General features: G+C 45.1%; 1 protein-coding gene across 1 annotated transcript; it reads right to left on the bottom strand.

Annotated features, from left to right (window-relative positions):
• Window positions 1-1,085: 1,085 nt before the first annotated feature.
• On the bottom strand, window positions 1,086-120,651 carry LOC137437247 (uncharacterized). Its single transcript, XM_068131611.2, has 14 exons — window positions 120,122-120,651; window positions 102,568-102,625; window positions 99,777-99,862; window positions 93,839-93,992; window positions 70,512-70,601; window positions 67,335-67,397; window positions 66,916-67,058; window positions 59,078-59,152; window positions 56,245-56,347; window positions 26,686-26,814; window positions 26,433-26,505; window positions 23,672-24,675; window positions 4,533-5,521; window positions 1,086-1,659 (listed from the first exon to the last, which is right to left on the bottom strand). Exons 1-14 carry the CDS (start codon window positions 120,367-120,369, stop codon window positions 1,560-1,562), a joined length of 3,315 nt encoding a protein of 1,104 aa, XP_067987712.2. The 5' UTR covers window positions 120,370-120,651; the 3' UTR covers window positions 1,086-1,559.
• Window positions 120,652-122,397: the final 1,746 nt, after the last annotated feature.

Below are 122,397 nucleotides of genomic sequence, written 5' to 3' on the forward strand. Positions count from 1 at the left end.
TGGTCATTACTGCTGCAGAAGAACCATAACAGCCATCATATGGTGCAGTGCAGGAAGTAAACGGTGTTCTCACTGCCAGCGATTCAACCTGAACTATTACAAGTTGGGAACATGTGTAATGCCTCTCTAGTTTCAACTCACGAAGGTCGCCCCACAGATGCATCGACTTCTACTTCTTCCTTTACAAAAAGACGTGTAAACCCATATGTTTGAGAATTAGGAGAGACATTGTCGTCCTTTAACAGTTCACAAATTATTTTGACATTGTCGCTGAGATGTGCTGCTTTGTCATCATCACAATGCAAATTGTATATGTCAACTGAGCTTTGCACACAACGTAAATCTCCACTGCTCATTATTAACCATTTTGAAACATTACCAATCTCACAAGGGTCCCTAAACATATTACATATGAAAAATAGAGGACTTTTGCACAACTACTCCTTCTATCCTACTTTCCATACATTCCCCTTCCACCTCATTTTCTTTCTTTTTCTTTCTCTCTCCATGTTTTTCACAATTTATTTTCCTATTCAGAACTCTCTTCCACAATCCTTCATTATAACCATTCAAGATAAACTGACCTCCTCCTCCCACCCCATAAAATAACATTTCTTAATGGGGTCAAAGTATCAGGTATGTTTAAAAAAAGTTAAATAAACGAGATACATTAGTCTAAACATGCCAATGTTTTTACTTTAAGTATACAAAGTAAATATAATTAGCTGTAAAAAAAATCTTAATAATTATACATACACATATTGAAAAGAATAAAACATTGGCATGTTTTGGACTATTTTGAGTATCTCGCCAGGAGAACCTCCATACACCACCTTGAGACCATGGTGCCTAAAACGGGATTATTTTTCATTCCTGAAGCCTCTAACACATGTTGGTGACATTTAATTGTCCTGGCACATTATTGCCACGTCAAATGGTCAGAGGAAAAGATAAAGAAGAAGGTGAAAAAAAAATGAGCTCGTTTGTGTATGAATGGCCTGAATGATGTTCATCGATTAATGGAAATGATCAAAGAAGTGTATTCCTTACTTTTCCACAGGTGAACACATCAAATGGAATTGAAATTTAAAGGGAATGGATTATATTCAGGGTAAAGCTCTAGGAATTATTCACAACAATATTTCAAGAAAAGGTATCCACGAAAAAAGGTGGCTGGGGGGATGAAGGAGCAATCAAAGTTTGAGTTGCATGGTAAGAAAACAGGAGAGGACAGAAATATAAATGCATTATATCAAATAAGGTCAAAGATTTTTTTTAAAACAGCGCGAGACTTTGGGAAAGTTTTTCCATAAGACTTGGAGAAAAGAGTAAAACATTCTTAAATATTATAGACTAGTACCCACAAGACTATACATGAAGAGGTATTGTAAGAGAAAACCCGATACAGTATCATTGGATACTGAACACAAGAGGATGTGGAAATAAATAAAGGAAATAATGAGAATGGTGCGATAAAGGTTTCGTGGCTGCTTGGCAAGGGAGCAATTCAGTAGAAGCTACGTTTGTGCATCCTGAATCATTTCGCCCTTTTTCTCTATTCATTCAAGGAAGAAGCTGGCAAAGGACTTTTTGAAGCTGCGCAGAGCCTCACCACCCGTAGGGTTTTCAGGAACTGGTGGTGTGTTAATGGTGCTGCTTCTGTTGGGAAGGAATGAAAGCAAGACACAAGCATCGATTTTTCTTTACATTCAAACATATTTCTTTAAATTGCCAAAGAACACAATGCAGGGCTGATAATTTACTGATATGAACAAATCATTGTTAGTACATTAAAAAATATAATACAAAAAAAAGAAGTGAGACAAAGCAGAGGATAATTCCCTATGACCTCTTGGGGAAAGCAAAATGACTGACGAAAATATGCCAAACAATGATAATAATCAGTCGCAGAACATGACTAAAGAGACACAGACCACTCATAGGCTGAGGCCGAAATCTGTGCGGCCACACCGAGCAGCCACAATGTTTGGAGAAGGTGCAGTCGTTATCCTTTTCAGCAGTGAGGAAGGGGATCCCTGCCTCATGATAGGACAGAACTTTACACCAACGCCTGTTCTACAACCAACAACTACTTGGTTCCAGATGAATTGGAGAATATTAAATGAACAGAGCTGGAGCTTAGAGGGGAAGGAAATCATCCTCCAGTGCAAAGCGTACTCTACACATGAAGCATGGGGGACTAACGGTAAAGGAGAAAGATTCACGAACCAGTTGAAATAAACAAAGCTGGCAGCCAAAGGAAGTTTCACAGTTTTGGTTCATGAATAATGATCCTTTACCGAAAAAGGAGATGGAGATTTTGAGTTCTGGGAGAACTTCCTCCCACCTTCTAAAAAACCCCGCAAATGGATAACCTCCCACCTTTTATATACCAATGAGCGAAAATTGGTGGGGTATTTGTTGGAGTCCCTGATCTATGTATTAACTGGATGGTTGACTCGATGTTGATTGGCTATCATCTGAAACTGCTGGATGTTTACCAGCACGGCAGCAGCCATGTCACGTCTCCTAATATGGCAGTTAATGAGTGAATGAATGGTGCCTGCTTCATTGAGAGTAGCTCGTGTTAATGAAGAAATCTATCTCCATAAAAATGCCATCACTTGTTACATATAGTTAGACTAAATGTGACCAGTTGAAAGCACGAGACATGCCACTACAATAAGTGAATGCATTAAAAAAAAATTTGTCACCAGGATGACCAATGTTGGAGCAGAACTACATTTAATCAGCGAGTTTAAATTTCAAAGATTGGTGTTGGTGTAATGGTTAAGGTGGCTGGGTGAAGGTCTTGGCATCCTGAGCTCAAGCTCCTGTTGTGCCATTATGACAACACTAGGTAAGTTGACTCAGCCTGTCATCCTTCTGAGGTCGGTAAAATGAGTACCTCACAGGGATGAATGAGCCATTCCAGTATATTGCGTCAGAGTGGCGACCCTTCCCGATTGTGCCTCCATTGGGAATGGATCCAAAGATAGATTGTGCTAAGAATAGTATGGACTGTGTGCTCGAGTAGGGTAGGATTACTCCTGTCATAGGAATCTGGCAGCGGTAAGTCATATGTAAAATTCGCACAATAATAGTGATTGAGTGCAGTGATCGTAAACAGTAGAGTGGAATAGGGTAAGGTTGTATCATGTAAAACCTCCTGTATAGGCAAGGCGAGATGGATGATTTAGGCACCTGAAAACCGATTAAATGGGAAGTAACATGGACTGCTTGGCCAGAAGACAGTGGGCCACAGCGGAATAGTGAGCTATAGAGCCATGGTTGAGGGTGGAACACTTAATCGAGGGGCTGCCTTGCAAATCGTGCTGGCCCAGAAGTTTGTGCAGCTAGGCCAATTGCGGGACCAGCTGCGTGCTGGAAAGGCTTTCCTAAGGATGATAAAACTATAGTTGACCAGTTATGTGCCTGACACTTAGAATTGCCCAAGGATGATAAAACTACAGATGATAAAACAAACTACAGTTGGAAGCTGTTCAGGGCTGAGAGACAATCTTCAAAAGAGCCTGAGGAAGAAAACTTCACAGCTTGATCCACGAATAGTGGTCACTTGTCAAAGAGCCAGAATGGGTCCCATGGGCAATACTAGGTGTCGGGCCCCCTTCATCCAGGCCCCCTTAAAAACTTCCCCTTTTAAAAATAGTAACATCCTCTCTCCTAAAATAAACCACTGTGGGAACAATTTACATAATGATAATTGCAGTAATGACGTAAATGAACACAGGAGTGTTAGCCAATCCCATCCAGATAAAATGGGTTAAGAAATGAATCCATGCAAGTACAATCCAGAGGTTTCCATATTTTCGTCATCAGAAACACATGACATGTTTAAGGTAAATTGAGGTGTTCTTCACTTATTCGTATATGTGGATTCGTTTCTCAACCCATTTCATCCGGATGAGATTTGGCCAACACTCTTGTATTCATTTACCTCATTACCGCAATTATCATTATGTAAATTGTTCCCACAGTAGTTTATTGTATGTGGGAGGATGTTAATGGCAATGGCATGCCAGGGAATCTCCCCGAGTGCTTTGGAGGGAGACAAAAAATAAAGTTGCACCCAGTGTTTCATCGTCACAATCAATGAAACAAACAAATTGAAGGAATAATTACGGGGCCCTATTAGGTCAGGGCCCGGGGTGCTTACTGCCACCTCCCTCACCCCTTTCAGCTCCCCTGATCCTGCCCACACACAAACAGACCGAGGTGGAAACAACCACCATCTACCTTCAGTGGTGAAGTAATAAGGTTAATAAAGATCTTAGAGCGTAATCTACCCACAATAACAACAAGCACTTCCACTTGAAGATAGCATCGGTATTCTCATATGTCAATGCAAGGTCATTCTCCACTTTTGTATAATAAGAAAATCTATCTCATTGAAAAGTGAAAAATACTTTATGACTTGAATGAACATTGAAAATTCATCAAAAATATGTTTACAACGATTCGGTGAAGCCAACATGGTGTCCCATGTGCTTTTCTTAGAAAGTGTTCCGCACCTTCCAGTCATGTGACGACTTGCATTGTCTGTGTTGACAGATGAAGAATGAACAACTTCTCGTTTGGTGCAATTCTTCAGCTGTTCCTGTGGCTCAGACTCTATCTGGCTTCGGAGATTCTCATCCAATATACTCTCTTCGCCCATTTGCTGAACTGCTCTGCTTTGCTGCCCAATGACTTCCTGCTCAACTGAATCTTGAAACACTTTCTCTAAAGGCTGTTCAATCTGCTCCAGTTGCATTTGTCCTGGACTAGCCGGCCCAGCAGCTGGTAAACGTTGCTGATCTGGCAGGTGCCGAGGAGATGGCCTTGGTTCTGCTGTCTGTCTCTGCCCTTGTGGAAATCCCTGGAACGCTGATGTACTTCCCATGGGCAATTTGTTAGGCTCTACCATCTTGCCCAATGTAGCGCTTTGGAAATCTTTCATTTGTCCTGAAGGCACAACTTGGGGTTCTGAAATTTGCCTCTGTGGCATCATTTGGGGCTCTTGCGTGTGATCTTGTGGGACGTCTTGTTGGGCAGACATCTGTCTCGGTGGCAAATGACGTGGGGCAGCTCTTGGTTTTTCTGGTGGCATGTGACTTGAGGGTACTTTGTGTTTGTCTGGTTGCTGCTCTGAAGGCGATGTCTGTTGTACTGAAGTCTGTCTTGGAGGTGGTTTTCTTGGTGGAAGCTTGGTTGGTTCCGAGGGTAGCCGAGCAAGCCGTTGTGATTTTGGCTGGATTGGAGGCCTGCCTCCTGGGCTTCCTGGTCCTCCACTCCCTCCAGGAGCTTTTTGTCCAGATAAGTCAGGCTTGGGCAGCAATGGAGGTTTCTGTCCTGCCCGTTGTGGTTCCTGACATTCCTGACCTACCAGCAATTTATCTGAAGGTTTCTTGACTGTGCTGTCCACTATACCCTGTCCATCACCAGCAGGCCTTGTGCCAAAAGAATGGCCAGCTTGATTGCTTGCATTTTTGGAAGATGAGAAGTCATCAGTTCTGTTTCCCTGTGTTGGTATAAGGGGTAGACAGTTAATACAGCTCAGATGTAATCAATCCCTGCAGTGCTGAATTAACAGAGGGACAATAACCGAGATAAAGACAAATAACACATAATTTATAATGCATATTATATTATCAAAGGTTTACGAATGAGAGATTAGCTAAAGCTAGAATTAATATCCTTGGACACTTGAAAGAACATTAACCAAACAGCATCTTCAAAACTATACCAATTATCCAGGAGGTAAGGCCTGAGCAGTTGCTACATTTGGTGGTGCGTTGTTTTATGAGTATATTGGCTTAACGGTTAAGGTGGCTGGCTTAAGATCTTAGGGTCTTGAGTTTGAGCCCCTGTCATGCCGTTAAAATAAAACATGACTCAGCCTGTCATCCTTTTGAGGTTGGCAAAATGAGTACCAGCATACTGGGGGTAATAAGCATTCCAGTATCCTGTGTTGGAGTGGCTACCCGTCCAGGATTGTACTCCCTAGCCCATGAAACCGCCTCGGCAGCTCCTATGTGCCTCACGACGTGAAAGGAATTGTTTATTGTTGGTTATTTTATACATTGGTTTGCATTTGATTGATTTTTAAATTGCTCATCACTGATGTTCATCATTTTGATTTTATTCATGTGATGCAGGCTGACAGCACAGCTCAAATGTAATGTATTCACCTTCGACTTTTCTAGGACGGATTCAAATCATGGCCTGGCTGTTACTGCACAGGTGTCTGTTACACTGTCTCCCACATTCTTACTCAGGATAGGAAGCAAATCCCCACTGGTATTTCAACAAATTCACTTCAACCAAGCCATGAATCACTGCATCGAGACTGTGTGTATGAGAACACCGACATGATATTCCAGAATCACATCCACACCAAGGCGGATATCGATGTGTCGCAGTCTCCACAACCCGGTGCCTTAATTTAGTTTCACGTCGGGTCCTCGTGGAATTGTTGTTTCTGCATTATCCGTCCTTCCTTCCTTCATGGTTTCTCAGCATCTTCTTGCCATCTTTTATTTGCTGCTCAGCCCTCTCTCTTGAATACTCATCATAACCAAACTTTGGAGGAAGTCCTAAAACGTTCTGGTAATGTCAAAATGATAACTTTTTAAGTGGCTACGTAATTACATTGAGGTTTCAAGAGTTCAGGTTATGTACTCGTATTTTGATGAGTCTTAGATTCCAGATGTTACTATGAATGAACAAAGACACCTGCCCATTTAAACACGCATCCTTTCTTTGTGCCACAATTTGTTTATATATGCTGGAGTGAGGCTCATGGAAGAGCAAGGTCAAACTGACAGTGAGACAACCATCAAGGGAATGAACAAACAGGAAAAGAGGACAGGGAGGAGAAGGAGAAACACTGAAACTAGCAAGTAAGATTATTGGGTTACGGAAACTTAATGGGGTAATAAAAATCATGATTCAGAATTGGGGATTACAAGAGATGGTGGTGCACCGCTTGCTTGAAGTCCTGGCGGGAAGAGTAAGATCTAGAGATCTAGAGATGAGAAACAGCATCTAGAGATGGCTCAATAGATGGGAGAAGTTGGGAATATAAGAGTTGAGGTGCGCAGTCAGCCTGTATTTTGGAACTTTAATCAGGAGGGGTTACTGGAAGAACGACTGCATCATGGAGTTGCTGGGGAGGATCAGAGAACAGAGAGCAATGCAATGTTTGTGAATAGATGGTGGAAAACAGAGACCACCGAGCTGCCTACGATGCAACAGTAATAGACCCTGTGCTTCGGCCTCATCATGGGAGATTCCAATCATTTTGAGAGCATCAGCTTCCACAGAATCTAGGAGAGACAGATGTGATACTGGGCCACTTGCCCAGCTCAGAGCAGTATTTCATTGAGCTGCTGACAAAGGCCTTCTAAACTGTAAGTAGCTCTGATTCTTCCAAGGAAAGAGTTGGATCGATGAAGGATGCCCAGTCTATGGCTGCCTTTTTGGAGGCTATCTCTGCTACACATGTGGTCAGATCAGGAAAGGTCATGACTGATCAGAAGGCCTACTAGTTCAAGAGACAACCTCTTCCAGTGGATCACCAATTATATAGATAGCTGGTTCTTTTAACGATCATTCTGGAGCGATAAGAAGAGAAGGTAGTGAATCGTCTGGAGTGATATTTACGCTGTAGTACATACATTATGCATGTACTCACATCGTCATACGTAGTTACTCACCTCTTCCTAGATAAAAGGGAGTTGATGCTGTGGAAGTGTAAAATTTATGAAGCAAGTAATTTCTATGAGCCACAACCTGCTCTCCTCATGGGCAAGTGTTTTTGTGGTTTCCATGCAGAAGTTGGGATTTCCTTCAGTATGCGAGTCATCTCCGACACTGACCAAATTTGTTTGCTCGAGAAAAGTAAAATCTTAGTAGAGGCAATGGTAGACCACATATTGTCATGGTAAAATCATTTTATGACTGAGGGTAATATGATTACAGATAGGGTGTTTTTTTGAAATATAGTGTTGGATCGGGTCTTCCCAAAATGATAAATAAAATGAAATGTTTTATTAAGTTATATAAAGCAAATTGAAGAAAAGATATTGTTTTCTTGGTAAATAAATAATACACTGGTTCCACCATGTCTGACCAGCTGCCTGAAGTAATTAGCATCCACTGAATTGCTTTACAAATCCCATTGTGTTTGGAAAAACTAGTGAATAATCGACTCAGTACGAAGTCTAAGCTAACATTTTATTGATAAGTGAATGCAAAATACTTGGTAATTATTTTGCAGTTGGACAATGGGAGTGGACGAGTCACTCTGCGCTGGCCGATGGAGGATGAGCGCAGCGCACCCTTTTTTCTACTTCCACTTGTAGCTAATTTCATAGATAGTTTTATGGAATTGTCAACGTTCTCAGTAAATCTTTCAAAAGAACGATAATAATTAAACACTGAATCAAATAAAACTTATAGCTTATTAGTGTTTGATAAAGGTTAGTCTAAAAGTGTAAAATCCTATAAAAATCCATGTACATTCAGTCTGGTAGGCTAGCTCTCTCTGGCTCTCTGATCCAATATCTTCTCAGTAAAAATCTTTTGTAAGGGATTACAGCATGTAGGTTTTGTAAGATTACAGCATATAGGTTTTGTGACATTACAATATATAGGTTCATACCTCATATATATGATTTTGACTTATGAGGGAAAAGATGAGTTTGCAGGTTGACAAAGGATGTGGTTGTCATAGCTACTGAGTGACCTTTTGATTAAATAATGACTTTCTTATTGCATGCCTGTTTTTATTGATTTCTGAATATTAAACCATAAAGTTAAGAAAAAAAAAACGTTATGTAAATGTCCCTGCAATGGCGTTATAAAGCGTTGCTGCAAAGTTATAATAACGTTAACGCAACGTTATGATTGATTGAACCTTGACGCCGAAAAGTCTCGAAGAACACATCTTTCTCATGAAAGAATTTGAAAATGCAGACCTGCTCTCAGCGGGGAGTACTCCCATCTCAATATTTCACTCGACAAATCACATTGTATCCCTCGATCCTTACTCCCTCCCACCCACACTTGACCTAACCAATCCTACTGCTCTCCTCCCCTCTCTTCGCTCCTCCCCCTCCACTTGCTCCTCTCACTTCAACTTGTACAAAAGTCAGGACTGACGTCAAAATATTAGGATTATCACTGGATTTACAGTCACGTGAAAAAGTAAGTACACCCCATGTAAAGTTTTGACTTTTTCAACATATTTCAACATACAGCTATTTGATCTTCATTTCAACAATATTGATAGATAAAGGTGATATAATATAACAAATATCATGAAACATTTACATTTTGTAGTCCATTGGATAATTTAAATAAACATAAATGCAAATTTCTCATGTGGAAAAAGTAAGTACACCTTTGGCTCTAATAGGTGGTATTGCCCCCTTTGGCAGAAACAACCTCAAGTAGGCGTTTCTTATAACTGTCTACCAGTCTCTGACATTAACTGGGAGAAATTTTTGCCCACTCCTCCATGCAGAATTCTTTCAGCTGTGCGATGTTTGAGGGGTTTCTTGCATGCACAGCTCGTTTCAAATCCCCCGACAACATTTCGATGGGATTTAGATCCAGGCTTTGACTTGGCCATTCCAGAACCCTCCATTTTTTCTTTTCAGCCATTCCTTGGTGGATTTACTGGTATGTTTAGGGTCATTGTCATGTTGCAAGGTCCACCTTCGGTTGAGCTTCAACTTTCCGACAGATGGCCAAACATTATCAAGCACCCTCTGGTACAATGAAGAATTCATCGTGGATTCTATGATGGTGAGCTGCCCAGGCCCTGATGCAGCAAAGCTGCCCCAAACCATAATATTTCCACCACCATGCTTTACAGTTGGTATCAGGTTCTTGTGGTCAAATGCTGTCTTTGGTTTTCGCCAAACATGTCTTCTGGTACTGTGGCCAAATAGCTCTACCTTTGACTCATCTGTCCAGAGCACATTGTTCCAGAAGTGCTGGTCTTTGCCTACGTGTTCATTGGCAAACTTTAGTCTTGCCCTGATGTTCTTTCTGGACAGCAAAGGTTTCCTCCTGGCACACCTCCCATATAGATCAAATTTGTGCAGCCTCTTTCTAATGGTAGACTCGTGCACTTTGACATCAACAGGGGCAAGAGCTACCTGTAGGTCCCGTGATGACATTCTGGGGTTCTTAGAGACTTCTTTGAGCATCTTGCGGTCTGCTCTCAGGCTGAACTTGCTGGGGCGGGCCTGGCCTGAACAAGTTGGCAGTTGTTTGGAATCTTCTCCACTTGCAGATGATCTTCCGGACAGTCGAATGATTGATTTCAAATTGTTTGGAGAACTTTTTAAATCCCTTCCCAGACTCGTAGGCATCGATAACCTTCTTTCTGAAGGCCTCAGAGAGCTCTTTTGGTCTAGGCATGGTGACGCCACACACTTCAACAACAAAGAGCAAACCAAACTAAATGTCTGAGGTTTGAAGACAGCTTCCTCCAAGATCCTCTCTAACGATGTTCTAATCATTTACACCTGAGCTGGTGCACCTGATTCTAATTTTAGGTATTTGAAGTAGTGATTAATGTCGGGGTGTACTTACTTTTTCCACATGCGAAATTTGCATTTATGTTTATTTAAATTATACAATGGACGACAAAATGTAAATGTTTCATAATATTTGTTATATTGTATCACCTTTATCTATCAATATTGTTGAAATGAAGATCAAATAGCTGTATGTTGAAATATGTTGAAAAAGTCAAAACTTTACATGGGGTGTACTTACTTTTTCACGTGACTGTATAAGATGTTGGTTTGTTGTACTTTAGGATTTTCACTCGGTTTGTAATGCTGTAAATGTACTTAGGATGTTTTACTTGGCTGGTCGATTCTGTATGTTTACACTGTATGTTGACTGTATACTGTGCATGCTACTGTATCCTTATGATGTTTCCTTTGATGTACATCTCTACTGTACCAGGATTTCACTTGGGACCTTCTGTGAATCTTGCAATGTAATTTGTGAATTGTAATATGCTCTTCTATGGTTTGATAAAGGTTATTGTTTCTTGCTGTGTATTTCCTTGTCGACAGAAATGTTGTCCTCCTCGGGGATTAAAATTTGTGATTCTTCTTCTGACAAAGTTATGGACATTGAATTTCTTGATTCATCTATTACATACTACTATCTAAAATATATCCCTATCAAAGCACTCCACTTGCAGCAAAGAAGCACACTCGGCTATACATATACATATATATATATATATATATATAATTATATATATATATATATATATATATATATATATATACATATATATACATATACATATACATATATATATTGTTATAGATCGCGGTTAGGATGTTATAGACCGAGCGGTGGTTTAAAAGCGGTTTTCGCTCTTTCACGAGCCTCGATATTGTATACAAAAAAAAAAAAAAAAAAAAAAAAAAAAAAAAACCGCGACCTAACAAAACTCACCCGATTCCACCCGAACGTTGGTTGTATCGCACCCTAGCTGCTCAATGAGGGAAAAGACAAAAGCGACGCAATGCAAGAGGAAAACGGAGACAAAAAAAAAGGTTTGAAATACTACTACATTTATTCCTACTATTTACACACAAGCAAAAAGACAGATGTCACGTTTATTTACAAGCACAAGACGCAGGTGACACAGTGCAAATTTAGCTTACCTACAGACTTAACTTATATCCCAGGACAGAACAAACAGAACGCTGACTCACGCGGGGAATGCCAGGGATGGCAGAAGGTGGATGGCTGGAGGGAGAGGAAAGGTCCAAGGGGGGTCCCGCAGCACAACCGGCGCGTTCAGCAGCCGCCGTTCCGTTTCGGCCCTGCTCCGAACCGCCGTTCAGGCCCCCTTTGGCGGTTGGGTGGCGCTGCTGCGGCTGCCTGCACTTGCCTTGCCAGGCCTTGTCTCACTCGTCACCACCGACTCCTCACCACCGCAACCAACTGACCACCGACTCCTTTCTCTGGCAACCGACTGTCACCAACTCCTTGCAACCAACTCCTCCTCTCTTTCTCTCAACCGACCCAGACCAACCCAGAGTGCATCTCTCTTTCTTCTTCTCTTTTCTCTCTTTCTCTTCTCTTTGTCCACTTCCGGTTGCGCCCTTTTATAGCGCCCCCAGCGATCACGCCCCCCGGCGCTTTGGACAGGCCCATCGGGGGTGCTCACCTCGGCCCTGGTTGGTCGCGCGACCCTCGGGCTCCGCCCTGGATGACGACGGGCGGCGCGCCCCTCCTCCCCTCTGACAAGGTGCGACACGCCTTTCTTCTCCGACCCGAGCCTCGTGGTCAATGGTGGTTATTGGAGGGGAGGTAATATGGGCAATCGAGGCTCGCCAATGACGAGAGGGGGATGTAATATGAGGTCATTGGAGGTTTTGGAGGGGATGGAAAGGGAGATTTTTGGGGATGGGAAGGAAAGGGGGTCTATTCTCTTTCACTGGTGCAATGGAGTACTTTTAATTAATGGGAGACACAGCCTTATCCTAAAACACAGAATAAGAGATAACTACCAAAAGAAAAGATATATCGTGTCCTGCATGTATGTTTTTTATGGACTAACTACGGGAACGCCCTTTGACCTTTATACAACCACAACGGAGGGAGGAGGGGTGATCTTTTACAACAACCTTTTACAACAACCTTTTACCACAACCTTTTACAACAACGTTTTACAACAACGTTTTACCACAACAATAAAATAAAAAAACATTCTCATATCCACAACACTGCACCCTCCTCCCCTTAGGCACGTCCCGGGCCTATTACTTTTACCTTAGTGTGGCATGTAGGTGTAGTTCCCTCTACTTTTAACCTGACCCTGAGTGCGACAGTTTTAAAACATAAATAAATGTGTCCCGCTGCTCCATTGCACCCTGCCTAACAGACTTACGCCCACAGTTAACCGAATTGCGGAATGGTCTTCAAACTATACACTGACGGTGGGGAGCATTATTTACACTGACGCTAATTTTATTTACAAAACTAACCCAGGACCTGTAATTGTTCTTTCTGGGGGGAGGACAGTCTGCTCTGCATCAATGCACCATTAAAGCACCCAAAAACGCACCAATACACACCCAAGCACCAATCGGTGCAGTCCCCATTGTTCAATGAATAAAATAAAACCAACAAACCCAACCCTGCAGGTGTCTCTTGCTCTTCGGCTCCCTCTGCTGGTTATCATTATTTCTTCCAGTTGTTGTCATTTTCATTTGCTTTGCTTACTGGCGGCCTATTTGCAATAAAGCTTGCCCAAACGTGTCCATTTTATTTATCTTTATTTATGGCCCACAGGGCCGACTACGTGTGGTTCACCTGTGGGGCATCGGTGCCCTGTGGCCAAGGTCCGCCAGCAAGATTTCGGGCCCTCATGGCCGGTTCCAGCAGAGGGGCCTTGCCCCAACCCATGGGGTCCATAAGTGGTGCTCGGCCACTGACATGTGGTCCATAATGTGGTGCATCGATGCAGACAGCTGGTTCTGACACCACTCAAGGGTACACATCAAAAAGGCAATGCAAGGCGAAATGCGTACGGAGGGCGAAGTGAGAAAGCTCGTCCCTACCGTACGTCACCCCCCTGTTACCTAGCCCACCCTTGCCCTTACCCCATATGTACAAAACCTACACATTACCAATTCGTCACTACTGTCACGTCTTCCCCATATTTCCCCTATATCAAATTCGTCACCACAATCCCTCTACTTCAAAAATTTGCCATCATTAATTCATCATCAATCCTCATAAGGAGGCAGAGATGGAACATCAAAGCACAATGTCACACCCACGTCATGATGCGTCTCACATTCCAAACATTTGCACAATAAAAAATAATAAAACATGGCATGGTGTGGAGTTACCTGTCACCTCCGGTGAGTGGGTGCAGATGGTGCGAGGAGATCCTTCATCCTAACTATCCTCTAAATGACTTTAACACACTTTACACTACCCGGGGTCTTTCTCCGGCCAAACCATTGGCCCTCTTACACTATGGGTTCTAAAAACCAATTCCCATTGGCCAAACTGTGGTGCTTTTCAATTTGGGGTCTCACTCCCCCGATTCATCTCCCGGTGCCCTCGCACAATTTCTGGGCCGCGACGTGTAGCTCTCCCAACAGGTCTACCCACCTGCACACCTCCACCACTGTAGTTGCCACCCGAGCTTACCTAGCTCCTCACCCTAACCTATCTAACTGGGGGCAGCCCCTCTCCTGGCTCTGTCACCCCATGGTGCCCTCTGGCACTGGGCTACCCGGGTCCGTCCTCCGGATCCTCGGGCCCCATCCACAACAACTACTACCGGGTCCCAGAGCCCACCTGCGGCCTCACCTGGCCGACATCCTTACAGTGGTGGAGTGCCCAAACCAACTACACACACTAACAGGCTACACGCCCAGCCATTTCCACAACACTAATGCACCCATCCAAACATCATTCTTCCAACCGCACCACAGATGCCAATATCCAACCACAATTTACCTGTACCCTCTACCTAACTCTTACACTACCCGCCCCGGGTATCCGTGATGGGGGGTCCACTCTTCCCCCATTCACACCTTCGCACCATCCACTCCACTCCACAATTTCCACCATACCCACTCCACGACCATCCATTGGCCAATACTCCATATCATTTATTCCATACACCTGTCTTTCATTCACCTGTCGTTGCACACCTGTGCAATCCTACCTGGTGCCACCTGCACCCTCCTCCTCTTCCTGGACCATTTGGTCAACACAACACGCAATCACCACTACTCACTCATACACTGCTCCATCCACCTGTTCAGTTGCACACCTGTGCAATCACACCTGTTCAATCCTCACACACACGGCATCATCTCAGCTAACTACTCCCCTCTGAAACTTGCGCTTCCCAGTCGTCCCTTTAAACTATTGCGCTCCCACGTCATTATAATCCACACTAATCTACCTGCGTCCCCACTACAGGTATCAGTCACTAACTAAACTTAACGTCACCTAATGTCATCTTCTAGGGCCCTATCAATATAACCTAACCCACCCGGGCTAGTTTTCACTGCCATACACCCCATAAGCTATTGCTCCTTTGCCCCACTATAATGTGAGGGATGATGGATTTGCCATCCCACCACATTGGGGGTCTCTCACTATAAATTTTGTTCGTCCAAATCCAGCAAATCAAAAGCTTTCCATTTACGGCCAATTCTACCCACTTTTATAAATTTCGTACCAAATCACTACTATCATCATCACAGTCCGTCTACTTATTAGGTCCTCTCGGTGCGCCAATTCACATCTACAGCTCGGCTTCGTAAAGCCAAGCCATGAATGCGGGTTGTTTGGTGCCAGCGGCTGGATACGTCCCGCATTCGGGGCAGGGACGGGGGGCTTACCCGGGCCGAGATCCCACGCACCACCTCGGCGTGGAGCCATCCAATGTCCCGATCTCGACCTGCCGGCACGTCTCAATAGAAAGTGGTCGCCATGACGACCCTTCCTATCGAGCTGCCCGCTCCGCCTAGTGGAGCCCGGACGCGGCCGTTCCACGCGAGGCCCAGCGTGGATCGCGCACGGCGGTTCTTTCGAAACCGCCGTGGTTCGGATCCCCGCTGGTTCTCGCGGCACGCGAAGCCCGGCACGCACCGAGGGCCCGAGTCGGCTATAAGTCGTTCTAACCTTTAACCCGGTTATCGTCGACGCCTCACCTGGATGCCTACAAGCAGACGCTACCCCTTTCGTGCTCATACATGCAGCCGTTTCCATGCTCTTGGTCGTACCTTCTCTAACACACCTCGGTACACTCATTCCGCTCACCGACTTGGTCACACACCTGACCACCGAACACTTTGGCACACATTCGTCGCTCGCACACCTCACTAACACACCTCTTCGCGCCCCCTCCTCGGTCACTTCCTCTGTGACAATCACAGGTGTGCTCTCATTCGCACACCCATCCACGTGCCTCACTACCAACTCAAATGTGCCTTCCCACACACGCTCTACCATCCCAGGTGTGCTTCCTTCCATTCCAGGTGTACATCCTCGCTCACCTGTCACAACCAACCCACGCTCCGTTTCACTCTCACTACTCTCACCTCCACTCTCGGTCGCGCACTCACCCTTACTCTCGACAGCACACTCTTTCCTCATGCACCCGTCCGTTACACACCTTTCTCGCGCATCCTCCCGCGCACACTTTTTCGTTACCTCCTCCGTAACACTCACCACACCGCGCTTCCCTGTGCTCCCTCGCACACGCGCTACGACCGACTCACTCCTGACGGCACACTCACTCCTCGGCGTGCACTTTTTCCTCACACACCCCATGGTCGGACATTCTCGCACACCTCTTTTTTCGCACACCAGACCTGTCGCACACTTCACCAACGGCCTCTCACGAACACCCGGATCCAATCCAATCCCCAAGCCGACTGAAGCTTTCCTCACATCATATACATTGCCACTCACCTTGGCACCTCGTCCCCGCACCTCCTTTGCCACCTGCAAACTCTTTATTTGGTTACTGAGCATCACATCATGAGTTGAGCACCGACCTTGCACATATTCCATGACTTCCTCCTTTATCTCCCTCTTAGTTTCCCTCCGTCTCTTCTTAATTTCACTCACCCCCTCTTCCACCTCCTCTAATTTTTCCTTTACCTCCTTCAGCTCCCGGTGCGCCCCCTCTATTTCTTCCTCCATCGCTACTTTAACCGTTTCTATGTGCGTCCTTACCTCCCGGTCCTTCGTCTCCATTACTTCTGTCACCTCTTCCAACCTCTTCGTCAATCCCTCATGTACCATTTGACATTCCTTTTGTGTCGCTATTAATTCATTTTTTATGTCCTTTTGTGTTGCTTTTAAACCCCCGATGATTGCTGTGTTCTTTTCCACTTGGTCCGCTGGTTCCTTTTGTCCCACTGTCAGCTGTTCTACTCCTTTCGTCAGATCTTCTATTCCCCCCTGTAACTTTGCCGTATTATTTCTCACCTCTTTCTCTATACGCTTTTCGCCTCGCTTTACCTCCTCGCGTAGCCCCGAGACCTCCTCACTCACCCCTCGTCGTATTTCCTCCATCTGGTTCCCCATCTGTTCGATTTCCCGGGCGGATTGTTCCCCTATTTCCCGCAATTTGTCCTCCATCCTATTTTCTAACCCCATTAACCCATTTCTCACCTCTTTTATCCCGTTGTCTAACCCCTCAAAATTATTGTCTAACCTCCCAAATTTCTTGTCTAACTCCTCAAAATTATTGTCTAACTTCCCAAATTTCTTGTCTAATCCCTTAAAATTATTGTCTAACCCCTCACTGGTACCCCTCGCTTCGTCCCTCATTACCCCCATTTCGTTTCCCATTACCCCCATTTGGTTCCCCATTACCCCCAATTGCTCACTCTGAGCATCCATCCGGTTCCCCATTACCCCCATTTGGCCCTCCAATCGCTCACTATTCTGGGCCATAAGGGCCTTCATTTGTATAAAAAAAAGGTTCAAATCCATTGGCATCTCCGGTTCGACTACCGCGACCATGGGCGTGGCTAAATGTGGCGCCGCTGTAATCACGTGCGCTAGAGCGCCATTTTGTGCACCTGAAATTCCCGCAACCACATTGCCATTTTCCTCCTCCTTTTCTTCCCCGAAGTCCTGGGTTACTTCTAACCCCTCTATCTCTCCCACCGGCATCCCGTCGCCTTGGACAGCCATGGCGCGATTTCAAAATTCGGGCTTTTCCTTTAAAACAAAACAAATTTCGGTATTTTATAATTTTGAGCGCGTGAAGCGCGCTCCGGGTCGATCTCACTCCCCGACACCAATTGTTATAGTACTAACACAATTGGTGTCCAAAATTTGGGCTAAATAAATTTAGTCCCAGGTTCGAATCCCACCTCCTGACTACCAATTGTTATAGATCGCGGTTAGGATGTTATAGACCGAGCGGTGGTTTAAAACCGCGACCTAACAAAACTCACCCGATTCCACCCGAACGTTGGTTGTATCGCACCCTAGCTGCTCAATGAGGGAAAAGACAAAAGCGACGCAATGCAAGAGGAAAACGGAGACAAAAAAAAAGGTTTGAAATACTACTACATTTATTCCTACTATTTACACACAAGCAAAAAGACAGATGTCACGTTTATTTACAAGCACAAGACGCAGGTGACACAGTGCAAATTTAGCTTACCTACAGACTTAACTTATATCCCAGGACAGAACAAACAGAACGCTGACTCACGCGGGGAATGCCAGGGATGGCAGAAGGTGGATGGCTGGAGGGAGAGGAAAGGTCCAAGGGGGGTCCCGCAGCACAACCGGCGCGTTCAGCAGCCGCCGTTCCGTTTCGGCCCTGCTCCGAACCGCCGTTCAGGCCCCCTTTGGCGGTTGGGTGGCGCTGCTGCGGCTGCCTGCACTTGCCTTGCCAGGCCTTGTCTCACTCGTCACCACCGACTCCTCACCACCGCAACCAACTGACCACCGACTCCTTTCTCTGGCAACCGACTGTCACCAACTCCTTGCAACCAACTCCTCCTCTCTTTCTCTCAACCGACCCAGACCAACCCAGAGTGCATCTCTCTTTCTTCTTCTCTTTTCTCTCTTTCTCTTCTCTTTGTCCACTTCCGGTTGCGCCCTTTTATAGCGCCCCCAGCGATCACGCCCCCCGGCGCTTTGGACACGCCCATCGGGGGTGCTCACCTCGGCCCTGGTTGGTCGCGCGACCCTCGGGCTCCGCCCTGGATGACGACGGGCGGCGCGCCCCTCCTCCCCTCTGACGAGGTGCGACACGCCTTTCTTCTCCGACCCGAGCCTCGTGGTCAATGGTGGTTATTGGAGGGGAGGTAATATGGGCAATCGAGGCTCGCCAATGACGAGAGGGGGATGTAATATGAGGTCATTGGAGGTTTTGGAGGGGATGGAAAGGGAGATTTTTGGGGATGGGAAGGAAAGGGGGTCTACTCTCTTTCACTGGTGCAATGGAGTACTTTTAATTAATGGGAGACACAGCCTTATCCTAAAACACAGAATAAGAGATAACTACCAAAAGAAAAGATATATCGTGTCCTGCATGTATGTTTTTTATGGACTAACTACGGGAACGCCCTTTGACCTTTATACAACCACAACGGAGGGAGGAGGGGTGATCTTTTACAACAACCTTTTACAACAACCTTTTACCACAACCTTTTACAACAACGTTTTACAACAACGTTTTACCACAACAATAAAATAAAAAAACATTCTCATATCCACAACAATATATATATATATATATATATATATATATATATATATATATATATATATATTGTTACGGACACGGCTAGGATGTTGTTTGCCGAGCGGATGGCCGCCGCGCCCGAACAGTTACCCCGACTAACCCGATTCCTGAACGTTGGCCAAAATCACGCCACAGATATTCAATAGGGAAAAGACAAAGGCGACACGGATGTGAAGAAGAAGAAGAAGAAGACAAAAAGGGTTTGCAATACGAATATAATTTATTTGCTATTTACAGGACCAAATAAACCAAGGAAGAAGGAAGGATAATAAAATAATTTACAGAAGAACTCAGAGACACAGTGAAATTTGCTAGCTTATCTAACAGGCTTAACTTATTCCCTGGACAGAACAAACAAAGACGGACTCACACGGGGAATTGCAGAGTGGATTGGCTGGAAGGAGGTGGGTGGCTGGAGGGGGAGGAAGGCACGGAGCTGGCTGGAGCTTGATCCCGCACGGGACGTCGGGCTGGACCTCGACGGCCGCCGATGCCACTGATCCTGTCGTGTGCGCGGGATCACGGGTCGGAGCTGCTTGGTGGAGCCGACGCGCTGGTGGGGGGTCTGGCGTGACGGGTTCTCTCCTCTCTCTTTCTTAGTCCAACCCAGTCCAACAACTTCCTCTCTTGCTTAGTCCAACAACAACTTCCAGGCTTTTCGGTGTTCTGATCTCCTCCCTCCTCGACTCTCTCTGGGGGCCTCTGCCTCGGGTTATATAAGCCCCACCCTTGACCCTTCTGCGAACCTCCCCCAAACGTTCTCTCTCCGCCCTCTAAAGCCAACCCCTCGTTCTGGGTTGGTCGGCAAGGGCTGGTTCACTCCTCCCCTCTATGACGAGGTGGAGACATGCCCTTCTTCCCCGACCTTGCCTCGTGGCCAATGGTGGTTTTGGGGGCGAACATTTGGCAATTGCAGCAAAGTGGACGGCAGATGAAATGCAGCAAAGTGGACGGCAGATGAAATGCAGCAAAGTGGCTAAACCTGGCACTTGGAAGATGCCATGACGGAGGGATCTACTTTATTTAATGCAGTGCAATGGAGTGTCAAATTAATGGAAGACAAATCCTTAGCCTAATACACATAATAAGGAAATAACTGTCAACAAGGGGGGAAATCTATGATTGGCTAACGTGTGGTGTTTATGAACTAATTACGGGACGCACTTTGACCTTTATACATAACTGGAGTAAGGAGGGCGATATTTTTACAACTATTTACACAACAACAAAAAAAACCATTCTCATATCCACAACAATATATATATATATATATATATATATATATATATATATATATATATATATATATATATATATATAGATATATATATATATATATACCGTATATACCAGTGTATAAGACGTACTATACACGTTGGGGGTGCGTACTATACACGGGGATAGGGAAAAAAAACTCGGCTTCAAAACGAAGTCAATTTTACAATACATTTACGAAAAAAAGTATTTTACGAAAAGCGATCTCGGTTGCACGTTTTCCCCGTTGCGTCATGCACAATTGCGCCGACATGCAGGGCCACAATTGCAGCTTGTTCACCCCGGATGGCAAGTGGATTTTGTACCATTACGTGCTTTCTATGGATTTACCGCTCAAAGCAACGCCGCTTCCGGAATGTGAATAGAACGGCTTTTCCCGCTCTGAAAAGCCACATCGGTCTTTTATTTTGAAGGTCTTTTATTTTATGACTGCAATTGCGTAGCAATCCGAAATTATAAGGCAGATTACTGTAAACGTCTGCTCGGACTGAAACGTCTTCATACATTCTATCCGGTTCCAGAGAAGAGAAGATCAAGATGTCAAGGCGGTCGTACACTTCAACGTTCAAACTCTCCGTCTGTCAGTCTGCAGAAGAGTTTGGGAACCGAGAAGCTGGGAGGAAGCACGGCGTGAATGAGTCTGTCATCCGTCGCTGGCGAATAACAAAGGCTTCCATAGAGGATATGCCGAGGAAGAAGAAGGCAAACAGGGGCAAATCGGTGAAGTGGCCTCAGCTGGAGGAGCGTGTCATCGCCTGGGTTCGGGAGAAGAGGGCAGAGGGTCACGCCATCTCTACACCTGCTCTCAGGCTGAAGGCAAGGAGCTTCGCTTTGGACGGAGACATCGAAGACTTCATGGCCAGCACATCGTGGGCCTACAGATTTATGGAACGCCATAATCTGTCGGTACGACGCTGCACGCACATCGCACAGCATCTTCCTGACGATACGGCCGACAAAACGACACGCTTCCAGGCGTTCATAATCAAGCTTCGCCGGGAGCACAACTACCTGCTCAGCAGGATTGGAAACGCCAACCAGACCCCTCCAACCGAGATCAGAAACGCCGACCAGACCATTCTAACCGACCCAGACGAGGACTTGCATGCCATCTTCGAAGAGGAGAGCGACGATGAGGATTTCCTTGGCTTTAGCTGAGAAGCCCATCACACACCCAAACGGCCCTTTGCAGGGCCACAACTTCACAATAAAGTATGTTTTAATAATCTCTCTACTCTCTCCTTTCTTCTATGAAGCAAAGAAGCTCCCGCGCGATTGCATGCACATCTGGACACTGACGCGTGTGTAACAGAATACTGACTACATATAGCTAAATATTGAGTTGTTTTTTTTCCTTTCAAAATGTTCATTTTGTGCTACTTAAAGTTTGTGTACAAATGCATAGATTCACGCTACTGTAATCTGAAAATGAATGTTTTTTGTTTTTTTTGAGGGTGGAAGTTGGGGGTGCGTACTATACACGGGTGCGTATTATACACCGGTATATACGGTATATACATATATATATTAGGGTGGTCCAGCAAATTTGAGGATTGGATTTTCATTTCTCCACAAGCCTGCCCCTATTCCTATTGAAGAAAGTAGTTTGTGGTGAAAATTTGAGCTTGATTGGTTGCTTGTTGCTCAAAACGGTTGCTCAAAATGTTGACAAATTTTAATGAATAATAAGACAGAATTTTCAGCATCATCCATCAATTCATAGATAATTATCTATTTTCAATTACTCAAATTATTTATTATTGTTATTGTTTGTTTGTAAACTAATAAATAATTATGTACAATGTACCATTGTACAATGTACGTTTGTTCAATTGTTCATTGTTCATTGTTCAATGTTCATTCATAGTCAAATTAAGATTAAAAACAAAACAGTAGATTAAACATTCATGTATTAATTTGACAATAAATCATTTATCGGAAAAAATAAATAATCCATCAGAAAATATAAAATATCTATCAGAACAATTAAAACAAAGTAAACATCAGAATACACATAATTTGAATGATTTTACGTAATATTGTTTTCAGAAACTTGTGTTTCGAAACATTGCCTACTTCTTTGACAAGATGGCTTTGGTTGACATTGGAAAGTTTTCACGATGAAGTTTCACAACTCTCAACACAAATTGCTTCTGCTCTTCATTCTTGGTCAGAGTGTCATGGAAAGTTTGGATGAGAGCAACACCTCGCTCAGCACAGTCACTGATAACCTTCATGCTGCGTATGTTCTTTCCAAGCTCTTGGTATGAGTTGTCTATGTTCCAGAGGTGTGGCTCCTTTTCCAGAAAACTCAGTGATACTTCTTTGTCAGACTCTGAGATGACAACACCAAATAATTCAGGGGATCGACTTGTGATGTAGGTGTCCACTGAGTCAGAAAGCCTGAAGGCTTCAGCATCTATCCTATGAAGATTGTTTGGCTTTGGAGCCCGCTTGAAGTTCTTCACCATCTTTGCCTTTGTCTCATCATCCACCCGGCTATCAAAAAGAGCTAATGCAGCAAGGTGTTCTGACAAATACCAGAGGTGTCTAGTGAATGCTTTGACAGCAGTTTCACAGACAACCATATCTGGGTAAGAATCAAGGGTTGAAAGAAGAAGCAAATCATTGAGTCAACACACAAGGGTTGCAAAGGAAAAAAATTAACAAGTTTAAGAGATTACATTAAGTAGGTGTGGATATGGCTTTGGCATCATGGAATAAACAGCCAATCAGTTTAGGAAACTCTGTCTGTTTCCTAAAAACAGACTGCAGATTGTTTAGGAAGTTTCTCAACCATCACCCGAGTCAAATTCTCACAGGAAAATGGCTTAGCTGCATTTTTACTGATAATGAGATATTAGACCTAGAACCAGAAAGCAGTATAGTTCCATTACTACACTGTTCAACTACAAATTAGATCGATGTATGATACAATTCATATGAAGAAAATCATGAAGTATGAACCAAATCATGAAAATGACAAAAAATAAATAAACTAAATATAAACCAACAATATCAAAGTGAAAAACGAATCACTACCCCAAAAAAGAGAATGCCAAGAGCTTGAGGTAGAGACTCAAAATAACTTACCACAAACTCTATGGTGTCAATCTCTCCTGCACCTTTTTGCTGTCCTGCTGTATTTTCAGATTTCTGTCTTTTATCCCCAAGCTTTGGCTCTCCTGAGCCAATGGATTGACTGTGTGCAGCTTCCATGGTTCTTGGAGGTGGTGGCCAACGGCGAGAAGCCACGCTTTGGGGTCGAAGTGGAGGCTGTGGCGACTGATTTGATGTAGAGATCACAGCAGGAATGCCGCTTTGGGCAATTGGACGAGTGCTTGTACTGCTGAGTTCCTGAGGGATCTCTGGGTGATTCGAGCGTGGCTCTGATTTTCCACTACTAAGAGTGGACATGGAAGACACATTTTCTGGTTGTGGTCCTCCTCGACAGATTGACTGGCTTGAATTAATTCCGATAATTTCTTGTGGTTTTTGCCAATTGTCTTGTGACGATTGTTCAAAAAGTCGATTTGGATCAGTAGGGGGGCGCTGTGGGAGTTGCTGCTGCTGATGTGGCTGAGGGCGGCCCTGCATAGATGTTCTTTGGCATATTGATGACATTTCTCCAAAATTTGACTCTTGTTTTTCTGTACAACTCTTTAGTTTTTCATGCAGAACATCTTTATCACCCTTCTGTTTCAATTTCTCTTCACTCTCAACTCGTGAAGACATCTCAGCACCTGCATCTCGTGGGTCTCGCTTTGGAACCCCACTGTGCTGTTCCGCTGCTATCTGCCCTACCGTCTCAACCGCGGCTTTAACTTGTGTTACTTTACATTGAACCTGTGCTCCTGCTGGACGCCACCTTGCTGCAGCCTCTACCTCAATTGGCCGGTTTTCCAACTGTGTTTGGCTCTGGGGCCTTGATTGAGTTACAATCTCTTGTGGTTTCTTCTGCTTCTGCACAGAAGACAAGGTCTTTGGTGGTACAGGTCGCCCAGTGGGCTGCGGCTGTGAGGAAGCAACAGTTACTCCATTTTCTTGAATTCTTGCATCAATGTTTCCTGGTCTTCCTTCTCGTTGTTTTTGGGAACCTGCATGAACACATTAAGCTATTGAAACGAGGGAAAATTACACTTGGAATTGTGGATTTCATAATTAATTGCCATTGTAATAAACAGGTCATTGTTAATTCATTCATGTTTCTTCAATTAATATATGTATTTAATCATAGCTTGTATACTGTCGGACTCTGCTATTCGTGGGGGATACGTTCCTGGAAAATGCCGCGAATTGCGAAACCGTGAATGGCGGGGCATCGTTTCAATGGAAAAAGGGGAGATAGGTTCCCGAGTCACGAAATCCGTGAATAGACGAACAAGCCGTGAATGGAGAGGCAAAATCCGCGAATGGTGAGGCAAATCCCGAGAACGTCGACGATAATCTGCGAAGGTCGATGAGTCACTGAAATGGCGAGGCAAATACTGCGAATGTCAATGAAAATCCCGGAAATTGCGAGGCAAATCCCGCGAATGTCAATGAAAATCCGTGCATGCATGCCGTGCCAGTTTCAATGGGGAAAAGGGAGACAGCTAATTGCACTAATAGATACTGTGGAATGTTTTCATTCTGTACAGTAACTCACAGGGATGACGTGTTATCCAGCTGATGGAACATCATGTGAAGCTCTCGATTATAGTGCGGCTAAAATTTGCGGCGCCATGAAAACGCAAAGCACACAACAGTGAATGTAGAAGCAGGTCATGCTCGCGGCTCGTAGAATATGTTTTTTGCGTATGTCCAGCTGCTTTATGCATGGCTGGTGAAAGATGGGTTTTATAAATGTGTCAAGCTAGCGACTCGGTTAAAAAAAAAATCCTGAAAATCCGCAAATTCGCGGAACATGGCCGCGAATAGGGGGAGAAAAACGCGATTTTGCGGAACACGGCCGCGAATAGCGGAACCGCAAATAGCGGGGTCCGACTGTATTTAATCATAGCTTGGTTATCAGCAAGTAATACCAGATATCATATCGTTTAGCTCATTATCACAGCATAAGTTATGGTAGTGCTAACTTTAAAATTAACCTTTCACCTAGACTACTACCCTCATCTAACTGGATACTATCTATCAAAGCCAATACAAAATGCCAGAGCTGACTGTAGTGTGGTTGGTTGTTCCTGAGTGAAGTGTATGTAATAATAAATGGCCCTCAAATGAGTGTTGCTTTGTAATTCTGGCTGGAAGAGCATTTTTCTTTGAAATCGTAGAAAGAATATACCGATTAAAACTTATCTCAACATAAATTTTGTGCACACCGAGACAGCAGCACGAGCATTATCTATGCCTGTCTAGTAATCTGTGTGCTTCGGGTTTTGAGTTTGTAGCTGTATTTGTGAAATTAAAATTATTTTATTACCTCCATCACCAAAGGTGGATGGAGGTTACGTTTTCACCACAATTTTTGTTTGTCTATCTATCTGTTTGTGAGCAGGATATCTCAAAAAGTTATGGACAGACTCGGATAAAACTTAGTGGACAGGTCGAGTGTGTTGCAAGGAGAAATTGATTAGATTTTGGTGAAGATCAGGATCCAGATACTAGAATTCTTAAAGCGATTCTTCACAATTGAGAGATGGGGCCTAAAACAATATATAGCACAATACTGTATTTCAAATATACGTGTATGGGTTATGACAAAACTTGGTGGATGAATTGGGTAGGTGAAAAGAACAAGCCAATTAGATTTGGGTTCAAGTCCGGATGCAGATCCAGCCTATCAGTGGGATACAAAACGTAAATTGTTCAGGCTGGCAGAGGTATGTGCTCTACCGAGTGCTGTTCTAGTTACCATTGCAATCCAGGATGTATTCTAGGCAACTTTGTCCAGGTGGCTGAGGATCGCCAAGGCTTGGTGACGCCAGCTGCAAGGGGTAGGAGGAAAAGCAATGACAATTGGAGTAAATATCAGTTCAACGAAATCAAAGAGGTTCAAAGCCACCCTGAATTCAACCAGTTGTGCAACCGAGCATAAATGAGGCTTTGAGAAGAAACTGCCATCAACATGTCTTCATCCCAATTTCCAGACTGACTTCATTACAAACCTGCACTCTGGCATCTACTGCCTGTGGATTAGAAAGCACACGTTCCAAGCGTGCCAGTACAAGGTCAGCAATAAGCTGCTGCTCCTCAGTGGGGCTTTCCCCCAGTAGTGGCATGGTCGAGTCCATCACCTGCATAATCAGGTCCAGACAGAACAAAGCAGCAGATTTAAAAAGGAATTAATGATTTATCCAATTGCATATGAATAATGGAAATAATGGAAAATGATGATTGGAAAGCTCTTGATGAACGCCATCTCGGGATATGCTCCGCAGGTTGGTCAGAGCGATGAAGAGAAGGACAAGTTCTGGTGTGCTTTAGAGAAGCTGATGGAAAACGTGAAAGATGAGGAAGTTGTTGTGGTAGGCAGAGACCTAAATGGACATGTGGGAAGGAGTATGGATGGTTTTGAGGGAGTTCATGGGGGTTATGGATATGTTGTGAGAAATTGAGAAGGTGAAAGGATTTTGGAGTTTGCTGATGGAGCTGATTTGTTGATTTGTAATACTCAGTTCCAGAAAGAGGATAATAAGTTTGTTACATACACATCAGGTGGGTCGACGACAACCGTTTGACTACCTGAGGGTGCGTAGGCGAGATAGGGGGCACCTCCGGGACACAAAGGTGGTCCCGGGGGAGGAGGCTGTTTCACAGCACCACTTGGTTGTCTGCGACATAAGGGTGAAAGGTGCGAGGAGAGCTCGGCAGGTGAAGTACCAACCGAGAATGAAGTTGTGGAGGTTGAAAGAGGTGACAGTAAGGGAGGCATTAAAAGAGAGGCTGAGTAGGGTAGAGGATGATGTGGTTGAGCTTGAAAGTGGTTGGATGTCAATGAAAGATAGTCTGTTGGGAGCCGTTGGTGAGGTATGTGGATGGAGAAAAGGACCACCGAGGCACTCGGAAACATGGTGGTGGGATGATGAAGTTGGAAAGAGGATTGACGAGAAGAGGAAGAAGTTCAAGGAGTGGCAGAATGCGAAGGGTACAGGAGCAGAAAAAGCAGAGCATGAAAGTTATAAGGCAGCCAAGAAGGCTGCAAAAAAAGAGGTAGCAAAGGTGCAGGAGGCATGTAGGAAAATGTTCGGAGAACGCTTGGATTCGGAAGAGGGCCAGAGAGCGGTATTCAGGATTGCAAAGCAGATAGCGAAAGAGAGGTGTAATGTGATGGGGGTGAGTTGCTTGAAGGACGAAGTGGGACAAATTGTTGTGGACCCAGTTGGAATTAAAGGAAGATGGAAAAGATATGTGGAAATGCTGTTGAATACAGAGAATGAATGGGATGGCAACATGGAGAGTAACCCAGTTTTAGGACCAGCAGAGAAGATAACTGAGAAGGAAGTTGAGGAAGCGATAAAAGCAATGAAGAGTAGAAAAGCGGGAGGGCCGACAGGAGTTGTGGGAGATATGTTGAAGGCAGCAGGAAGTTGGGTTGTGAAGAGAATGACAGAGATCTGTAATCTGGTGGTGAAAGAAGGCCGCATTCCAGTGGATTGGGAACTGAGTACCCTCGTCCCTCTATACAAGGGGAAAGGTGACCCTCTGGAGTGTGGCTCGTACCAAACGATAAAGTTATTGGAACATGGAATGAAGGTTTTGGAAAGGGTGTTGGAGAGGAGGATAAGGAAGAAAGTGAAGATTGACGAAATGCAGTTTGGATTTATGCCAGGAAGAGGAATGACAGACGCACTTTTTATTGTGAGGCAGTTGCAGAAGTACATGGAGAAGAGGAAGAAGTAGTTTCTTGGGTTTGTTGATCTGGAGAAAGCATTCGATCGGGTTCCACGCAAAGTATTGACATGGGCTTTGAGGAAGTTAGGAGTGGAGGAATGGTTGATCAGAGTAGTGATGGCAATGTACAAAAGAGCGCGCACAACTGTAAGGACGAAGGACGGGAACAGTGGTTAGTCCTTGAGCCAGACCAAAAGTAATGCTCCGGCGGGGGGAGTAATTCTCATTATGATTTTCCATTAGACCAATGTCTCAAGTGTCAGAAAAGGTGTGATGGACATCTGAGAACGGTAGCTTAGTGCCCGGATGGACGCCATCTTTGAAACCACCCAGCTCGAAAATGCCCATTTGGTGGGGTACATTGTTGCACGTGTATCTGGACTTCTATACTAGCTATCGATGTGCGGTTGACGACTAAATATACGTCCGATGTGTACCGTCTAAATAAAAAATAATATGAAGCATTTTGTTTTAGATTAATTATTATAAAAATCAATTATCGAAAAAAAATCATATATTTTTCAATATTTTATTATTAGACTTGTACTTTTTTTAGTGAAACAACACTGGTATGATTTTCCAAATTATGCATTGTGCTACACCGTTTATCTGTCTATAAAAATAACTCAAAAACTAAAACATATCATCCACCACGAGTTTACAACAAATAAATGTAAAGAGGCATAAAATGACTTAGGCCGCCGCTGGCATTATCTATTCTGACGATAACGCAAGATAGGAATGTCGTACGGAGAGGATTTTAACACCATACGATATCTAATAAGCAGGCGGAAATTGTTACATAGGAAATCTGCACTTTGGTGGCCATCTTGGATTTCAAAATGGCCGCCAATTATATTAATTATTCATTACTAGAGTTTGGAAAGACGTATGGAGCTGATTTTAACACCATACGATGTATATTCCTAATAAGCAAGCGGAGGTATCATTGAACATGTCATGTTTTAGTCAAATAACACCGGTATGATCTTCCAAATTATACATTTTGCTAAACCGTTTATCTGTCTATAAAGATTTTCAGGCAATTTGGCCTGCATTATAATAGAGAACAACATATGCTATACAATATACAGTGCACACAAAGTTAATCATCAGAGTCGCCATCAGAGTCATTGGCATCCTGAGCCACGATAGCATCATCCTGCACCATGTTGGAGCATCCCTGCAGCTTACACACAACAGTGCACTTCAACCCATTCAGTATGCAGGAGCAATCTGACGGTCGACACGTCCTTCTGCATGTGCATGAGATGAGATTCAAGACGACATCTGGAGCTGGTAGACCCGCCATCCATCGGATTGTGAGCGAACCGCCATCATCGAGTTCCCAACCATGTCCTGCTGATGGTGTTGGGACGTCTGGTAGGTTTTCAAGGCTGCGTCGCCAGATAGCCGCCTGATAGTTGGCCCTAAGCGTATGCTGCATCAAGGAGTCTTCACAAGGTGGCAATTGTCCAGATTCGATCTGGCCCTTCTTTGCACAGAACATGTGATAACGGAGCGAATTAACACCGACGATCTTCGTGTTCTTGGCGTACAGCTGACACGTGAAGGCCTGAATGCTATTGAAGACGTCTGTTGGTCTGCCAGCAGGGTCTCTACCATATCAATATACATCATCCAGAAGCGAGCCAGGTCTCCATGTTTGGTTCGCAGAAAATGTAAGTATTTCGCGAACATGTCAAAGCTCTGTACACATGAATCATCATCGAGAGCAGCAGCGAGAGTTTCGTGGCAAACATCCTCCTTGATGCTGCGAATTTTGAGGTCAGTGCTTCGAATCTGGGGTTCCTTGTCAGGATGATTGCTTTCTATCCACACCTGGAAGCCCTTCCAAATGATGCGCATTAGTGCCTCGTACATCAACTTGTGGAGTCGCACAGCACGGTTGTATTGCTTGCCTTCCAGAACCCTGTTGATGGAACCTTCAGCGATTACTCCCGACTCAACAGCTACATCCCGAAGGCCTGCATCTCCAAACATTTTTCCAATGCTCGACATGAAGTTACAGATGGTATGGAAGTTCCCCATCATGAGCACGATTCTTCCATATCGATCGACATCTTTCCATGCTATTTCGGTCGCCTTAGCAAATAGTGCCTGGTCTAGCACCACCGGTATACGCTCAAGCTGAAGTGATGACATGATGTTCAGAGCTTCTCTGAGGATTTCTTGCACTGTTGCCATATCTGTGGCAGGCGCGTTTATAGTCGGCAGGTAGCCAACTACATCTTCCGTCACCTGAACACGATCTCTAGTCATGATGTTGAAACCAGTCCACGAACTGATTGTCTGGTCGCATGGTTCCAGCATGCGAGTCATAATCCATACGTGATTTCGGCGCTGCGCAAGGGATGTTGCACCTGCAAGAGTGTCAGAAAGATCTGCAGGCTTGATTGCAGGTGGGCCCTCTCGTTTCCCACCGCTGTATATTGGAACTAAATCGCTGGATGACGGGATAGATCGCTTCTTATCTGCTTTGGATACTGCCGATGGAGGTTGGGGCGGCAAACACGACTGCGACTTCGGTTGGACGATGATACCGTTGACGCGATGCGATGTTCCGCCACCACTCAGCGATTCCTCGAGCCTGTCGATGTTATCGAATGCTAATACAGTCGGGACCGAAGGGTGCACATGTGACGGAAGTGGTACTGTATCTTTCTCCACACTTGCTAATTTGTCTATGCATAGCGCTGTCTCGATTTCTTCGAGAACTGTGTACGAACATCCGTGCCCGAGTCGATTCAATATTCTGATGACCTCTGTATTACCGGTGAGCGTTTTCATGACCCACGGAAGTAGGACATGCTTCGATGGTCTGATGGTACCCCGGTGTACAGCATTGATGATATCTTGAGCCATCGACCATACCAGTGTGTCGGCACGCGCAGAGCTACCCCCACTCCCGCAAATCAAAGTATGCAGAAATACACGAAGAGAATCTGGTATCTTCACGTAATCTGAAGTGAGTTCTGCTGGCTGAGGCGGCCAACGTTCATTGTAATGAGCATCTTTGATCTGGTGTCGCAGTGAAGTAGCTGCACGCACAATGTTACTTTCACCGTCCGTTCGTTCAAATGCTTTCACTTCTGCTTTCAGGTTTACGCACTCTGCAGCAATCTCTCGCTTTGTCAGATTATCGGGCATCAAGTATACACGGTGTTTCACATTGAAGAAGATGAGCGATTCTCCAAACTCTCTTTGTAATGTGCGCTGCAGATTCTTCTTGATGGAGTCACGAACATCAACTGAAAATGTATCTGAAGACAGGATATCTGTTGCAACATCAACTATTGGAACAATCCTCGGGTTCAAGAACAAGTCAGTGCGAATGAAATTGAATATACATCGTATCATTTCTTTTTTCTCGATATTATCTTCAATGTCAGTTTCTACTTGAGGTTTTTGGGGCCGTGTGTAGTTTCTATAGCAGGAGAAGTGGTAGTGAGCCTCAGCTGCAACCATATCTCGTGTAGTCAATGCCAAAACTCTCTCATCATTGCGAGCTGTCGCAGCATCTCTTATTGTCTTATCTGCTCGAAGTTCAACAGCCAAGACAACTGTTTCACGGGTACGACTGCCTTTTATGAATTTTGAAGCACGCTGGCAAAAAATGCATTTATCATCGTAGACCGTTGAAGTTGATCCTGTCTCTTCCCGTGATGATCGCCGTCGCACCGCATCGCCAGTATCAACTAAAGAACTTCTAGCTGCATTGGTCAAAGTAGCTAGGTGGTTTTTGTGAGTGAAGTCTGATCTACAAGCCCTATGGTATAATATTGGAATATTAGGAAGTTCAACTGCGCCTTCTTGGACTAGCTTTAGAATTGGATAAAAGTTTCTAACTGCGGCTGCGTCACACAATGTCTTCCAAGAACTGTTGCCCGCTGCCTTGCTTAGTTCAGAGAGTGGCGACTTCTTGCTGCACAGGATGCACGTTCCGGACTCAGGTTCAATCTTCGCCCGTTTCGCCTCGACACCGGCCATCTCAGCTGAAAGAACAAAAAGACTGACATTAGATTACTCCGATATCCGAAAAGCTCGCCAGCTTACATAGACATACTCATCCAAGTCAGTGAACATGTTAGATGGCGCCACAATACAACTCTATAATAGAGTTGTATGTGGCGCCATCTAACATGTTCACTTTTAGTTCTTAAGCCACCCCCCCCCCCCCCCCCCTCAGAAATTAATCAGGTCACCGCAACAAATCTCAGACTGAGATATAGAATATAGATATAGAATAGACTGACGTCACTTTCGGCACTGGGTTCTGTGGGTTGATTTATCGGCGGGAAATTCCAACTGACATAGTTTCGGTTTGTGGAAAGTGCATGCCTTTTCATATATTTTTTGTGTACACTCGTGGTGGATGATATGTTTTAGTTTTTGAGTTATTTTTATAGACAGATAAACGGTGTAGCACAATGCATAATTTGGAAAATCATACCAGTGTTGTTTCACTAAAAAAAGTACAAGTCTAATAATAAAATATTGAAAAATATATGATTTTTTTTCGATAATTGATTTTTATAATAATTAATCTAAAACAAAATGCTTCATATTATTTTTTATTTAGACGGTACACATCGGACGTATATTTAGTCGTCAACCGCACATCGATAGCTAGTATAGAAGTCCAGATACACGTGCAACAATGTACCCCACCAAATGGGCATTTTCGAGCTGGGTGGTTTCAAAGATGGCGTCCATCCGGGCACTAAGCTACCGTTCTCAGATGTCCATCACACCTTTTCTGACACTTGAGACATTGGTCTAATGGAAAATCATAATGAGAATTACTCCCCCCCCCTCCCCCCCCCCCCCCCCCCCCCCCCCCCGGAGCATTCACTTCAAAAAATGGCCGGTTGGCTCAAGGACTAGGTGGGTTTGAGGTGAAGGTGGGAGTGCATCAGGGGTCGGTACTAAGTCCACTACTATTTGTAGGTGTGATGGAGGTGCTGGCTCAGAACGTAAAGGAGGGTTTACCATGGAAGTTGTTGTATGCAGATGATCTGGTGTTCATTGTGGAAAGTATGGATGGACTGAAGGAAAAGATGAACAAGTGGAAGGAATGTATGGAGACAAAGGTCTGAAGGTGAATATCGGAAAGACGAAGGTGATGGCAAGTGGTAAAGCATGTGGTGAGGTGGAAAGAACTGGGAAGTGGCCATGTGCTGTGTGCAGGAAGGGTGTCGGAGTGAACTCCATTCAATGTACAATGTGCGCTGAGTGGGTTCATCAAAAATGTAGTGGTCTGAGAGGGTCATTAATCAGTGCGGCAGCTACATTCAAATGTAAGGTGTGCACCGAGGGAGCTGCAGATGGAGGAAATGTTGAGTTGGATCTTGGAGACGGCATGAAGCTGGAAGGTGTGAAAACATTTTGCTACCTCGGAGACATGCTGAATGGAGAAGGTGGATCAGACTCGGCGACGGTTGCTGGAGTGAGATGTGCATGGAAGATGTTTCGGGAACTGAGTGGCGTGCTCACGAGGAGGGGAGTGTCGTTGAAGCTGAAGGGAAAGGTGTATGCTGCATGTGTGAGAAGTGTTTTGATTTATGGGAGCGAGACATGGGTAATGAACGTAGAGCAGCAACGGAGGCTGGAAAGGGTGGAAATGCGAATGGTTCGGTGGATGTGTGGAGTATCGTTGAGAGAGAGGAAGACAAATGATGAATTGCGAAAGATGATGGGAATCGAGCCTGTGATTGATGCTGTGAAGAGGAACAGGTTGAGATGGTTTGGTCATGTGTTGAGGAAGGATGAAAGTGACTGGTTGAGAAGAGTGATGGAAATGAATGTAGAAGGAAGTAGAAGACGGGGAAGACCGAGAAAGACTTGGCTAAAGATGGTGGAAGAAGAAATGCGGGCAAGGGGGTTAACAAGGAGAGATGCAGAAAATAGGGCAAAATGGAAAAGATTGTCATGGGGACCCCGATAGGCTAACCCCTGCTCTAGCAGGGAAAATGGCCTTAAAATGCATGTTGTTGTTGTTGATGTATATGAATAAGCATTTTTTTTTTAAAAAGAAAAATACCACACAAAGGGTTTCTCAATTTCTCTATTCACTCAAGGGAATTTTTGTGGAGCAATGACATTTTCCAAAGAGCATTTTAGTTAACATCCTAGGTTCCCCTGAGAGCATCAAGAATAGATCACAATGTGTGCCCTGGCATCATATGTAAACCAGAGCAAGCAGATTTTTAAAATTTATTTGATGTACCGTACTCTTTACAGAGCATTGGTGCTGAATCAGTTTCTTGGCAAGGGTTGTTCCAGGTAGTTTGCCATTTCCTTTCCAGAATACCACATCCAAAATGGCATCAATGCAACGGTTTTGCCCTAAGGGAGTAGATCCACTCTCGTCTGAGAAACTCCTCAGGATAAGCATGGAGTGAGAGGTGACTTGGCACATGTGTGAAATGCAAGTGTGGGAAATTACAATTACTATTTAATTTGTGTGCCAAGATTTTGCCATGCTTATTTTTCACAAAAATAATTGATGACACTAGACTCGTATTTGTGTCCCAAACTACCATGGCAAATCGTTGACAAATAATGTTTTTCTTGGAACGGGGAGGGAGGCACGATAAAACAATTGCTAAGAATGGAAAAAGACCCGGCAGGCCATGCTTATACTAGACCAAAACGGCTTCGCCTACTTAACATAAACCTTATGGAGAGGTAAAAGACAAAAAGATGTCATAACCCACACAGGCTTGTCCAGATCACTGAGCTCCGTCTCAGCCTTTCCTCTCCATCACTCATTACGAGACAACTTATTCTGACATTGATTGGGAGATATCCAATCTAATGTACAACATCCTGTTACAGAGCGATGGCTCTGCCAAATAGGTTTATTAGCCCGGGTCGTGATGGGCAGTTTGCCACCCCTCCCCCAGCAATAGTCAAGGCAGGAATTTTGGAATTTGGCCATGGTGCTGGCGATAGTGTGAAACACCGGGATGACAGAAATTAGAACCCAGGCTGGACAGCTTAGAGGCGAATATGCCTACCTCAAGGCCATCCTGCCAGCAATACAATTTTTTTATACATGGTGATCCAAAACTATGGTCATTTTTGAAATTTGTTTGAAGGAAATCAAAAAATTGTATTTCAAAATAAATTCATTCATGATATTGAAGTACATAACATGCATTTTTTTTTTTTTTTTTTACTGATTTAGTTTTATTTTTTGCAGGCAGAACACTTGAGCGAACATGTGGAACTGGTTGGGTGAAGAACGCGCTTTCGTTATCAAAGCGTTTTACAAGAATAATGATAGTGCAGCTGCTGCACAACGTCGATTCAAACTCCATTTCAATGCTCAACGTCATGGAAATGTGCCGTCTGTTCGTGCTATCAAGTTATGGGTTCAGAAGTTTGAGAGGACCGGTTCAACTTTAAAAGAGAAATCGCCGGGAGCACCCAAATCAGTAAGAACGGCACAGATCATTGAGTGTGTAAGGGAGTCAGTTTTGAGAAGTCCGCATCGCTCCAGCCGAAAGCATGCATCAGCCTTAAGAATTTCTCACACGTCACTACGCCGCATATTGCATAAGGATTTAAACTTTTATCCCTATAAATTTCAAACTGTCCAGGAATTAAGCCAAGATGATGAGATTGCCCGCAATAAGTTTTGTGAGAGAATGCTTGGCCATGTTGCAGAACATCATGAATAATTGGCGTCCAAGATTGGAGGAATGTGTCAGACGAAATGGTGCACATCTCCTAGATGTTCTTTTCCACAAATAAATGGCATGTCATGCACTTCACTTTCATGTAAGAATTTGTTTTGAAATACAAATTTTTATTACCTTTACACGAGTGTTAAAAATAACCATATTTCTGGCTCACCATATATATATATATACAGTATATATATATATATATATATATATATATATATATATATATATATATATATATATATATATATATATATTGTTGCGGAGATGAGGACTGTATTTTTTTTGATTGTGTGCTGTATTATTATTATTATTGTTTATTCTGCACCCCCTACCTCCGGAGCTGTGTAAAGGTGAAAGGGCATCCCATAATTAGTCCACGAGCATACACATCAGCCAAATATAATAGAATACCCCTGTTGATAGTTATCTCTTATTCTGTGTTTTAGGGTAAGGCTGTGTCTCCCATTAATTGAAGTACTCCATTGCACCAGTGAAAGAGAATAGATCCCCTTTCATTCCCATCCCCAAAATCCCCATTTCCTTCACATCCCCTTTCGTCATTGCCGAGCCTCGATTGTCCATATTACCTCCCCTCCAATAACCGCCATTGACCACGAGGCAGGGTCGGAGAAGAAAGGCGTGTCTCCACCTCGTCATAGAGGGGAAGAAAGGCGTGCCCGCCCGTCGTCATCAAGGGCGGAGCCAGAGGGTCGCATGACCAACCAGGGCCGAGGTGAGCACCCCGATGGGCGTGTCCTGAAGGCCGGCGGCTTAATCGCCGGAGGCGTTATAAAGGCGTGCACGCAGGAAGCAAGAGAGTTGGTCACAAAGAGTTGGTCACAAAGAGTTGGTCGTCAAGAGAGAGTCGTGAAGAGTCAGGCAGTGGAGTCGGTGGTCAGTTGGTTGCGGTGAGGAGTCGGTGGTGGCGGTCAGTGGTTGCGTTGGTTGCGGTGAGGAGTCGAGGAGGGAGGAGATCAGAAGACAGGAAGGCCTTGAGTTGGACTAAGCAAGAGAGGAAGTTGTTGGACTGGGTGGGACTAAGAAAGAGAGAGAAAGAGTCCTGAAGCTTGTGAGGGAAGGAGAGAGAACCCGTCACATCAGCTCCACCAAGCTCCGCGTTGGCTCCACCAAGCGTTCACCTCCACCAAAGCTCCACCAAGCTCCGCGTTGGCTCCACCAAGCGTTCACCTCCAGCCATCCACCTCCTGCCATTCCTGTCATTCCCCGCGTGAGTCTGTCTTTTGTTTGTTCTGTCCTGGGTTAATTAAGACTGTAGGTAAGCTAGTATTTTCCCTGTGTCACCTGCGTCTTATGTGCTTGTAAATAAACGTGACTGCTTTCTTTTTGCTTATGTGTGTAAATAGTCAATAAATTTAGTAGTATTTCCAAACCTTTCCTTGCCTTCGTTTTCCTCTTTGCATTCGTCGTTTTAGTCTTTTCCCCTCATTGAGCAGCTGCGGTGCGATCCGGCCAACGTTTGGGTGGAATCGGGTGAGTCGGGGATCCTGTTACTGTTAGGTCGCGGTAATACACCACCGCTCGGTCAATATAACATCTGTCCGCGATCTGTAACAATTGGTGTCTGGGAGTGAGATTCGAGGCCCGAACCAAATTTTTAAAAACGGTCTAGAAAAAATTTGGTCAAAATTTGGAGCGGCCGAAATTTGTTTTGTTTTACAAAACCCGAATTTTGAAATCGCGCCATGGCTGGTCAAGGCGACGGGATGCCGGTGGGAGAGATAGACGGGGTAGAATCGACCCAGGACCTCAGGGAAATGTATGTGGAGGAAGGAGAGGAGGAGAACATTGGCAATGCGGTTGAGGGGGTATCAGGTGCACAAAATGGCGTGCTCGCGCACGTGGTTGAAGAGTCCCAAAATAGCGGCGCAGTGGAGGGCGAGCCCGCGGTGGCGGCTGGGGACGCTGGGCAAACCGGGTTTGACCTCAGATTATTCTTGACCCAACTGAATGCAAAAATGGATAGTATGGGGGCCAAATGGGGGCAATGAGGGACGAAGCGAGGGGTACCAATGCCCAAATTGGGGAGACTAGGGCATTGCCCGTACGTGGGTGCCCGTTCCGTGGCCAAAAAAAAAAAAAAACGCTACCCGTACGCTCTACCCCGCCCGTACGCCCGTAAACAAAAAAAACAACGCTCTTCGCTTCCGCCCTTCGCTCTGACTGAATTGGGAGAAATAATGCGCATAAGAAATCGAATTACGTACCGTAATGGCGGTCAGCTCGTAACGCGCTCAGCTCCGCTCGTCTCACATCGGCCACGCCTACGCAACAGAGCGTTCTGTGATTGGCTGCCGGAAGATAAGTCGTCACTGTCCGGAAGTTCGCAAATCGCAGTTAGGATGAATCGTTTTAATTTAATCGCAGTTTGAATTCGTTTTAAAACATAGTTTAACGGCAACATAGTTTTCCAACGTGAAATAAATGAATACGCTGTCAAATGTGCCGTCCGAGGCAGAGTCTGATCGCCACGTTCGGCACACGTGATAGCTCGCTGCTCTCTGATTGGTTGAAGCGTTTTTTGGACATAGCTCGGTAAGTAATTGTCCGATTAATATGAAACCTTGAAAAGGCACATCCTCGGGTCCCCAGCAATATACCTGGCAAGTTTCAAGTATATCGGACCCGTGGTTGTCGAGAAACAGCGGTCGCAGACACACAGACACACAGACACACAGACACACAGACACACAACACACAGACACACAGACACACAGACACACAGAGATTGCTGGAATTATAGATAGATAGACAAGAAATTTGGGAAGTTAGACAATAATTTTGAGGGGTTAGACAACGGGATAAAAGAGGTGAAACATGGGTTAACGGGGGTGGAAAATAGAATGGCTGCCCAGGAGAATCAGATAGAGGGGATGAAAAATGGGTTAATGGGGCTAGAAAATAGGATGGAGGACAAATTGCGGGAGATCGGGGAGCAATCTGCCAGAGAAATTAAACAAATGGGAGAGCAGATAGAGGAGGTAAAAATCGGGGTAGAAACCAAACTGGATGCTCAGAGGGATGAATTGGGACAGATGAGGGCGGCATCTACAAAAGAAAGGGAGGAGATGAAGGAGGAGATACGACGAGGTGTGGGTGAGGAGGTTTCGGGGCTACGCGAGGAGGTAAAGCGAGGTGAGAAGCGTATGGAGAAAGAAGTGAGGAATAATACGGCTAGGTTACAGGGGGGCATAGAAGATCTGACGGAGGAGGTGGAACAGCTGACGGAGGGACAAAAAGAACTAGTGGAGCAGGTTCAAAAGAACACTGCGGTACTAGGAGGGTTAAAGGCGACACAAAAAGAAATTAAAAACGAATTAATAGCGACGCAGAGGCAATGTCAGATGGTACGTGAGGAACTGACAATGAGGGTGGACGAGGTGACAGAGATAATGGAGACAAAGGACCGGCAGGTGAGGATGCACATAGAGACAGTCACAGTAGCCTTAGAGGACGAACTTGAAGAGACGCACCGAGAAATAAAAGAGGTTAAACAAAAATTAGAGGAAGTGGAAGAAGAGGTGAGTGAAATTAAGAAGGGACGGACAGAAACTAAAAGAGAAATCCAGGAGGAGGTGATGGAATATGTGCAAGGTCGGTGCTCAACTCATGATGTGATGCTCACTAACCGAATAAAGAGTTTGCAGGTGGCAAAGGAGGTGCGACGACGAGGTACGGAGGTGAGTGGCAATGTATATGATGTGAGGAAAGCTTCAGTTGGCTTGGGGATTGGTTTGGATCCGGGTGTTCGTGAGAGGCCGTTGGTGAAGTGTGCGACAGGTCTGGTGTGCCAAAAAAGAGGTGTGCGAGAATGTCCGACCATGGGGTGTGTGAGGAAAAAGTGCACGCCGAGGAGTGAGTGTGCCGTCGAGAGTGAGTCAGTCGTAGCGCGTGTGCGAGGGGGTACAAGGAAGCGCGGTGTGGTGAGTGTTACAGAGGATGTAACGGGAGAGTGTGCGCAAAAGTGTGCGCGAGAAAGGTGTGTAACGGACGGGTGCATAAGGAAAGAGTGTGCTGTCGAGAGTAAGGGTGAGTGCGCGACCGAGAGTGGAGGTGAGAGTAGTGAGAGTGAAACGGAGCGTGAGTTGGTTATGACAGGTGAGCGAGGATGTACACCTGGAATGGAAGGATGCACACCTGGAATGGTAGAGCGTGAGTGGGAATGCACGCTGGAATTGGTAGTGAGGCACGTGGTTGGGTGTGCGAGTGAGAGCACACCTGTGATTGTCACAGAGGAGGTGACCGAGGAAGGGGCGCGAGGAGGTGTGTTGGTGAGGTGTGCGAGCGACGAATGTGTGCCAAGGTGTTCGGTGGTCAGGTGTGTGACCAAGGCTGTGAGCGGAATGAGTGTACCGAGGTGTGTAAGGAAAGGTACGAGGAGAATGGGAACAGCTGGAGGTATGAGCAAGAAAGGGGTAGCGTATGCATGTAAGCATCCAGGTGAAGCATCGACGGTAACCGGTTTAGCGGTTAGAGCGACTTATAGCCGAATCGGGCCCTCGGTGCGTGCCGGGCTTCACATGCCGCGAGAACCAGCGGGGATCCGAGCCGCGGCGGGTTCGAAAGGACCGCCGTACGCGATCCACGCTGGGCCTCGCTTGGAACGGCCGCGTCCGTGCTCCACTAGGCGGAGCGGGCAGCCCGATAGGAAGGGTCGTCATGGCGACCACTTTCTATTGAGACGTGCCGGCAGGTCGAGATCGGGACATTGGATGGCTACGCGCCGAGGTGGTGCGTGGGATCTCGGCACGGGTAAGCCCCCGTCCCTGCCCCGAATGCGGGACGTATCCAGCCGCTGGCACAAAAGAACCCGCATTCATTGCTCGGCTGTACGAAGCCGAGCTTTGGAAGGAAATTGGCGCACCGAGAGGATGTAATAAGTAGACGGGTGATGAGGTTAGTGTTTTGGCCCCGAAATTAGAAAAAAAAGCAAAATTTGATGATGGGAGAGTGATTGACAAATTTTTGATTTGTTGGAATTTGGTAAGCAAAATTTATAGTAAGAGATGCCCCATGTGGAGGGATGGCAAATCCACCATCCCTCACAAGTGGGGGCAAATGCGCAATAGTTTATGGGGTGGCTATGACAACCGAGCCAGGGAGGGCTTGGTTATATTGATAGGGATCTAGCGAAGATGACATTAGGTGACGTTAAGGTTAGTTAGTGACTGATACCTGTAGTGGGGACGCAGGTAGTTAGTGTGGTTGATAATGACGAGGGAGCGCAATAGTTTAAAGGGACGACTGGGAAGCGCAAGTTTCAGAGGGGAGTCGTTAGCTGAGATGATGCCGTGTGTGTGAGGATTGAACAGGTGTGATCGAACAGGTGTGATTGCACAGGTGTGCAACTGAACAGGTGTGTGGAGCAGTGTATGAGTGAGTGATGGTGATGTGTGTTGTGTTGACCAACTGGTCCAGGAAGAGGAGGAGGGTGCAGGTGGCACCAGGTGATTGCACAGGTGTGCAACAACAGGTGTATGTGGCTGTGTGGAATAAATGGAGTATTGGAATGGATGGTCGTGGAGTGAGTATGGTGGAAATTGTGGAGTGGAGTGGATGGTGCGAAGGTGTGAATGGGGGAAGAGTGGACCCCCATCACGGATACCCGGGGCGGGTAGTGTAAGTGTTAGGTAGAGGGTACAGGTAAATTGTGGTTGGATATTGGCATCTGTGGTGCGGGTGAGAGAATGGTCTTTGGATGGGTGCATTAGTGTTGTGGAAATGGCTGGGCGTGTAGCCTGTTAGTGTGTGTAGTTGGTTTGGGCACTCCACCACTGTGAGGATGTCGGCCAGGTGAGGCCGCAGGTGGGCTCTGGGAGCCGGTAGTTGTGGATGGGGCCCGGGGATCCGGAGGACGGACCCGGGTAGCCCAGTGCCAGAGGGCACCAAGGGGTGACAGAGCCAGGAGAGGGCCTTCCCCAGTTAGTTAGGTTAGGGTGAGGAGCTAGGTAAGCTCGGGTGGCAACTGCAGTGGTGGAGGTGTGCAGGTGGGTAGACCTGCTGGGAGAGCTACACGTCGCAGCCCAGAAATTGTGCGAGGCACCGGGAGATGAATCGGGGGAGTGAGACCCCAAATTGAGAAGCACCACAGTTTGGTCAATGGGAATTGGTTTGTAGAACCCATAGTGTAAGTGGCCAATGGATTGGCAGGGAAAGACCCCGGGTAGTGTAAAGTGTGTTAATGTCATTTAGAAAGTAGTTAGGATGAAGTCTCCTCGCACCATCTGCATCCACTCACCTGAGGTGACAGGTACTCCACACCATGCCATGTTTAATTATTTTTACTGTGCAAATGTTTGGATTGTGAGACGCATCATGACGTGGGTGTGACATTGTGCTTTGATGTTCCATCTCTGCCTCCTTATGAGGATTGATGATGAATTTGGTGATGGCAAATTTTGAAGTAGAGGGATTGTGGAGACGAATTTGGTATAGGGGAAATATGGGGAAGACATGACAGTAGTGACGAATTTGTAAATGTGTAGATTTTTGTACATATGGGGTAAGGGCAAGGGTAGGGTAGGTGACAGGGGGGTGACGTACGGTAGGGACGAGCTTTCTCACTTCGCCCTCCGTACGCATTTCGCCTTGCATTGCCTTATTGATGTGTACCCTTGTGACCTTACCCCTCGCTCAATTGTCTTTCCCCTTTTGTCTCCCACATGACCTGTGCGCCATTGGGTGCCGAGGGGAGCGTGCGTGGGTCGGCCATTGTGCGCCCGAAATTCCCAGAACCAGCTGTCTGCATCGATGCACCACATTATGGACCACATGTCTGTGGCCGAGCACCACTTATGGACCCCATGGGTTGGGGCATGGCCCCTCTGCTGGAACCGGCCATGAGGGCCCAATATCTTGCTGGCGGACCTTGGCCACAGGGCACCGATGCCCCACAGGTGAACCACACTAGTCGGCCCTGTGGGCTATAAATAAAAGCAAATAAAAAGGACACATTGGGCACACTTTATTGAAAATAGGCCGCCAGTAAGAAAATGAAAGAATGACAACATCTGGAAGACCAAATAATAATAACCAGCAGAGGGAGCCGAAGAGCAAGAGATCACCTGCAGGGTTAGGGGTTGTTGGTTTATTTTTATTGATGAACAATGGTGACTGCACCGATTGGTGCTTGAGGGTGCCTGTATTGGTGCGTTTTTAGGTGCTTTAATGGTGCATTGATGCAGAGCAGACTGTCTCCCCCCCAGAAAGAACAATTACAGGTCCTGGGTTAGTCTTGTAAATAAAAGTAGCGTCAAGTGTAAATAATGCTTCCCACCGTCAGTGTATAGTTTGAAGACCATTCCGCAATTCGGTTAACTGTGGGCGTAAGTCTGTTAGGCAGGGTGCAATGGAGCAGCGGGACACATTTATTTATGTTTTAAAACTGTCGCACTCAGGGTCAGGTTAAAAATAGAGGGAACTACACCTACGTGTCACACTAAAAATAAACGTTGTAGGCCCGGGACGTGCCTACGAGGAGGAGGGTGCAGTGTTGCGGAGATGAGGACTGTATTTTTTTTGATTGTGTGCTGTATTATTATTATTATTGTTTATTCTGCACCCCCCTACCTCCGGAGCTGTGTAAAGGTGAAAGGGCATCCCATAATTAGTCCACGAGCATACACATCAGCCAAATAATAGAATACCCCTGTTGATAGTTATCTCTTATTCTGTGTTTTAGGGTAAGGCTGTGTCTCCCATTAATTGAAGTACTCCATTGCACCAGTGAAAGAGAATAGATTCCCTTTCATTCCCATCCCCAAAATCCCCATTTCCTTCACATCCCCTTTCGTCATTGCCGAGCCTCGATTGCCCATATTACCTCCCCTCCAATAACCGCCATTGACCACGAGGCAGGGTCGGAGAAGAAAGGCGTGTCTCCACCTCGTCATAGAGGGGAAGAAAGGCGTGCCCGCCCGTCGTCATCAAGGGCGGAGCCAGAGGGTCGCATGACCAACCAGGGCCGAGGTGAGCACCCCGATGGGCGTGTCCTGAAGGCCGGCGGCTTAATCGCCGGAGGCGTTATAAAGGCGTGCACGCAGGAAGCAAGAGAGTTGGTCACAAAGAGTTGGTCACAAAGAGTTGGTCGTCAAGAGAGAGTCGTGAAGTCAGGCAGTGGAGTCGGTGGTCAGTTGGTTGCGGTGAGGAGTCGGTGGTGGCGGTCAGTGGTTGCGTTGGTTGCGGTGAGGAATCGAGGAGGGAGGAGATCAGAAGACAGGAAGGCCTTGAGTTGGACTAAGCAAGAGAGGAAGTTGTTGGACTGGGTGGGACTAAGAAAGAGAGAGAAAGAGTCCTGAAGCTTGTGAGGGAAGGAGAGAGAACCCGTCACATCAGCTCCACCAAGCTCCGCGTTGGCTCCACCAAGCGTTCACCTCCACCAAAGCTCCACCAAGCTCCGCGTTGGCTCCACCAAGCGTTCACCTCCAGCCATCCACCTCCTGCCATTCCTGTCATTCCCCGCGTGAGTCTGTCTTTTGTTTGTTCTGTCCTGGGTTAATTAAGACTGTAGGTAAGCTAGTATTTTCCCTGTGTCACCTGCGTCTTATGTGCTTGTAAATAAACGTGACTGCTTTCTTTTTGCTTATGTGTGTAAATAGTCAATAAATTTAGTAGTATTTCCAAACCTTTCCTTGCCTTCGTTTTCCTCTTTGCATTCGTCGTTTTAGTCTTTTCCCCTCATTGAGCAGCTGCGGTGCGATCCGGCCAACGTTTGGGTGGAATCGGGTGAGTCGGGGATCCTGTTACTGTTAGGTCGCGGTAATACACCACCGCTCGGTCAATATAACATCTGTCCGCGATCTGTAACAATATATATATATATATATATATATATATATATATATATATATATATATATATTTATATATATATATATATATATATATATATATATATATATATATACACACCACATGACCAAAAGTATGTGGACACCCAAACATCGAACATCTCATTCCAAAATCATGGGCATTAACATGGAGTTGGTCCCCCCCTTTGCTGCTATGGCAGCCTCCACTCTTCTGGGAAGGCTTTCCACTAGACGTTGGAACATTGCTGTGGTGATTTGCTTCCATTCAGCCACAAGAGCATTAGTGAGGTCTGGCACTGATGTTGGGCGATTATGCCTGGCTCGCAGTCTGCGTTCCAATTCATCCCAAAGGTGTTTGATGGGGTTGAGGTCAGGGCTCTGTGCAGGCCAGTCACGTTCTTCCACACCGATCTCGACAAACCATTTCTGTATGGACCTCCCTTTGTGCACGGGGGCACTGCCATGTTGAAACAGGAAAGGACCTTCCCCAAACTGTTGCCACAAAGTTGGAAGCACACAATCATCTCTGATCTAGAATGCCATTGTATGCTGTAGCGTTAACATTTCCCTTCACTGGAACTAAGGGGCCTAGAAAAACATGAAAAACTATGAAATTTCCCCAAAACCATGAAAAACAGTCCCAGACCATTATTCCTCCACCACCAAACTTTACAGTTGGCACTATGCATTCGGGTAAGTAGCGTTCTCCTGGCATCTGCCAAACCCAGATTCGTCTGTCGGACTGCCAGATGGTGAAGCGCGATTCATCACTCCAGAGAACGCGTTTCCACTGCTTGAGTCCAATGGCGGTGAGCTTTACACCACTCCAGCCGACGCCTGGCATTGCGCATGGTGATCTTAGGCTTGTGTGCGGTTGCTCTGCCATGGAAACCCATTTCATGAAGCTCTCGGCGAACAGTTGTGCTGATGTTGCTTCCAAAGGCAGTTTGGAACTCGGTAGTGAGTGTTGCAACCGAGGACAGACTATTTTTATGCGCTACGTGCTTCAGCACTTGGCGGTCCCATTTTGTGAGCTTGTGAGTTACCACTTTGCGGCTGAGCTGTCGCTCCGAGACGTTTCTACTTCACAATAACAGCACTTACAGTTGACCGGGGCAGCTCTAGCAGGACAGAAATTTGACGAACTGATTTGTTGGAAAAGTGGCATTCTATGACGGTGCCACGTTGAAAGTCACTGAGCTCTTCAGTATGGCCCATTCTTCTGTCAATGTTTGTCTATGGAGATCGCATGGCTGTGTGCTTGATTATACAGTATATACCTGTCAGCAATGGGTATGGCTGAAACAGCCGAATCCACTAATTAGAAGGGGTATCCGCATACATTTGGTTATGTAGTGTGTATGTACAGTCTTGGCCAAAAATATTGGCACCCTTGCATTTTTTTCAAATAATGCACCATTTCTTCCAGAAAACTGTTGAAACTAGAACGGCACTCAGTAGAGAGAAACGCCAGGTGAACAGTTTACGTTTTTTATCCCAGAGTAGACCAAAAAAAATCACAAGAATCACATTTAATCAAAATTATCCGTCCACAACTTTTTGAGATATCCTGCAATAAATTGTTTTTGGCCCTATCTCCCAATGGTGAAGAATCACTTAAAAATTTTCATCATTCTCATATCCGAATCCATATTCCGATCTTCACCAAAATCGAATCATTTTGTCCTTCACCAAAAACACCCAACCTCTCCACAAAGTTTCATCCAAATCCATCCACAACTATTTGAGATATCATGTTCACAAACAGACAGACAGACATGGGTGAAAACATAACCTCCATCCACCTTTGGTGGCGGTGGTAATTAAAAAATATCTTGGTATCCACATATGTATTTCTTTGGTCTGCAGTGGAACGAAACAAAAAAAGCTGAAAAAAGTACTAAGTCTTAGCTTATTCCACACAGAAATCCTAAAATGGCCCGGACAATATTATTGGCGCCTTTTAGAAGTTGCTAGAAATCATTAGATTTCAAGCAGGTGATTCTCCTTTACTTTGGAATTGAACTCACCTGTGGTGAGTTGCAGGTGCCTGCAATATAAAAATAATTCATTCAAGCAGTTTGAATAGAGAAAAGGAGCCATTCTGCTGTTTTGTGTCAATGTGTGTATCGCAATGAGCATGGAGAAAAGAACGAAAAACCAGAGAATTGTCTGAGGAGGTCAGACACAAGATTGTAGCCAAGCATGGACAATCTCAAGTCTACAATTCCATCTCCAGAGACCTTGATGTTCCTGTGTCCACCGTACGCAATGTTATCAGGAGGTTTAAGGCCCATGGCATTGTAGCCAACCTCCCTGGACGTGGCCGCAAGAGAAAGCTTCATCGAAGATTGCTGGGAAGGATTGTACGAATGGTGGAGAAAGCACCTTGATCAACTGCCAAACAGATTCAAGCTGACCTTCAGATACAAGGGACGACAGTTTCAACTCGCACCATCCATCGTCAACTCAATGAAAGGGGGTTGTATGGTAGGAGACCCAGGAGGACCCCACTGCTGAGAGAGAGACATAAGAAAGCCTGACTGGAGTTTACCAAAACACACCTGAACAAGCCAAAATCCTTCTGGGAGAATCTCCTGTGGACAGATGAGACCAAATTAGAGCTTTTTAGTAAAGCACATCATCTCCATGTTTACAGAAAACAAAATTAAGTCTTCAAAGAAAATAACACCTTCCCTACAGTCAAACATGGAGGAGGTTCAGTGACGTTTTGGGGTTGCTGTGCTGCCTCTGGCACTGGGTGCCTTTAATGTTTGCATGACATCATGAAATCAGGAGATTACCAAGGCATGTTGGAGCGCAATGTTCAACCCAGTGTCAGAAAGCTGGGTCTACGTCGAAGGTCATGGGTCTTGCAGCAGGAGAATGACCCCAAACACACTTCAAAAAGCACCCAGGAATGGTTTAAGACAAAACGCTGGACTGTTCTGAAGTGGCCAGCAATGAGTCCAGATCTAAATCCCATTGAACACCTGTGGGAAGATCTGAAAACAGCATTTGGGAGAAGGCACCCTTCAAACCTGGGAGAACTGGAGCAGTTTGCACAAGAAGATGTGGGCCAAACTACCAGTAGAGAGGTGAAGGAAGCTCATTCATGGCTATAGGAAGCACTTGACTGCAGTTATTTTGTCCAAAGGCCGTGCTACCAAATATTTAGTCTAAGGTGTCAATAATTTTGTCAATGCCATTTGTTTTTATTTTCTGATTTAAAAGGATATATTAAGTCATGAATCAAAAACAAAGGTTCTGTTATATTAACAGTGAAATGTATGGTTATGTAGAAAAACGTTTCATACAATGAATTGTGGAGACTTATTTTTCTTATTTTTTATTATGAATTATATGGTTATGAATTGGTTATGAATACTTATTTTTCGAGAAAATTTTGAGTTACTTGAAAAAAGTTCACAGGTGGCAATATTTTTGGCCACGACTGTATATATATATATATATATATATACATATATATATATATATATATATATTTATTTATTTATATATATATACATAATATATAGTTGCAGTTTTGTGTTTTTATAATAAAGGTTAATTTCCCCTACTAGTTTAGTTACACTACAACACGTAGCCTCCTTTAAACTCAGTTATTTCGTAGTAAATGTAAGCGTAGACCTTTCCTGTGTTTAGTTTTGCGTTGAGTAGGACAAGGAGAGTTAGGTCCTTTACGATGCCTCGATGCTTTGTGTTTTGGTGAAAAATACCACAAGGCCGGCCTGAACAAGTCGATCAAGGCCGAAGGAAGGCGGGGCAGGAGGAGTGGGAGTGACCGGTAAGCATGAGCCGCCAATCAGGGCTCGAGGGGAGTGACTTACCACTGCGGCAAAAGGTGAGGTTTGGAACATTCGATGCGAGCCAGGGCAGGACGATATAACCCTGTGCCTGGAGCCCCAACCTCAATTATGAGAAGGGACGCGCTGTATTCGATCCTCCGTTGAGTTATGAGGCGAGAGGAGACGCGCATGAGTTACAAGTTATGAGAGTCGGTTCGGAGCGCTAAGTTATGAGAAGGGAGGCAGACGAGTTACGAGGAGTTGAGCTGGAGTCAGATCCCCGAGGAGTTGGAAGGCAAGTTGCGCTGAGTTCAGTTACGAGAGTGAAAGTGCGCAGTTGTATTAATCGTGCTGTGAAAGACAGCCGTGCCGGGCCACAGACGCGCAAATATTTTCCCGTCTGCCTGCCTTTGCCAATACACGCGTCGCGACGATTTTCCCGCCTGCCTGCCTGTCTTCGCCGGGATACGTGCTATGACCGCCAGAGGGCCACGCCGGGTGAGCTGTTCCTGGACGACCAAAGCCGGCGCGTTCGGCACATGAACATCTCTTCCTTCATCTCCCTGAGTGTGTGAGTGGGCCCATTGTCTGGGGAAAATGTTACGCCTGCTTTAGACTGCCCTGTGTCTCTTCTTCTTCTTCTACCATTGTACATTGGGTAAATAATAATTAAATCGGTTATTCCTTTGATTCGACCGCTTTTGTCTCTCCATCATTGACTTAGCATGGTACGAATTATATTGCTCTGGTCGGGTTCCAATAGCAAGGTAACAGCACAGACCACGTGGTACGCCATCCGCTCGGGTGTACTCAATTACGCGTGGTTCGTGCGAGACCCGATCCCCGCTTCCGCGGCGGCGTGGGTGCTTAGGTACGTGCAAAAATTGTCCCGAGACCCTTTTCCACGTCTGCCCGGAAGTGGCGACTCAGTCTCGCGGTTTGAAGACCCAAGGAGAACAAGGGGCTTAATCCCCCCTTGGTAAGGGAACGGGCTCCGCAAAACTGCAACAATATATATGTATATGTATATATAGAAATATAGAAATATAGAAATATAGAACTATAGAAATAGAAATAGAAATAGAAATAGAAATATATAAATATAGCATACTGTATAATTAACAGTTTTTCTTCTCAGTTCGACCAGTGTTCTCATCAACTTAAACCAATAAAGTGAGACTTCAAAATAAAGTTCCCGTCACCAAATATCTTCTTGAGTGTTAATCTCCAATTGTTCTCACCAGTAAATATTGCCCTAGCTAAGCACAAAACTCAACACACTAGAGGATTACAATACATACAAACTTATGAATAGGCCTGAGGCCCTGCTGGAGAATGTCAGAAATGGCTGGCCGGCGTGACTGCTTTGACGTGGTTCATCGGAATCGTACCCAGCCCGTGGGACAGTTTGGCGGCTTCAACAATATATGCGGATGATATTCAGTTGTATGCGATTTTTGACCCGAACAGACCTGGTGATACTACTTGTGCTTACCTTTGTCTCTGTAAATGCCTCGATGACATTCAAGCAGGGCTGATACGTAGCAAGTTGAAGCTGAATTCTCGTAAAAGCTAATTCTTCATAGCATCTGCACTATAAACAGCTTTGTAATTGCCTTCCCTCCCCTGCACCCTCCGACAAGGTCGGAGACATGGCACATTAAAATGAGCTCCGTCCGACCGGCCGATCATCCGTCCATGTACTTTTGTGTACGTTGTAGTGTGGTGCTGGGCACACACGTTAAATAAAGGTAGGCCACAACGCTTTGGGTTAGGTCAAGATCTTTATTGCTTGCTCACTCGTCAGCACTGCCGTGCTCCGGGCTGCGAGCCTGGGGCATGGCCGAGACCCACTGGTGCGCGGATTTACGTCACTGCGCCAGCGAGCCATCGTGTCCGCCACACGCGCCCCCCCAGAATTCCCGCGCACCTAAAGGGTCAGTTTGCGGGGCAACCGGATGACCCGGCCGAAGCGCCCTCTGGCGGCTGGCGGCGCTGGGGATGCCGGGATGCCATCTGGGATGCCTCCGGCGGCATCCGGGATGGGTGCAGGGCAGGGGGGTGGCGTGACGGTGGGGTTGGGCGGTGCCGGGGGTCCACCCGCCGGGGGGCGGCCCCGACGCGGGGGCAGAGCCGCTGGCGGGGAGTGGTCCAAGTCGAGGTGGGCCGGCTTGAGGCGGTCCACGGAGACGCGGTCAGGAGTACCGCCGATGTCCAGGGTGAAATGCTTCGCCCCGGTCTCCAGCACGCGGAAGGGCCCGTCGTACGGGGGCCGCAGCGGTGTCCGGTGGGCGTCGTGGGGGACGAACACGTACTCAGCCGTGCGAAGCTCTGGGGCGACGTGCGTTGGCGGGCAACCGTGGTGCGCCGTCGGCACTGGGGCGAACCTCCAGGCGGTCTCCTGCAGGGCGGAGCGATGGTGCCATGGAGTCGGGAAGGAACTCGCCCGGCACCCGCAGCGGTTGTCCAAAGAACAACTCCGCCACGGATGCGCGCAGGTCGTCCTTGGGCGCCGTCCTGAGGCCCAGCAGGACCCAGGGGAGCCTGTCGACCCAGCCGCCGTCGCGGAGGCTGGCCCGGAGCACGGCCTTCATGGCGCGATGGAGGCGCTTGCACAGGCCGTTGGCCTGGGGGTGGTAGGCCGTGGTGCGGTGCAGCTGGACGCCGAGCCCCCGCGCTACCGCCCCCCAGAGCTCTGAGGTGAACTGGGGGCCGCGGTAGGACGAGATGTCCGAGGGGGCACCGAACCGGGCAACCCAAGTGGCGATGAATGCCTGCGCGACGTCCGCCGCCGTCGTTGCTGCCAAAGGCACGGCCTCCGGCCACCGGGTGGTGCGGTCCACCATGGTGAGGACGTGGGTGAAACCCCGCGAGGGGGGCAGAGGTCCCACCAAGTCCACGTGAACGTGGTCGAACCGACGTTCGGGCACAGGAAACGGGGCCAGCGGGGCCTCGGTGTGGCGGTGAACCTTCGCGCGCTGGCACGCGAGGCACGTCCTGGCCCAATCGCGGACGGCCTTCCGGAGGCCATGCCAGACGAACTTGTTGGCAACCAGCTTCTGGGTGGGCCTTCGTGCCCGGGTGGGACAGGCCGTGGATGGCGTCAAAAACCCGGCGCTACCAGCCAGCGGGCACGATGGGGCGAGGCCGGCCGAGGGAGACGTCGCACAAGAGGGCCATGCCTGCGCCGTCGAACAGTACCTTGGTGACGCGGAGGCCCATGACGGCGGTCCGAAAAGCCTGGATGGCGGGGTCGGCGGACTGGTCCACCGCCATCCGGGCATAGTCGATCCCAAGGTGGACCGCGTGGGCGACGGACCGGGAAAGGCAATCCGCCACTGGGTTGTCCTTCCCCGCGACATGCCGGATGTCCGTCGTGTACTCGGACACGGCCGAGAGGTGACGCTGCTGCCGGGCCGACCACGGCTCGGCGACCTTGGCCATCGCGAAGACCAGGGGCTTGTGGTCGATGAAGGCTGCGAACGGGTGGCCCTCGAGCAGATGGCGAAAGTGCTGGACCGCCAGGTGGAGCCCGAGCAGCTCACGGTCAAAGGTACTGTACCGCCGTTCGTGCAGACGGAGCTTCCGGCTAAAAAACGCCAGCGGCTGCCAAGCTCCCTTCACCCATTGCTCGTGCACCGCGCCCACCGCGTAGTCTGACGCGTCGGTGGTGAGGGCGATCAGTGCATCGGGCGCCGGGTGCGCGAGCATGGTGGCGTTAGCCAAGGCGAGCTTCGCGCCCGCGAACGCCACGTCCATCTGCTCGGTCCAGGCAATGTCGCCTTTGGCCGGCTTCCCCCGGAGGGCCTCGTGCAGGGGGCGCAGGAGCTGGGCGATGCGGGGCAGGAAACTGTGATAAATAGTTCACCATGCCCAGGAACTCCTGGAGCCCCTTGATCGTGCGGGGGCGCGGAAAACCCCTGATCGCCTCCACCTTGGCCAGTAAGGGGATGGCCCCGTGCCTGGTGACGCGGTGCCCCAAAAAGTCGATTTCGGTGACGCCGAACCGGCACTTGGCGGGGTTCATGATCAGGCCATGCCGGCCCAGGCGTTCGAAGAGCGTGCGGAGATGGCGGAGGTGCTCCTCACGGGACGCGCTTGCGACGAGGATGTCGTCCAGGTAGACGTACACGAAGTCCAAGTCGCGCAAGACGCTGTCCATCAGCCGCTGGAACGCCTGGGCCGCATTCTTCAACCCGAAGGGCATCCGCAGAAACTCGAAGAGGCCGAATGGTGTGATGACGGCCGTCTTCGGTATGTCCTCCGGCCTGACGGGGACCCGGTGGTATCCGCGGATGAGGTCCACCTTGGAGAAGAGGGACATTTTCGCCAACCGGGCGGAAAAGTCCTGGATGTGAGGGACCGGGTAGCGGTCGGGGGTGGTAGCATCGTTGAGGCGGCGGTAGTCTCCGCACGGCCGCCACCCGCCGCCGGGCTTGGGCACAATGTGCATTGGCGATGCCCATGCGCTGTTGGAGCACCGGACAATGCCCAGCCGCTCCAGCGTGGCGAACTCCTCCTGCGCCACGGCGAGCTTCGCCGGGTCGAGGCGGCGCGCCCGTGCGTAGACCGGTGGCCCGACGGTGGGGATGTGATGCCCACCCCGTGCTAGATGGCCACCGCTGAGAAGGTGGGCCGCGTGAGGGCCGGGAAACTGGCGAGGAGGCAGGTGAACTCGTCCGCTGCCGGAAGCGTGCAGACCAACCTTGCCGGGACCGAACCGCTCAGCAAGCCGCTTGGCGAGCCGCTCGGTGAGCCGCCCAGGGAGCTGCTCAACGAACTGCTCAGCGCGCAAGCGAGCGAGCTGAAGGTTTCGGCTTGAACAAGGCGTCTGTGCCTCACGTCCACCAGCAGCCCATGCGCACAGAGGAGGTCCGCTCCGAGTAGGCCCATGGGGACACTGGCGGTAACGAACGTCCACTGAAAGCGCTGCCTCCCGAACCGCAGCGAGAGACAACGCTTCCCGAACGTGCGGATGGGCATGCCGTTGGCGGCAAGCAAAGCGGGGCCCCGGCCCGCAGCTTGCCTGTCGGACGCGGAGAGGACGCTCACCTGCGCTCCCGTGTCGCACAGGAAGCGACGACCCGAGGAGGTGTCTGTTATGAACAGAAGGCTGCCAGTATGGCTGACGCTCATGGCAGGAAGCGAGCGCCGGCCTGGCCGTTTCCCGACCTGCCAAAAGTACAAGGCGGGCGGCAGGACCTGGCCTTGTGGCCGAACCTGGCATGGAACTGGCACCAGGTCTGGCCCGGTGGTGGTTGACGCGCCGGTCATGACGACGGTGGTGGGCGGGGCGTGGCGGCGGCCACGCGCGGATCCGCCAAACCTACGCCGTGTTCGGGAGGATCCGAACGCCATGCCACGTGGCGATCCGCCAAACCTACGCCGTATTCGGGAGGATCCGAATGCCATGCGACGTGGCGATCCGAACCACTCGCGTGGTGCGCGGCGCCGGGATCCACGACGGCCAGGGCGCGCGGTTCCGTAATGGTCGAACCGGCGAGCGCGAGTCGCACCTGTACAGGTAGCTGGCGGAGGAAGAGAGCACGGAAGAGGAAATCCGCGTGGCCGTCGCCGAGCAGGGACAGCATGTAATCCATGCGGGCGGACAGTCGTGTGTCGCCGAGTACGGGAAGGTCCAAAAGACGTTCGGCGCGGTCGGCCTCTGTGAGGCCAAACGTGTCGAGAAGAAGCCGCTTGAGCGCCGCGTACTTGCTCTCGTCCGGCGGGTGCCGGAGGAAGGACACGACTCGGCCGGCCGTGCCGGATCCAAGGGCAGCGACCACGTAAAAGTACCTCGTGTCGTCCGCCGCGACGCCCCGGAGCTGGAATTGGGCCTCGGCCTGTAGAAACCAGGTGTCGGCCTGCGCTTCCCAGAACTCCGGTAGCTTGATCGCGACAGCGTTGGTGGCCATAGCGCGTTCGGGGAACAGCAACGGCTGAACCAGTCGGAGGTCACCAGTGTTGTGTGGTGCTGGGCACACACGTTAAATAAAGGTAGGCCACAACGCTTTGGGTTAGGTCGAGCTCTTTATTGCTTGCTCACTCGTCAGCACTGCCGTGCTCCGGGCTGCGAGCCGGCGTGTATATCCGGAGGCCACGCCTCACCTGGGGCGTGGCCGAGACCCACTGGTGCGCGGAATTACGTCACTGCGCCAGCGAGCCATCGTGTCCACCACAACGTGATATTTCAAAAACCATTGAACATTTAGCTTTCATATTGCAGACATCTATTCCGCATGACATTATGTCAACCTGATTAGATCATGGCTGCGATTCGCTGAATTATGTTGCCATGACAACCATCTCGGTAACTGGGCTTGTGCACACGATATTTCAAAACAACGTTTAAGATTTAGCTTTCATATTACACAGATATATTCCTCATACCACCCAAAAAAGCAGGGAACCTAGAGTATCAGCTTCTTGTTATACTTTCAGCCTCGACAGCCAGGAGATGCCTCATTCCTCTAGTATCCGAAATGTAGGAGTGATGTTTGATCACGACATGAGGATGTCCGATCAAGTCACAGAGTTGTGTCGCCCTCTTATTTGGAAGATCTTTAATCCTAATCGCATCAGGAAGTATATGAATAGCGATACTTGTCATAATGTTGTTCGTGCTCTCCATGCTGGATTACGGTTGTTCTTTACTTGGTGGAATCACTAGAACAGGATTTGTATCGATTGCAGAAAGTGCAGAACAAGAGTTCCTGGTCTTTCAGAAACCTCCCATGTTAAACTAATTACACTGGCTCCCATTGGCGGAGAGAATGCAATATAGAATAATTATTCAAACATTCAAGTCCTTCTCATCTTCTCATCCAGTATACATCTCATTATGCTTTCCATGTTACAGGACATCTTGTAAAGTACAGGACAGTTTTACACAGTACAGCTCAAACATTCATTCAAGCATTCATTCCTTTGCCTTGTTGTCCATAAATTCCACAAAAAAAGCAGGCTATAGGTTCCTTTCAATCAATTACCTCGAGGATTTGGAGCAAACTCACAATTTCAATGGGAAATATAATGACGTTGAATCTTACAAAAAGTAGCTGAAGATTTATTTATACCCTTCTGTGTAGCAGTTTTACACCTTCTCCCACTCTTTCTTTCTCTCCCTGTCTTATCTCAACGTCTTGTGTCCATAGGCAAAAGGCTCCATAAAAGTAGAGCTAATTATATATACATATATAGTATGTATACTACAACCCCCTACTCTATGAGTATTAAAAGTAGTGATTGCTTGATTTTAAATAAGCTCAGTGGTTTCCTTTTTTGCTCAAGTCCAATGCCTGGAATGCCTCCTCATATGAAAGATGGCACAAACTCGTTCCTTGTACGTTGTATTGAATTTCAATTTCTGTTCCAAGATGTATTTTTGGGTTTTTACAATGGAGAAGTTTTGTACGATATATGCAGAATATATAACCTTGCTATACGTATAGATAATGGTCAGAAAATGACAAAAATTACATCAATTATGTAGTTGCTGCCATTGTTGCTGTGCAGAACCTTGATAGCACAAATGTCCAAACCTCCAAAAAGTTGAGCACACAGGTCCACCCAAGTCTGGTATCTAAAGACAAGAGAAAGCAAATGTTTCAGCAAAGGTGTCTTACAAAAAAAAGGCTCACTTACTTTTCTGTTACTGAATTTTACTTGAGTGGGATGAATCACAAATAAATAAAAAGGGCCACAAACATTTTCTTCGTGAGATTCTTTCCATTTAATAATGCCAGAGATTCGTTGTTAGAGGAAATAAACAATTATTGGAAGAGCAGGTGGTGTAGTATGTGAAGTAGATATTGTAACAGTTTTGTTTTGCAAGATGCAGGAGCTGAGCTCAGTCTGGAGTGCTGATCCGACCATACATCACATCGTTCTGGTGTAGGGAAATGGGAGCATGGTGGATATCAGAAGAGAGAGTGAAAGACCCAATTCATTTGGAGACTGTGGGTATGTTATCCACAAAGTCCAGGTTACATCACTTGTGAGAGGCCCAATAGCGCAACGGCATAGTATAGAGGTCTGTATTTAGTGCGGGTGCGGAATGAAAGATATGATATAATGGTGTGTATGTAGTGATAACAGATTATAAAGAACAGTATACTACAGATACAATGTTTAAAACAAAAGAAGATGCATCCATTTTAACATGCAATCACACATCGTTTAACAAGAACTATAACAATGCAGGTACACAAAAATGCAGGCCAATCAGTTGCTTTACTATATACATCGCTGTGTCAGAGTGCTGCATATATCACTTGTGCTTTACCTGTTAAACAAATTCTGGAACTTCCACAATGAAATTTTGCAGACAACAGGAATGAAAAGTATGCAGGGTTGACATAATTTTAAGGTCATGACCTAATTATGGACATTTCAACATTTTTTACCAAAACTATAGTTTGTTCAATCGGAATGAAATTGCCCTCACTAGATAGCCTAGACTCTAGAGCAAGGCGCATTTAAACTTATGGACCAACCCCCCCCCCCCCCCCCCGAGTAAAAGGTCAAGGTCAAATGATGGTCTGAAAAAATTATTTTTCTTGCATCATTATGGTGTTCCTGCACTGAAGTTGTGCACCTGATATTTGATTAGGGTCCTTAGCCTATTATTTCGGACTCTAACCTAATTTACCAAAAACACCTTTTTAATCATAACTTGAATAATATTCCTCCGATTTTCATGATGTTGTGTTTTATGGATAGATTCTAGATGGGGATTTAAAATGTTATAAATTTTCTTAGTTTACACTCTATCCGTAAATGTTGAAGGGCAAGGTCATATGGTGGTCCGAAAAAAATATGGACATCATTGGATCGTGAGCCAAGGGTAAGTCGCAGGCAATCGTCAAGGATCAGCCTTGCACTGCTCGGGGAGGCTTACCCTTGGCAATCACAGATATCTATTTTTTTTTCACTCAACTCAACCTTTAGAATAAGCATCTCACATAAACAAACATTAAACTTTATGTGTATGTATGTATGTATGTATGTATGTATAGATATATATAGATATATGTATATATATATATATATATATATATTTATATATATATATATATATATTTTTTTTTTTTTTTTTTTTTTTTTTTTTTTCCTTTTTTTAAAAACCATTTTACCATCATTCTATAGTATACATATATATATATATACACTGTATACACACTGTATATATACACACACACACACACACCTTGTAAAACAAATTGTGACAGTACATGCACATCCTGCTGTGTCCTCATTGCAGTGAAGAGGTACTTTTCAATACACATATACAACTATTATTTAATATACCAATTTTTACACCATAACCTACACTCATGAGGTTACAATCACTCAACCTTATTGCAAAACTTAATGGAGGCTTTTGGGGGCTACTTTCTTTTCAGTATATTAAATTGAATACAATTCAACCTTCATTGCTACATTCACAATATCATTAAAAACAAGTACAAAAAGTTTTAATTAAAACAAAAGCCGCGTCGATGTTACACAATGCCTAGATGCAGCTGTGCCTATAACGTCGATGTTATAGGCACAGGACATTCCTATTGATTCGATGACTTGATGTTATTTTTGTGCAAAGTGAAAATATATCTCGGCAATTTCCCGTGTGTGGCGACGAATTTTTAATATATCTCGGCATTTTCCCATCTGTTATTTCAGGCGGTGTATGACTGACCATGCCGCGATGTAAAAAATATATATCTCGGCAATTTCCCGTGTGTGGCGACACGTGAACGAAGCTATGCTCCTCTCTCCACATTATTGTGACGACGTATAAATTAAATATTTCATCGTGACGATTGTCATCAAATGGACGAATTTTTAATATATCTCGGCATTTTCCCATCCGTTATTTCAGGCGGTGTATGACTGACCATGCCGCGATTTAAAAAAAAAAAATCTCAATGGACTTGAAGTTACAGGCCTTTGAGAATTCATTTCGTTCTATAAAGGGCAACCTTCATCGGATTTTCTTCCCGTTTTTTTTCAACCGAGTCTAAAACTATGTTAGCGACTGTGAAAAATGAAATGATATATCGAATTTGATTTGAAATAAAACTGTGTGAGAGAGGAAGACACCACGGGCCTACAAAACAGGCCTCAAAGCTATGCGAGTTAATAAAATGGTGGATATTTGTTTATATGAAGCCTCTCCCAGAATGGGTGGAGCTTTGAGGTTTTGCCTTCTCTGCAAGAACAAGAACAAGAAGAACAACAACAACAGCAGAGGGCACTCTATGACCAGCGTCTGCGATGCGGCTAAAAATTATTTATCAACAAGTGGTCTCACCTGTCAGTCATTGCCACCTGCTTTCTCACCATCTCTCCTGGCAATGCCTTCCAGTGTCCCGGTCGTGCTGTCTGCCTGTTAACACCACACCATGCTAAATTACCTTCAATGGAATAAGAAATTAAGCCAATAATGTATTACATGTAAGAGGTATTTTATCATAATACTATTTGAATATTCTGGATTTGTAAATGATCCTTTAAAAAGTCATGCCACACAGTCTTCGACTGATAAAAATAAACCTCAAAATGTAGGCATTTAATATGTTAATCGAGTCCTCATGGCATAATCACAGTATAGGCCTTTGCTACTAGTTTTTGATAGGTTGGTAGTGGGAATGTGCATTCAGTCCTCACCCAGCTATGCATTATTGTTTGTTCACATTTTGTGGCCGTTATTGATTAGCCCTTGCCTGGTGTTTCAATACACCCCAAATCACTGCCATTTGAATTGAGGAATATGTGCTTGGTTTCGTCACTCTATAAAAGCTGTTACCACATTTCAAGGCCTTAATTTACCCGTTATATGAACTACACAATGTGCCGCTGTGCATTTATCACACTGTTAATCCTTACATGTCTACCAGTCCCTGCCGCTGAAAACTCCATAGCATGCTGCCACGCCCATGCTTCATGGTAGGGATGGTATTAGATGGGTGATGACCTGTGCTCGGTTTCAGCCAGATGTAGCACTTCGTTTTGAATTCAATTTTGAATTAAAAAAAAAATTTTCAAAAGGAAAAAAGTTAAATTTTCGTCTCATCAGATCACAGAATATTTTGCCTCACGCTCTCCGAGGCTTTCACGTGCCTTTTTGCAAACTCCAGGCGTGCTGTCATGTGCCTTTTCTCAGGAGTGGCTTCCTTCTGGCCAGGCATGTTCTCCCATGTCAACCAAGGAACCATAGTTCTGTCAGAGTTGTCATTGGGTTCTTCGTCACCTCCTTGACAAACATCCTTCTTGGCCAGTTGCCCAGTTTGGTCGGAAGGCCAGCTCTAGCAAGAGTCTGGGTAGTTCCATGTTCTTTCCATTTCAAAATGATGGAGCTTACTGTGCTCTTGGGAACGTTCAACACTTTAGAAATTGTTTTATACCATTCCCCAGATCTACGCCTCCTCACAATTCTACATCGGAGTTCTATGCACAGTTGCTTGGATTTCATGGTAGAGTTTCTGCTCTGACATGCACTGTCAACTGTGGGACCTTGTATAGAAAGGTGTGTTTCTTTCTAAATCATGTCCAATTAATTGAATTGGCCACAGGTGGACTCCAATCAAGTTGTAGAGACATCTCAAGGATGATCAAAGAAAATTGGAAGCACCTAAGCTCAATTTGGAGTGTCATAGCAAAGGGGCTGTAAACTTATTGACTCAAGACATTTCAGATTTTATTTTTTAATTATTTTGTAAAAATTTCTAAAAAAAGAAATTCCCCTTTGACATTATGGGGTATTATGTGTAGATCAATGACAAAAAAAACAACTCATTTTAATCCATTTTAAATTCAGGCTGTAACACAACAAAATGTGAAAAAAGTCAGGGGGTGTGAATACTTTCTGAAGGCACTACTTCCGCCAGGTGAACAGTTTATATTTTGTATGCCACTGATAGGCCAGATCTGGATTCTGACCTTACCCAAAATCTAATGGGCTTGCTCTTGTCACTTACCAAAATCACCAAGCAAGTTTTGTCATAATCCATCTACAAGTTTTTGAAAGATCAATATATCATGCTATACTGTATATCGTTTTCGTCCCGATCTCTCAATGGTGAAGAATCACTTAAAAAATAAAAAAAACTCCCGTATCCGGATCCAGATTCGGATCTTCACCAAAACTGAATCAATTCTTCCTTGTCACACACACACAACCTGTCCACCAAGGTTCGTCTGAATCCATCCATAACTTTTTGAGATATCCTATAGACAGCCAAACAGACAGAAAAAGGGTGAAAACATAACCTCCACCCACCTTTGGTGGTGGAGTTAATTAGTTCAAAAACATTTTTGTACATATTTTTTTCTATATGTTTTTGCATCTCAATTACAAAAGATGGGAAAGTTTCATTTCATGCATATTTTAATCACTGTCATCTTACATAGTCGTGTATCAGCTGGTAGTATAGCCTTGAGGTACAGGCACACTCACCTCAGAGCTTTCTAGCCTTTTTTTTTTTTTTTTTTTTGTATACAAGATCGAGGCTCGTGAAAGAGCGAACATTAATCACACAAAAAGACAAACCGACACATAAAACATATAACATCGGGAGCGGTAGACAAGATGGGGAGAGAGGGGGAAGGACACAAACACAACATTTGAGAGCAGGGACCGAGAGACATGGAGACATCCAGAGATCTGAGAGAGGGCGAGGGCTTTGGGGGGGGGGGGGGGCATGGGAAGGGGGCGGTGGGAGAGGTATAAAACATATGGACACTGCCAGGACTTCCAGGAAAGAAGTTGGAATTTCAAACAAGGTGGATCTGGGGTGAATTAGCGGGGGTAGAAAAGATCAAGGTTTTGGATGGGGGAAGATAAGAGATGGTGGTGAACAGCTGTTTTAAAGACCTGGAGGGAGGAGTGGGATTGAAGGGAGTGAGGGAGTTTGTTCCAGAGGCGGGAGAAAAGGGGAATGAAAGAGTGAAGGTGAGCAGAGAGCCGAGATTTCGGCAGTTTAACCATCAGAGGGTTGCTGGCAGATCTTGTGCGACCTGTAGGAATATTTGGGGGACAGAGCACAGAGAGAGCTGGGGGAGCAAGGCCGGAGAGGAGTCGGTAGAAGACAGAAAGACCACCTACCTGCCTGCGGTGAGTGAGTGAAAGGCCCTCAGAGATAGCTTCATCGCGGGAGATTCCAATAATTCTGAAAGCTTTGGTTTCAACAGCGTGAAGCCGAGCTAGGTGTGAGGCAGGAGCACCGGCCCATAGGGGAGAACAGTATTCCATTGAGCTGCGGATGAAAGTCTTGTATGTGGTGAGGAGCTCAGGTGTGCCGAGGAAGGACTTCGCACGACGGAGGATGCCCAGTCGGCGACTGGCTTTGGAGGCCAGCTTGGAAATGTGGTTTTCCCAAGAAAGATCATGGCAGATAGTGAGACCCAAAAGCTTGAGCGACAGAACTTCTTGGAGAGGATTGTTGAGAAAGTAGATGGGAGGGTTGTCCAGTCGATCTTTTCGGAGAGACATAGTAAGAGTGTGAGATTTGTCAGGATTGAAAGACATGTTCCACTTGTTTGACCAGTCTGTGATTTTGTCCAAGTCTTCAGAGAGTGAGGAGGCTGCAGACTGCCGATCTGAGGGAAGAGGAATGGAGCGGCAGAGAGTGGAGTCATCAGCAAAGAGATAGAGAGGATTTTCAAGAGAGTCAGAGAGATCATTGATGAAGACCAGAAAAAGCACGGGGCCCAGAACACTGCCTTGGGGAACTCCAGCCTGAACAGGAAGAGGAGATGAGAGAAACCCATTCAGGGCCACATGTTGACGACGACTAGAGAGGAAGTCCGCCAGCCATGCGTGGAGATTTCCATGGATACCAAAGGAGGAGAGTTTGGTGAGCAGAGCGGGGTGCCAGACCGTGTCGAAGGCACGTGATATGTCGAGGGAGACAGCTCTAATTTCCTGTTTGGCATTGAGGACCTCCATCCATTGTTGAGACAGCAGAAGCAGCATGTCCAGAGTAGAGTGACCTGGTCTGAAACCAAATTGATGATCAGAGATCAAGCCATTGGAGAAGAGGAAAGATTTCATATCCGAAGCAATGATGGATTCCATGACTTTGCTGATAATTGGGAGAAGGCTGATTGGTCTGTAGTTGCTAGGATCTGTTTTTGCACCTTTTTTGTGCATAGCGGTGATGTTGGCTGATTTCCAAGCAGATGGCAGTTGACCTTGAGCAAAAGAGAGGGTGAAGAGAACAGAGAGAGGGTGAGATAGAGCGGCAGAGCAGGATTTTAGGACCCGTGGGCTGATGCCGTCGGGTCCAGTTGCAGAATCAGAGTCGAGGGTTGACAGAAACTTTTCCACCTTGTCAGGAGGAAAGGACACGGAGTCCAGGAGCAGCAGGGTACGACTGGGTATGGTGGGTACAGAGAGGGATGGGTTTGGGACACAAGATTTAGAGGCAAACACAGAGTTGAGGCATTCAGCTTTTTCACGTGCGGAGTCAGCTGTGTAGCCGTTTGAGGTAAGGGAGGGGATGGAGGGGGAACAAACACCAGAAACGGATTTGACCAGACGCCACCAGGATTTGGAAGAGGGAGACAGATAAGAGAGTTCGGTCTTGAGAACGGAGAGATATTGTTTCCTGGCTCTCCTGAGGGTGGACACACACTTGTTTCGGGCTTTGTGGAAGGAAATGAGATTTCCTTCCGTTGGATTTGCTTTCCAGGAGACGAAGGCAAGTTGTTTCTGGGCAACAGCCTCACCACAAGATTCCGTGTACCATGGACGGGAGGAAGGGTATGACAACTGAAGACGAGATGGGATAAATCTGTGCATGAGAGAGAGCAATTTACTTTGGAAGAATTCCCAGGATGAGTTGATGTCAGAGGTGGTAGAGATGGGAGACCAGTCCAGATGATTGATGGCTGCTTGAAGACTGTGCCAGTTGGCCTGAGTGAAATGCCAGACTCGTCGACACTGAGCAGGCTCCCTGAGGATGGTCAGAGAGATGTCCACTTTAACAAGGACATGATCAGATGATCCGATTGGAGCAGAAGAAGAGCAGCAGACATTTTCAGGGAAGTTAGTCATAAGTCATAACCAAGTCCAGAAGAGAGGATGTTCCGTTGACTGAGATCCGGGTCGGGAAATTGACAGATTGTGTCAGTCCCAGTGAGTCGCAGAAGTCCTTTGCTGAGGAGCCATGGCTGGTGAGAGAGGTACCCACACCCAGCCAACCTGCATGATGACAGTTGAAATCACCACATATGAGGAAGAGAGAGTTGGGATGAGTAGATAGAAGTTGGTCCATATTATCAGACAGCGAGATGTAGATGGAGTCATCACTGTTTGGTGGACGGTACAACACACATATGAACAAGAGGTGGGAGCGAAGTGGAAGCCGTAGCCAGAGGTATTCCTGGGGGTGAGGTGGAGAGAGTGCAGTGCATGGCGAGTGAGGAAGAGAGTTTTTGATAAAGATAGCAACCCCACCTCCAGGACGAGGCTCAGGTCTATCATACCGGAGGAGGGAGTAGCCCGGGAGAGATACTAAGGAATCAGAGACATCATAAAGGAGGAAAGTTTCTGTTAAGCAGATCACGTCTGGTTTGACAGAAGCAACCTGTATGGAGAGATCAGTTAAGTTTGAACGAAGGCCCCGGATGTTTGAGGTCCATACCGTTAATGAAGAGGAAGGGGGAGCATCAGATACAGAACAGGGGGGAGGAGGGGTAGGGTAAGATGTGGAAGAGGTGGAAGAGGTAAGGGAGAGCTGTTGAAGGTGTGTCAGAGACTTCAGAATAGCTCGGAGAAAGGGAAAGATGGGGCGGACAAAAGGTTTGATGGTGATTGGGTGAGGCACAATGAGGTGTTATTTGAGGAGGGGGAAGAGCGAGGCAGAAGGTTGGGGGAGATGGAGGTGAGAGTTGGAAGGGGGAAGAAGTGGGGAGGACGCTTTGAGGAGGGGGAGTGAGAGGGGGGAAATTGAGAAGCAATGAGAGGGGAGATTTGAAGGGGAGGGGTGAGGGGGGAGTTTGGGAGGGAAGGGACAAGGGGAGGGATTTGAAAGGGATGGGATATGGGGGATATTTGGAGGGGAGGGGTGAGGGAGGAGTCTAGGAGGGGAGGGGCGAGGGGGCGTCTTGGCGGGGAGGAGTGAGGGGGTAGTTTAGGAGGGAGGGGGCAAGGGGGGAGATTTGAAAGGGATGGGTGATGGGGAAGATTTGGAGGGGAGGGGTGATGGGGAAGATTTGGAGGGGAGGGGTGAGATTGGATTTTAGAAAGTGTACGATTTATGGGAAACGAACATTTATTGCAAAATGAGTTTCTTGTGACCTTCGAGTTAAAAATACGTTTAAGGACGCTGGATGGAGGATGGAGTGCAGGAGAGTTTAGGGAATGTAGAAAAAAGGCACTATAGGAGATGGATATTTTTTTTGGGATGAATTGATTTGGTGAGCAAGTCGAAAGCAGCCTTTTAAAGAAGAAGAAGAAAAAGGTGTTATAAAATATGACGGAATACATCACTTGAGGGGAAAGTGTAAACATTGAAGGTTAATAACAGTGAAAACTATCTGGGGAAATGGGGGAGAACACGTGGTCGAAGAACGAACGAACGAATAAGAATGAATAAACGAATGAGAACAGAGAAGGAAATGTTTTTTGTTTTTTGTTTTTGAGTTGAGATTTACACAAGGAAGTAGGCTATGGGTGAAAAGACTGGGAATACAGAGAACGAAAGTTATTGGATCACAAACGACGGACCACTGAGAGAAAAACAAAGCCTCAAGGTTGTACAGTGTACACTGTACAAGGCCTCAAGACACGACACGAATTAACACGATTTTCAATACAGGTATGAAAGATTTGCACCGAAAAATCTTCGTCGAGACACAATATACATACAACACCATAAATAAATACAGTTTTAACGAAAATACAAATGGGAACAATCACTTCACTTCGATTTCAAATCGTTCGCGACGCGGCAAAGGCCTTGCTCGCGACACGGCAAACAGACGATCAATTTATGAAAGATAAACACCGAGAAACAACCAAAGTTGCACACAATAACTTCACACCCCGAAAGATAAATACAGTTTCGACAAAATACAATTGTGAACAGACTTAACTTCGAAAAACGTGGAGACCGTGTGGAGCTTCGAAAATCCCTCCCACCGTCTCCGAGATCTCGCGAGATCTCGCCTGGGTTTGAATCTGAGCAGAGTTTTAACCTGTCACCCTAATGTTTTACATGTATTGTGATTCAGCAAAGTGTGTGCTGTCCCTTGGATGGACGTTACGCTGGGTGCCCCATCTACGAGCAATGGTTAATGGATCTTAGATATCCCACAGTGGCCTTCACAAAGTAGGCGAGTTATCGCTGGCACCTTTGCCAAATTCCAAATTCCTCTTCACTCAGTCAAGTATCCTACTTTTGTCCACCAAGTTTCTTCTTGTTTTTAACGTTCACTACTGCCTTTCTCAAATAAAACAATGTTATGTGATAAAGTTACTCGAAACTTGGTTGCCTAATTAGTCTATGGTACTCAACAGGTAAGTGTGGAGCTATCTATTTATTACGTGTGCACCCGGGTCATTGTTTGGGGGTGGGGGAGGAGTGACTGAAGGAGAGAGGGGGTGGTGGATGGATTAAGTACACATGAATCACAATCATGAATTTATATAGCTGAGTCCTGGTGCAAGGAATAGGCAGTAGAAATAATTTGGTAAAAGGAACAGCAATTAAAGTAACCGGTCGTATTATAACAACCAAATAGTGCTTTTTTGTACAATTCAATCAAGTTAAATGTGTGTGAAGACAATTAACAATCCCACATCAGCACAAAACTAAATAATTATACTCCTTTGAGCAAGGAGACATGACCAACTGACTGCGACCTTAGGTAGCCAGTACAAAATTCTATAGTTTTGTGTGGCCCAAAAAATGCTCTTCATAGCATATATGGGTTTAATTGCTTTCCTCCAATTCTAATCCAGATAAAGCATGGCAAGCTACAAACACACTGGTTATTGATCGAAAGCAAACACTTTTTTCCATCTGGATAGCCCAATCCATCATTTGTAATATCATTGACCCAAACACCCCCATACCCCACCCCCAAAAAGGTGGAATATGTTGATACAGTCAAAATATACTATTGAACCTGAAAATAACTTACACAAATGCCTTGTAAGAAGAGCCAACCTTGGACATAAGTAAGCTGTACTTGGCATCAAGACAGGGCTCTGCAGTACCATGCCCGCCAGCCAACATCAGTGCGCCAGTTAACTCCCCAAGCTGCTGAAGATTATTTGCTCGCACCTAGTAAGAAAAAGCAAGTGTATGAATTAAAGAAAGAAAGTGCAAGAGAGAAGAGCAATTTCACGATGAACAGAATGCAGGTATTGAGAGGTAATGGAGCAAAATACAAGCAAGTACAAACTAATTCCAAGATGGCATTCATTGACAAGCATTGTGTGAATTTTAATGATGATTCATGCATCCTTACAGAAAAAGAGTTGAATGCTATCAATCCCATTGAAAGCCATACCTTAGCCATCATAGGCCTCGTATAGCCCAGACTACAACTAGCCTCACCTTTCCAAGGCCTCCGTGCGTATGTCCGGGTTTAAGTATCGTTGGGAAGGAAGAGTTCTTGCCCTGCAGCAATAAATGCAAATCCCCAATGATGTAACTTTATATATTAACCCAGAATGTTTAAGCAAAAATCCTTAAATAGTAGAATTGCAAAGTCTATTGGCTACACTTTTTTGGATGCAAAGACAATAGTTGTATGATTTTCTCATTCCAGCACCAACTATCCTTCTCTCACTCCCTTTTTATGGGAAACCTCTCACTCCCAAAGAAGCAGGAAATTAAAACTGCCACCGACTTTATTTTCCATCTTGCTACATCATCATACTAAAATATGCAATTTGAGGTCTGTCTGTCTGTCTGACTGAAAGTTTGTTTTTTTTGACCGTGATACATTCGGTCGTTCCATATCCAATCTCAACCAAACCCAACAGCAGGATTAAGCATCACACTCCCCCTCCCCCCACACCATCGGACACACTTGACAGAAGGATATTTTATTCTTGGGTAAAATGCCAGGGGCATAGAAAGGGCCCCTTTATATAGGGTATGTGCCATGTGGCAAGGTATAGAAAAGAAGGGACATTCCATAGCTTGTAGAAAATGCCAAACAATGCAAAATAATGGGCATTCAAAAATCTCATGTGCATGCTGGACTACCCTTGTGTTCTGAGGAGGAACTAAGTAATGCTCTAGAAAAGTTCATATGAAAGTGTGCCAATTTGATTCATACACCTGCATGAAGAAGTAAATGCATTTTATTTGCCAGATGTAGGGCACCCCTTTATACATGCAAGCACGACATATAAAAAAATATACGAACATGCAAACAATAGTTTGCCACATGGCACGTATGGTGCCTGGGATACAAGCGTTTACACACACACACACACACACACACACACACACACACACACACACACACACACACACACACACACACACACACACACACACACACACACACACACACACACACACACACAATGGGTGGGAGGCCGGAAATCTGAAAAAAAAAAGTTTTGACAAATGTTATGAAAACTCCCATCCACTTTAGGGCAAAAAACTCCCATCCACTCGCAGGGACCCCTAAAAAAAAAAAATAAAAAAAAAAATAAAAGACCCCTAAAGCTGCACAGATAATTTGGTGGGGCTGGCCCCAAAACTGTGGGAGTAGTACTGTGCAAAATCAATGCACCTTTAATGATGATGAGGAAGATGATAACAATGACGATGGTTTACCGAACCAGCGAATGTTTTCACATGCGGTAAATGGCGAAACTGCCATTGCCAAACCCGTGAATATGTTTACATGCGGAGAGAGAGACAGAGAGAGCGAGAGAGAGAGAGAGAAAGAGAGAAAGAGAGAAAGAGAGAAAGAGAGAGAGAGAGGGAGAGAGAGAGAGAGAGAGAGAGAGAGCAGTTTTGTATGGATGGAAACTCAAATTCATAAATGTATTGAGAAATTTATAAAACCTCCCACCCACCTTTGGACACGGCCCCATAAGGACCCCAAAAGGTTCTACAGAAAGTTTGACATGGCTAGCTACAAAACAAAGGGAGTAGTTCGGGGATGGACAGACAGACAGACAGACAGTCCTGCTTTATTATAAAGGACTAGCGAGGTACCCATGCTATGCACAGGTGGGAGGCCAAAATCTCATTTAAAATGTTTTGAGAGATTCTATGAAAGCTCCCACCCACTTTAGGGCTCTCAAATGTTGTGTTTGTGTGCTTCACCTTCTCTCCCCATCTTGTTTTCCGCTCCCGCTTTTTGTGTGTTTTGTTTGTCTGGTTGATTTGTTTGTGAAGTAAATGTTAGCTCTTTCACGAGCCTCGATTCAGTATACAAAAAAAAAAAAAAAAAAAAAAAATTCAGGGACCCTAAAAGCTACACATAAAATTTGGTGGGGCTGGCACAAAAACTGTGCAAGTAGTAATGTGTAAAATCAGTGTATGATTATGAAGCTGATAATGACGATGGTGATTGTGTTTGGCTGGGGAGGATGGGGGGTTTGCTCTTATGTGCCACGATGAAGGAAAGGGTTAATACAGAAAAATATCCGTGAATGTGTTTACATGCAGAGAAAGATTGGCGTCGTACAGGTGGAAACGCAAAATCTCAATGGTATTGAGATATTACTGAACTAGCGAATGTTGCCATATGCGGTAAATGGCGAAAGTGCGGATGCCAAACCCATGAATGTGTTTACATGCGGGGAGAATGCAGTTTCATACAGGTGTAAACAAAATCATTGTAATGAGATATTTATAAAACCTTCCACCCACTTTATGACACCCACTGGGACCCCAAAAGTTTCCACAGAAGGTTTGGCGGGGCTAGCCGCAAAACTGAGCAAACACAATCAGATTTTTCATTCTATACACAGTGATGCAATTGATGGATTCTTCAGAAGGTCATATAGTATATCACCCCCACCAGCCCTCAGGGCAATTGCCCAGTCTGCCCCATACACAAGACCGCCCCTGTTTATCATGTTCTGCCGGAGCTCTGAAATTTCTACTGAACTAACAACAGAAGTGGTCGAAGAAGAAAGCTCAAACTCTGCAAATGTTAGATTAAGTACTTTAGGGTATGTTCTCTGCATGATAGATGAATGATCCAGTAAAGATCTTGCAAATTACCTACAGTAGCTGAAAGTACGGAGTGTTAATGTTTCTTCAAGAAAAGCAATACTGTATATATGTATTAGCACAAAGTGGTCTCAATAGATGTGTAGCCACCTGAAAATCTTTTGCTGACTTTGCCTCTCATGAACAACCATAAAGATGACATCATTTTTTACCATGATAATGTGAAGCCACACAGGATATGCAACATGCAAATCTCCAGGCTCGGCTGAACGGATTTAGCACCTCCGACCATCAAGTCCAGGTCTGGACACATCCGATTTCGACTAGACAGACAGGACAATTTATGCAACACATCCTGTTGGTCAGGGTTCATGCAGCAATAGCCACTGTGGCTCCTGGAACCATACCAGTGAACAGGTTTATTTGGTAGAGAAATTATTTCAGTACTGATCCATATTTAAGAGTCGTTTGGTACCACAACATTTATATATTCTGTATATTTTAAATATATAGTATTATTTTTTAATTCCAATCTATATTTAAAAAGGCCAAGTCAGATGAAACACGACAAAGTAAATTACATACCATTTCATTTGGCCGCACGTGAAAGATTTGAGGAACAAATGGGAAGGTCTCTTCACCAAGTGAACGGCGTAGCCCAGACAGCTGGGCAAGCTGGGGTGGAAAAGGAAAAAAGAAAATTGACATTCTGGTATATTTTGATACAATTTATGAGTATACTCAGGTGCATGAAAGGTTATAAATGCCGGAGTGAACACCAAAACAATTATTAAGTGATTAAACAAAAATGAAAGTGAGTAACTATAACATGTGTAGCAATTTAATGACCTGTTTCAGCAAATTTTACCTTGTTGGCAGTGCCAATCAAATCAACAACTGAAAAGCTCATAAATATCGTACTCTGCAATACTGTTACGGATTTGTCACTTCCGTTGTTGGGGTTTTCCTCCACTTGAAATATTTCTGATTCTATGTACTATTATTGTCTTCCAAAGGTTTATTGTTTATGAACTGTTTTCAAAAGGTAAAAAGAATGCATGTTTTAAATTAAACCGGAACCGGACGACGACGACGAGGAAGAAGAGGAAGAGAAGGCGGGGGCGTGGCGAGTGGAGTCGGACAAGAAGCGGGTAGCTTCCAGCTCCGTAGCGAGCGTTGTCGAACGAAAGTCGCGAGTGAACTTTGAGTTTCCTTGAAAGGAGTTCCTGCGATAGGTGTTATCGCTGGGATTGAAAAACCTGCGTGGTCAGGTTTGGGCGTTGCGATTCTGAAGAATCCTCGCCGGGTCGTGTCGACTCAAGTAAGAGCCGTCGGCCATTTTGACACTCGCGCTTTGCTCATCAAAAGGTCTTGGCTACGCGTCAGTTTTTCACCATCCTGTCGTCTGTCGGGGATGTATGTGCGCCACGCTGAGTTTGAAGTTTAAGTGGCGGTTCGCCGACTGAACCGGGGCCGTTCACATCTGGAGGGCCTTTGGGATTTCCCATTCCGCCGCGAGTTTGCCTTTTGTTTTGGACCACGTGACTTTTTGCGTCGCTTCGACCGCCTATGCCTGAGAGCTGCTTCGGCGGTGCGACTGCCCTTGCCATCCGCACGGGAGTCAACTTCGTCTTGAGGACGGGAATATAGAGACATTGGGGAAGGTTTTTCCACTCACTGGGAACACCGTGAGTTATCCTATGCTAGTTGATGGTACCATCATAAGATGTATTGAGTGTACTTTGGATTGCTATTTGTTGTACCGTTATTCTTGTGTGATTTTTAATACAATATTTGTTTGTTGATAAATCATTGGTGTGGTTTCACTATTGATTTCTGACAAAGAATAACATTTTTCTGCCGTGGCTCCTCTCGGGGCTCGGAGGTACATCATGACCAGGGGGTCGGGGAGGAACACGTAACAAATACATCACAGTCACGGTCAAACTCCTCTTTATTGGCTTTAGCAACACAGATATTGTTATGTTTATGGGTGGGGTGGGGGGTTAGAGATTACCTCAGAAGCGATAGAACTGTACAGAGTAGCATGGTCCGGGTGCGAGTGGGAAGCCATCTCGATTTAAGAAGTAGGGACATGTCATCTTAAAGATTGTCTGTTTGAATGTGCACCATACGGAGGGTGGTGCTTTGTAATAAATAGCTGGAGATCAAGTTAATTAAAGGTGAGTACAAACCTCCCTGTAAACATCTGCCAGGTACACCGGGTCACAGCTCTGTAGAGCAGAAAAGAACGAGGCTGATAGCAATGGGACTTTGCCAGACAATTAGAGAGGGGGGTGGAGCTATGATCACCTGGAGGGGTCCATGTGCTCAAATAAGCAGGAACAGTTCCGAGAGGATTGCGAGAGTCCTGAGGAGAAGAGGGAGGAGCTTGGGACAAGCGAGTGTTCATGGAGTGCTGAGGAGAAGGGGGAGGAGCCTGGATCAGGCAGGTTCAGTGTGCTGAGGAGCTCGCTATTCGTGAGGAGAACTGAGCGAGGTCTGAGGAAATTGGAGTGTGTTAAGAAGGTGGAGAGCTATAAGGAGGTCGTCCTACCTGCCTGCCTTGGCCCTAAGCCTGTGTTCGTCTGCCTGCTGCCTGTTTGTCGTCTTGCTCGTCTCATCACCTCTTCGTCATCCTGCTGTCTCATCACCTGCTCCGCACGCACATCCTCCCCTCCCCCGCTACCGCCAGAGAGAAGTCACCCAGTTTTGTCCCTCTTCCCCATCTGTTTGTGACTGGAGTGGGCACCTTTGTTTTTAATCGGATTTACTTTACCATTGTTTACTTCATTGTACATAGTTAATAATTAAATCATTTTCTCCTGCTTGTGTTATTCGGGAATAAATCTGTTTGGTTTTATAAGTTTTAAGGATCTCATGATTCACCTCAGTCCCGTGCGTGCGAGCATAATATTGCCATTAAATTGAACAGAGCCGCAGAGGGAGTTAAAGTCTGTTTGGCCAACCCGTTCAGAGGCAGTATTAACTGGCCTATGAACATGACAATATTATAATAGGCTAATTTTCTTCTTCCTCAAAAAAAGCATCATGTTAAATGGTCTACGTTTACTCTAGTCCTTGAACTTTCACTTATGTCCAACAATAAAAACCCTTCCAACATCCATCTTTCCCTCTTTTGCTTTGTCCAATAGTAGAGTGGCTTAGCATCATTTATTTATGGTCATCATAACTTGGTGTATAGTTAGCCTGGTGTTGCCTGGTGTTCGCTTAGCGGCTAGGGTGCCAGCTTAGGATACCAAGGATCCTGGGTTCGAATCCCGGTTCGATCGCTGAATTAACGCCAGGGGGGTTGACTCAGTCTGTCATCCTTCCGAGGGTCGGCTAATTAAGTACCAGTTCACTGGTAATTCCCTGCTTGTCGTAAAAGGCGACAAACAGGGTTGGCGGCAGGAAGGGCATCCGGCCGTAAAACATTGCTTCAAAAAGGGGACTTTTTGTTCATGGCCCAGGCAAGCCTCTTTTTCTTATTTTGCCATCTTAGCAATGGCTTTCTCACTGCCACTCGACCTGTCAAACCTGCAGCTCGAAGTCTTCTCTTCACAGTTGAAACTGAGACTTGCTTACTTCGACCAGTGTTAAGCTGTCCTTGAAGCTGTTGTCCTGTGAGCCGCCTATCACGCAAGCTGTTGACTCTCAGAAACTTGTCTTCTGATTCTGTTGTGGCTTTGGGTCTGCCAGACCTCTTCCTGTCAGTTTCCTCCAGTTTCCAATATACTACTTCCTGCAGTGCAATATTGTCCAAATAATGCTTCAGAGGGTGTAATAACAGTCTGTTCCAATACTGCTTTTATACAGACAGGGGGTTTGTAATCAAGTAATCAGCAGAGGTTGGGACACCTGTAGGAATTGTTTGCATCAACTTTCAAGGCTTAATTTACTTACATTGCTGCAGAACAGCTGCAAGTTGTTAACCCATTACCTGTTCCCTGAAGAAGGCCTTTTTTTACAATATAACTGCAACTTACATTATTTTCCCGTTTTTGCTAACCTAAATTTTTTTTTAACCTCGAGCAGTTTACTGCTTACCTTTGTACCATTTCAGGTTATTCACTTGACATTAAACTGCATAAGTTTCAATAAAAACTGCAAAAATTGAGGTGTTCTAAAACTTTTGACCGGTAGTGTATGTTATATTGTTCAAAAGTTTGTGTTGATTAATCCTCGTTTTACAGCATGTTTTTTTTATGTTTAAACATTGATTTTGTTGAAAGTACCAACAAATCTATAGGTTTAATTTTATTGACCGTTTACATTTTTATTCCCGTGGGTGGGTGGGAACCCGGCATAGTTACGAACTGGAACCCCAGTGGATTGCTTTGCCCAGGGCCGACAATGCTCTTAAGACGGCCCTGGTTGGGACCCCATCATCTGCTAGCTGAACGGGCAACCATTGCAAAAAAACATTTAATGGACATGCACAAAATGAGACGAAAATAATCCGAGCACTAAACCTAAACTTGCCATTGCGGATCATAAGATCGTCATAGTAACGGATAATGTAACCACATTATCATGCTGCCTGCATCATTTTCATGATAATGTAACCATGCTGCCTGCCGGGTTTTGCCGGCAGGACCGGAGCCTGGACCCCATCGCCTGGACCATCTACCTGGACCTTCCACCCTACCAGCTACAATCCCCGTGTGAGTGTGTATGTTTGTCTGGGGTCGTAGAATAAGACTGCAATAAGACTGCCCTGTGTCCTGCTTCTTCTTCTTCTTCCTGTCATTCTTTCCTTTCCTCTTCTTTTTGGTTTGTAAATAAATTACCTTGTTCTTTCTTGGTTTTCCTTAATCCGATCGCATCCGTCCTTTCTATCAATTGAGTACCTGTGGCACGATTAGGAACCGCTAGAATAGGGTTAGTCATTGTTAACGGCCTGAGTCGCGGCTCGCTTCGCTCGGCGTGTCCACTAACGCCGCGGCTCGGGCGGGGCTCATTTCCTCGTTTCCTGGAAGGCGCTGGTAATTAGGTAATAGGAACAATTCGGCCTACCACCCTATTCAGCGCTGACCGGAAGTGACGTCATAGCTCCACGACTCGGGACGGCCAGCTTAAAGGACAAGGGGATTAATCCCCCCTTGATAAGGGGAGTGCCGACCCCCGAGATCCGTAACAATTGGTGTCAGGAGTGGGATTTGAAGCCTGAACCAAATTTTTCATCTGAACAAATTTTCATTTTCTGAATTCAAATTCATTCATTTTAACGAGGAAAAAGGGAGGGTGCAGTGTTGCGGTTTTAGAACCCACACATTTGTAAATAAATAATCACTTGTAAATATGACATTAAAGGTTAAAGGTTGCACCCCTAGTTAGTCCACAAGCAACACGTAGGCCACCATAGGAACTCAGTTATTTCATTATTATGTGTTTTAGTTAAGGCCGTGTTTCCAATAGTTGAATCTGCGTTGTATCAATTAAATAAGAGTAGGTCCCCAATCCATTCCGTCCATTTTGCGACCTCCCTCTCCAAGCACCGCCATTACGCGCCTTGCCAGCAGCGTTCGCTCAGGCGCCGCCATTGACCATGCGGTCGGCTCGAGGAAAATGTGGCGGAACGCCAAGAACAAGGTGTGGCCTGTCAACTAGCCGTCAAAGGCGTGGCCGGTAAGCCCCCACCAGCCAACCAGGGCTGAGGGAAGATCACCGACGGGCATGGCCTTTGTGGAGCGCGGAGTGATCTTGGCTCGCGTTATAAAAGCGCGAGCGCAAAGCCCTTTTATGGACTTCTTTCGGGGACTTCTTGCGCAAAGGACTTGCAAGGACTTCTGGTTTTGGTGGACTTGAGAGAGCGCGGAGTGCATTGCGAAAGCCTAATACGGAGCGAACATGGGCGTAAGGACTCACTCGCTGGCGTTATAAGCGAACCTTGGAGAGGGTGCGTTTGGCAGAGCCATACATTTATGACATACAGAGCATCCCAGTCCCCCCGCTATATGTAAGGTACGCTCGCGTCCAGCGATACGCAGAGCTGCCTGCCGGGTTTCGCCCGCGGGACCGGAGCCTGGACCATCCACCTGGACCTTCCACTCTACCAGCTACAATCTCCGTGTGAGTGCGTATGTTTGTCTGGGGTCGTAAGTTAAGACTGTAGTTAAGCATGCCCTGTGTCCTGCTTCTTCTTCTTCTCCCTGTACATTCTTTCCTTTCCTCTTTTTGGTTTGTAAATAAATTACCTTGTTCTTTCTTGGTTTTCCCTAATCCGATCGCATCCGTCCTTTCTTTCAATTGAGTACCTGTGGCCCAATTAGGAACCGCTCAGAATCGGGTTAGTCATTGTTAACGGCCTGAGTCGCGGCTCGCTTCGCTCAGCGTGTCCACTAACGCCGCGGCTCGGGCGGGGCTCATTTCCTCGCTTCCCGGAAGGCGCTGGTAATTAGGTAATAGGAACAATTCAGCCTACCACCATATTCAGCGCTGACCGGAAGTGACGTCATAGCTCCAGGACTCGGGACGGCCAGCTTAAAGGACAAGGGGATTAATCCCCCCTTGATAAGGGGAGAGCCGACCCCCGAGATCCGTAACAATTGGTGTCAGGAGTGGGATTTGGAACCTGGGACTAAATTTAGTAGACCAAATTTTGGACACCAATTGTGCTATTGGACGTAACAATTGGTGTCTGGGAGTGGGATTGGACCCGAACCAAATTTTATATATCATCTGAACAAATTTGGTCAAAATTACGAGCAGTCAAAATTTTAATAGAAAACCAAATTGAATCGTGCCATGGATAATCAAGGCGAAGGCGCTGGTAATTAGGTAATAGGAACAATTCGGCCTACCACACTATTCAGCGCTGACCGGAAGTGACGTCATAGCTCCAGGACTCAGGACGGCCAGCTTAAAGGACAAGGGGATTGATTAACCCCCCTCTCCCCCTTGATAAGGGGAGAGCTGACCCCCGAGATCCGTAACAATTGGTGTCAGGAGTGGGATGTGTCTCGACGTGGGTGAGACATTGTTTGTTATTCCATCTCTTCCTCCTTAGGAGGGATTGATAACGAATTTGGATTAGGGGAGATATGGGGGACAAGACGGGTAGAGACGAATTTGTAATTTGTAAATTGTGTAAATACGGGTAAGGGCAAGGGTAGGGTAGGTGACATGGGGGGTGACGTACGTTAGGGACGAGCTTTCTCAGCTCGCTCTCCCACGCCCTTCATGGTGCATTGCCTGGTTATGATGTGTACCCTTGCGCCCCTGCCCGCTGATCTGCTTGTCCTTCCTTCCCCACTCATGGACCATTGTTCTTTTGTGCCTGAGGGAAGTGTGCAGGTGCTGCGAGTTGTGCGCCCGCACCTTCGCTGCCTCCTGCCTGCACTGATGCACCATATGGACCACACGTTCTGTGGCCTGGCACCACATATGGACCACACGTTCTGTGGCCTAGCACCACTTATGGACCACACGTTCTGTGGCCTGGCATCGCTGCTGGGACCGCCCATTATTGCCAGCGGTATCTGCCTTGCGGACCACTGGTTTAAGTGGCACCTATGCCCAGCAGTGGACCACCTGAGTTGGCCCTGCTGGCCATATAAATAATAAAAAGCGGACGCGGTGTGTGCCCTTTTTCATTAAATAAACAACATCAAGCAAGAAGACAGCCAGATACATCGGCCCAGCAGAGCAGAGAAGAAGAAATTACCTTGTTCTTGGTTTGTAAATAAATTGCCTTGTTCTTTCTTGGTTTTCCCTAATCCGATCGCATCCGTCCTTTCTTTCAATTGAGTACCTGTGGCCCAATTACGAACCGCTCAGAATCGGGTTAGTCATTGTTAACGGCCTGAGTCGCGGCTCGCTTCGCTCGGCGTGTCCACTAACACCGCGGCTCGGGCGGGGCTCATTTCCTCGCTTTCCGGAAGGCGCTGGTAATTAGGTAATATGAACAATTCGGCCTACCACCCTATTCAGCGCTGACCGGAAGTGATGTCATAGCTCCAGGACTCAGGACGGCCAGCTTAAAAGACAAGGGGATTAATCCCCCCTTGATAAGGGGAGCGCTGACCCCCTAGATCCGTAACATTATATATATATATATATATAAGGGTGGTCTACCAGTATGTAATATTTATGTAATATGTAATATTTAATATTAAATATGTTAAATATGTAATATTAAATATGTAATATTTAATACTATTAAAAATCCATGCTCCACAAGGCTGCCCTTGTTTTCCTATGTTTATGAAGATCGTATGAACCAAATATGAGGTCAATTGGAACTTATTTAGAGGTTGCTCAGAAAACAACAATTTTAATTTATCCTGTATTTTTCAGATGGCAGAAACTCGCAGCTCTTCCACAGTTTGGTTGCTGGGCAAGTCTGAAAAGGAAATAATATGTGCGGGACTACCAACCAAAGGACATACATTGCAGAAAATGGTGTACCATCACATACAAGAACACCATACAGTTCGTGAAAGTGCCAAACTTAGTGTTCAAGCTGTGTGTGCATACTGGGAGAAAGCACGAATTCCAGTGCAGAGAGTAGATTCCTGTGAGCGCCAACTTTTGAAGTTGTATGATGCCTACACACTGGTAAAAAAAAAATAGAACAAAGACATTCGAAAACTATAGAGTGAAGGAGCAGATGTTCAAAGATGATCTTCAATCCCTCTTCGATATCTCACCAAATGATGCGCTTGAGAAAATGACGAATGAAGAAGACAAAGCATTCCTTATCATGCAGCGTGAGGATCCCTCAAGTTCACGTATGGGATCTGTGGACAACACTCTGGCAGTGAAGGAGAACAGAAAGCGTATCAGGCTTGAGAATGAAGATAAAAGAAAGAAGAAACATGCTGCTGAGACTAACTGCAATGCAATCTGTTCCATCAACATCGGCTTTGGTTGATGATGATGATGAGTCCGAGATTGAAAGCTCCGATTCAGGGGACAATGAATTCAAACTCCAAAGTCCATCTTCTGCCAAACAGGTGAAAAAGGCTCCCATCATGGTGATCACTCCAGCAGTAGTGGCAACTCTGGACCGAGTAAATCTCTCAGATCGGCATGCTATGTTTGTGGCCAGTGCTTTTGCACAATCTCTTGGTCATACCATTGAAGACATTTCTCTGTCATGCAGTGGAATTCGTCGTGCTCGAATTCGTGGAAGGGAAAGAATGGCCACACCTCTGGAACATAGACAACTCATTCCAAGAGCTTGAGAAGAAAATACGCAGCATGAAGGTTTTCAATGACTGTGCTCAGCAAGGTGTTGCTCTCATCCAAACTTTCCATGACACTCTGACCAAGAATGAAGAGCAGAAGCAATTTGTGTTGAGAGTTGTAAAACTTCATCGTGAAAATTTTCCAGTGTCAACCAAAGCCATCTTGTCAAAGAAGTAGGCAATGTTTTGAAACACAAGTTTCTGAAAACAATATTACGTAAAATCATTCAAATTATGTGTATTCTGATGTTTACTTTGTTTTAATTGTTCTGATAGATATTTTATATTTTTTGATGGATGATTTATTTTTTCCGATAAATGATTTATTGTCAAATTAATACATGAATGTTTAATCTACTGTTTTGTTTTTAATCTTAATTTGACTATACTAGGGCATGCCCGTACTATATCTATACAGTGGGACCTCTAAATCCGAATTTAATTCGTTCCAGCGGAAGTTCGGATTGGGAAAAGTTCGGAATTAGAAACTATTTTCCTCATTAGAAATAATGGAAAGTGAATTAATCCGTTCCTGGACCCCAAAAATCCATTATCAAGACACTGTTAACTGCAAATACACATGATTCAAGGTAAAATAAGATGAGTAAATGCCCTAAATATCAAATAATAATAATAATAATAATAACAAGAAATAAATGTACTAACATGAAAATAACTGCATTTACCTTAGTGGAGAGTTCTGATGGTGCATGTGGAAGCTGGAGAGGAGGAAGGAGGGAGAGGGTTTTATTGCTTGGAAGGTGAGGCACCTTCCAAGCTAACATCAGATGACTGTGCTTCTGGTGTTTGCTCTCTTTGTCTCTTAACACCACGTGTAGAGGGTTGGGGCTCACTAGGCTTGCTTTCTTTAGAGAACCACCTCTCCAAAGTTGCCTGGTGTTGGCGACTTTTCTTAATTTTTCTGAAGTGGTCAATCACATTGTCACCGAACAAGTTAATGCTCCTGTTAACCACTGCTTTATTAGGGTGCCACCTTTCAACAATGGCCTGTGTTTTAGACCAATGGAAGCACAGTTCTTTAATTTCAGCACTGGAAATGTTACCACTAGCTCCCTCTTCCTCCTCTGAATAAATTTCCACTGCCACTTCTTCTTGCTGCATCTTGTGGAGGTGCTGAAGTTCTTCTGTGGTGAGTTCCTTGTTGTGATCCTCCACTAACTCCTCCACATCCTCTTCACTCACCTCCAAGCCCATGGACTGACCCAATGCTACAATAGCAGGCACAATAGGTTCTTCAAAGCCTTCAAAATCTCGACGCTCGCGGCGGGAAATATGAACGACGCTAACGCTATGTTGGCGGTTCGGTTATAGAAATACATTCGGAATTAGGGACAAAATTTTCTCGAATTTACGGTTCGGAATTAGAGTAGTTCGAGATGAGGGGCGTTCGGAATTAGGGGTCACTACTGTATCTAAAATTATATCCCCCCCCCCTCTATTTACATGAAATGGTTTGGTCCAAAGCGAACGGCTTGCGAGTACGGTGACAATCCCCCCCCCCCCCCCCCTCTATTTACATGAAATGGTTTGGTCCATTCGCAAAGCCAAAGCGAACGGCAGTTACGAATCGCAGTTACGATGAATCGCAAAGTAGTTTTAATTAGTTTTAAAACATAGTTTAACGGCAACATAGTTTGCCGACGGGAAATAAATGAATACGCTCTCAAATGTGCCATCCGAGGCAGAGTCTGTTCGCCACGTTCGGCACACGTGATAGCTCGCTGCTCTCTGATTGGTTGAATCGTTTTTTGGACATAGCTCGGTAACTACTTCTGCGATTAATTTAAAACCTTGAAAAGGCACATCCTCGGGTCCCCAGCAATATACCTGGCAAGTTTCAAGTATATCGGACCGGTAGTTGTCGAGAAACAGCGGTCACAGACAAACATACAAACATACAAACAAACATACACACAGAGATTAGTGGAATTATAGATAGATGAATGAACATTGAACAATGAACAATTGAACATACATGTACATTGTACACAATTATTTATTAGTTTACAAACAAACAACAACAATAACAATAATAAATAATTTGAGTAATTGAAAATAGATAATTATCTATCAATTGATGTATGATGCTAAAAATTATGTATCTTACTATTCATTAAAATTTAACAACATTTTGAGCAACCTCTAAATATTGTCCAATCAAGCTCAAATTTACACCACAAACTACTTTCTTGAATAGGAATAGGGGCAGGCTTGTGGAGAAATGAAAATCCAATCTTCAAATTTTTGGACCACCCTAATATATAGAGATATATATATATATATATATACGTATATATATATATATATATATATATATATATATATATATATATATATATATATATATATATATATATATATATATATATATATATATATATATATATATATATATATATATATATATATATATATACAGACTTGGCATTTAATATGGAATATTTTTTTGGTGGGGGTGAACTTACTTTTCAAGATGTCTTAGAACCAAAAGTTCATTGGGATTATGTTGAAATTATTCTAGATTTTGTTAATGTGACCTTTAGAAGAAACAAAAACCACATTTGACATTTCGAAACAAATAAATTGATCCTTGAAAGTGATGTAAACTGATATCGAACTCAAGTCATGGACAGTCCTGTGTTAAACTTCTGTACGTTTTCCAGAAGTATCTCTTTATTTTGCACATTAGCCAATTTTTTTTTTAACAAAAACAAAAGTTAAATTACGACTGGGATTACGGACAGTAAAATTACAGTTCAGTACTTCGTGTAACCCCCACGAGCATTCAGGAGAGCACGTACACGTTGAGGCATGCTGTTCACGAGATTTGCCAAGGTTTTGACAGGAATCACTTGCCATGCAGTGACAATAGCCTGCTGCAATTCACGCACAGAGGTCGGCTGCTGGTCCAAGTGGTCGATTTGACGCGTGAATTCTGCCCACAAGTTCTCTATCGGATTCATATCCGGGGACATGGCAGGCCACTCCATATGCTCTACACCATGGTCAGCAAGAAAGTGTTGGATCATGCGAGCACGATGAGGCCATGCATTGTCATCTTGGAAGACAAAGTTTCCTTGAAAGGCTGCACGAGCAAATGGAAGCAATGTTTCTTCCAGAATGGCCCTGTACTTGAACTGGTTCAGGATTCCATTCAGAACAACCAGGTCAGTTTTGCCCCCTGCATGAAAAGCAGCCCAATCTGTCACCCCACCACCTCCAGCTTGGACTCTTGGCATGATACAATCTTTGTTGTAGGTTTCATGCACTTGTCTGCGCACTCAGACGCGGCCATCTTGACGATAGACCAGAAATCTAGACTCGTCACTGAAGATCACGTGATTCCAGTGTTCTGGCTGTCATTGACGGTGCTCTCTGGCCCATTGCAATCGGCGCTGGCTGTGTTGTCTGATCAGGCGTGGCTTTCTCAGGGGACGCCTGGCACGATTGCCTGCTTGAACCAGTCGTTGGTTGACTAGCCTTCTGGATACAGGCACATTTGTCAGTTGCTGCCACTCAGCCCTAAGCCGATTAGCCTAATTGGTACGGCCATTGCGGACTAACCGGTGCAGCTGGCGATCATCCCTCCTTGTGGTTCCGCGGGGACGTCCTGGCCTCGGTATTGGAGTAGGGACACCCCTCTGAGCATTTCGTTTCAGGATCTTTGACACCTGACCTTGAGTGATGCCATACTGCCGAGCAATAGCACACTGTTTCATGCCGTAATTTCGTAAAGCCACCACTCCATGACAAACAGCATTGTCGAGTTGACGGACCATCTCCAGAGGAAGCAGCAATAACTTTTAGAGACGTGCAGCAGTTGTTTTCCACTAATACAGAACGCAACAACCCTTGTATACCCGACTGTGAAGCCAATCATCAAATGCACCTGTCCGTACATTTTGCCACGCCACCTGTGATATAATCCTGTTGTTGACTTCTTGCTGCGACAGACAATCAGTGACATGGTTCTTTTAACAAATAAATCACCAAAGTGTAAAAGAAACTCACCAGATTGATATACTGAGTTAAGAAAGTAAACCCAAGTCAAGAAAAAAAAATATATTCCATATTAAATGCCAAGTCTGTATATATATATATATATACACACACACACACACACACACACACACACACACACACACACACACACACACACACACACACACACACACACACACACACACACACACACACACACACACACACACACACACACACACACACACACACACATTATGGGAGAGTGGCCAGATGGAAGCCACTCCTGAGAAAAAGGCACATGACAGCATGCCTGGCATTTCCAAAAAGGCACCTGAAACACTCAACATGAGGCAAAAATTTCTGTGGTCTCATGAGGCATAAATTGAACTCTTTGGCATTCATGCAAAATGGTACGTCTGGTGAAAACCGAGCACAGCTCATATCACCCATCATCTAACACTACCCTACTGTGAAGCATGGTGGTGGCAGCATAATGCTATGGGGATGCTTTTCAGCAGCAGGGACTGGGAGACTTGTAAGGATAGAGGCAATAATGAATGGAGCCAAATACAGGCAAATACTTGAGGAGAACTTGCTTCAGAGTGCAAAAGACCATAGACTACGGTGAAGATTTACATTCGAACAGGACAATGATCCCAAGCATACAGCCAAAGCAACACTGTACTGTCTTCAGAACAAGAATGTGAAAGTCCTTCATTGGTCCAGCCAAAGCCCAGACTTGAATCCCATTGATAATGTGTGGAAAGACTTAAGACAGAAGTCTTAAGATAATGATAATGAAAGACATTGATAATGAAAGACAGAAGATTGCTGTTCAACAACACTCCCCATTCAACTTGACAGAGCTTGAACAAATCTCCAAGGAAGAATGGGCGAAACTCCACAAATCCAGATGTACAGAGCTGATACAGACATACCCAAGAAGACTTGAAGGTGTAATCGCTGCCGGAGGCGCGTTTACGGAGTATTGACGCAGAGTTGATTACTTGTGTAAATTAGATATTTCCTTATTTAATTTTTAATTATTTTGTAAAAATTTCAAAACAAAATTCCACTGACATTTTAGGGTATTATGTGGAGATCAGTGATAAAAAAAAAAATCGCAATTTAATCCATTTTTTATTCAGGCTGTAACAACAAAATGTGAAAAAGTCAAGGGGTGTAAATACTTTCTGAAGGCACTGTATATATTGTTCATGTGGAGAGAATCAGAAAGGTTTCACAAAGCTGACCATTCAACGATTACAGTCCCAAGTGAGTGAGCTTATTGCAGTGTTTATCCCTGACATGATGCAAGGGATAAACCCCATAAACCCCTTGCACCATGGGGTCAAACTGACGTGCATCATACATTCCATCACCAACGAGAGCAATGCAAATGTCGCCAATATGCCTCCGCATAGTCCCACAGTGGGTAGATGCCCTCATTCACCATCCTAAAAATAAGCAAGTTTGAATAGCTCCCATTTCCTCATGTTCTTCCACTTTTATTTTGATTCTTCTGTTACAACGCCTTCCTTATGTACCTTATATCCCCCCCGACGAGGCCTCTACATAATTTCATGCAGCAGAATTTCGTGTATTTTGAGTGAAAGAAGTGAGACGAAGTTGTAGGAGGAAGAAGAGGTGCGGCCACTGTGGAGGGCTCACTTATTGACAACCAGTCACAACCAGAAATGTTGTATACCAAGAGGTTTTGAGAAATTGAAAATTGACAAAACACCATGTAGGAAATGTACTGTGATATTGCTCTAAAATATACATGTTCTTTTCATCATATATTTGTATTATTCTTATTCAACCCGGGCGAAGCCCCCCCTCCCCCCTCTCCCTCCCCTCCCCCTCCCCCACTCCCTCCCCCCTTCACTCCCCCCTCCCCTCACCTCCCCCTCCCCTGCCCCCCTCCCCCGCCCCCCTCCCCCTCACCTCCCCGTCCACTCCCCCTCCCCCCTCCCCCTTCTCCCCTCTCCTCCTCCTCCTCCCCCTCCCTCCTCTACTCCCCTCCCCTCCTCCCCCCCCCTCTTCTCCCCTCCCCACCCTCTCCTCCCCTCCTCCCCCTCCCACTCCCTCCCCCTCACCTCCCCCCTCCCCCTCCCCTCTCCTCTCCTCCTCCCCCCCCTCCCTCCCTCCCCCTCCCCTCTCTTCCACCCCCTCCCTCCTCTCCTCTCCTCCTCCCCCTCCCTCCTCTTCTCTTCTCCCCTCCCCCCCTCTTCTCCCCTCCCCCCCTCTTCTCCCCTCCCCACCCTCTCCTCCCCTCCCCACCCATTCCCCTCCCCTCCCCTTCCTCCTCCCCTCACTTCCCCCACCCGGCAATGCCGGGTACTTCCCATGGCCAGCTGTACGTGGGCTGCTCGAGGGTTGGAAAACCAAGCAATCTTTATGTCTTGGCACCAAGTAAGAAAACCAGAAATGTTGTATACCAAGAGGTTTTGAGAAATTGAAAATTGACAAAACGTCATGTAGGTAATGTACTGTGATATTGCTCTAAAATATACATGTTCTTTTCATCATATATTTGTATTATTCTTATTCAACCCGGGCGAAGCCGGGTACCTCAGCTAGTTTTATTTATAAATCACAACTATGCAAAGAATCTGCAGGTTGCATTGCCATTAATTGTATGTATCTGTTAATTTTCAAAATGTATTGACAAAATGTATAAATAGATGGGTAGGAATAGATAATAAAACATTTAAAAATCATCTCTGTTAAATTCCTACCACATGTAATTCCAATGACTGTGTACCTGATTGAAGAGCACCATTCTGTCAACACATTCCTTCAAGGTGAACAACACATCCGCAGATGGCGCAGACCCATCTGCCGATGGGTCTGCATTGTCATTTCTCGTGCATCCACAGATGGGTCAGACCCATCGGCCGATGGGACCGATCCACAGATGGGTTCCAACATATATAAGCCGTTACGACTTCCGTTCGCTAGCAGTTGCTGGAGATTTCTGTACAATAAACAAGCTTTTGTACCCAACGAAATGGCCTCTTCTTATCGCCTTCGGCAACCGCTAAACTGGTGACCCCGTTGCCCCCGAACGTATTCGGGGGCCAAATGAACACGGCAGGATTGCGACCGCACTTTCTTCCACAAGACCTGAACTCAAACTGCCGGAGTTTTAGCAACGACGAGCGGCCATGTGGTTCGCGCATCGCGCTCGGATCCTCCTCTACGACTAGAGGGGCGAACCAGCTCCGGGACCCTCCGAAGGAACGCCGTTAACGGGGCGTTGGCGGCACGGCTACTTCGTCGCCTTCGCGCACACAGGCCGAGTACTGCTGCTCATCGCCTCCGCGCACACAGGCCGAGCACCGCTGCTCGTCGCCTCCGCGCACACAGGCCGAGTACTGCTGCTCATCGCCTTCGCGCACACAGGCCGAGTACTGCTACTTCGTCGCCTCCGCGCGCACAGGCCGAGTACTGCTGCTCGCCACTCCTACTACTGCTCCTACGGCGGATGCCGAGGCTGATGCTCCTGCAACTACAGCTACTACCGCTGCTCATCTCTTGTGCACGCACGGCTGCTTCGTTACCTTCGCGCGCGCTGGAGCCTCGTTGTCTTCGCGCGCACTGCTGCTCGCCCCTCCTGCAATTCCTACTGCTGCAACTACAACGGCTACCGCTGCTCTCCACCCGCGGCCCGGCTCTGTTCCACCCGCGGCCCGGCTCTGTTCCACCCGCGGCCCGGCTCTGTTCCACCCGAGAACTACGTACACGCCCGTGGCGTGCCTTCTGGGGGGGCGCATGTAGTGGTTACCTTGTTCACATGTCGCGGTTACCTTATTCACTTATCGCGGTTAACTTATCCGCATTTGACGGTTACCATTACGATGGGTTTGGACTAACCCACGCACACGGGCTTTTGGTTGTGTCGTCGTGACGCACGCGCGGCTGTTGGAGCCACGCCCTCCGAAGAGGGTTCTTGATGTTATATAAGCCGTTACGACTTCCGTTCGCTAGCAGTTGCTGGAGATTTCTGTACAATAAACAACCTTTTGTACCCAACGAAATGGCCTCTTCTTATCGTCTTCGGCAACCGCTAAACTCTATCCTTTAAATGCTGAGCATCAAGCAAGGAAGCAGCACATGCCATTTTTGTCCCCCGTCGTACAGCGTAGCGAAAGGGGGACTATGGCTTTCCCCTCCGTCCGTGTCCGTGCATGCGTGCGTGTGTGCGTGCGTGCTTAAGCGAAGGACCGCATTCGAATTTGGTGTGTGGGTGCAACCCACGTCAAAATCCAAGATGGCCGCCGCCATGTATGTCTGATGCCATGTATGTCTTAACCTTGTGAGATGAATATCTTGAAAAATAAGCGAAGTACCAACTTCTAATCTGGTGTGTGGGTGTATCTAGGCATAAGGAAGAACGCTATTGAAAATTGGGTCGCCACGTCAAAATCCAAGATGGCCACCGCCATGTATGTCTGAACCTTGTGAGATGAATATCTTGAAAAATAAGCGAAGTACCAACTTCTAATTTGGTGTGTGGGTGTATCGCGGCATAAGGAAGAACGCTATTGAAAATTGGGTCGCCACGTCAAAATCCAAGATGGCCGCCGCCATGTATGTCTGAACCTTGTGAGTTGAATATCTTGAAAAATAAGCGAAGTACCAACTTCTAATTTGGTGTGTGGGTGTATCGCGGCATAAGGAAGAACGCTATTGAAAATTGGGTCGCCACATCAAAATCCAAGATGGCCGCCACCATATATATGTCTGAAACTTGAGCGAAATTTTTCGAAAAATAAGCAAAGTACCAACTTCTAATCTGGTGTGTGGGTGTATCTCGGCATAAGGAAGAACGCTGTTTAAAATTGGGTCGCCACGTCAAAATCCAAGATGGCCGCCGCCATGGATGTCTGAACCTCGTGAGATGAATATCTTGAAAAATAAGCGAAACACCAACTTCTAATCTGGTGTGTGAGTGTATCTCGGCATAAGGAAGAACGCTATTGAAAATTGGGGCGCCACGTCAAAATCCAAGATGGCCGCCACCATATATATGTCTGAAACTTGTGAGCGAAATATCTTGAAAAATAAGCAAAGTACCAACTTCTAATCTGGTGTTTGGGTGTATCTAGGCACAAGGAAGAACGCTATTGAAAATTGGGTCGCCATGTCAAAATCCAAGATGGCCGCCGCCATGTATGTCTGAACCTTGTGAGTGGAATATCTTGAAATATAAGCGAAGTACCAACTTCTAATTTGGTGTGTGGGTGTATCTCGGCATAAGGAAGAACGCTATTGAAAATTGGGTGGCCATGTCAAAATCCAAGATGGCCGCCTCCATGTTTGTCTGAACCTTGTGAGCGAAATATCATATCATAGCATGTTTTCTGCGTCTTCCACTTTGTCAACTCACATCACTTCACCGACGGGGGACCTAGTCAGTCTTTGGTATAGCTTGACCAGGGTTTAAACCACCAGCCTCCCAAACGCAGCCGGTGCTCTAACAATTGCACCTTCGAGTCTGATAATCTCCTTGTTTTACTATATGTAGAAGCCTGGTGTTCTAACTACCGATGTCCCAGGCTCAGAGCGAAGGATTTCTCCACATTGTGAGCCAGGGGTTCAGATGGGAACACTAACATGCCAACTTTGTTGATTGTGCCAGCCATATATGCTTGCCTCAAAGACCAAGCCATGCATGTCTACGTGCAAACAGAGAAACCTGCCGAGGCTCATTAAACCAGTTAAGGTTTATTTGACTGCTCAGACGTTACTTGCACAACGATGGGAATTCAAAACAGAATACATACAAATGAGCGCTGGTTCCCGCTGGGCCTTATAAAGGAAGGCGTGCATTTATCAGTACCAAAAATCGACGCATGAATCACGTGGGTCCGCTCACAGAATGGCCATGAGTGCTAAATGAGTGCGAAGCTTCGTGAGTGCCAAGTGCATAAAATATTGCAATCTTTCGGCCACTGCGCCGGTCACGTTTCATTTCATTGGATGACACATCCAAGGAAGTCAGCAGTGTGCAAATTCCCAACTGCCAACATGAGATGATAAAATTAAAGAGATACTTTGTTGTTAATATTTTATTGCATTTATTTACATCGTTACCACATGTGTAAATGCCTTATTGTGAACACAAATGATATCTTAGGGCCAGGCACCAAAACAGAGAGAATTTTTTTTTTTTTGTAATAGTCATTTGTTTGTAGTAGAGATCTTTTAAATACTTGCACACTGTACGTGGATGATTGTCTATTCTACCTCAAACAAACAAGGACTCCATTCAAAATATGGGGGAAAACAAATCACAGAAATGTTCAGTTCCTTATCTGCATTAGCAAACCATGGGATTGAACCTTTACATCAGTCACGGACATATACATAGAAACAAGATTGACCGCAGTGATCACAACCTGCGACAAAATCTGGCAGCCGGCCAATTGGAAACGTGCATTTAAAGCACTTTTAAAAGATAAAAAGCAATATACATAGAAACAAGAATGACCGCAGACAACATATACATAGAAACAAGAATGACCGCAGACAACATATCCATAGAAACAAGAATGACCGCAGACAACATATCCATAGAAACAAGAATGACCGCAGACAACATATCCATAGAAACAAGAATGACCGCAGACAACATATCCATAGAAACAAGAATGACCGCAGACAACATATACATAGAAACAAGAATGACCGCAGACAACATATACATAGAAACAAGAATGACCGCAAACAACATATCCATAGAAACAAGAATGACCGCAGACAACATATCCATAGAAACAAGAATGACCGCAGACAACATATCCATAGAAACAAGAATGACCGCAGACAACATATCCATAGAAACAAGAATGACCGCAGACAACATATCCATAGAAACAAGAATGACCGCAGACAACATATCCATAGAAACAAGAATGACCGCAGACAACATATCCATAGAAACAAGAATGACCGCAGACAACATATACATAGAAACAAGAATGACTGCAGACAACATATCCATAGAAACAAGAATGACCGCAGACAACATATCCATAGAAACAAGAATGACCGCAGACAACATATCCATAGAAACAAGAATGACCGCAGACAACATATCCATAGAAACAAGAATGACCGCAGACAACATATACATAGAAACAAGAATGACCGCAGACAACATATCCATAGAAACAAGAATGACCGCAGACAACATATACAGAGAAACAAGAATGACCGCAGACAACATATACATAGAAACAAGAATGACCGCAGACAACATATCCATAGAAACAAGAATGACCGCAGACAACATATCCATAGAAACAAGAATGACCGCAGACAACATATCCATAGAAACAAGAATGACCGCAGACAACATATCCATAGAAACAAGAATGACCGCAGACAACATATCCATAGAAACAAGAATGACCGCAGACAACATATCCATAGAAACAAGAATGACCGCAGACAACATATCCATAGAAACAAGAATGACCGCAGACAACATATACATAGAAACAAGAATGACTGCAGACAACATATCCATAGAAACAAGAATGACCGCAGACAACATATCCATAGAAACAAGAATGACCGCAGACAACATATCCATAGAAACAAGAATGACCACAGACAACATATCCATAGAAACAAGAATGACCGCAGACAACATATACATAGAAACAAGAATGACCGCAGACAACATATCCATAGAAACAAGAATGACCTTAGTGGTCACAACCTGCGACAAAATCCGGCGGACGGCCAATTGGAAACGTGCATTTAAAGCACTTTTAAAAGATAAAAAGCGTTGATCTTTTTAAAATTCCAAACTGAACCGCTTCCTTGGGACACAGGTGCGATTTTTAATATGAAACAGGCAAAGCCTAGAAACAAATGAAACCTATTAGAATTACCCTTTAGAACTCTTTAGAATTGCCCTTTAAAACCTAATAGAATTACCCTTTAGAACCCTTTAGGATTACCTGTAAGACTGCTCTAGAATTACTCTTTAGAACTCTTTACAATAATATATTGTGAGTTAGAGAGGTGGTTCTTCTTCATTTTGACGGATGGATGGACGGAAGGAAGGAAGGACATAGCCAAACATTGAAGCGGCTTCCCCACTTAAAAATAAACTCGACACCTCTTATCCATGTCACCCTCCCCACGGTCATATCACAACGAGCCGATTCGTCACATGGTCACGGATTGCTCAACTTCAACATGGGGCCGTTCAAAAATCACGTAACTATTTTTTAAAGTAATTTGCGCAACGTAACGTTTGATTACTGCAAGATATTTGCATTATTCGTCAGGCATAGCTGCGTGGCATGCTCTCACTATATCCCACACGATCCTGTCTGAGTCGCAAGGGCATATGGTATATTTCACAAAACAGAACCAAACACACACATGGAGCAGGAACAGCATTAAATCTCCTCTCCTTAAGAATAAATAAAAAAAAATCAAACCAAAGATCAGGTTTGTCCGAACGTTTTACAACATGGCCTGAGCGAGTAGTGTAGGCAACAGACTCGTGAAACTGTTCAAACCCAACAGTGGGGACACAGGAGAAACATTATGGTGATCATCACAGGTGGCAGGAGAAGGGGAGGAAGCATTGTGCTCATCAAAGTCCCATCTTCCAATATCTGGTACGCACACATAGCCAGTGTGATTTGCCAGCTTGCTTGAAGATCAGAGATGTTGGCAGATCAAATGGTTGCCTGCTTGGAGCACGTATGACCTAGGCTACTCGTGTTTATGTATGATCTCACCAGCAACCCATTTGCTATCGCCTGGCGGTGTTTCCATGCGGACCTGCTAACCCTGAACTAAAGGTGGCCGTTCTCACGCTACCCGATTATGATACAACTTCTGCTTGGTCTTCTCCATGTCAAAATGTTGTTCAACATCATGAAAGCTATAGGATGTTGGTACAAGTAAGCTGCGCTTTGCAGGCAACTTGTTACGTGCTCTTCCACCCATCATCAACTGTGCAGGGGACAAGTGCAGTCCTTCCAGGGGAGTTGTGCGGTCGTCCAACAAAGCTAAATGTTTGCCCTCTTCTATTTTTCCACAATTTTATTTAGTCTGCACTGGTATTTCAGCTTCACCGTTAGCACGAGCCAATCGAGGGCTTGAAGTAGTTTGGTGAATGCCGTAATCAAATCAGAACAACTTGAACTCTCTGGACACCAACAAGAATGCATCGTCACTCCTAAGACCCTCAGGTATTCTGTGGATCCACGACAATACCATGCCGACAAAAAATGGACTTTAGAGCATCAATCATTGTGCGGCTTCTCATATCCTTGAGATCACGTAGCTCCACAAATTTCGAATAATAATCAACAACTAAAATGTACAGAGCAGCGAGTTCGGTTAACTTCTGACACCATGTAAGATAACTGCTTTATTCGGCAGCCCATTGCTGTGTGGAGTGCTCTCACGAGATCCCACACGATCCCGTCCGAATTGCAAGGGCATATTGTATTTCACAAAACATGGAACCCAAAACACACATGGAGCAGGAACAGCATTACATTACAATTACATAACGTAAAGTAAAACTTGATTACCGTGCATTATGCTGGGATATTTAAACTTTACTATCATTCGACATGTGATTAGATTTTTCGAGGTTCCTCATTGTGAGTAACACTCGACCCAAGCAAAGCCGATGGAAATCTAATGCAACAAACCTGAGCAGTGTATAATCAGCAGAGGCCTACAGGCCTAATGTGTTAGGCCCACCAGAAAACCAAAATGGCGGCAATATCATTTTGTTTCGGTGCTATGGTGGGTGGATTCAAGCGACAGATGTGGGTGTGGTCTGGCAGCTGTCCGTCCAATGTGTACAAATTTCAAAAATCTACCCCCAACAACAACAGCAGCAGCAGCAACAACACAAAGCTCTTCTTGACTTGCGGCATGTGGCAGGTATAAAGGTGGTCATTCTGTTTAAATGAGCTTTTATCCAATCCAAAGTATCATACTCTGATACATAGCATTTGTTCTGCTGGAGCAGTTTCTAGGCTTGGGATCATGCTGGGCAGTTTGCCATCACTCTCCCATGAATAGTCAGGGCAGGAATTGGGAATTTGTTCAGAGTGCCAGCGACAGCTCACCTACTCCTTGAGAAGGGCACCGAGAGATCTTTAACGTCAACCAACTAATGTTGGCAGATGGGGCACCTAGTTTAACGTCCATCTGAGGAACGGCACACACACGCATCTCAAAGTGGCATTACATGGTGGGGGAGGGAAAGGTTTTTGGATTTATATTTTCTTTAACATATTTTGCAATGAAGTCTGTTTTTATGTTTGTTTGTTTTTTTTTTTCAACATTCATGAGACAGTATGAATTTCCTGAGCTATTTTCCCTTTGTCTAATTATTTCAATGCATAAATGATGGATTTTTAAGGAATCATCATCATCAGGGCAATTTATAAATACCATCCCTGGAAGAATATAGTGCTGCCAAAGCAGGAAATACATCTTGCTGCCAAAGCAGGAAATGCAGAAAATACAAGGAAATACATCTCTGATGGTTTGCCATTGCCTTGCCAGTGGGATAGGAATTTGAATAGTCACCATATTACAAGTACAGAAGCACAGACAGTTCAAACAATGGGAAACCTATGATAAAGGGGACACCAGTGCATGATTTTGTTCCAATTTCATAACAAAAGGCTTAACATCTTCGCAACTTACCACCCAGGCACGTTCGCCAAATTGCAGTGCTGACTCGAGAGAGTTGACAGAGGGAATACCAGCATAAGCGAGAGCAAGCACAAAAGGCCGATAATCCCTCCCTGTTCCATCACGGACACACTGCCGAAGAAGCACAAGGTCTGGCGTGTAGGATCTAGCGAAAAGAGTAACGGTAAGGTGAAGGAACAGCAATGACAGCGAATAAAAACCCCACAATACAGTTTATTTGAATAACGCACTGCACTGGCTTTCATTCCAAAAGAAAAAGCCCAATCAACTCACCCCCATCCCCCAGACTCAAGAGCAATCCAAAATTAAAAAAAAAAAATCAACAAAACGACGTCATGCAGAGCACAAATCCGCCCCTCCCCCCAAAAAAGGTTGCCATGGATACATCAAATTGTCAATTTCATTAAGATTAAAATTGACCATCTTAAATAAAGCTCAGGTCAAACGGATGACAATTGATGATTTTTCAGATGAAAATTGATGATTTTGGAAGTTTGACCTCGAGTTGACTTTTGACCTTTTAACCTAAAAAATAGTTGGTTTTCCAATTTAGTGACTATGTAAATGCTGTTAAATTTTCAAGTCAATCGGATGAAAAATGAGAATTTTAGAAAAGTCGACCTCAGGATGACCTTTGACCCCAAAATCAATCGGCTACTTCCTTATGACCAACTTTACCATCTGGTGAAGTTTTGTGAAGTTTTGTTTGAAATCGTGACGTGTAGGTGACAGACAAACAAACAAACAAGAAGCCCTCATGCGGAGCATGATACTTGCAAAATCGCCCCCCCCCCCCCCTCCCCAAGAAAAAAATATTCCATCGATACAGCAAATTGTCCATTTCATCAAGATTAAAATTGACAATCTTGATCAAAGCTCGGGTTAATAGGAAGAAAAGTGACGATTTTTCAGATGAAAAATGATGATTTTGGAAGATTGACCTCGAGTTGACCTTTGACCTCAAAAATAGTTGGTTTCCCTATTTATTGACTCGATGTGCAAATGCTGTTTAATTTTCAAGTCAATCGGATGAAAATTGACACGTTTTTTTTAGATGAAAATTGATGATTTTAAAAATTTGACCTTGAGTTGACCGTTGACCTATTGACCTCAAAAATATGTTCATTTCCCAATTTAGTGACAATATACAAATGCTATTCAATTTTCAAGTCAATCGGATTCAAAATGGCGGTTTTATAAATTTGACCTCCAGATGACCTTGGACCAAAAAATCAATAGGATTCTCAATTGGGACGACCTATACAACTTGGTGAAGTTTCGTGACGATCAGTTTAGAATTGTGACCTGTAGGCCGGTGACAAACAGACAAACAAACAGACAGAACCACAAACGCAACCAACCAATATCTATCTATAATTCCAGTAATCTCTGTGTGTGTGTGTGTGTGTGTGTGTGTGTGTGTGTGTGTGTGTGTGTGTGTCTGTGTGTGTGTTTGTTCGTTTGTCTGTGACCGCTGTTTCTCGACAACCACGGGTCCGATATACTTGAAACTTGCCAGGTATATTGCTGGGGACCCGAGGATGTGCCTTTTCAAGGTTTGAAATTAATCGGACAAGTAGTTACCGAGCTATGTCCAAAAAACGATTCAACCAATCAGAGAGCAGCGAGCTATCACGTGTGCCGAACGTGGCGAACAGACTCTGCCTCGGACGGCACATTTGAGAGCGTATTCATTTATTTCACAACTATGTTGGCGCTATGTTGGCGTTAAACGATGTTTTAAAACTAATAAAAACTAATTTGCGATTCTTTCGCTTTCCTGCGCGTTTGTGCATGCTATGGCGATTTCTTTACCAAACTCCGCAAGCCGTTCGCTTTGGACCAAACCATTTCATGTAAATAGAGGGGGGGGGATATAATTTTAGATATAGATATAGTACGGGCATGCCCTAGTACTTGAAAATCTTCTATTTTGCAAGTAAAAAAAAATCTAAAAAGCCAAATATTGGTTGTAAAATAGCAATTTTGTGGCAATTGGGCTCTCAAGCCCTCACTTCATCGCTTCCTTCCTTCCTTCCTTTTTCTACAGCGATATTCATTCATGACGGGGAGTAAACCTTTTAGTTTTGGTTGTTCCTTTTTAGACCACTTCATTACGCCTTTCAAGGATTCCTTTCTTTTTCTTTTCTTTTTTGTATACAAGATCGAGGCTCGTGTAAGAGCAAAGCTTTCTGAATGTAGGTAGAATATTATTTTTATGCCTCCACCGACAAATTCACCGGAGGCATTATGTTTTCAGGTTGTCCGTCCGCCCGTCCTTCTGTCCATCCGGGCTAAACCTAGTCTTTCTCAGCAACCATACGTTTGAGACGAAACTTTCAGGGTAGGAGTGACACCCATGCAGAATGTTTTATGATAATTGTGACGTCACAGGTCACGTGGTATGGCAGCCATCTTGGATTAAAAGCAAATAATTAAAATTCTATTTCTCGGAAACCGCCGAACATTTCTTGGAAATCTTACATTTCTCGGAAATCTCAATCGGACCAACAGTTGCCGAGAAAATTCATTTAAAACAAATAAACCCGCAAAAGCCACACGGAATGTGGTGCAAGAAGAAAAATAAATAAAACAAAAACAATAAGTTTCCCAGCCTGGAAGGCTTGGAACCCTAATAATGAGAAGTAAAATAATAATAATAAGAAGAACTCCCTCACAAAGAACTTCATCGCAGGAGGAAGGCAATTGGGCTCATCTCACCTGCACAATGGTTGCTAACTTATGGAAGTTTGCCAGTGCTCGATCCTTTTTTAAATGGTGAACATCAAGCAAGGAAGCAGCACGTACGATTTTAAAAGTCTGATATGATTCAACCGGGGTAAAACCACCGACCTCAGACTCAATGCTTTGAAGTCTAACCATTATATCATAATCATCATTGGGTCGACTGAAATCGGATATAAAGTCCATCAAGTCTAGTGTTAATCATCTTTTACACATCTGTTTCTGACATTTCATCACAGCCTACTTATTGCCGATACGTTTCTCCATGCCTTGTGAGATTAATCTAAAGTATAATTTCCTTCTCAAATGAGTGATGTTGTTTTACAAATTAAATGTTTGAGATATTCCTAAATTTTAAACTCTAAAAGTCTATATCTGCTGGAAGAAATGAAAAAAAAATCCCATGGCATTAGCTGTAATGACTGGAATTTATTCATGCAATTTATCAGGAAATTGGAAACAAATTTATCACAAAATCATGGATAACAATGGAACTGGACTTCTTTGGGGGATGATGGCCATAATAAACAATTGATTTTTGCATTTCTCGAGTTTCATTTAAACAACATTTTTCATTTTTTGCTTTTTGCCCCAAATTTTCTATCAATTATTTGTTCATCAAAATCAAGCGAAAAGACTGGAATCCATATTCATCCAAAAGCATTTAAGCATTATGCTGTGTAATAACATGAAACAGACCAACCCCAGACTCAATTGAAAGAGGAATTTTCAAGCTGCTTTTCATCCTCCAAAATCTAATGACAAGGACTATCTCGGGAATATGCTCCGAAACTGTAAAATGACTCATAAGAATCAAGGAACAGGGTCATGATGTACAGCTCATAATAAGGCAATTTTATCTTTGTCAAATAGGCGAGGATCACCAATCCTTTCTTGTCGATCCTTAATGTATTAGTCTTGCAGGCAGGCGTGGCTCTCTACAAAAGTTGAGCACTTTCATTTCCAATAGTGTGTAAGGCTCACGGAGGAGCTTGAACATTGCATTCAGCACATTAACATCAAGACACAGCAGAGAGCAAAGAAGTCAATGAGCAGGCAGTGTGTGCTTCAATGTTGTCTGGGCATTTAGGAAAGAACAAGCAGAACCATTTTGAGTGCATAGCATTTGTGTGGCCACTCTTTTCAACCCAATTATATTTTTTTAAAAGACGAATAAAAAATGGTATATAATTTTTTTTTATAAAACCCTAAAAAATCTCCACAACTGAGTCTCTTACACATTCATTCACTTGTTATTTAACTACTCATAACAAAATTCATTGTTAATTACAGAACAAATTGTTTACTTATTTATATTCAAAGCTTTTTAAAATGACATCAAATGCTTCATCTCCCTTTACTGTCCTTTCCAAACACCTCACACCCAAACAGCTTCTTCTTCCTACCTCTGCTGTTCCCTTTCTGATTCACTTGCAAACCTGTGCTCCATGACCTGTCGTCTCAATCCAAAAGTGCCAATTTCATGTGTGCGTTCACCCACACATATCTGTCTTTGTTTGGCTAAACTTGGTATCCAGAAGGGCAACTCAACCCATGGCAATGAACGCTCTCATGTCTGTATCCCACACATCATGTCTCTCCACACTGTTACCTGCCACCCAAATCCCCACTCCTGCCACCCATTCCTCACTGTCCAGGCAAATCCCTCCATGGTCACTGGAATACTTTTGTTCGAACAATCCTCTCCTCAACTCAAATGTTCGTTGGTGTGGTTTACTGTCCACCAAATCAAGATAACTCATTCCTCTAAAATGGATCAACTCGTAACCATGCATACCAACTCTCTGTTCCTTATATGCAACAGTTTCAACTGCCACTATAGCCGCTGTCTGGGTGTCAGCTCTGCAACAATCGACCATAGCATCGCAGCTTAAACTTCGACTCCTCCAACTCAATCTGTGAAGCAATAATGGTCATTGAAAAAGATAATATATCTTTATTTTTCCAGGTATATAATCATAATCATAATATTTCCTGCCTTGCCAGTACACATTGGCAAATAATGGCTGGGCACTTTTTTGCAGAAATTTGTAAAACTAGCACATAATTGAGCTAGGATAAGTATCCGTCTTCAACATTTCCTGGCCAGTCAGTCATTAGGGGAAGCAGACAAGACAGTTAAAAAGTGAATGTGCTACCTTCACACCATCATGGTGGACAAGAAAACATATTAACAGTTGGTTCAAAGTGTTTGGCATTCAGTAGTGTTGCGAGATAAAAGCCTTTATATTGTTGGTTAGAAGCCCTGTTACTACAGCCTACCATAGCTGGGATATTGCAATTGATAATGGACTTACCACAGAAGGTCGGTTTTTCGCAATTTCCTTTTTATGGTTTTAATGACAACTGTAAGCTTTTCATTGAAAACTTTAAGTAAAGAAAGATTGTGGGTAATGATGGAGGAGGGTTGTGGGTAAGGATTGGTGGTACAGGAAGGCGGTTCCACAGATGGGAGAAGTGAGAAACAAGAGTTAAGGTGTGCAATCAGCCTTGATTTGAGAAGTTTAACCTGGAATAGGTTACTGCAAGGATGCACACATCTTGGAGTTGCTGGGAGTCAGAGGGCTCATCCTGGAGTCAGAGGGCTGAGGGAGATGAGGGAGAATCGCATAACCGAAGAAGAGGTAGAAAAAAAATAGAGTCCATTAACCTGTTTGTGATGCATATCAGAGGTCATCAACCTGTCTGCGACTATTGTCCTCCTATGAAGTGACAACTTTGTGAAAGAAGCAAATGCCGAAAAATTGTCAAATTCCCCCTTTTAAAACTTTTCTTAACAGAAGACAGATCAGTCGACCAACATACTTTGAAACAAAAATGCAAGGAGGTTGCTGATTGGCTGAGAGGATATAATATAATGGGCTAAATGGGAGTAAATATATCTAATTTTGGAGCCAAAGTTTTTTTTTTTTTTCATAGATGCTAAAATGGGGTAATGTTTTGAAATAATAAGGCACAAGCAAAAAATTTGACATTCAATTTACTGTATATTATATTATACGTGGTCAATTCAGAATGTTGAAAACCGCAATATTAATACATTTTCGAAAGCAACTCTTCATCTGAAAGTAGTGCAGAGACTTGGCTTGTATAATAGGATTGTACAGGAACTTGAAGCATCGTTTCATGAGTTTCAAAACAAACAAAGTCAGCAAATAGTTACCGCGGCAGTGTGCCATTAGCTGGACGGATGGTTATGAGAGGAGGTCGTCCAGGGGACCCAACTAGTCCGAGCTCAGCGAAAGAAGCCTGCATTCACAAAATGTTAACAAAGTTCAGTTATCTTCAAAAGTCACACAGTTCATTGCACACAACGTGTGTAAAATGTGATCTATACTCTGCACCGAGTACCCTCTGCCAATCAACTAAAATATGCAACTCAAAAAACAAGATGCAGTGCATTTTAATTTACTCACCATGTCACTGCTATTGTACTTCTATATGTAAACAAAAAATGATAACAATTATGATCTTCCTGAAGATATCGAGAAAGATAGATAACAGATTTTGATTTATTTAGATAACAGATACAGATTAAGATTTTGGTTCAGGTCTGGATGCGGATCCGTCCTATTTGTGGGATACAAAACATAAACTGTTCAGCCTGGCAGAGGTATGCTCTCTGCCAGGTGCTGTTCTATTTCGTTATGCATTTAAAACAATTTCCAGGATACATTTAAAACAATATTTTGCAGATGAAATTGCTAGAAGAAAGTCAATCGTCACAAAATAACATCGAGATGGAGGCAGCTACGGTTGGATTGCTCATGAATAATGAAAAAACCAAACTGGTATATATTCTTAAACACTGATGCTGAGCATTCATTGAAAAAAAAAAAGAAGTCCATGGAGCTGATTGCGAAGAGTAAATTACTTGAAGATTCACAAACTCATAGATATAATCCACAGATAATTAAGCCAGCAGTAGGATAGCACAAGGCTGGTCAACATGTTAAATAATGGATAGAATATGGAATGGTACAAAACTAAATCGGAAGGAATCCAAAAAGGTTTTATAGTACAGTTGAAAATAGAATGGTAGAAAATAGAATCAGTCGAGAACATACCTCTGCCTGGTTGGCCATATCACCCAATGGTGAAGAATCACTAAAAAATTCATATAGTTGAATCCAGATCTTCACCAAGATTGAATAGAATCTTCCTTGTCACACGCACAACCTGTCCACTAAGTTTCATCCAAATCCACCCAGGATTTTTGAGATATCCTGCTATATGTTGGTTTTAACCGCATCTCCCAATGGTGAAGAATCCCTTAAAAATTATATAATTCTCATATCCGAATCCATATTCAGCTCTTCACCAAAATCGAATCGAATCGTCATTGTCAGATACACAACCAGTCCACCAAGTTTCATCCAAATCCGTCCACAACAGTTTGAGATATCCTGCTATGTATAGTTTTTGGCCCAATCTCCCAATGGTGAAGAATCACTTTTAAAAAATTCTACTAGCCGGATCCGAATCCGGATCTTCACAAAAATCTAATCATTTCGTCCTTGTCACATATGCTACATCTCTGCTAATTTTGGTCCGAATACGTCCACAACTTTGAGACATTTTGTACACAAACGGACAGACAAACAGACAGACAGGGGTGAAAACATAACCTCCATCCACCTTTGGTGGCGGAGGTAATGATTCTTTTATATGGAGCTGAAACCTGGTCCTTATGCAAAAGGCTTGAAATCAATTTGGATGGATGTTATACAAGACTTCTGATAATTGTTTTAAAAAGTATCCTGGAATTTGTTTTAAATGCATAACGAAATAGAACAGCACCTGGCAGAGAGCATACCTCTGCCAGGCTGAACAGTTTATGTTTTGTATCCCACAAATAGGACGGATCTGCATCCAGACCTGAACCACAATCTGATCGCTTGTTCTTGTCACCTAACAAACTCAACCACCAAGTCTCATCATAACTCATCCACAACATTTTGAAACAGCATGCATCGTTTTTGGGCCCATCTCTCAGGGGTGAAGAATCACTTGGAAAAATTAAAGAAAATTCTCTTATCTGGATTCAAATCTTCACCAAAATCCAATCAATTCTTCCTTGTCACACCCAACCTGTCCACCACGTTTCGTCCGAATCCTTCAACAACCTTTTGAGATATCGTGCTATATATCATTTTGGCCCCATCTCTCAATGGTGAAGAATCCCAAAGAAAACTATGGTATCAGGATCTTCACCAAAAGTGGGCAGGCGACCATGACAGACCATGCCCTGCTCATGGTCGAATATCTTTTCCACATATCTCGCTAGATTGTGAGTTGGACAGGTAAACGTGATGGTCCGTGACCTGCTCATGGTCACTTGTCTTTTCTGCATATCCCACAGGATTGAGTTGGACAGGTGACCGTAATGCGTAGGGAGGGGGTTTGAAGGCTTGAGGTAAGGAGGGGATTTATGCCTTAGGTTGGGAGGGGGATTGTGAAGGCATGGGGTTGGGGCATGAGAGCAAATATGTAACAGAGTTGGGAAGGGAGGTTGAGGCTTTGGGTGGGGAGAGGAAGGGGGTGAGAAATTGTGCTGGGTTGAGAGAGGGTTGAAGGGATTGACACCTTAGGGTTGGCAGGGGGAGGGTGAGGACTTCGAGATGTGGGAGAGGGAACAAAGATGGGACAGAAAATGAAGATTCAACGATTCACATCACTCAAGACATATGGAAAACTCACTTTCTACTTGCTAAAATAGTAACTTCAATCCGAGTCCTGGAAGCCTTGCTCATTCGCCCCTTTTTCCTTCCCAAGTATAAATGAGGCCAACAAAACTACAATGTGGCATTCAGATTCTTATTTTTTGATAAATAAGGCGTAAAACTTGTGGTCCTACAATTTTCCTATTCTTACCTGTGAAACATTATACTGATAATGGCATACGATATTTAAATTGAAGTAAGACAAAGTTAAATGTGAGTAACGATTCTTACCTGTTCCACATGTATATCTGTGTCCCCCATCACCTTTTTACCACGTAATAGTTTGGGCCTGTGACATGAGGAAAGAAGGGATGGTTAATGAGAAATACAACTTTCTAATCGTTTCCCAAAGCACCCATGTTATGATAACTTTTATCTCCTGATCCGTATCAAAGCTATTAAGTGGACATTTCTCAAAACTTCCAACTTTCTCAAACCAACAACAGTTTGACTGTCACACAAAATCCCATTTTCAATGTCATACATACCATTGTAAGAGGTCTCATTGAAAGACATTATATATGAAAAATAGGAAAGTTATCCCAACCACAAAGGCCAATGAGAGGGGAGGTCAAGGGTCAAGAGTCAAGGGGGTAGGGGGGGGAGTGTCACTGCCCTATGTACCAAAGTCGGTTGAGAGGCCCGAGCTTCTCCTGTAAAAAAAAAATTTCAACGCTACAGCGAAACCCCTCATCGGCTCTTCCTCACTTCCTCATCATCACATGATTGAAGAGTCATGGCCCGTGAACGATTATGTTATGATTTGTTTGGAATCAAACATTCCTGCATGGTTGGACAGGGCAGGTTTGACTCAAAATCTTTCACGAACCGGCTGATCAGGCCTGACATTCGACTAAGGTTAGGACACAAATTTGTGATTTGCTCAGGGCTATAGCATGCCGACTCTTCACGAAGGACACCATAGGATCTTTAACATGCACCAACTGTTGTCAGTGCTGGGGCGCCCAGTTTAACGTCCAGCGTAGGTAGGGACAGCGCACACATGGAAGAATCACCCAGTCTGAAAAACACCAGGGTGACAGTTTATAGCTTGGCCAAGATTGGAACCCCGGCTAGAAATGCAAAAGCAGCACCAACAGCGGCCGCTGACGCACAGATAGACACGAACTTCAACTTATGTAATAGATTTGTTAGTACGTACTTTATTTATTTACTTTTCGACACACGATCAGCTAAAAAGGCTGCTGCTTTGACTTTGCTTTGTTAATGAACTTGTTGCTGTTCTGTTCTAATTTAGGATCTTCATTAAATAAAGTTCTTTTAAAAAGTTACAAAAGAGAGAGAAATGGTGGGAGGGGGCAGGCGTGGTCTGCGACGTCGTTTGCCCCGGGACCTGTGCTGGATCTCGATGACCCTTCCCACTACACCCCGCCCCCCCCCCGCCCCCCCAATGACATCCACTTGTATGCCCAATCATTTGCCTTCCTCTCCCCTTCATATCTTCTCTCTCTCCCATCCCCTTTCATTATTTTATTTTAGTTAGTTCCTTGGCTCAATTAAATGTCTCTCAATCCTCCTCTCCCTTCCTCTCCTCCCACTCATGGCCCTATATGTTGTATGTGTATGGCCCCTGAGTGGGAAAAATAATAATAATAAATAAATTAATAACTTTGTGCAGTATCCTTCACAAAAGGCGGTGACCATGATCTGGTGTTCTGATGCTGTCAAAGAATATTGCATCATTTAAGCATTAGGTTGACCAGCCTTTCATGCAATTACCTTTATGTTTAAAGTCATAAATATTATGTGACTGAACCAATTTCATTGTGTAAAAATGTTGAAGTATTCAAGTGAACAAGATGCAATTAGTAGGATCATCATACCACCGATTAATTAATTAATTAATGTTTCATTTTTATGCCTCCGCCTGACAAAGTCACCAGGGGCATTATGTTTTCTGGTTGTCCGTCTGTCCGTCTGTCCGTCTGTCCGGGCTAAACCTCGTTTTTCTCAGTAACCATATGTCCGATTGAGACTAAACTTTCAGGGTAGGAGTGACACCCATGCACAATGTTTTTATGATAATTGTGACATCATAGGTCACGTGGCAGCCATCTTGGATTAAAAGCAAATAACGAAAAGATTATTTCTCGGAAACCGCTGAATGGAAAAATTTGAAACTTGGCACATTGTCAAGTACTCCCATTGGGTAACAAAAGCATGATAATGATGACATCATAGGGCAAGTGGTATACCAGGCAAAAATGTTTTCATCGAATTGCTTGTCCTAAAAATCTGAAATTGCATGCACATGATCTATGACCCATTTGTATTGAAATATTAAATTTATGACATCATAAGTTACATGGTTTGGCAGCCATATTGAATTGAAGAAAAATATTAAATAATTATGTGGTGAAAATGGATCAAAGTTGAACCCAGGTGTGATGCTCACTTAAACCACTGCGCGGTGTCTATAAGACCTCGGGACGTCCGCGACTCGAGGCCACTCCTGCGACTTTATACAATGACATGTAGAATTGAATGGTACGTACCCACTTATATTCTAGGCTTGCTTGCATTGACTGATATATCCAATCTTTCTCATATGATGCCTTGATCCTGACATATATATTGCATGGTGTATTTTACAGGATGATGTCACGATCTTATTGAAATTAAACCTATCTATGGGACGAGTTGTGGATTTGGATGATTTTCACAACAAATTATATCTCTGAAACCGCTCACCCTATCGATGTGAAATTTTACAAATATCATCTAACAGCATGGAATATCATGTGCATGGAAGAAGTTTCGGGAACTGAGTGGCATGCTGACGAGGAGGGGAGTGTCGTTGAAGCTGAAGGGAAAGGTGTATGCTGGATGTGTGAGAAGTGTTTTGATTTATGGGAGCGAGACATGGGTAATGAACGTAGAGCAGCAACGAAGGCTGGAAAGGGTGGAAAGGGTGGAAATGCGAATGGTTCGGTGGATGTGCGGAGTATCGTTGAGAGAGAGGAAGACAAATGATGAATTGTGAAAGATGATGGGAATAGATCCTGTGATGGATGCTGTGAAGAGGAACAGGTTGAGATGGTTTGGTCATGTGTTGAGGAAGGATGAAAGTGACAGGTTGAGAAGAGTGATGGAAATGAATGTAGAAGGAAGTAGAGGACAGGGAAGACCGAGAAAGACTTGGCTAAAGATGGTGGAAGAAGAAATGCGGGCAAGGGGGTTAACAAGGAGAGATGCAGAAAATAGGGCAAGATGGAGAACATTATCATGGGGACCGCAAGGCTAACCTCCGCTCTTGCAGTGAAAATGGCCTTTAAATGCCTGTTGTTGTTGTTGTTATTGTTGTTATCTAACAGCACTGTGGCATATAGTTTGAAAATGATGTCATAGGTCACGTGGTTTGACAGCCATCTTGGATAGAAAAAACGAACCTTATCCGATCAACACAAAACTTCACAAACGTGATCCTTTACTCATACATATGCAGAGCGATGGCACCTACCCGTTGTGGGACTATCCGGAGGCATATTGGTGACACAGGCGCATTGTTCTAGTAATCTAGTTAGTTGCATGCTTGAACATCTACAGGTAAAGGCAAAATAAAGCAAGCATGTCTTGGTAATATACACAGTTTACAATCGAAAGCAATGATTGGTTTATTTAATGAAAAATGGTGCAACTAAATTTAAAATGAATCCTCACGGATTTATATACTGCATATGCATCATCCTCAAAATTGACAAAGGTACAACATAAAATATATATACAGACATGGCATTTAATATGGAATATTTCTTTTTTCTTTACTTGGGTTTACTTTCTGAACTCGGTATATCAATCTGGTGAGTTTCTTTTACGCTTCGGTGATTTCTTTGTTAAAAGAACCATGTCACTGATTGTCTGTCGCAGCAAGAAGTCAACAACAGGATTATATCACAGGTGGCGTGACAAAATGTACGGACAGGTACATTTGACGATTGGCTTCACAATCGGGTATATAAGGGTTGTTGCGTTCTGTATTAGTGGAAAACAACTGCTGCACGTCTGCAAAAGTTATTGCCGCTTCCCCTGGAGATGGTCCGTCAACTCGACAATGCTGTTTGTTATTTAGTGGTGGCTTTACGAAATTCCGGCATGAAACAGCATGCTATTGCTTGGCAGTATGGCATCACTCAAGGTCAGGTGTCAAAGATCCTGAAACGAAATGCTCAGAGGGGTGTCCCTACTCCAATACCGAGGCCAGGACGTCCCCGCAGAACCACAAGGAGGGATGATCGCCAGCTGCACCGGTTAGTCCGCAATGGCAGTACCAAGTCAGCTAATCGGCTTCGGGCTGAGTGGCAGCAACTGACAAATGTGCCTGTATCCAGAAGGCTAGTCAACCAACGACTGGTTCAGGCAGGCTATCGTGCCAGGCGTCCCCTGAGAAAGCCATGTCTGACCAGACAACACCACCAGCGCCGATTGCAGTGGCCCAGGGATTACCGTCAATGGCAGCCAGGACACTGGAATCACGTGATCTTCAGTGACGAGTCTAGATTTTTGGTCTATCGTCAAGATGGCCGCGTCCGAGTGCACAGACAAGTGCATGAAGCCGACAACGAAGATTGTATAGTGCCAAGAGTCCAAGCTGGAGGTGGTGGGGTGACCATTTGGGCTGCTTTTCATGCAGGGGGCAAAACTGATCTGGTTGTTCTGAATGGAAAGCTGAACCAGTTCAAGCACAGGGCCATTCTGGAAGAAACATTGCTTCCATTTGTTCGTGCAGCCTTTCGAGGAAACTTTGTCTTCCAAGATGACAATGCACGGCCTCATCGTGCTCGCATGATCCAACACTTTCTTGCTGACCATGGTGTAGAGCATATTTAGTGGCCTGTCATGTCCCCGGATATGAATCTGATAGAGAACTTGTGGGCAGAATTAACGCGTCAAATCGACAACTTGGACCAGCAGCCTGCCTCTGTGCGTGAATTGCAGCAGGCTATTGTAACTGCATGGCAAGCGATTCCTGTCCAAACCTTGGCAAATCTCGTGAACAGCATGCCTCAACGTGTACGTGCTCTCCTGAATGCTCGTGGGGGTTACACGAAGTACTGAACTGTAATTTTGCTGTCCGTAATCCCAGTCGTAATTTAACTTTTGTTTTTGTTAAAAAAAAATTGGGCTAATGTGCAAAATAAAGAGATACTTCTGGAAAACGCACAGAAGTTTAACACAGTACTGTCTGTGAATTGAGTTCGATATCAATTTACATCACTTTCAAGGATCAATTTATTTGCTTCGAAATGTCAAATGTGGTTTTTGTTTCTTTTAAAGGTCACATTAACAAAATCTAGAATAATTTCAACATAATTCCAATGAACTTTTGGTTCTAAGTCATCTTGAAAAGTCAGTTCACCCCCACAAAACAAATATTCCATATTAAATGCCAAGTCTGTATATTGCATTGTTTTGTATAAAGAGGTCAAGGCTCATGAAAGAGCTTACTTATTTATTCATATGTAGCCTGTGGCTGCTTGGCTGCATTGTTTTCTGGAGGCACGGCTGGCTGGTACCCATTTTACCAACCACGGAAGGATAACAGGCTGAGTGGACCCACCTGGTGTTAATTCAACAGCACAACAGGGGCTTGAACTCAAGAGCCCAGAATCTTCAGCCAACACCAGTCCAGGCTTATGAAAGAGCTGAACAAAGGACAATAAACTACCAACAATACAAAAGGAAACGGGGAAACCTGAAAAAGTATTGCCCCAAGAAGTGATTTTATCCAAAAAAGAGCAGATTTGTGGCATTAAATTTCTTCACATGAATTATAGGTGTTAAATTTAGCAGAGAATGAGATTATCAGTGAAGGAGTAAAGGTGGCTTTCCACAAAAGCAGACAGTGCCTTCAGAAAGTATTCACACACCTTTACTTTTTTCACATTTTGTTGTGTTACAGCCTGAATTCAAAATTGATTCGATTAAAAAAAAAATTGTCACTGATCTACACATAATATCAAAAGTAGAAAAAACTAGAACTGTCACTTTACAACTGCTGGCAGTGATGACCTGTTTCCTCCACCTTCCCACTTTCATACAACCCTGCTTTTGATACAACCCCACTTTCATTGGACATGCTTTGATACAACTCCCCTTGGACACAACCCCGATACACACACACACACACACACACACACACACACACACACACACACACACACACACACACACACACACACACACACACACACACACACACACACACACACACACACACACACACACACACACACACACACACACACACACACACACAACCCCGCTTTCACATTATTATTATTATTTTTCCCCATCACTTTATCCCTTGATGATGCTCAATAAATTTCAACCTGATTGGATGAAGTTTCGTACTGGTCGAATTATGACATCATAATGGAGGCACCTATGAAATCATCATTCACATGGGTTATTCTCCATGGAGAGTTCTTTACAATGAGACATGTCAATCTTTTCTACGCAGCACATTTTGAGAAAAAGATATGCAAAGTTTTTCGGTTTTTCCAAGATGGCGGCCGTTCCATGTGACCTGTGACGTCATAATTACCTTAAAATATTATACATTCCCATGCACACCTATGGTGAAAATTTCCTGTCAATCCGTGCAATGACTGCAGAAAAAGCGATTTTTATAGAAAATAAACCTGAAAATCAGAGCCAGAATCATTGATATGGCCTGCGAAGCTCAGGCGGAGTTTCTTCTTCTTCACCCAACGACAACTTGCAGCTTCTCCATATAAAATGCGATGTCATATTTTCGTCAAAAAAGTCGGAATTTTGCCAAATCTGTTTTGGTTGTGTTAATATACCTCAGCGATTGACAAATCTGAAATAAGAATTTTATTTGAGGTCAAAATGACCCTGTGAGGTCGCTACATACTTTTCCTGCTCGTCATGTGAAGTGTGATAAATTAATTCATTGCCCACTGTCGAATACTCTTCTTCTTCACGCAATAACAACTTCTAGCTTCCAGACCGTACATCCAATCATCTTGAAATTTTGCAAACTTGTTACATTTCATTACTTCTACTATACTATAAAGTTTCACGTCGATAAATGAAGCGGTTCAACAGATATAATTTTTTTTAAATATTTTCGTTAAATTATTTATCTCTACCAAACCACGTGACCTATCGCAAATTCCAAAAAGTCATTTTGGCACATTGATATGGTGAAGACATCTGTGAAGTTTACCCTCTATAGGCTCAAAAATGAGGGAGGAGCTAGGTTTGAAAGGTTTATGCTTAAAAACGTCATAATTCCGAAACCATGCGACGCATGACATCATGCTCGGTGACTTTTTTGTTCGTCATGGGTATGCAATTCTGCTTGCAAAGGTTGGCCTCAATCTGTTCAGTCGTTTTGGAAAAAATGGGATTTTTGTGGTTTTTCAGGCTTTTCACTCCAAACGCCGAACCACGTGACCTACAACGTCATTATAATTTTATTTCTGCATCAATTTATACCGAGAAGATGCTCAAGAAATTTCATTCTGATCGGATAAAGTTTCTTACTTGTCGAATTATGACGTCATAACGGTGGCACCTATGGCATCATCATTCACATATGTTATTCCGCATGGAGAGTTCTTTTCAATGAGACCTGTCTCAATTTTTTCTGTGCAGCGGTTTTGGAGATATAGAGGTGCAAAGTTTTTCGGTTTTTCCAAGATTTTTTTTTGTATACAAGATCGAGGCTCGTGAAAGAGCAAACATTAATCACACAAAAAGACAAACCGACACACAAAACACAAAAAACAAGGGGAGCGGCAGACAAGATGGGGAGAGAGGGGGGAGGACACAAAAGAGAGGGGGAAGAAGGGGAAGGACACAAACACAACATTTGAGAGCAGGGACATCGGGAGGACTTGGGGGGAGGTGGGAGAGGATTAAAACATATGAACACTGCAAGGACTCTGGGGTGAATTACCGGGGGTAGAAAAGATCAAGGTTTTCGATGGGGGAAGATAAGAGATGGTGGTGAACAGCTGTTTTAAAGACCTGGAGGGAGGAGTGGGATTGAAGGGAGTGGGGGAGTTTGTTCCAGAGGCGGGAGAAAAGGGGAATGAAAGAGTGAAGGTGAGCAGAGAGCCTAGACTTTGGCAGTTTAACCATAAGAGGGTTGCAGGCAGATCTTGTGCGACCTGAAGGAATATTGGGGGGACAGAGCACAGAGAGAGCTGGGGGAGCAAGGCCGGAGAGGAGTCGGTAGAAGACAGAAAGACCACCTACCTGCCTGCGGTGAGTGAGTGAAAGGCCCTCAGAGATAGCTTCATCGCGGGAGATTCCAATGATTCTGAAAGCTTTGGATTCAACAGCGTGAAGCCGAGCCAGGTGTGAGGCAGGAGCACCAGCCCAGAGGGGGGAACAGTATTCCATTGAGCTGCGGATGAAAGCCTTGTATGTGGTGAGGAGCTCAGGTGTGCCAAGGAAGGACTTCGCACGACGGAGGATGCCCAGTCGGCGACTGGCTTTGGAGGCCAGCTTGGAAATGTGGTTTTCCCAAGAAAGATCATGGCAGATAGTGAGACCCAAAAGCTTGAGCGACAGAACTTCTTGGAGAGGATTGTTGAGAAAGTAGATGGGAGGGTTGTCCAGTCGGTCCTTTCGGAGAGACATTGTAAGAATGTGAGATTTGTCAGGATTGAAAGACATGTTCCACTTGTTTGACCAGTCTGTGATTTTGTCCAGGTCTGCAGAGAGTGAGGAAGCTGCAGACTGCCGATCTGAGGGATGAGGAATGGAGCGACAGAGAGTAGAGTCGTCAGCAAAGAGATAGAGAGGATTTTCAAGAGAGTCAGAGAGATCATTGATGAAGACCAGAAAAAGCACAGGGCCCAGAACACTACCTTGGGGAACTCCAGCCTGAACAGGAAGAGGAGATGAGAGAAACCCATTCAGGGCCACACGTTGACTACGACCAGAGAGGAAGTCCGCCAGCCATGCATGGAGATTTCCATGGATACCAAAGGAGGAGAGTTTGGAGAGCAGAGCAGGGTGCCAGACCGTATCGAAGGCACGTGAAATGTCAAGGGAGACAGCTCTAATTTCCTGTTTGGCGTTGAGGACCTCCATCCATTGTTGAGAAAGCAGAAGCAGCATGTCCAGAGTAGAGTGACCAGGTCTGAAACCAAATTGATGATCAGAGATCAAGCCATTGGAGAAGAGGAAAGATTTAATATCTGAAGCAATGATGGATTCCATGACTTTGCTGATAATTGGGAGAAGGCTGATTGGTCTGTAGTTGCTGGGATCTGTTTTTGCACCTTTTTTGTGCAAAGCGGTGATGTTGGCTGATTTCCAAGCAGATGGCAGATGACCTTGAGCAAAAGAGAGGGTGAAGAGAACAGAAAGAGGGAGTGAAAGAGCAGAAGAACATGATTTTAGGACCCGTGGGCTGATGCCGTCAGGACCAGTTGCAGAATCAGAGTCGAGGGTTGACAGAAACTTTTCCACCTTGTCAGGAGGAAAGGACACAGAGTCCAGGATGGCGCCAATACGTGACATATGACGTCATAATAATCATTAAAATCTTCTACAGGAGGAGCCGCTCCTATGGTGAAAATTTCGTGTCAATCGGACCAAGAATTGCATAGAAAAAGAAATTCATACTGATTGAATCAAGTGTTGTACTTGTCAAATTATGACGTCATAATTAAGGTGCCGATGACATTATCATTAACACATCTTATTCCCCAAGCGGAGCACTTGACAATGAGCCATGCTTCAATTTTTTTCCATGGAGCGATTTCGGAGATAGAGGTGCAACTTTTTTTTCGATTTTTCCAATATGGCGCCTGTACCACGTGACCTATGACGTCATAATTATCATTATAAAAATTCCAAAGGAGGAGCCGCTCATATTCTGAACATTTCGTGCCAATCGGACTAACAGTTGCAGAGGAATTTTTTTTTTTCCATACTGATCAGATCAAGTACTTGTCGCATTATGGCGTAATAATTAAGGCACCGATGACATCATCATCAACATATCTGATTCCCCATGGAGTACTTGACAATGAGCCATGTTTACATTTTTTCGGTTGAGCGGTTTGGGAGATGGAGGTGTAACGTTTTTCCAAGATGGCATCCGTACCACGTGATCTGTGACATCATAATTATGAATAAAGAATTTCTACAGGCCAATTTCTACATTTCTACAGAATTCCTACAGGTTACAAAAAGAGGGAGGAGAGGGTTACAAAGAAGCTCCTATGGTAAAATTGTGTCAATCGGACCAATGGTTGCCGAGAAAATGAAATTTTAAAAATGCAGACACGGCACACGTACGAACACGATTGCTTAACCCAGCATTTCGCTTCGCGAGCGCAGGGTAAAAATACATGTAAGTAAGAGACATTGAATGCTGGTGGTTGTTTGTGTGCAGCCTGTGGCTGCTTGGCTGCATCATTGTCTGGGGATGCAGCTGGGCATCTGACACAATGCCCCCCATTACCATTCAGCTTGTACTTATTTTGCTGACCTCGGAAGGATGACAGGTTGAGCCAACACACATGGTGTTAATTAAACGGCATACTAGGGGCTCAAACTCAGTAGGGGCTCAAACTCAGGGCCCTAAGATGTCACGCCAGCGACCTTAACCATCAAGCCAACATCAAGCGAATATTGAATGCTTATATCAGACAGATAAAAGGCAAGCACAGGTGAGCAGTATGACAGATTTTATAGAATGCATTAAAAATGTCCACGGATGGAGATGGCCATGAACTCCTGTTTATAGGTTAGGGAAACGATCATTTGCTGGATCAGCAACAACAGCATGATCAGAGTAGAGTGGCCAGGGAGAAACCCGAATTAATTTTTGATGATGATATAATTTGAAAACAAGTATGAATTTTAGGGCACGATGAGGTAAATTGGAACAAAATCAAAATAAAAGTCATATAAAACTATTATTATTCAATGCGTATCAAATTCTTAAATGAGATTTGTCATCTGTAATCGCTGCCAAAGGCGCTTCCACAAAGTATTGACTCAGGAGGTTGAAAACTTAGGTAAATGAGATATTTCTGCATTTCATTTTTAATTATTGTGTAAAATTTCCTTTAAAAATAACCCCACTTTGACATTACGGGGTATTAGATCAGGTGATGGATCAGTGACAAAAATTTAAATTTAATCCATTTTAAATTCAGGTTGTAACACAACAAAATGTGAAAAGGTCAAGGGGTGTGAATACTTTCTGATGGCACTGTATTTCCTTCGTCAAACATTTATAATCTTCTTCACTCTTTTGCCACTTTTTGCAAGCTTGCTTCTCCTGTTTAAGCACTTATTGGACTCTAATATTCCACCACTATGTTTCTACCACCATCAAATTACATATTTAGGAGTTACGAAGAAGCTCACAGAATGGGAAGCTCACATTGTCCAGAAAACGGTCACATTTTTACCACCGCCACCAAAGGTGGATATAGGTTATGTTTTCACCCCTATCTGTCCGTTCGTTTGTCCCTTTGTCTGTAAACAAGATATCTCAAAACGTTGGGGACGTATTCGGAATCAATTTGGCAGAGATGTAGGGTATGTGATAAGGACGAAATGATTCGATTTTGGGGAAGATCCAGATTCGGATCCGGCTACTAGAATTTTTAAGTGAGTCTTCACCATTGAGTGCTATGGCCAACCAGGCAGAGATATGCTCTCTTCTGAGTGCCATTCTAGTTATGAAGAAGCATTAGTGATACATCTTTGCAAATGCTCATACTGGTAATGCCCATACTTCACATAATTACATCTTGAAAATAAGCAATATGCAGATACTGTTCAGCAAGAGGCTTTAAATATGCAATGAAGAGCCAATTGCACAACAAAAAACATTTTTGGCAGTTAATTATATCTTCGGTCTCCTCCATCCCCTGCTGTGTAATTCCTATCATGTGGGTGTGAGAACATAAAGCGACAGGATGCAAGCTCCCAGAAATCTTGAATAAAGTAATGCATTCCAATTAGCATGTTGGTGCAATTAGGCTGAATAAAACAAAATGACAACTTGATTATTCTAGTCTTACCAAGTACAAGCAATATAGCCTGGTGTTGGCTTAGCGGTTAGGGTGCTGTCTTGGGATCCTAGGATCCTGGGTTCGAATCCCGGTCAATCGCTGAATTAACACCAAGGGGGTTGACTCAGCCTGTCATCCTTCCGAGGTCGGCAAATTGAGTGCCAGTTCACTGGTAATTCCCTATGTGTCGCAAGAGGCGACCAACAGGGCTGTCGGCAGGAAAGGCATCCGGCCATAAAACATTGCTTCAAAAAAAGGCCAACCCCTGCTCTGTGGGGAAAAATGGCCTTTAAAGGTGGTTCTTTTCTTCTTCTACCAAGCACAAGAAATGTGATATCATGATGAAAGACAGGGTTGATACAGATAACTATGCAAATTAGCCTTCAAGGTGAAAAATGTTAGATTAGTAGAAGTTTTGGTGAAAATAATTTCTTTTGTTTTTATTTATTTCAATATATATATACAGAATCGAGGCTCGTGTAAGAGCTAACACATTGAACATGAAATCATTCACAGACACATAAAACATACAATGAAGGGAGCGGGAGACAAGAGGGGGAGAGAGGGAAGCACACAAGCACAACAGAAGAGAACAGGGACGTCGGGAGATCTGGGGAAGATGGAGGGCTGAGGGAGGAGGGAGGGGTAGACGGGATAAAGCAATTGCACACTACTTGAAATTTCAGGAAAGAAGTTGGGGATTGAAAGAGGTGGCTTTGGGGTATTTTAACGGGGGTAGAAAAGATCAAGGTTTTGGATGGGGGAAGATAAGAGATGGTGGTGAACAGCTGTTTTAAAGACCTGGAGGGAGGAGAGGGATTGAAGACAGTGTAGGAGATTGTTCCAGAGGTGGGAAAAAAAGAGGAATGAAAGAGTGAAGGTGAGCAGAGAGTCTTGATTTTGGCAGGTTCACCAGAAGTGGGTTGCTGGCAGATCTTGTGCGTCCTGCAGGAACATTTGGGGGGCAAAGCACAGACAGAGCAGGGGGAGCAAGGCCGGAGAGGAGTCAGTAGAAGACAGAAATACCACCAACCTGCCTACATTGAGAGAGAGAAAGGCCTTCAGAATCACCTTCATTGCGGGAGATTCCAATGATTCTGAAAGCTTTGGTTTCACCCACGTGAAGCCGAGCTAGGTGAGGCAGGAGCACCAGCCCAGAGGGGAGAGCAGTATTCCATTGAGCTGCGGATGAAAGCTTCCCATAAAGGACTTCGCACGACGAGGATTTTCCAGAGAATTTTCCAGATAGAGAGGATTTTCCAGAGAATCGGAGAGATCATTAATGAAGACCATAAAAAGCACAGGGCCCAGAATACTGCCTTAAGGAACTCTAGCCTGAACAGGAAGGGGGAGATGAGAGAATTCCATTCAGGGCCACACGTTGCCTGCAACCAGAGAGGAAGTCCGCAAGCCATGCGTGGAGGTTTCCATGGATACCATAGGAGGAGAGTTTGGTGAGCAGGGTGGCGTGCCAGACAGTATCGAAGGCACGTGATATGTTCAAGGGAGACAGCTGATTTCCTGTTTAGCATTGAGGACCTCCATCCATTGTTGAGACAGCAGAAACAGCATGTCCAGAGTAGAATGACCTGGTCTGAATCCAAATTGATGATCCGAGATCAAGTCATTGGAGAAGAGGAAGGATTTAATGTCAGAAGTGATGATGGATTCAATGACCTTGCTGATTATTGGGAGCAGGCTGATTGGTCTGTAGTTGCAAGGATCTGTTTTTGCACCTTTTTGTGTGAAGCGGTGATGTTGGCAAATTTCCAAGCAGATGGCAGATGACCTTGAGCAAAAGAGAGGGTGAAGAGAACAGAGACAGGGTGAGATAGAGCGGCAGAGCAGAGTTTTAGGACTAGTGGGCTGATGCCGTCTCGTCCAGTTGCAGAATCAGAGTCGAGGTTTGACAGAAACTTCTCCACCTTGTCAGGAGAGAAGGACCCAGAGTAACCAGGAGCAGCTGGGTTTGACTGGGAGATGGGAGACCAGTCCAGATGATTGATGAGTGAAATGCCAGACTCATCAACGCTGAGGAGGCTCTCAGAATGGCTACAGATATCCACTTTAACAAGCAAATGATCAGATGAACCAATTGGAGCAGAAGAAAAGAAGCAGACATATGCAGGGAAGTTAGTCATAACTAAGTCTTGAAGAGAATATGCTCCATTGACTGAGATCCGGGTCGGGAAATTGACAGATTGTGTCAGTCCCAGTTGGTCACAGAAGTCCTTTGCTGAGGTGCCGTGGCTGGTGAGAGAGGTACCCACACCCAGCCAGCTGGCATGATGACAGTTGATGTCACCACATATGAGGAAGAGAGAGTTGGGATGAGTGGATAGAAGTTGGTCCATGTTGTCAGACAGCGAGATGTAAATGGAGTCGTCACTGTTTGGAGGACGGTACAGAACACATATGAACAAAAGGTGGGAGCGGAGGGGAAGCTGTAGCCAGAGGTACTCCTGAGGGTGGGGTGGAGAGAGGGCAGTGCAAGGAGAGTGAGGAAGAGAGTTTTTGATAAAGATAGCAACCCTACCACCAGGACGAGGCTCAGGCCTATCATACCAGAGGAGGGAGTAACCAGGAAGAGATATTAAGGAATCAGAAACAACTTTAAGGAGGAAAGTTTCTGTTAAGCAGATTATGTCTGGTTTGTCAGAAGCAACCTGTATGGAGAGATCAACCAGGTTTGAGCGAAGGCCCCAGATGTTTGAGGTCCATACCGTTAAGGAAGAGGGAGGGGGAGCATCGGGTACAGGACAGGTTAGGGGAGGAGTAGGGTAAGATGAAGGGTGAGAGGGGAAGGTAGGGAGAGCTGTTGATAGAGTGTCAGAGATTGCAGAAGAGTTAGGAGAAAGGGAAGGATGAGGAGGACAAAAGCTTTGATGGTGATGGGAATAGGCACAGTGAGGGGTTGTTTGAGTGGGGAGGGGGGGGGGGCAGAGCAAAGTAGAAGATTGGAGGAGGTGGAGGTATGAGATGGAAGGGAAAGGAAGCGGGGAGGAGGCCATATTATTCTTAAAACTTTCAAGCAATAAATTTTCAAAGGAAGATTTCAAGCAAGAAAACCATATTATTCTTTAAACAAAACCAGCAAACACAATGAAAACAAGAAAAAGAGCAATCGGAGATTGCAAACCCTCGCCATGATGTATTTTCAGTGGTTTTTAAGGCTTTTGCGTTAAAACAAATATGGCGGCCGAATCACGTGACCGATGACGTCATCAAATTTTTTTCCCGAAACTAATTTATTCCAGGATTATGCTCAATAAATTTCATCTTGATCAGATGAAGTTTTGTACTTGTCGAATTATGATGTCATAATGGAGGCACCTATGACATCATCATCAACATTATTCCCCATGGAAAGTTCTTTACAATGAGCCATGTCTCAATTTTTTTTTCTATTCAGCGCTTCTGGAGATATAGAGGTGCAAAGTTTTTCGTTTTTTTCCAAGATGGCGACCAAACCACGTGACCTATGACGTCATAATTACCATTAAAAAATTATACAGGTGGAGTTGCACCTATGGTGAAATTTTCCTGTCAATCGGACCAACGGTTGCAGAGAAAATCATATTTATTCTGTGCGGACAAACAGACAAACGGACTCAAATGCAATACCCTCTCCTCTGGCGGGGGTAATAATATACACCTGGTATTTATGTTTGGCATTATGATGTTTTGGCAATACTCGGATCTGCGTGAAATCCCATTAATGTCCCGTATAGCGGTGCAGGTTTTTGATTTTGTGTGGAGTTAGATTGATCGAAGGTTCATCGAGAAGCTTGCACATCGATCATAATTATGCTGGACAAAGATTAGTTTTTTAATGCAAATTATTACAACTATCAACGGTACCCGCCCTGTGGGCGGGGCTTCAATTGGGAAGCCCAAATGAAAAGGCAAAATATCAGAAATTGAAGGCTTTTTTATTTTAAACGATTTATATAAACATCTGTTAAATCATATCACACGCAAATCATCAATATCGAAAGTTTTTTTTAATTTATTTATTTATTTATACTGAATCGAGGCTCGTGAAAGAGCTGACATTTACTTCACAAACAAATCAACCAGACAAACAAAATATATAAAAAGAGGGAGCGGAAGACAAGAGAAGGGGAAGCACACAAACACTTGAGAGCACACAACATATTTGGAGAATTTCAATAAAAAGCCACATCACTGTTCATATCGGTAAATATTATTCCATCATGTTTGGAAAAACTGGAAAAAACAATACAGCCTATTTTATTTACTCCACGGTGTCCCAGGATTACCCACCCAAAATATCTTTGCGATCGGTTCAGCCGTTTTTGCGGTACCTGGGAACAGACAGACAGACATTTGATGAATTGTAGTAAGATGGTATTGATAACTGTTGAAATACTTGTAGGACATGGGATTTGAATCTGGGTGTGGTGAGGGTATGTGGTGTGGGTGTGTGCGATAGGGGAGTGGAGGGGGGAGAGTGGGAGGGGGGAGAGTGGGAGGGGGGAGAGTGGGAGGGGGGATAGTGGGAGGGGGGAGAGTGGGAGGGGGGAGAGTGGGAGGGGGGAGAGTGGGGGGGGAGAGTGGGGGGGAGAGTGGAGGGGGGAGAGTGGGGGGGAGAGTGGAGGGGGGAGAGTGGGGGGGAGAGTGGAGGGGAGAGAGTGGGGGGGAGAGAGTGGGGGGGAGAGAGTGGGGGGGGGGAGAGAGTGGGGGGGGAGAGAGTGGGGGGGGAGAGAGTGGGGGGGGGAGTGAGTGGGGGGGGAGTGGGGGGGGAAGAGAGTGGGGGGGGAGAGAGTGGGGGTGGAGGGGTAATGGAGGGGTAATGGGGGGTGGAGGGGTAATTGAGGGGGGATGGAGGGGTAATGGAGGGGTAATGGAGGTGTAATGGAGGGGGAATGGAGGGGGAATGGAGGGGGAATGGAGGGGAGGGAGTAGGGGAGTGGAGTGGGGGAGGGGAGTGGAGGGGTTTTGAGTGGAGGGGTGAGAGTGGGTGAGAGTGGGGGAGAGTGGAGGGGGGAGAGTGGAGGGGAAGTGGAGGGGAAGTGGAGGGGGGAGAGTGGGGGGGAAGTGGAGGGGGAGAGTGGGGGGGAAGTGGAGGGGGAGAGTGGGGGGGAGTGGGGGTGAGAGTGGGGGGGAGTGGGGGGAATGGAGAGGAGTGGAGGGAAGGGAAGGGAGTAGGGGAGGGGAGTGGGAGGGAGTGGGAGAGAGTGGGAGGGAGTGGGAGAGAGTGGGAGGGAGTGGGAGAGGGGATGGTGAGGTTGTAGGTGGGATGGGGTGTGAGGCTTGTGTGGAGGAGGGGGGAAGTTGTGAGGAGTGGGGGTAGGGGAGGTGTTGTGGGGGGGAGTTGTGGGTGGGGCGTGCTGGTCTTATCCCACATCATGGATGTCTGAAGCTTTGAGATCCTAACATCGTCATAACATTATTTTGTGATTAGTGGCTTAATTTTTTCCATACGACGTTTCCATCCAAAACCCCCATCTCCTCCAAAAGCAAATAGTCACCTCATCACTCTTCCTATATGAATATCCCCCTACCTTAGTACCTGAGACACCTGCAATCTACCTCCCTTTTCCTGATCACCAGATCACCTCCTCTTCGTCGGTCCACCTGATGTGACCCAATCCTCATCAAGCCGATTATCCTCCGTTCCTCCCCCAACCACCTCAGATCTGTAGCCGACCGTCGAGTTCCTCGAAGCCACTCACCCCTAACGTTCCCGTCCCGGTTGCCCCAATCTCACCCACACTCACCAATCCTCGGGTCCAGGTTCAGCAATGACGAGAAGCCGAGCGCCATGCCCTCCCGTGCCGGCAGCGTCACCCAGCAGTCCGGCCGCAGATCGGCGCAGGGACCCGAGGAACGACGAGGCGCTGCCGGTCGAGCCAGGACTCCGGGACGACGTTGGGCTGTCGGCTTTGGGCGGCGGCTCGCCAAGAAAACCATTGGAGAGATTCGATGTGAAGCCGCTGTCCGAGAGGCGCCGGCGAAGGAAATCCATGGCGTCCGCGGCGCGTCCTTAATTTCTCTCAGGCGGGAGAGACGCAGCAGTCATGGAGAGAATGCGAGGGAAGTTATTGGCATTCACAGCATGAAGTTATTGGAGGTTGGAACACGAGGAACCCGACATGTAGATAACGGCGGAGATGGATGAGATCGTGAGGAGATCTATGTGCAGAAAAGAAAGAAGAAGAGCAAAAATTAAAGAACGTGATGCGATGCCGGATAAGAGCGATGAAGCCGAAACACCTAACGGACCAGTTCCCCCCACCCCACCACACACGCTCAATACGCAGCCCGAGCCCGCTCAAATGGACCGTGAGCGTGACGACACGCATATACTTATCATAAATTACGCCGCTTACCTATGTTTTCCGTCGCTGCGTCTTTAATGATTTCCGAGGAGATCCCGAGACTCTCTCTCGTTGGATATAATCACCTGGTAAATCTTCCGCGTGGATCGTGTCAAAATACAAACAAAAGCTAAAAATATCTCCCACATTTGTTCGATATTTCCGAATTCGCCATTTGGATTTCGTGCCACTGGCTTTCCAAAGCAAAATTGCCTGTCGTTGTTATTTGTCAGGTTTGAACAAAAGACACCAACAATGTAACTTACCGTGCGAATTAAAATGACACAGGTGGCCTGGCCGAGCAGATAAGGACGTCGGACCGACTCTGGCCAGCGATGGGTATGCTTTGACGCAATAGGCAGACAAGATCGATGGCTACGACAACATGCAATGGTATTGGTGTTAGTGCGGTTGACTTTGAGCTGTCGAGACGTGAACTTAATACCAAGTGGAGCCGTTTTCACGATCAAAACGGAGCTCTTTCGGTGAGGTGTTATGAGGTGGTGCCGCATATCGGAGCATGCCGTTCTGATTGGACTCCAGCTGCTCCGTCTGCATTGAGGTTATGGATGTTTATAAATGTCTCACGGTATGTCAAATGGAACAGGCCGTTGCGTGCTGGAAGCCAGCTCAATATTCTGCCGAGAAAACAGAGGGATGTACTTGCTGTGTATATATTGTGACGGACGTAGCCTCTGCCTCTGGATAACTCCGAGAGGACGGCGTGTCTTCGAGAGATCACGGACGCCATTTGCAACTCTCAACTCTGGCCGGATCTTTGCGCCCAATGTCGGTTTACCGTGCAGGGGAGTTAAGCGAGGCAAAGGGGACCTGTGCTGGTGGTTACGCAACAGATTTAGTAGGTCAGTGGATGTGAAAGTGGAAGGGAGGGATTGGATGTGGAAGGGAGACAAGAGGGATTGGCAAAGAAGATATGATGAGGATAGAAATAAATAGATGAGGACAGGACAGACCCCTGTACACCTCACACTTGATGATTTTTGGCTCCCAGATCCTGACTGAAGCAGGAACCTTCCTCGCTCCACTCCCCTCCTGATCCTCGTACAGCCACGATACCATCTTTACCCATCAGTAAAGATGGTGTCGTGGCTCATGGTACGTATTTAATGTGTCTCCTGGAAGGATTCCTAGGTCCTGTAGATGAGACAGAGTCCAGTGACGCAACTATCGGTCATGGGCCGATGAAAGAGAAGGTGTACAAGGGCGGAAGGCAAAGAAAAAAGGAAGAGAGTGAAAGGATGAACACAGAAGATGCAGGAAAGAACGAATATCGAAGATGAATAGTAACAAAAAATTAGTCGACAAAGTGCGAAGGAGAGTGAAAGAAAAAACACGAGCAAGCAAGCAAATCAAATGGAATAACAGAGAGGAAGCAAAGAGAGGACGACAGGAGAGAAGGACCCTCATGTTTGTGCGAATAATAATAATAATAATAATAATAATAATAATAATAATAATCAAGCCTTCAACAGAGTCTGAAAAACCCTCTCGAGCTTCGAATCTCCAAGTCTCTGATCCTCTCAGTCTTCCTGCCCCTTACTCATAAGAGGCTCTCTGCACCTCAAAACTCAAAGAGCCTCAAATAGAGCCTCAAAACCCCCTTTGCTCGATCCACACCCCTTCCCCCTTCACCTGTGGGAGAAGCTACTTTCGGC

This window comes from Myxine glutinosa, chromosome 12, assembly GCF_964187855.1.
Source record: "Myxine glutinosa chromosome 12, kmMyxGlut1.1, whole genome shotgun sequence".
Lineage (NCBI taxonomy): Eukaryota > Metazoa > Chordata > Myxini > Myxiniformes > Myxinidae > Myxine > Myxine glutinosa.

Coding starts and splice junctions, on each gene's coding strand:
- LOC137437247 (XM_068131611.2), bottom strand. CDS start 120,369: ATGGATTTCCTTCGCCGGCGCCTCTCGGACAGCGGCTTCACATCGAAT. Junction 59,153..66,915: donor TCTTCTTACAAGGCATTTGT/GTAAGTTATTTT, acceptor TGGTGTTAACAG/GCAGACAGCACGACCGGGAC. Junction 24,676..26,432: donor ATACATCCTGGATTGCAATG/GTAACTAGAACA, acceptor GTGTTCATGCAG/GTTCCCAAAAACAACGAGAA.